Source organism: Camarhynchus parvulus, chromosome 2, assembly GCF_901933205.1.
Source record: "Camarhynchus parvulus chromosome 2, STF_HiC, whole genome shotgun sequence".
Lineage (NCBI taxonomy): Eukaryota > Metazoa > Chordata > Aves > Passeriformes > Thraupidae > Camarhynchus > Camarhynchus parvulus.
The window spans coordinates 57,626,652-57,739,000 of record NC_044572.1 but is presented as its reverse complement, the minus strand read 5'-3'; the positions used below and the strand labels follow the sequence as shown (position 1 = coordinate 57,739,000).

The following is a 112,349-nucleotide window of genomic DNA, read 5'->3' as shown; positions in this document are numbered from 1 at the left end:
AAAAAATCGAGCAAATTAAATGCATTTTTTCAATCTTTAGCTCAAATAACTGCTATATGAAAAAGTGTATTGCACTGAGGATGTAAGCAATGTTAAGAGAAATCTTAGATCTGTTCTTCCACAACATAGAAATATATCAAAGAAAATGTAAAATGGTCTAAATAACTGTGATTTTTCTTTTCTCTTTTGTATGTCTATCATCAAACTCATGTTTTAGCACAGTCATCTTTAGTGGCAGCAAAGGGAATATTAAGAATGTATTGCACACATAGCAAACATCTTTGTAAACAAGAATTCGGCATGGAGCAACTTTATTCCACTCTCTGAGATACACAAGTACAGGGACAGAATTTACCTGTAAATATTAGGTAAAAAATAAAAATAAAAAAATCTTTCTGTTGTTCCTCCCTTGCTCTTTATTAAAAAAGAAAAAATAAAAAGCACAAAGACATTTTTAAAACCATGAAGTTATTTTGCTTTCTGGCAGATGCATTGCTATGATGAGATAATTATGCAGATGAGACCTGAACAGCTGACCAGCAGAAATAACTTGATTTTTCCACCCCTATGTTCCAGACTGAAGGGCTGGTTCTTACCATGCCACTCGTTTTTGTGTTTGTTGCTTTGCTGTTGTTTATCTACCTGGCCACTGTAGGATTTGGAGTCTGCACACCATTACTTCCATATGGATGGAAATGTGTTGCTTTTTCTGGTTTGGTTTTCTTCTGCCCTTCTACCGTCCTTGGAATATGTGTTATAAATGCTGATCTGTGTGCTGATAAGGGGAGGGGTGAAGAAGCCCATCCACCTCACAAGGAAAGCTAGAGTGTCTCCATGGGATGGCATTTATTCCTAGTGCATTTAAACTTTCACTTGACTGTTGCAGAACTCCATTTATGTAGATGAGTTGGGTTTGTGTGGCAGGAGGGTTTGTGTGTATGTAACTGTAAATGTGAATTGTGTGTTTAAACACACAAAGTGGTGGCTGCAAGTAAAGGGGCAGGGGGTGGGAGAGTGAGAAGAGCCACAAATATATGGAAGCCAGGGGGCAACGCTTTGCAGTTGAATGATTTTTCCCAGAATTATTAGAAATTACTATAAATCTCAGAAAGTAAGACCAGATTTTTCCCAGAATGATCAGAAGTTACTATAAATTTCAGAAAGTAAGACTGGATGCTGCTTCTGCAAGGAAAGATTCCTCAGAAACAGCCCTGTGAGAAGCAGAATGCCCAGCTCTCCATTTGCTTATGGGGTATTCAGTCCATCATTGCAGGATTAAAATGGTGAATCTCTCATGGAATTATGAACTTCCACTAACTTTATTTTCAGAAGGGTTAATTTGGATAACATGGAATACCTTGTTTTATGTTAGGTTTGCTTCTTTGGCAGTTCATTACATTACAGAGCACAGTCTGAAGTTCTGCATAATGTCCAAATACGACTCTTTTCATTTTACATGGAAGAGGGAGAACGGTTTAACAGCATAATGAGAAAACACTGATAGGCAGTATTTCATTTGCTTTTTTATGTACAAAACATAGATTGTTGCTAGGAAATGGTACAGTGTCATTGGAGCACTCTTACGACAGCACTGTAGTTCTTGTTGAAACAGAGGTTGAGCAGTCAGCACAGCTGTAGATCTAATGCCTAAGGTCTTTTGCAATGTTTTTAAGAAAACAGTCTTAATTGTGTGCCTGTTTTTGCTTCTTTTGAACATACCCTGGAAAAAAACAGGTTGCTGATGATTATCATGCCTTTATAGATGAGTAATAGCATTGCTGAAGCTCTGATGTGCCTGCAGTTGTGTTTTTTCTGTCATTTGCATTCTCTGTATTATCAGCTGAGGACATGTGTGTCAGCTGTGTTGTGTTCCATAACCATTTACAATGCTGGAGAGATCGAGGAAAGGAAGACAGAGACTTGTAAATCCAGCAGCATGCTGCATTTCTTGTTCAGGAATTCTTGGAAGAGATGACAGATGATGTTATCCCATTCAGAGGTCTTCCTATATATCTCTTTCTCTGGAGGAGGAGATAGGTCTAAGATAGGAAGACAGGAAGAATTCTACCAACTGCTGTGAAGTTTCTTTCTGATGTTATCTTCAAAATATAATTGGTCTATACCAGCTGTAGACTGTAGTATGAGGTTTCAATTCTAACACTGACAATGGCATAAAAGGCAGCCAAAACAGGCATTTCTCACCTATTTGTCAAAATATTTCTATGTTCTAGCTGATAGAGGATGTAAATACAAGAAATATTGAGACTTCTTTTCCTAAAATTTCTGCCTCTTTTAGCAAATATTTGAAGAGGCAAAATTCTAAAACTTCTGTATCTCTACACTGGTCCTTTTTGAATTAGATTTTATTTTCTCCAGCTCAGCAGTGGTTCTGTTTCTGATGAATAATAACTTCACCTAGACATCATAGGAAATAATTACATTTGGGCACACAATGAGACTTCCTGGACTGGTGAAGAAAACACACCTTCCCATTGTCTTCATGTTGTGTCAGTGAGCAGTAATTCTCTTCAAAATATTGGTAATTGCTGTCATGGTAACAAAACAAAAACATGGTGTGGCAACTATTTTCAGCTTTGCACATGTGTTATCTCTCCTGGCTATAAAACACTTCAGTTTTTAATCTGGACAAGGGGTGTCCTCTAGTTTAAGCCTGGCACGAATAATTTTTTTCTGATCAATGGTCCAGGTGTGTGTGTGTGTTTGTTTTGTTTTGTTTTGTTATGTTGGGTTTTTTCAGGCAGATGGGCTTAGAGGTAGGGGGGGAATTAGAGGACAACAATTGCAGAGTGATCAGCTTATTCCTAGTAGCTGTTTGCATTACTCATGAACACCTCTGCAGCTAGGATGGGGTTGGCAATGGAATTCTGGGGGCTCTGGCAATACCCACCCTTGTGTTCTTTAGCACAAAGTGAACCAAGTAAAAATGACCACAGGAGCTTCACAGGAAGCTGTGGTCATGCTGCAACTTCCAGGGAAAAGAGGTTCCTCAGATAGCTGCAGAAAAGAAGCCAAGAAAACAGTGGGAAGGAGAGTGGGATAAGCTGACAGGGAGGGAACACTTTTGGAGGAATCAGGGCAAATTATGAACCAAGAGTGCACAGCTTTTATGTGTAACTTTTTTTCTTGGGCTTTTGCAGTAACAATTTATTGCAAACATCTAATGCACTTCATGCGTCTTTTCTTCTTTTTCTCTGCCTTGTTTGCACCAGCTAAGGACTTGTAAGAATTGTAAAGAGCACCCAGAAATAACCAACCCTGAGGAAGGTCCTTCATCTACTTCTAAATATTAGGGAGCATTTAATAGTAAGTGATTCTCTTAGCATGTAATTCTACTGAGTTGGGGAAGAAAATGGAGCACGAGGGGTTTTTTAGAGTGTAGATTTACTTTCTGTTTTGAAGAAGGCATGCTGACCTTGCCACATTTGGGTTTGATTCCAGGGAGGAGGATTCAAAAATGTGGAAGAAAGAAGATTGTAATGGAGGACCAATTCATTCAAAATACTAATAATTTGATTTTCAACCCACACAGTTCTGTGGCATGTCACAGGCTACCTAAAATTTGAGAAAGGATAGAGAGTGATATTTAGCTTTCAGTCAGTATGCATTAAAAATTTTAAAAAAATATTCTCCCTTCTTAATATTGAAAATCTACTTTTGCCAGTGAGAGGGAAAGGTGCAAAATGAATATAGGTCTAACTTGCACAAGAATAAGATAGGCTATGCTGGATAATTTTTTTCATTTTCTCTTATTATACTGAAGCTCTTACCAATAAAAAAAAAATAAGAAATTTGATACAAAACTATGTTAGAAGGAACACATACTTAATCACAGTTTGTTCTCCTTTGAGCAATTTTGTCATTAATACACTTGATGCTTTCTTAACTTTTTTTAACACATCCCTGGTCTTCCAGTCATCACCTTATTTTCTCACCCTACTGCTGCTACCATTTACCCAGCAGTGAAAAATGTGCTAAGAAAAACTTGAATTATTCTGCTTCAGTCTTTGACAGAAATAAACATTAGCATGTCATGAAGAATCAACACATATCTCTGCAAAGACAATGTATAAATTATTAGATTAAGGAAACAATTTCCAGGTTTTAGGGAGATTTTTTAAAATTCTTTTTTGGCCACATTAATGAAACTTTATAACCATTCTAATTGTTCATACATGTACTACCATTATATATATAAAATCCCATATCTTTTATTAAAGCAACTTTTGCTACAATTTGTATACTCACAAGGAGAGAGAAGATATTCTGCTCTTAAATGTTTAGAAGTGCTTTTCTAAAAATAATGTTGCTGCTTCAAGGTACAAAATTGGCTAAAGTACTGCTTTTATCTTTTTATGGATCTCTACAAAAATTTTTTTAGAAATCTGTCACACTTTCTTATGTGTAGAATTAGGCCGTTGCAGTATCAGTAGCTGCCTTGAAACTGACTCAAATTTAGTCATGTTTTTATCATGCTTGTTATCTAAGGCCAAATTCACAAGTGTTTTTTTCAGTAATTTATAAAGAAATCAGCTTTGAAATTTTCACTTCCTTTCTACATAAACTTCAGGAATTTCCAGCTCTTACTGTGCTTCCAGTTTGTTTCTAGACTGTATGTAAATTTCTTTAAGTTAGGTACCAATGGCTTTGACTTGTTTTAGAACAATGTTAACTCATCATTAGGGTTTGGAAATAATTGTTCTGAAAAGCAGGGACTATGAAACTGACTTGAAAGTACAAAAGTGATCAGATGAAATTGATTTTCTCAAGTGTTTAATTCAAAACCTTGTCTTTTCCCTGGTCCTCCTAGTCCTGCAAGTGGGAAGAGGCTTTGTATTTCTATCTAGCAAGGGTTCTCATTTACCCTGCTAAGCAGAGCCCAGTGCCTTGTGAAGACACATGGACTAGCACAAACTCTGCTGCGTTTGTGCTCCAGGAGGTCACAGTCATCCGACCCCAGTTCTCAACAGTGTGGTTTAGTCACAGTGGTGTGAAATATATTAACTAGGCATATGTTGGGACGTACCTCCTTCACTCACTCAGCATTTTTCCTGCACTATACAATATTTGTTCTGTCTCATTTTCTCGAACATATATGGGAGTATTTTTGAAGAAATAATAATAATAATAATAATAATAATAATAATAATAATAATAATAATAATAACAATAATAATAATAATAATAATAATAATAATAATAGTAATAATAATAGCAGCACTCCTCAAGCCATGCAAATTTTCAAGTATAATTTTTTTACTTGCCTTTCAATCCTCCCTTTAGCACGGTTGCAAAAAAATATGACATTTGAACTTCTAAGGTTAGGTTAGCTGAGTGTTGAATGCATGTAATGTAACAAAACTAAAACTGACCACCTGTAACTTCATGTATACATTTGGTTTATATAGAGAAAACTGGAAAATTATCTGTATTCTACACTGATTATATGCATGGTATTTGATCTAAAAAATTCTGCTTACAGGACTCATTCTTTAAAATATGAATCTGATTGAAATATCTGTTATATATCTTATGCAAATTTTTTTTGAAGAGCCATATTTGTCTTTTTTTCCACTCCACTGAAGGATGCTAATCTAATACAGAAAAAATATAATATTCTGTAAAATGTCCACAGGCAAGATTTTTACAAACAGCAAAACAGTTGAAAATGCTATCTTATGTATTCTGTCCTTTGTTAGATCTTTTTTCTGTAACAACATGATGGACAAAATCTTGGTCACAGTGAAGATGATTTGACTTAAGTGGAGGCAAAATTTGCTGCAGGTATCTAGAATGTTCTATCTATTGCCAAACTGTGAACAGTATGAGGAAGCTGCTCAGAAGGATTTGAAAATATCTACGAGAAAGATAAAGATGCTGTAATAGGAACCTCTGATATGGAAAACAGGGCAGGATATGCCTTGGTCTTCTCTTCAGAAGAGTCTGAGTCATTCTTCTTGTGAACAACCAGATGGTGTTTCTCTCTTGCTGCCCATCCTCCATCTAAGCAGAGCAGCCGTTGCCTAAAGTAATAAAAATCTCTAGGTTGGCCATTATTTAAAGGATTGATATTTGAAAAATCAAACAAAGAGTAAAACCAGGAAGCAATTCATGCTGTTATAAAAAATATGTAGGAAGGAGGGAGAGAGAGGAGAAAAGAGTAAGTATTTGGTAAAATAACAGTGAACAGTCACCCTTTTCTGCCATGTTGTGCAAAGGCAGAACTGAAATTATTTTATTGGAATTTGCATTTTGACACCTGGACAGGAAATGATAACTCCTCAAATTTGTTAGAGATCATGTGAATTTGTATATTTCCTTGGCCATGTTTGGACCTCTGCCCTTTGGGCGTGTGCTTTTTGCTGCATATATACATTTAACCAAGCTGAGTGGGCACCACTAAAGGTAGAGAAAGCTGGTTCCAGGTCACCTGTTTATTTGTCAGTTTGGTTAATCCAGGTAAATAACCCCAAAGTTAAACATCTGCGCGCTTAATTGGGAATATGTACAGATTTCAAATTGCATTTTGAAATCTCTGAACAAAAAACACTGTACTCGGTTTATCAGGGAGAAAGAAGTTCTACCTTTTGAAAGTAGTGGCAGATCTTAAAAACAATACTTTCCCATGCCATTATATACTAAATGAAGCTCTAACAAAGGTTCTTTTTTGCTTTGAGAAAAATCCATTTGAAGCTTTTAATATTTTTGAAGGTTTTTGGGTTGTTCTTTTCCATTTTCTTGTTCTTTTACTGCTACCTCAGAGCCAGAGTTCTGAGGGTTTTGTTCTCATCTCCTGGTCATTGAGCTACAGTGTGAGACCTGTCACACTGAGCTCACACAATACAGGTCAAACTGCTACTGATGTAAGACATACAGTAAACTTGTAACACCATTTCTGATGGATGAAATTACTGATTAACTTTGGGAGAACTAACATTTCACTTCTACCTTTAAAACAAAGTCAAAATCCTCTGGGGGATGACAAAGAATGAATGACAATTTATGTGTGCACAACCTTTCTTTAGCAGTAACGTGGAGTTTCTATTTCAAATTATTGTATCTCTAAGTCCTCCGTTTTAAGGTGCTTCTTTTGTCTTAGGGCTTGGCCAATGTTAATAAAATATAAATATTTATACTGGCCTTTGAATTGTTAACTGACTCAAGCAATAGCTTAGCAACTGAGATAACAGAGGAGGTTATCTCCAGCATTTTGTTCTTACCACACTATTTTGCTGCCAGAAGTGCTATGAAAGGCTTCAGAAAAAATAATTTCATGGCAAATGGTGCACAGGGACTACAACATTTTTAAAGTTGACTACTAAACAAACTGGCTTGGAGTGACTTGTGGCACTGTGCAGTAGTATTCCTGTTGTGAGTCAGGATAGCTTGATTTAAGAATGAAACAAACTGATGAAGATATAACACTATGGGTGTGATGAGCACGGAAAGGCTTGTTGATGTTTGCACTAAACCATAAAGCTGCAGACATAATTTTCTCGCAAACTGAGTTAGTGGATCTTCACACTTTAAATGAAACCCTGCAATGTACATGTGGGTGTGTGCCAGTATACATGTCAGTATAGGTGTGTGGATTTCAGGCAAAGAATAATGCAAATGATTCTCCATTTTAAAGTGCTTCTTTTGCTGCTCTTCTTTGTGTTTTGTGTATTGGGGGGGGGTTGTATGTCTTTGTTTGATTATTTTTTTGGGGTTGGGGCTTTTTTGGGTTTTTGGTTTTTTTTAAAGAAATTAGATATGTCTATAATTTCATAGAATTCTAGAATGCTAGAAAGGCTTGGCTTGGAAAAGACTTTAAAAATAGTCTCATTCCAAACCCCCTGCCACAGGCAGAGACACCTCCCACTAGACCAGGTTGCTCAGAGCTCCATCTAACCTGGCCTTGAACACTTGCTAGGGATGGGGCGTCCCCATCTTCTCTGAGCAACCTGTTCCAGTGCCTCACCACCCCCACAGTAAAAAATCTAATCCTACTCACTTTCACTTTGAAACAATTCCCCCCTTCCCATCAGACCCTGGCCTTGTAAAAGGTGTCTCTCCACCTTTCTTGCAGGCTCGCTTTAGGCACCAGAAAGCCCCAGTTAGGTGTCCCTGTAGCCTTCTTCAGGCTGGACAATCCAAAATTTCTCAGCCTTTCCTCATAGGAGGGGTGCTCCATCCCTCTGGTCATCTTAGTGGCCTCCTCTGGATTCACCCCAACAGCCCCATGTCCTTCCCATGCTGAGGAAGGGAAAATGGTATCATATGTATTCTGGATGTAGTGCACAAGATGGAGTCTCATGAGAGAGGAGTAGAGGTGTCTTCCATTAATGCTTTTTTAATTGATAGAAAAATATAGACATACTTTCTTTTTTATGGCTTATAGATAAATCAGAGAAACACATCCTGTTTTCTATTTAAAAGCCCACAAGTTTGGGGTTTTTTTTGACCCCTATGCCTAGGAGGTAGGTATTAGCATCTCAGTAAACTTGGGTTGTGTTTTGTAGAGTATTAGCTGTGAATTCTCCTTAAAAATTAAACACCACCTGCACTTATTTAAAATTGTTTTGCATTGTTACACAATCAAGCAATATCTAGTGCACTAAAAAACCCTACAACTTGTAGCAGTTGTGAAAAAATAAATGATTGTGTTTAGCTGGAGATCAATTTCATTTACAGTATCCAGTTCTGAAGGATAATTTGTGACACCTCTTTTTTTCTGAATGATATGATGGGTTTAGTTTGCTGCTAAAGATTTCCTAGGATAATTCTCAGAGGAAGACAGCACAACAATGTGCTTGCAGAATAGTAAGTAAGCAAATTACAAGCAAGGTAGAGTTTGATTAATACTACTCTAGAATGAAAGCTTTTTTCTTCATTCCTCTCTAGAAGTGGGTTGGCACTTCTGTAGTCAGACTGTAGCATGATTAAGTTGACTGCTCTATCCATTTATAAAGTGAAGGAAAGGAAGGGAATAGTGATAACACAAGAGTCCTGGTGTTGGACCTTTTTACACCTCGTAGTACTTAATTATTGTGTGTTTACTTCAGGTACTTCTGGATGCCCAGCTGCTTTGGTCTTTGCAAATTGCCAAGAGGCCTCAATTACTGCCCTTGGCTGGTACTACTGGTACTCTGAATATCTGAAAATTAACGAGAACTAGTGCCGTTTCTGAACTAGATTTCAGTTTATGCTTTGCAGCTCCAATTTAGGAACTCTATCAGTGTTCTGGTAAATATAACAGTTTTTTTCCTGATGTTGCCATATTTAATGCTTTCTGGCCCTGCAAATTTTATCATTTAGTGTCTCTTTTTCTTATCTCTATTTGCTACGCCTGTTGTTTGGCACATGTGGAATGTGTTATGAAGATTATTTACAAAGAGGGATCTGTTAATTGGGCTCTAGTGATGGTGGTTTTGATTGATTGACCAATTAGGTCAAAGCTGGGTCATGACTCTGATAAGGGTCACAGGTTTCTCTTTAGTATGATATAGTTTAGTATAGAATAGTATGCAATGTAATATAGTATAGCTTAATGAAGCAATTGTTCAGCCTTCTGAATCATGGAGTCAGAGCATGTTATTTCCTTGGCTCGGGACACCCTGCATCGATATTCTACCTGCAGACTAGAGTAGAGCCCCTAAAATCATCATGAAAAAATCAAGAAAGGCTGTTGTGTCCTTCAAAGGCATTTACTCACTTTTGGGCTGTGACATGTCATAAATTAATTGTCTATACAAATAGTGTATTTATTACTATACTGGGACCATTTCTCACTCAAAAAATAATGCTACTATGGTGCTTTCTATGTAAAAATATTTTCTACCTAGAAATGCAATCTTGTAGCCTGAAGCAGAAAGCTGAGGGAAATCAATGCGCCATTAGGGGTGTTGTCTGAAATCAGGCTGAAATGAAATGTTTATTGAAAATTTCTTATGTTTAAAGATCGAGCCAGTTCCAAATAAAAGATCAATGTTAGTTGTACCAAAATTTCAGAAATGTCATTGCTTGCTTTACTGGTTTCTCTCCAAGTTCTCAGGTTATTCACTCAGTAATATTTATATGTAGGGTTGCTGAATTTTATTAAAAATGTCTTATGAGATGAAACTGAAGTTCTTCAGCTCTGAGCTTTATTAAGCTAAGAACAAGCCTGCACTACAAGTGAATTTTTGGCTTTCAATTAAAATTGCCAGCAAGGTCCTAAAGGGCTAGAACCATGCACACGGTTGTAGTCAATGACACAAAGTCCAGCTGGAGGCATGCTGCTAGTGGTGCACCCCAGGGATCAATACTGGGCCCAGTCCTGCTTAGTATCTCCATTAAAGGTCTGGATGCTGGGACAGAGAGAAGCTCAGCAGTGTTGCAGATGATACACAGCTCTGAGGAGTGGGTTATGTACCAGACAGATGTGCTGCAAATCAGATGGATCTTGGCAGGCAGGAGAACTGGGCAGAGAGGAACCTCATGAGGTTCACCAAGGGGAAATGCAAAATCCTGCAAACTGGGAAGGAATTACCCCATGCACCAGTACGTGCTGGAAGCCCACTGGATGAAAAACAGCTCTGCAGAGAGGGACATCCTTGGTCTACAAGTTGCCCATAAACCAGCAATCACCCTCACATCTAAATCAGCCACCCGTGTTCTGGGCTGCACAAAACATCTTTGTCAGTACTGAGGAAACACATTTGGAATGCCATGTCCAATTCTGGTCTCCCCAGGTACAAGTGAGATGTGGACTTCCAGGAGCAATCCTAGCACAAGCTGACAAGGATGGTGAGGGGATAGGAACACCTCTCATATAAGAAGAGGTTGGAAGAGGTGGGACTCTTTGGTCTGGAGAAGTCTCATCAATGTGTGCAAATATCTGACAGGAGGGAGATAAGAAGAGGGACCCTGATTCTTCCCACCCTACTGGCAGGACAATAGAAAATGGGCACAAATTAAAATACCTTTTATCACTTGCTTGGGTTTTATACTTCCTGTTGGGTTGAACCATGTACCCACTTCCCCAGTGCTGGTCTGGCTGCCACAGAATGCTCTTCTGTCCACTAGTCACGTCAAGGCATATAACCCAATGACCCACTCATGTGTCCACACAAAGAATATCTTTTAGTGGCCTTTGTGCTGAGATAAGCTTTTTTTTTTTTTTTACAATAATTGGCAATCATTATTTATATACTCCCTGAGATAATTGCTCTTTTGGTCATCTCCTCTGATCCTTCTTCTGTTGCCAGGGGGTTTGAGTCAGTTAAAGTGGTTGAAGGTCAGAGAAGAATAGTTGGTCACTGAGTAAAATGTCAGGGCTTGAAGACAGATAATTTTCATTAATATTCAAGTTAAGTAAAATGCTTCAACCTGTAGATATGTATACTGAAAGCTGCAGCTGCAGACTGTCATATATTGCTCACCTTTCCTGTGTCATTTTGTTACTTTACTACCAGATTTCTTTTGCCATATTCTGAGTAATTTACTCTCCTCAGTAGTTTAGTTTAAATTTTTATCCTAATTTATTAACTTCTAAGATGTCTTAATGAGCTCTATATTTTTATGGTCTCGAATAGTCCAAATTGGGAAAAGTATTTTATTTGAAAATATGCAACAAATGTATTTTAGACACGGGATATGGAGATGTTTGAAACTAACTAAGCACTGCTAATATTTTCCCCAAGTGGATAGATTCACTGGCTGACTATTGGATTACATAAGGTGATATCAATTTCCATTTTATAGCAAACAGAATCAAATTAATTTCATTTGTTCAATTCCTGATCTATGAACTTGAAGAAAGAAGTTTCAGTTTAGACAGTGCTTATTTTTTTAAGGAAGTGGGGTGGTAGTGAGGTGTAGGTTGTGGCGAGAGAGTAAGAAGAAGATATAAATTAAATTATTTAACATGAGATTTAGATATGTCCCACACACTTGTATGAAAACTCAGCAGAAAGCAAGACTTCTTTTTTACATTTCTAAACCAAATCAGAACTAAAATGAACTTTTTGTAGTAAAGTGTTCAGTTGAGAACATGAAGAAAACATACCATGAAACTGTAAAGGTATGATTTTTTAACTATAAGAATTTGTTTTCCAAGTTTAACTTATTAATATTAAATTATCCTTTTTAACTTAATTGTTATGACTTTTCACCATGTTTTGAGGATTTCATGTCATCAGTTCAAGATTATTTTGTCATTAAGTAATAATTTAAAAAATCCTCTGTCATTTTGCATTTCCTTCTAGAAATCAGAGTTTTAGAGCTCCTGACTGCTCATATGTCCTAATTTTGTTGATTTTGAGATACAGGAGCATTGGAGGCTCTTTAAGGCTTCCTTGCTGAACTGCTACCTAAATCTGGGCCTGGTATGACAAATTTTCAGGAAAATCTTCAGCTGCAGTATGGCAAAACACTAAAATTCAACACTCAAACTTGGTAGGAAATGTCAAGATGTAAGCTAAGAATTCTATATAAATATGTGGCTAAAACAGCATATACATGTGTATTTTAATATTTAATTTTAAAATTAAAAAAAAGAAAATATATTAACAAAATATTCTTTTTACAAAATATTCACAAAATAGTCTTTTCTTTAACTTACTAATGTTTCATTAATCTTCATTAATTAGAAGAAGGAGAATTTTGAAATTTCAAACTGGAAAGGAATGGGGTTTAGGGCATTTTTATTTTATTTTTTATGGGAAGAGGAAAAAGCAAGATCTTAGATTAACTGTAAATTGATATTGGTATGTTACTTGATGCAAACAAAAAATATTTACTTTTCAGTTAGATAACATCAAGGTTTGATGTTGATATTTAAACAGAAATGTAAATTAAAGCAAAGTTCCAGTTGTATGAATTGATCTGGTACTCTCTTTTCCATTAAACAGAATGAATGAAATTTCACTCTTAAAAGTAAATATACTCCTTTACATGTCTTTCAATTTTCTGTTTTCCAAAGATTTAACTTCATTAAAACCTGACGGCAAAGATAGGGAAAATATTGCTTTTCTTGATAGAGATGGTAGAATTTTTTTGTAAGTTGTGATTTTTTAATTTCCAGAGTCTAGCACTCTGTTTTTGTAAATACAGTTTACAGTGGGCTTGAGGAAGAAAATAAGTATTTTCAACACTTGACAAAATTATGAAGCTCAGCTTTTTTTTTGCTCTCAACTATGTGCTACAGGAAAACCTTACATGGCATAGAGGAATAACAAATCTGTATTTTCTTTCCTTAAACTGATGCAGAAATTTGAAATGAAACTAGTAGGTAACATGTGCATGATCTCATTATAATTTCATGATCATTGCACAAAACAATAACACAATGAATATTTTTAATAAGACCAGAAACCTTAATTGTTTCTTTTTAATTTAAGGTTTTATTTCTGTTGCTATAGCGATTCTGAGAAAACTCTAATGCAACAACTGAATCAACTTCCTGCCATGGAAGCAATCCAAAAATCAGAACAAAAGCCTTCTACAGACTGGACGTGATGTCCTGGATTGTTATCATTCAGCATACACGTCGTAGTAAACTAGCAGCTTTGCCTAGTCCTAGTCCTAGAATGCTGCAGCTTTTTGTATAGAGGAGAGAGACCAGGTAAATATACTCTGGAGGGAAAGTGTCCAGATCTTGCATTGAAATTTATATTTACAACAGATTTGTTGGGCAACTGGTTTTGACAAAAGGGCAATACACTCTTCTTCAACAGTTTAATCTTAAAGAAAAATGCAGTGTACCTCTCTGAATATCTTCTTGTCATGAACATTACTGACCTTATTTCCATTCTTTCTCTCTTCTGGTCTTTGGGGATATATCCTTTGGCTGCTGCTGAGAGAACAGCTGAGATGAGCGGCACAGGAATGCAACATGGCAAGGAAAGGGTAAGGAAAAAGCAAGTTGTTGCCAGCTGTCCTAGTATCCTTGTCCCCCAAACAGCAGCAGGAAAACTGAGCCAAGCATCCCAGGTCTTAGCCACATGTTTGCCCCATATTGCACCATCTCCTTTTGCTGTTCATGGGAGCAATTTAGATCCATTCTGTTCATCCTTAGAACAGCTGCCTTCAATCTCGTCCGGGACATTGAGAAATCTCCAGCCAGTTTGGAGACAATTTAATGAGGACACAGCAATAGAATTGAAATAATGAATAGGCGGTTTTTATGTTACTGGTTCTCTGGTAAACTGAGAATTATTTTATTTTTATGAGAGACATACCCATACTTCGGTGAAAAGAACAGATTTGCTTTTCAAAAGGTTAGGTGTTGTCCGATAAATAATTTCTAGAGGTTTACAGCTACAAAGGAAAACTGCAGACAAAATGTCTAGGGATTTTCTGTGTTAAAAAAACAGGTTTGAAACTGTCAAACTGTACTCATATCTTCAATAAATACCCTCGGTAAAGGCTAAGAGAAACATGGAAAATCACCTGGGTATTAATAGAAGTGTTAGAAAGGTGTCGAATCCATCTTCAGAGAACTTGAAGCTAAACATATCAGTAACAAAATTAAGTGACTTAAGTGACATAAGTCTGCTGGGGCTTTTTTGCTCCTGTACCTACAGTACCAAGATGGTTTGACACAGGCATAAATATTCTTCTTGGCTGCCTTGATGCTGAACACTGGCCTTGTGGGTGGCAATGCTTAGAAAGATGCTTGTCCCAGTAACTGCAGTGCAGGAGGAAGAGGGCAAAATGTGAAAGCATTCTTTCATCCTGGCAAAAGAGAACGGGCACAAAATTCAGAAAGTGTGTTCAAAATTTAGATTAAGTTTCATATTATCCTTACTAGAAAAAATTAGTAGCAGCACTGCAGGGGAAATAATGTGTATTTTGTGGTGTTACAGAAAAGATTTAGAAAATCCTTGAGTTCAGCACAGCCTGGAAACATTTTTTAGCCTATGCAAGAGATTTCAGTGGGCCTCTCAGCCTAAAGGAATCACTTCATTCCACAGAAAATGAAAGGCATTGATAAGCTCTGGCAATCAACTTAACTACAGCGGTATTTTCCAAAACACTGTTCTTAGATCTGTTGTGACTGTTTCATGACAAAGGTATTCCAACAAAACAAAATCTTTCTAATCTCAGAAGATCTATTTTTGTTTGTTAGTTCTTTATTTTCCTCCTGATTACTGGCAAGTGTTTGAAATTTCCTTTGTTAAATTGAAGGAATGTTTCACAATTTTTTTTTTCAGAAAGAGAAATTGTATGTTTTATATCAAATTTTTTCCTACCTTGCCTAGTCCAAGACATACCGAATTGAACAATTGCTTTAAAATGAGAAGTAAACAACCACAAAGAAGGTTTCCATGTAAAGAGTGGCAGAACACTGAGATCTCTGCTTTCATGTCAGCATTTAAAAATACATATTTTAAATCTGTGGAACTATAATAGGTTATGCATTTTCTTCCTACAAGGCAACAAGTGAACTTTCTTCTTTCCAGATCTTTGATTCAAAATTAAAATCTTATTGTGGGAAAAAGTCTTCATTCTGGAGACCCACATAAAGTTTTGTAAATGCCCTTTCAATCTAGACCATGTTATTTTTACTTTGAAGCTGCAGCAAGTGCTTCCATAGGTATTTTGTTGTAGTGCAAACAGAATTCTGAGAGGAAAAGGTTCCTTTTGTAGTCTGCGATCTGGTTCAGTGTTGTTTTGTGCACCTATAAATTCCATGTGGCTTGTAGGGAATGGGGCATTGTTCCCCCAGGAGAATACAAATGTCTGTGTAAAGTGGCCAAACTTGTTTCTTGTCACCTGGGTTGCTGCAAAAGATAAGAACTGTCTTGACTGTCTCCAATTTTGCCTGAAGGGTGTTGAGATATACACTGTGGGTGTGCTTATGCACACTCACCTAAACTGAGTATATTTTGGCCCACACTGAAATGAAAGTGCACTTTGATGATTGATATTCCTAATAAGTAAGTAATTTGAGCAGGTACAAATGCACTTTAAAATTAGTGCACTTCATTAATTAACAAGTTGAATAGTAAGAAAGCTGGTTAGGGAGCAACTGGTCCACGTACAGGAGCCTTGATTTGGGCTGCTACAGCCTGTTTGCTGTAGATCAGGAACCACATGCTTTGCTGGTTTTCAGTTCACAGCCTTGAGTATAAATTAAGAGTTAATCAGAGTAAGTGTAAACTACTTTAGAAGAGTGTTTGTCAAAGCACTGAAACTTGCAATTACAGAATTATTGTGGAGCCATCAGGCGCCTTTGAGAGTATCCTGTAGTTCAGTCTGCCCCTTTTCCTGCTACTTGTTATACTCCACATACATATGGTGATGGAACCAAGGAGAGCAATTTTCTATGCTATGAGGATACATACTGGGCTTCTCTGCTTGACTTTAAGTACCAGAACAGCCATTTTAGCCTCTCCTGAGTCTCATTAAAACCTCATGTAAAACAGAGAGGGTGATCATGCAGCCATACAGGCTTTGTTGCCTTAATAAGTGACACTCTTTCCATGATGAAAAATTGGTAGGACCAGAAGTAGACATTTCTGTTTGCTTTTTCTTAACAAGGGACCCGTGTGTGATCTGTTCCAGCGTCTATAACTTGGGAAGTAACTGCTGTGGGAATGAAGGAATAGATTTGCACATCTTTCTCTCACGTTAAAGGTTGTTGTCTGCAGCCAGACCACCACTGAATGGATAGCAGAGTTCGCTGTGTTAAATATGCCTAAAATTTGGGGAGTTGTTAGTGGTCAGTGTGTGAGGAGTACATTTAGTGCTCATGTAAGGAGTACAGCTCCGAGAGCAGCTGCAGCTGGAGCTGCAGGTTGGGCTCTGGGTGTGCGAGCCCAAGCCCCAGGCAAGAGGCCATGACCTGCCCAGGGACCTATGGCCCAGCCAGGGCACTGGACACTCAGAGACACTTCAGGAGCTGATGACTTCAGACTTCCCATGCTTAGACTGTGAGGGTGTAAAAGCCCAGGGGTTCCTTTGTTCAGGATCCCTCCCTGGAGGCACTCAGCTTGAACTGTTATTTTATTATTGCTCCAAGATTTAATTATTTTAAGGATCTGGACATCAGAGAGACTGCTAAGGGAAACCTGGGTTGAGCCCATAAGGAATCCTGGTCTGACTGGGAGTATGGGAGGTGTAGCTGCAAAGGGGCCTTGGTCCCAGCTTTGGTGATATCAGAGTGGCTCCTGGATGGTCAGACATGGAAGTCTCTAAAAATTGTCCTCCTTTGACCATCCAACTGTTGACTGAAATTATCTTATAGCATTAAAAGTTTTAGTGGGTTCTGCAATGCTTTACCTGTCATCAGTCACTTTTGCCACATACATGGGCAAGAACTGCTGTCTGAATGGAATGGGGTGGAGCAAGTGGATATTTCAGGGAGAAGGATCTGGAGGTATCAAACTAAGAGTAAAGTAGTAACAGGTTACTTTGCAGGGTCTTTACGTTTAATTCCTTGACGTTCTACTGCCTTTCCAAAACTGATAAGATCAGCAAGTTCTAATTAACTCCTGTTTAATGCTATTTTTAGGAACAAACAGTGCAGAAGTCACTTGCACATTTTGTGCTAGTGAAGTGCACAGAATTTGTCAGCAGGTTACACACTGCTTTGAGTATTCTCAGTTCAAGCCACTTTGATTGGATAAGGGTCTGGAGTTTAATTAATTTTGTCACCGTTTTGATGTCTTTTTATATATTTACGCCGTTACTATATGATTAAGATCATGTAACAGTTTAGTTATGTAAACAAAAACTGTATTTTCTGTGTTGCCCTGCTTTTTGTAGCCTTTGTATCTGCTTTGACAGGGCTTTCTGCCAAGCTCTAAGTGGTTGGAATATTCACTGAACTGAAAACTGCTGTCAATGTTTGTTTAAATATGTAAGTATTTGTTGTAAACACCTGTGATTATTGGTTAACTGTATCACTTCATGCAGGATCTGCTAAGATTAAGGACACACTTTACACTGGAAAGAACTTCTTTAAAAATTAACAACAACAACAGAACAAACAAGTAACTTCATTTTCTAATGTCGTTTCCTTTAATTACTTTTCTAGAAATTACTAATGTGTTTGTTTTCAACATCTAGAATGAAATTTTATTTGATAATTTTTTTTCATGCATTCATTTTTTTGTTTTATTTCCCCCCTCCATGTACTGTGTAAGTCAGAGCTGTTAGTGCAAGGTGTGGATTTCTGGCAGTATCTCAAATAAATACATCATGGAATCATATGTTTGTTGTTCAACTGATAGCACTCATGTTTTCTATGACCCAATAAATAAATGAACAACTTTAGAGAATTTTGGTGAAAAATTCTGATTTTATAGGGTATTTTTTAGTTGTAGCTGTGTACTATGTAGTCATAGTATTCTCATGCTTCAGAAATATTGTCTGAAAACTAGATAAAAGCAGAACAGCTTGTAAAGAAACATGGAAGCACTGAAGTGTAGATTTTATCATTCCAGAATGAGTTTAAACCACAGCCACCCAACAACCAGCTGAATTAAGGTGTGTTCAGCAGTTTGAAGTTATGCATCGTATAGATGTCAAAACATCTTTGTGTGGCAACTGCTAGAGGTTGTTTTTTCTTTATAAGGAAAGGCACCTGGCAAGTGCAGTACTGAACAATTTAATTGACAAAGCCCTTAAAGAAGACAGATAAATCTGAAAATGAAGATGTGTTCTTTTCAGTTGTGACATTTATTAATACTTGTTTTAATAGAGACTCGTCAAGTTTTTCTTATGAATAGTTCTCATAGCCTTCAGATGTAACCTGCAATCAGAGCAGTAATGAGGAGCCCTGACATCGTTCTTAGCATTGTTCTTAAAAGTAGCCTTTGCCCTGTACCCTCTGGGACCATATATAGTTTTAATGTGCATAGAAGGAAGAATTATTTATCAAGAGCATGAAGTAAAATTTGCAAGCCAAAAATTTTTTTCACAAATTTTTCAAGGGAGACCTGAAAACAAACAATTGCTTGCAGTTTTGTTGGATTTTTTAATGAACTGTTTATTGATGCATTGTATCGTGACCTATTTAGCTCGTAGTATGTTTCTACATAGCTGCCCTTTACTGGTTCAGTAGAAATGTTAATTTTCTCTTGTGTATGCACATACTGGCTCTCATGAAATGCTGCTGGGGATATTATTCTTCCAAGAGACCAGTTTGACAGTCTTTTCAACTGAGTGGTTGGGATATTCTACTGAGCAGTGAAATTTTATTTGATAATTTTTTACTTGATAATTTTTTATTTGATAATTTTTTATACTCCTCAAACTGGACTGCTGCAGAATGTATGCAAAGATAATGTCAATTTCTCTATAATAATTAATAAAGAGTCCAGCTTAGCGTCTGCTCCTGCTTTGTGTGTTCCTGATACAAATAAATGAGGAATTCTTTAAAAGGCCTTGTAAAAGCACTAGCCTCTCTTCTGCACCAGCCCCTGATGGCTTACCCTTCACTTACTCAATTGTTTGGGTTATGTTTACCAGTCATTATTGACCTCTTTGTTAACATAGCTACTGTTGACATCACTCCCTATCCAAGAGAGATAAGGCCTTGTGTTCTGCTGCATCGTTACAGGGCAGCTGTCCAAGTGCAAATTGTTCATCTATATTTGAAATATTTGTCTTTTGGGCTTTGTAATGAGACTTGTTTACATAGGGGAGGGGAGGAGAAAAATCCTTCTAAATGAATGCAGTAGTCTTAGTATAAAACCCCACAATAATTCAGTGAAAAAGAAAGGAGAATGTGTTTTCCAGCTGCTGTTTGTAGATCCCTGTTGCTAAGGTGCTTGATATCACAGAGTATAACTCTGTCCCATGGTAACGCTCTGCCTATCTTTGCTTTTCTTGACAACAAGGTTAAAGACTTTACCCTCATTACTTATCTGATTAGAACCAGCTCAGAAAATTAATGCTCAGAGAAAAAAATCTTATGAAGCTCATGTAATCATCAGGATGTTGGATTTCATTAATGAACTGCTAAACCCATGAATGACTCATTGGAGAGGTAGACATGAAAACCTGCCTTGCTTGCATTGATTTTATTGTCTTTAATTAGGGGAAATATGTCCTTCAGTGTGATAACTTGCTGCTGTAAGAACAATGTCTTTGCAGAAAAGGGAAGCTTTTGCTCTTTAGAACAAGGCTGGTTGCTTGTGTCTTGCATTAAAAGCATGGGCCATTTAACCATGTAGTCACTGGGCACCTGAATGATACATCTCATTGCCCTTATCTATGCTACTAGGTTGTAGAAGACTGCTCCTTCTCAGTTCACTCAAACATCTCCTTGGTACTGATTAACCAGTGTCAAAATGTTTAATAGGAACTGCAGAAAGTAGGAAAGCAAGAGTTTTTCCTGCAAAAATCCTGATGCTTTTTGCTCTAAACAAATAAAACAACAAAAAGGAAGAAAGTAACACACTAACACCTGTGTCCAGAAGAAAAGAAAGCAGAGGTTGGAGAAAATACCACAAGTTTATTCACAAGTTACCAAAATACTTCTTTGGACTTCTAGTTTTCTCTACTTGGTAATTATGTCCCATTGTCTTCAATGGTAAACCTTGTTTACAATTCATGAGCTGAATCAATCCTTCCCTGACCTCATTAGTCCAGCTGTTGGCTGTATTCTAAGCTATGTGGCTGCCTAGTTGCATCTGACATGTTATTCTTTCTTTTTCTACCACCAGTCAGGACCAGAACAGCTCAAAGGGCTTTAAACTCCCGAAGAAATCCCACTGCTGTTAGTCTGGCCTGTAAATCCCCTGCTTGTTATAATCCCTCAGTACAGTGACATGCATAGTACTTGAAACTTTGAAGCAACAAGACTGGGGCTGTTATAAAGCTGAGAAATACGCATGCAATCAGCCATTTTAAGATGGGATTTTTGATTAAAAATGCTTTACTGAGTCTCTCAAGTTTTCATTGCATTGATGCCTTGCCATAAAGAATTTTCATCAATAAATTACTTTTCTTTGAAAGATATTGGCTTAAAAGGAGATTTTCAAAAAACATCAAGTTACCTTGCTATGGCTCCTCTGTTCTGGGAGCACACTGGCCCCAAATTAATTATTTGTAACAAGACAATCTCAGGGTTATTCTTGTGTTTTAACATGAGAAGTAAATGTTCTAGAAATGGGTGTTAAGAATGATTTATTTATTTATTATGCCTCTTTGACTGTACTTTCTCTTTTTTCTGCTTATGTCCAAGCATGGGGGCAGGAATGAAAAACTAAGATGCAGCTGTCATCTGCTGGTCACCTTCCAAGAAGTGACTCTTTTCACTTCAGTTAGGGTGGTTTATCACCTGCACACAATCACTTTAAAGAATAGATAGTATCAGACTGTTATTAATTTTGTAGTTGTGCATCCGCCATACTGGGCGCATTTTGGTTAGAGGGCACCATTGATCCTTTTGATTTTCTGTTTGTTTGGGCAACTAAAACCTATTTGAAGGGATGAATAACAGGCTACAGTCATAATGTGACCTACATATGAATGACCAAACAGCATGGTCCCAATTGCAGTGGGGACTTGAAAGAAAAACCCTTTAATGGATAAGTACAGGGTCCAACTTCCACCACTATCAGTGACTTATCAATCTCCTGTTTTAGATAAACATAAAATGCCTGTAAATGAACTTCACACATTCTCTTAGCTGTATGTATGCAATATAAAGGTAAATTTAAAATTTAACTGACCAGCAGTCGTGGGCTTTGAAAAAATATTCCTCTGAAAAAGTAGAGTTGGAAGAACAACCATCAAAAAGTAAGCAGTTCTGCAAGAAGGTTCCTGAAGTTGTAAGTTCCTATAATTGCCTTAAAATCCTTTAATGCTTTAAAATGGTCCAGTTGCTTAAAACCAATCCTGTGTCAAATCATATGGTAACAGAGGAGTTAAGTTACCAAATTAAATTCCAAAAAAGTTCCTGTCTGTACAGATGTGGCTAAAAACAGCCAACATTACCAGTTCTTAGTCTTATCAGGAATTGTTTGTCAAACTAAACAAGCAAGCTTGTTCTGATATTTTTCCTGACATCCAGCACAAAAATGATAAAACAGGATCAGTGTAATTCATCTTGGAACAAGTTCACAGCTCTGAAAGAGAAAGACATCTTTCTTCAAATGATGTCTAAAACTTTCGCTATCCGTATTTTAAAGGGGAAGAAGTGGGTCCTATCACACACCAATATTTATCCAACTAAACAAGGTGAGAACTTGCACCAGACTGAAAAGTGAACATATCACATTATTTTTGCTAATTTCTTGTGGTGAAAATCCAGCAATCCTAGAAATGGTAATTTACTTTCTTTTCTCCTACCCTCCACACCTGCTGACTTTTTTTCCCAAGATTTTCCACACATTCAAGGGCATCCCTCTAGGACTAGTTGGAAAGACTTCCATAAGAACATTCTTATAATAACGTCCACTGATAAAGGGTTGTTCTATAAAGAACTGTATAAATCATGTACAAGAGTCTAAAGCCCTCAAGTGAGTTTAACTGAAGAGATATTGTTGTGGTAAAGCATACTCTATTTTTTTTCCATGTGACATACTTCTTCACTTCCCAGCTCTACTTTTTACTTAAAATTTTTCTTCATATTACCTTTGACAAAATGATTATGATTTGGGCCCCCCCTCACTGTGTGTTCTTTGTTCCTAGAAATGACAGAAAAACTTTGTTGAGCTCTGTCAACCCCCCTTCAAGTCAATGTGTGAGAGAAAAATGCTGCCTTCTCTTTGCAGTCAGTGTTGTCTTTGTGGGTTTAATGGGTGGTTTTTTATGAGTTCTGTGGGGAAGTAATAAGCATGGGTTTGTATGTTTATTTTATTACTGAACATTAGTATGCTGAGGGCATGATGAAGCAGATGATATTCTCTGCTTTGTTGCCTTTGGGAAAGACTCAGACTGTCACAGACTGGCAGCCAAACAGTTTGTTGGAACAGCAGCTTTAGAGAATGACATAATGTGCTTTCAAATCACTTCTGAGTTGGGTCAAAGGTAAAAAAACCCGAAGGATTGACCACAAAGAGAGGATTTGCCTGCTGTCAGGTTGCTGAGGGTCTCTGACCTACATATAAGTGGGACTGTGGCTTTTTCTTTCCAGTAATACAAAAACATCTAAAGAGGGGATTCCATTTCCAATTTAAAGTGCACTTTGGCACTAGTTCTAGAACAGGCTCCATAACCCAGTAGAAGTTCTTCTACTGTAACTGTCTGTTCTCACCTAAAACTTCATTTTACTCTATTTTTAAGCTTAGTATTGTGAATATTTCGTGTGAGAGAGCAACTGAGAAACTCTACTAGAAATTACATAATTCCTCTGCAAATAATGCAGCAGCTATTAACAATATGTCTGTAAATTAATTTCTTGTGACTTTCAAAGAGAAACAGTTGTGGAAATCAAGCTCCTGTGAGAAATGCTGAGGTGGTGCTTTGTATTTCTCAGACTCTTCTGTAAAACATCTTTCAACTTCATTGCTAAGATTTTACTATATCATAGGTTTTTATTAGCATAATTATGCTAAATAATTAGCATAATTAGCTAAATAGCTAAGTATACCAGGAGTTGAACTCCATGACCCTTATGTGTCCCTTTCAACTCAGCATATTCTCTGATATAGTTTCCTAGGAGAAAGTAGCATAGATTTTTGTAACAGATAATACAGCAGATAATACAGCACTGGAAGGAAGTGTTTTCAAGAATAGAGCTTTTAGCCATTCTGTGTTCTCACATGAAGCTAAAAAGATCTTCTAACAGTGCTAATTTCCATGCCATTTTTCATTCTCATTTCAGGCCAGGATTTCTGATACTCTATTGCCTTGGTGTGCTGATTGCAGCTTTGCTTTCCCTCTGAAATTCAGTTTAGAGCTCTGATACTCCTTTGTACCCTAATGTATTCCCATTTGATCCAAAGGAGTGAACTGTTTGGAGGTGATGCGGAAGCTGACCAGTATATTAGGAATGAAATTCAGTATAAATTAAATGAGAGAATGAATTTGGGATTACATCCCAGGCAGAATCCATCCTCTTGTAAATGCAGCTTTCCCTTGTTGCTGTCAAGGGGTTTTTATGTATTTAAAAGAGAAGTAAATTTGAAATGGCTTGAGATATTTATATTTCTTGTTCAAGCAGATCTGTGTAGAAATGGTGGCTGGTATCATTCAATAACTGCCTGGGATTTCCAATGTATTCCTGTTCACTAGAATGGCCAGGCACGCTTCTGGCCAGCAGAGAATGGTGTAGCCGTTATTGCTATATTGTGGTCCATGACTTGAAACTGGTTTGTTTTTTTATAATTGTGACACTCCCTCATGTATAGCACAGTTAGATCTGTTCTCTTTTCCTATCTCCATGGCTGGAGGTATGTGCTACTTTTTTATTATATCCTTTTATGTCTAAATTGGCAAATTTCAATGGAGGACCAATTAACGTGATATATAATGTAAGAAAACTCTGTGTGCAACCATACAGAATGGGATGGTGATTTTTATTTTAAAGCTCATCTCACTTAGCTCAGTCACTTATATTTCACACATTCTGTCAGAAGAACCAAGCTGTGTATATTCAAGTGGTGTGGCCAGGGTTACTTCTGGCAACATATCCTGGTTTCTGCTGAGATATAGTTAATTCTTTTCCTAGTAGCTGGTACAGTGCTGTGTTTTGAATTCAGTGTGAGACTGATGTTGATAACACACTGATGGCTCAGTCATTGCTCAGCAGTGCTTACCCTGAACCAGGGACTTTTCAGGTTCCTGTGCTCTGCCAGTGAGGAGCTGCACAAGGACCTGGGAGGGAGCATGGCCAGGACAGCTGACCCAAACTGGGCAAGGGGATATTCCAAACCACAGAATGTCATGTGCAGTATTTAAACTGGGGGAGTTGGCTGGGAGGGGCTGATCACGGCTGGGAGATGGGCTGGGCATCTGTCAGTGGGTGGAGAGGAATGGTGCTGGGCATCAGTCAGCGGGTGGAGAGGAATGGTACCATGCATCACTCGTTTCTCTTGTTTCTTCTCTCTCTTTTGGTTATCTTACTTTTCATTATTATTATTAATTACTATTACACTTAAATTTATTTTGATTATTAAACTGTTCTTACCCCATGGGTTTCATCAGTTTTTGATTCTCCTCCCCATCATGGTGTGGGGGTGAGGGGAAGGGGAGTGAGTGATTGGCTGCTTGGTGCTCAGTTGCCAGCTGGGATTAAACCACAACATAGCAGAACAAGGGGCACTGCTTACTAAGTCCTCAGCACACATTCTGTGTGGTCCTGGACTATTCATTATCAGTAACTATATCCTGGTTCTCCTGAACATACTTTTTGTTCACAGTGATTGTTATCATTCATTCTTTTCATCATGTCTTATCTCTGAGTGTTACTAGCATTACAATTTTATTAATTATCCTTTTGCCTCCTTTTCTAACAATAGTCTGTTCTTTGTTTGCCTAATTATATATCTTGATAAGCTGCATGCTTATGTGCTGAGGCTGTGACGACCTGCTGTTCTGCACCAAGGTCTGGAGTGTGGATGAGGTTAGAAAGAAGGTGCAGGGCACCTTCTGCAGCTCAGTATGAAAGACCTGACAACAAATGAAATAAATATCTTAATAAATAAAGCAGCTTAATAAAACAGCTGCTTTAAGAAGACAGGATAAATAAGATAGAATAAAACCAGATATATAAGTAGGGAGTAAACCTTTTGTCCCTTCAGATGCTGAGAAGAACACATGCACACAGCGTCAGGTGGACCCTGGGCAGACATAGGCACAGCATGCTGTGCAGATACTGTCTGTGGACAGAACTTCCTCCTCTTTGGTCCTTCAAGATAGTTCATAATGTTCTTACAAGTAAGCAGCTCTGCTCCTGAAGGTTATTGAGCTGAGAACTTCTGGCTGCCCCGTTGGACATGGGCAAAGATGTATAGGTGGAGCAGGAGCTGTCTGCAGGCTCCTCTGCTGCAGCTAGCTGCTGAAGTGACCCTGCAGAGGTGGGGACACAAACACACAGAACAGCACAGCCTGGGCGCCACACTGGTGTCACAGCACAGCACAGCACAGCTCAGGACAGCCTGAAGGCCTTGCTGGGTGAGCAGCACAGCATAGTGCAGCTCTGTGTCTGCTCATGCAAGCTGAGATGTGGATCACCAGCTCCTCTATCTAAAGAAAGTGGCTTCCCAGGCAGGATAAATACACCCACTGATCTAGATGTTATCAGCACTCGTTGTTTGTTTTTTCTTCTCTGTGTTCAGTTATGTATTTGCATTCATACTTAATTCATACCAATCCCAATATTTCTGTCTCTCTTCAATGCTACTTTTGTATGTTGCTCCCAGAAGCATAGTGGAAAATTCTGTCTCTTTCTCTCAGTGCTTTTTCCCCCCTTTGACTCAAAAAAGGTAAGAGAAGGGTTTTACTTCAAAAAACTTGCTATCAGAGGAAGCACAAGACTGGGTTATCAGACTGGTGGCCATCAAACACAGTGTTCTGATTTATTTTGTAAAATACTATTCTGGACATGAACTGACAGAGGTGTTCTGAGACAGTCATTACGTAACCTGAGATTTTTTTAGTTGCTTCTGGGTGTAGTTCAATATATGAAGAATGGCAGGGCAAAATTTAGTGGCTTTATTGAAGACTTATTTTGTTGGGGAAAAAAGGTAGACCATGTTGCATACTGTAAACCTTTGCCAAATAATTTTCACAGAGATTTCTCTCTATCATGCATGATGCTTTTTTTTTTAACTCTTGTATTTCATTTTGGTTTTTTTGCTCAGCACTTTTCTGTTTTACCCAACTGGTGGACCAATATTGCTTTGAAAAAATATCGTCCATCTATACTTAATAAAACAAATCAATATTATTTTAAGCCAATTATTTATGAATCATTAGCTGTAACAATTCACAGAACCAGAGCTTTGGAAACAGAGCTATAGAGCTCTGTTGAGATCGTAGCTGCTAAATCACAGCTTTGAGTACATTGTAGTTAACTGCCTTAGGGACTTTAATATCCTTAAAAACCTGAAGAAGCTGCCCTTTTAATTCCAGTTATTTTCACATCTCTTTGGCATGTGAGACAAAATAATTATTCTGGCTCATATTAGAAGTTCTTCTACTGTAACAAAAGAGTGTAGGAGCATTGAATGAATTTCCAATGTTTAGTACTAATGGATGGGTTTCTGTTGATGTTTGTGGGGTTTTTCCCTTATGGCACATTAGGTATTTTTGTTCTGCATCTTTGTATTGCAATCAAAGAACTACTTACTGTTCTTCTCCTAAATAGGATATTCATCCAATATAAAAGTACAAAGCTGACAAAATACATCATGTTTGCTCTGAGTAACTCAACTGACATGATTTTAGTGATCATTCAACCATGAGCATTTAAATGTGATCTGAGACTATTCTAGGAGAAGCCTGATCCCCAGTGTAGCTTTGTTTTTTGTCTGACATGACTTGTATGGCTGCTCCATGTGCACACACACACAAAACACAAACAAAACCATAGCAGCCTCCCCCCATCACCAAAAAAAAGCAAGGAGTATACCACAGCATTTGAGGCTTTGAATGTCCTATAGCAATGCATGCCTGATTTAACCCCATTTTAATGCCTGAGTTCTTTTCCTCCTTATACTAACTTGTTCTTGTTCACTGCAAGAGTTTTACATTCCTAAAGCAGAAGTAGCAGAGTGCATTTTCCTATCTCAGGTATTCCCATTCATAGCCTGACACAAAATCATCTACCTGTAGCAGTACTTTGACACATCAGAGCATAAAATTTGCTGTTTGACATGTGGACAAATACTCTACTCAGACATCCTGTTACAGTGGTGATAGAAGTGGAAGAAGTCTAATCTAAACACCTGAATACAAGAATAACTTGATGAGCTTCAGCAAAGTTTACAGAGCATGTGCCTGTGTCTTTTAGTGTGGAAAGAACAGCCTCCAAATCCACTGATTATTAGAAAACATTGTTGTATTAATCATAATTATTGACCAGAAGATACTCTGATTTTACTCTAGTTGACTGTTTTCTTCATATTTTCTAGTTCCTTGGTTTTTATTTGCAATAGATGAAGATCTAAATTAAGAGTGGGATGCAGCTATTCAGACACTTCTGGCAAATAAGCACCAAGTGGCCAAATATGACGTTAGACCTAAATCAAAAACAGCTCAGAATTTGAGAACCATTTTTGCATTTGACCCTTCGCTTCATGTTGAACCACAGTCTTAAGCAGTACTGAAAAGATTATGTTTTGGTGTGTTTTGGTTTGGTTTCATTTATTTGGGCTTTAATCTGAGTTTTCTGATTTCTTATAAGTAACAGTAACTGAGAAGTAAGGGAATTGCAAATCAAATGCTACCTCCTTTTATGTTAATGATAAAGGTCTTAAATTTAATGGGGCTAGAACTTCACTTGTTGATTTTATGTTGAACTTCAATAAATCCATCTATGGTGCCAGTACATATTCACCCTGATCAGATGAGCTCTGACAAAGATCTGTTTGTCTTAACACCAGTAGAAAAAAAAAGTAGCACAAATAAGTTTGTTGGATAGGCTCATGTTATTTTCTCTAGACAAGAAATAAGATGATATGTGGTAGCTGCTTGGATAATAATCCCTTAGTTTTAACACAAATCTACATCTCTTATCAATTCATTTTCTAATCAATGAACACTTGTTAACAGTTGTCTGCTACAAAATGTCACAGTAAAAGAATTCTAACTTTCACACAAAGAAAATACTTGTGAAATCTAGTGCTGGGGGCAGTCAGCAGCATTTGAGAAGAACAAATAGGTGACTTTGAGCAATGCTTCATATATTTTGTTATCTGCTGACACAAAGTAATTAAAGCTAAACTGAACAAAAAAATACTCAGCGTCTCAGATTCCAGCAGCTAACTGCTGCAAGTACCTCTTCAGAAAGCTTCTGCTCTGTGGTCAGTCTTGCTAAAGTTTTCCTCTTTCATTTTGACTTTCCCAGTTCCTCCTGAAGTATTTGAGAATGTAGGTCATGTAAGGCAAAGCAGTGCTGAGAAAGCCTTGCACTACAGAAACAGCATGGCATGGCCATTTCCATATAAATTCCATCAAGCTTTTTTACCATCTTAACTGCAATGCTGAATCTTAGGTATTAGGCTTTACTGAAGCTTACCCTCTCAGCAGTTCCACTTCCTGGCCATTTCCCCTCCTGTCAAAAAGAGAAGTGTGATTTATATGCCTCCCTAAGAGTATTTTAGGGCTTTGAAAAGAGTATATAATGTTAACAAAGATAGAGTGAAAAGGGGACTGTACATGATAAATTGAATAAACCACCAAAAAGGGACAACAAAATGTTTTTCAATGATTAACTGAGGAAGAAAGAAATCAGAGAATTACTAAGGCTTCAGTAAGTACTTCAGTCTTTGTCTATTGTAAGAAATTATATGCAATATAGATATTTAGAAATGGCTCAGTGGTATTGGCTTTTGAATGTGTTGTCTTTAACTACAAAGTCAGCACCTTTAACTACAGTGTCACTTCACATAGAGTTGATATTCAGTGGATGAAGAATCTGTCTTGTCCTTACAACCTCTAACCCTTACATCTCTGAATGCTTCCCTAATAAGATTCTTTTTCCTTTAAGTAAGGACTTTGTGTTACAATATTCTATGTTGCTCAGATTCCTTACTGCAAAATGGACTATCCCCGATTTATGTGAGCAAAACAGGTGAAGAGAGAAACTGAAAATGTTGATAGCTTCTTAATGGAAAGCCTGTACAAAATGCACTGCTGGAATCCATGCTTCTTAAATCATGATCCAAAGCACTGGATGTACTGCAAAGTTTATCCTTTCCTACAACTGCTCTGCATTGTCCTACTTTCTGTTAATTTTTAACTTTTTGGAAGGGCATTGGGGAAGTGAATATAAGAGAAGTTGGAACAGCATTCCATCTGAGAGAAAGATCATGTGATGGATGAGTTCTCCCAAAAAGGGTATATGTGCAACAGAGAAGACTAAGTGAGAAAGGGTGTTTCTTTCAGAAAGCTTCTGAAGCTCTGATTACAACTTAACTTTTCATTACAATTTTTGATGGAAGGCTTGGCAATGAAAATTTTATCATGGTCAGTCATTTGTAGGACTATGCTCTGTACTGTTAGAGTGATCAAGTTATTTCATTAATACATGTGCACATCTCCTGCAGTCTGGCTTCCAGATCTGCATGATTTTATCAATAATTTATATTTCAGTAAAAGTGATTAGCAGCCCTGACACCTTAAATATAATCAGATTAGCTTCTGTACAAAGTTACAGGCCTGCATATAGCAAAATACAGAATGTCCTAAATCAAACTTTCTGTGTATGAGAATGGCTCTTTATGCTTGGCTACCAATTTGAACTTCTGCCACACTCTTCATGCAATTAAATATTCTTTGAAATTTCATATATCTAGAAATACATTTGCACTGCTAGTGGGTATCTGGCAGGCAGCTAGTTTTGCCCTCCTGTAAAGTGACTATGACTATACACGTAGTTGTACATAAGCTGACTGTGTGTAACATGGTATGACATATTGACAATATGTATGTTGCACTTAGATATACAAATGACATTATTTATGACTATTGGTATAACTTGGAAAGCTGTACATAATACTCACAAGATGAGTAGGCTTGATGGATTTTCAGTTTCTGTAACTATTCCAAGAAGTGGAAAAAAGGAAACAAGCAAAAATCTGAACAATGTCTATTTTTCTAAATGTACTGACTACTAGGCATTTCAGAATTATTCCATAATTTTGATGGAAGTTTCAACCAAATTAATGCTCTTTCATTCACACAGATTTTTGATTCAAATTTATCATACTTGAAATTTACAAGTGAACTAAAGTGACCTTTAATAATAATTATGTGATCTTGGTGATACATTTCCCCACCCAGGCCTGATGGCTCAAGAAATCCTTTTATTTACTCTTTACCAGTTCTGGCTCAAGACAGGATGTGTCTTCTGATTCACTGAGTAACATAAGATTTATGTAATCTGACATTTTGTCACCATTCATCACATTCTCTCAATCTGGGAACTAATGTTGCCCACAAAGTTTTCCAACTCTGGTGGAACTGGCTTAATGTATTACCAAAGAAGCTGTCTAAGCAGGAAAGAATTCTGTGTCTTGTGGAGAACCAGGCAAGGAAAGAAGATATAGCAAAAAAATTTTAAATAACAAAACCTTTGAACAGAATTCATATGAGGCTAGACATAAAATAACAGAAATGGGTAGTAAGCATAGAAGCTTGAAAAGAAGCTGTGTCAAATGCAGGAAAGAGATCTGCATCCCTCCCAGAAGACTTTGTCTTGAAACAGAAGAAGTGGCATGTTAGTTGATGGAGAGAATGAAGCAGGGAAAGATGTACAGTTTTATTTTGAATAGATTTGTGTTCTTCTTGCAGTGTTAATTAAAATCAGTAATATTCTTGAATTCAACATGAAATCTGGTTGTGCTTTATTGTGTAGCTCTGGAAAGGGAGAAGGTAGAGCAAGTTTTCTACTCTCTGTAGAAAGATGTCTGTTGCCACCAGACCAGAGGCAAGAAAGTTCATCCTTAAACAGCAGCTTGTAGGAATTTTGTACTCTGAAAGTCCCAGTGGGACCCAGATTATAGGCAGTGCCTGTCCTCTGCTCCATTTCTGGGTTCAAAGGATATCTACTGCTGCTGCAGTAACTTGGGAGTATTTAACGAAAGTATGTCAGAGACAATGACATTTGATCAGTCATTTAGTGCGTTTGGAAGAGCAAAATAGAATTTAAATGCTATGTCACGCTGAAAAATCATCAGGTCAGGTCTCATGGGACCGCACAAAATTGGCTTGTGCTGAGAAGAAAAGATGGTATCCTTCATCCTCACCAACAGCCTACAAACACAGCTGTACTGTGAACTAGCCTCCTGGGGAAATGCAGCTAATCTTAGGATAAGACAGTGAGATCTCCAGGTTGTGGTCAAGGGTCTTTTCTCTTGTGAGAGAATAGACTTCCTGAGGAGACTGAGATAATTAGGGGTTGGACTACTCTCCAGATTTTCTGCAAGGCCCTGTTCTGTGGCAGAGCACTACTGTCTCATCAGTGTACAACTGAATAGATTCTTCTCTGGACTGAGAAAAATCACTCTTTGTGCAAGGATGAGAGAGGGCTTCTGGGAACTCTAAGGAATTATTTGTAACAGTGCAATTGTATTATGTAACGTAAGTGTACTGAGTGCTGTGGAAATCCACAATGTACATGATGGCATTCACATTATTTCATTTTCTGAAAAATGTCCAAGGCACACACATAGGACCCAATGACAGTGTTATCAAGATAAAAATTAAAATAAATGCAAAGAAGAAGCACCAAATTTGCTTTGAAATATGGAAGAAGATAATTTCCATACAGGGTTAAGATGAACCAAAGTTACATTACTTTATTAAGATAGTATGAAAATATGCTGGGTTGACCTTGGCTAGCCTGCAAGGCACTCACCAATCCCACTATCACTTCCCTGCCTCAACAGGAGATGTGACAGAAGGCTCGCAGTTCAAGATAAGGGTAAGGATATGACTCAGTAATAACTGTCTTGGGCCAAACAGACTCAGTGTGGGTAAATTAATTTAATTTATTGCAAATCAAAAGTAGGATAATATGAAATAAAAACAAAATCTTAAAACACATTCCTCCCACTTGTCCTTCCTTCCAGAGTTCAACTTCACTCTTGACTTCTTCTTCCTCCTGACTCTCTTCCTCCTCCTGAACAGTGGATGGAGAATAGAGGTTCAGGTCAGTTATTAAATGCTTTCTCTCTTCCTCCTCATGCTCTTCCCTCAGCATGGGGTGCCTCCCATGGGAGACAGTCTTTCACAAAATTATACAACGCCGATCCTTGCCATGGGCTGCAGTTCTTCATTAACTGCTCCAGTGTGGGTCTTTTCCACAGGGTGCAGTCCTTCAGGAACAGACTGCTGCAGTGTGGGTTCCCAGATGGAGTCACAGATCCTGCCAGAAAACCTATTTCATCATGGGCTCCTCTCCATGGGGTCACAGGTGTTGTCAGAGGCCAGCTCAAGGGTGGGCTTTTTCTTCTTTGGTTCACAGGTTCCTTCAGGGAGCATCCACCTGCTTGGACATAGGATGCTCCACAGGCTGCATGGTGGATGTCTGCTCCACAGGCTGCAGGGGCAGAGCTGCCTTACCAGGGGCTGCACCACAGGCTGCAGGGGAATCTCTCCTCCAGTGCCTGGAGCACCTTCTCCTCCTCCTTCTTCCCCTCCAGACCTTAGGGTCTGAAGAGTTGTCTGTACCATTCTCTCACCCATTGGCTGCTGTTGTGCAGCACTTTTTCCCCCTTGTTAAATATACTGTCACTGTGAGCTGCCACCAGCAGCTCAGCTTTGGCCAGCAGTGGGTCTGTCAGTGCCAGCTGGAGCTGACTCCTTCTGGCACAGGGGCAGCTTTGGGTATCTTCTCACAGAAGCCACCCCTGTAGCCTGCTTGCTACCAAAACCTTGGCATGTAACCCAAATATGGATAATCCAAAAATGGGTTTTTGTGATTTTATACTTGAATTTTCTAAAAATTAGTTTGGGAGGTATAAAAGACAAGCATCTTGAACAACAAGCACCGGGTTGAGAGAATGAAACAAAGGCTCCAACATTTTGTCTCATCTCTATCCTGGCCACTCAAGAGGGAGCTACTTGGTAGACTGTGAACTGAAGGGTGGAAAGGAGGACAGTGTGGATTAGGTTGGCATCACATATATGCCCTGAGATATCACTGATTTAGTTCTGTGACTCATTTGTCTTTGCCAAAACTTCATGATGCCACATTTTCAATAGCATGACTCCAGGACCAAGAACTAAATTACTAAATTCCATTAAATTAAATTGCTAAATTAAATCTCTAAAATCTTCTCCATCTGAGAATATAGGGTCTTCAAAGTGTGACCAGAAATTAAGTGTTGTTAGGTTCTTTGATAAAAAGCTCATGTCCACACTCTAAATTTGGCACAGAAGAACAATATCAAATACAGGAACCTTCATGTTTATGGGGAGCTCAGAAAAAAGATTCCTTGTCCCAATCTCAGGAGTGTCACAAAAGAGAACTGATGGTCATCATCCAGGTCTGAAACACACCAGATGAGTCTGGATAGGCCTTCCAGACAAACTTAGGGGTTGAAGTCAGGGATACAATTGATGGCATTTGAGTTTTGCCTTTTTTTATTTCACATGTTGTCTGTATTCTTCACACATATATTTGTAAGTGTGTCACCTATTGTATTAGTACCTAGTTTTCCCAGTGATTTTCCATGGCTTTTCCCTAAGCAGAAAGACAAAACAAATTCCAGAGGTCTAAGCCCTGGGGGGTACAAGGATCTATGCTATCTTTGTTCTTCCTGGGAACCAAGGCTCAGAACCACTCTTCCAGATATATTGCATGGACAAAGTACAACTAGTGCTGAAAGGGGGCTCCAGAGAAGGGGCTTGGCCTGGTGAGGGGGAAGGGGGAATTGCATCACCACTTGTCCTCCTAATTGGTGTTTTTTATCCATTATACTAACCTATAAAAATGTACTCACCCCTGGGAGAGGGTGGGTGGGCTTTTGTGGACATCTTTCCGCAAATGCCTCTGAAAGCCTTAAAATAAATTTCCCCTTTTATATTACCTCCTTACTAAAATTATCTCGAGTTTCATTTCCAGGTTGGGCAAAAGGCAACACTATCTAGAGGGTATAACACACACTGCGGATGCAAGGGAATAGAATAGAATAGAATAGAATAGAATAGAATAGAATAGAATAGAATAGAATAGAATAGAATAGAATAGAATGTTCATCAAGTCCAACTGCCTGATTGTGACAGGGCTGATTCAAAGTTAAAGCTGTTTTTAGGGACATTTTCCAAATGCCTCACACACTGACAGCACAGGGCATCAGTAACCTCCACAGAAGACCTGTTTCAGGGAATGATCATCTTCTTGGTAAAGAAATGTTTCCAACTATCAAGTCTGAACCTCCCCTGACATTTAGGGAATCTTAGGATTACACACGATATCTTTTGGCTGGTGTAGGGGACAAAACTAAAGACAGAGGAAGGGAGGGCTTATCTTGGCTTGGAGAAAATGGGTCATAGAGGGCTAGGAGGACAAAAGCAGTTGCCCATGTGTAAACAGGTTGCTGGGCAGTATGCTTGTCTGGCCATGACCCTCACCCAATGATCACCTGTTGTCCTGCATTCTTCCTAAATTCCATTTCTAGCTATTATCCTAAATGAGTGGACTCTGTTCTGTGTGGATGTGATTGTATGGATGTCTAAGAGTCAGCAACTGAAATTGGACAAGGGATTATAGGGCTTGCAAATCAGCAGAATCATCAACTGAAGAGACTGGAGCGAGTAAAAACAAGCACCAAAAACTCCACTACAGATAAGGGATTATATGTGTCTGGTGCAAGAAATTGGACCAAGTGAGAGTGCAAATATCGAGCCAAACCAGGTGGAGAAGAGATTAAGAGGCTTGGGAAGGAAGTATGTCTCTAGAAGTGGGGCAATTGGAGAAGGTAACCTCCAAAGGGACCAAGAAGTCCATGCCAACTGATGGAGAGGATGTAAAATCTGAAGGTCAGCTGAGAGACTGCATGTGTCTCTGTGTACGTGTACATGTGTAGGAAGAAGCTGGGGACAACAGTGATCCAGGCTGGAAGGAGGGCCTAAGATACTGGGTGGTGTTTGCTCAGGAGAGATCAGCAGTGTGCATGTTTATGTGCTGCTGCGTGCAAGGAAATCTGTACCAGCAGCTGGAGTGGGACTGTGGGGTGTGGAGAATAGTGTGTCCAGATGCCAGTAACTGGGTGACCTGGGATCCACAGCCAGTTACTGGGTGGACTGCATGTCTAAGCCCAGCTACTGAGAGAACCGTGGTGCAAGTGAGTGAGGAGGGCTACACCAGCCCTTGGAGAGGTGTTCATTTGTGAAAGTACAGCAGCTGAGAAGATCAGAGATCCAGCTTTCAGCAGATCATGGTGTGTGTCTGTGGGTGATGAGTGAAGAGCAACTACAGTGGGACTGCAAGTCTTAGGAGCTCGTATGTCCAGGGTACAACAGTGGGGCACATGGTGGATCCAGGGGTAGACTGAGTATCTAAGGCCAGCTACTGGAGGAATCCACATAATACATAGCATATATTTCCTAATAATACACTTTCATCCTGATTAGCCACAGTGCAGCAAGATGAGGCCATTGGTGCTGTTCGTGCATGTGTGAGTGCTGAGTGTTTCTGGTTGTATTGATCTGTGTAGCTGTCCACGGGTATATGCACATACATATTGCAGAAATGAGTTTGTATGTCTGTGCCTACCAAGAATGCATTTAGTTTCACTACTGAATACTAATACAGGCTAGGGGATGAAGGGATTTTGCTCTTATGAGAGAACATAATTTCATTTGCCCTTACACTACCACAAAACCTTCACTCATACTACAGCCAAACACAACCCTAACATGAAGGGTCCTTTCAAGTTAATTTATGGCATTCTTGGTCATTTCAATAATTGCCTTGAGTTACTGAAATCAGAGTTTATAAGCTAATTTTACAATAGTTTGTAAACTGTTCTGTATCCTGAGGCAAGCATAGGTATATAACCAATCAAAAAATTAGCCATATATATCTCCTGCATTTGAAAAATTGAGAATCCATTGCACATTAGCATTTTGCTCTCCTGCCTCACAACTGTGGGTAGGTTGTTTTAACTTCATCCCAGCACAGCAGAAATCAAGTTAAAATCCACCAAGGATGCTCTGCAGGGTCATTGGACTCTGGTTATAAATTCACAAATAAGGGTGCATAACGCCTGACTAGATTCCTGCTGACTCCTGGACCGTGTCTGTGCTCCAGGGTTTTGTAGGGGGTTGCTGTAGAGTAGGTTCGTAGCTGCGCCTCTCCGCTGTGCCGGCCTCGGGCTGCTCCCAGGCAGCCCGAGGCAAGCTGAGGGAAGGTGAGGCTTTTACTGAACGCCCGCTGCACCACACAGCCCAGTCTTTCACACGGTGTTCATTTACATCGACGATCCCAGCTTCAAGCACAGCCGAGCGGCCACCCAGGCCCCAACCTGCCAGGGCGAGGCAGAACACCGAGGACAATGGTACCTCTCGACGCATCGGCAGCGGGAGGCACAGGATGCGCGAACAGGGCGAGGCTCCGCCCGACGCAGCGCACCTGCCGGAGCGTTTTGGGCGACGGGGCAAACGGGGATAGCAGGAATAACGGGGGAAACGGGGTGGGCGGGAGCGCGGCCGCGCCAGCGGGCCATGTAAGGCAGCGCCGGCCGCGCAGCCCCTCAGCCGCCCCACGGGGCCGGGCGCGGCCCCGGCCGGACGGCGCGCGCCGCCTATGGGCGCTCGCGGCGGGCGGGCGGCGCCGCGCGCCCGCCAATGCCCGCGCGGGGGGCGGTGCCGCTGCAACGGCCGCGCCGGTTGCGGACACCCGCGGCTGCCGCCGAGCGCGCCGCACGGAGCCCGGCCAGCGCCGCCAGACCTGCTGCCCTCCGCAGCCGGCGGTGAGTGTGCGGGCGCCGCTCCCGGGCCGGCCGAGCACCGCTCCGCCGGGGGTGGGGGGGTGGGGTGCGTGTCGTGCGCTGTGCCCCGTGCCCGCTCCCTCTTTCCCATCGCGTCGCTAATCGATCGCAGCTCTGCTACCGAAGGCGCGAGGGGAGGGGGCGGTGGAGGCGCTGCTGGGGGTCTGGCGGCTCCGGTGCCCCCTCCCGGTGCCAGCCCCCACCGGAGGCGCGCCCGAGCCCAGCCCGGCGCGGCCGCCGCCGTCGTTATGTAACGCCTGCGGGGGGCTGCGGGCGGCGGCGACGCGTCCCTCCTTGGGATTCACCTCCGTGCTGTCCCCGCGATGTTCTGCGCTCCCCTCCAGGAACCGGGGACCAGGAGCTGGCGGGAAGCGGGGCTTGGCGAGGAGCTGCGCGCCTTTCCCTGCCATGGGGATGGGCTCCGCCAGCCGCATCCCCCGATCGCCATCGAGGAGGTACGCGCAGCCCCGCAGCCAGCGTGGGACCCGGGCGGCTTCCCGGCTCCCGGCGGCAGCAGGTCCGTGGCTGGGCGCTGCTGGAGGCTGGCTGCGGGCAGCCGGCGAGCCCCGCGCTGCGCCCGCGGGAGGCTCCCGGAGGAGCAGGGAAGGAGCCACCTTGCGCGCACACACCAAATGCTCCGCAGTCAACAACAAAGCCTCGACTGACGACGACGCTGCTGCTGCTTCATGCACTCGTTTAGAGGCAGCGGCCCCGTTTTATGGAGACCGACGCGGAGAGATTTTTTGCCGTTTCTTTTCTTTCTTTATTTTTTTTCTTGAAATCCCCAAGTGGTAGCTGGAGGGGCTTCGTCTTCAAGAGTCGCTGCTGTATAGCGTCCTCCACAAAACCAGCATCAGGTGTGGGAGACCATTTAGCGCCTGCGGGGTGATGCCCGTAGGGATACAGCCGTGTACTCAGGGATGGAAAACGAGGACGAGACAAAATCCTGTGTTTTTATCTGTAAACTCGGCTAGCTCGTTTGAAAATAAATACAGCCCCTCCTCTGCCAGATCACCATCGGTTGCAAATATTTCTCCAGTCCTGGGTAAAAGCTCTTGTACATTGGTGAAATTATTCCAAGGGGAAGTTGGATGTATGCTACAAGGTGCCGAACGCACATGTGAATAGCATCTTAAACACGGACAGCTTGGAATCATGTAGGAGATGCTGCTGACAACCAGTTTCCCGGTTAATGTTTTGCAGGCTCTACACAGGGCAGGTTTGGGAGGGGACAGTTTTTTTTTTTTGATTTTACAGAGGGTTGCATAACCCCTCATGTTTATTGAAGAAAAGAAAGAGGAGGAGCAAACCAAAGCCCCAGCCTGAAATGAAGCACATGACGTGAGACTGTCTTTTACTGAGCCGTCCTGCTGTTTTCTCTGCTAGCATCATTAAATAGTATGCTTTAGGTGGGTTGGAAAGGGTTAGCATGATAGTAAAACATTAAGGTATGGATTTTTTTCCCCTATACACTTTCATAGTCTTAGGCTTAAAATAGCATCACTGTTTATCGAACCTATACAACATTTTTTTTAATGGCAATGGCCATTTTTTTAATCCTTTAGTGATGAGCCACTTCTTTATGTTTTTAAAGACCCCTATCCCAACTCGACCTTTCATCTCCCCAGTCCAAAATAAAATGGTATTTTGAATGCCTTTGTACATTTCTGGGTCACAGTTATATGCTTTTAAATAGTGTATCATTTGTAACTGCTGAAGTGTATGTCCAGTATTAAATTATAGTACAGCGTAATGCTTAGACAGCATGCCATGCAAAGATCAAATTGCAGATAAAGTTCACATAGGAATCTCCTGTAATGCTTGCACTTGACCCTTGTAAATCTAAGAAAAGATATTTATAAATGGACATATACATCCAGCAAGTAGTTCTTTCTGTGTCATATTTAATCTGTGGCTTGACTGTGGTGAAAAAGCATGTCTTTTTATTTAATTTTTATAGTAGATATATTCATTCCAGTTACTTTCTGGAGACAACTGTGATTGTAGTGGTTTTAATATTTGGCATTTTTATATTAACTTGGTTTTTGGTAGTGGTATTGGTATTTTTGGTAGAAGCTATTTTTGCTTCTTGTATCTTGAGCTTAATTTGAAAAAATAAAATAAGGGTCTTTCAAGGAGTGAGGCAGTCAGTTATGTCGATTTATGTTAAGGTAAGTATTCTCATTATAGGTAAAAGCAATTAATTGTACTCAATATATCTCATAGCACTTCAGAGTTCATAAGCTGTGCAATGTTTAACCTTGATAATTTGCTTTCAGGTGATAAGCTAAAATACAAAATAAAATCAGATGTTTTTCTTGCTTTACAAACTTTAATGATGTAGGTCTCCGGTTCGAAGATGTGACCATACTCACAAGCATCTATCTCTACATATATATTTACATATATATATACATATATAATCTTGTATATATTTCATATATTACAAGAACAGTCATTCTGTGGCATAGTCAGTCATTCAATGATGTAATGTCCTTTTTTATTTGTACATGCGTAGTGATTGTAGGCTTGGATAAATGGAATGGATTCTCTTCAGCAAGCAGCAAAGTTTGTTTTTGTCTCCCCCCTGAAACCCATTTTTATGCTGTGCCTAATTGAAATTAAATGCAGGTATATAATTTCCACACCTACTGTTTCTCTGCCGTACTGGCATGACTACTGTGGGCATAAGTACTTCTAGAAGTCTCTGCCAGTTAGTTGAAAGGAAATATTTTGCTTACTGTTTGTATTGCCATAATGTCTGGAAGCTGTGGTCGGGGACCTTTACTAATGTGTTATGTCCAGTATAATGGAACCATAACTTGGGCATGGCCCCTAAATATTATGATCTAAAATAAAGAACATTTTCCTTCTAAAGAAAATAAAGAACTGTGAGTGGTGCAAAAGAGAAATCAAGCTGATGTTAAGAAGGATACATTGGTATGTGTGTGCATTATCCAGCTGTGTACTTTCTCATTCTCATGTAAGAGCAATCGGAATTGTAGAACTTTAAGTAAGACTGCCACTGTTCTCTGAGAGTTACCCTTGGGACATGAGAGTGGCTTGGGTTTGGGGGATTTTGAAATGCATCTAACTTGACTAAATGCTGAAAACTCAGGTAAACAATCTACATCAACCTAATATGAAAAATTTTCTCTTCAGACCATTTACTTTTTACAGTTTTTTTAGATCTAAGGTAATATTTTAAAATTTTTAAATTGAGTTTTCATTTCGTATTCCAGTTGTACAGGAAAAAATGTTTTTCCTGTATTTCCCATTGTTTTCCCTTTTCCTGAGTGTTTTCTGTAAGCTGTTCTAGCTCTTTCTTCATCTCATCCCCCTCATGTGCCTAACCCCCCTCAGAAATACATAATAATAACTACACCTTCAGCTAAAAGACATTTCTGAGTGAATGCATCACTTTACTCCCATGTATGGGCAGTTTGGGGTGGGCATTGCAAGAATTTCCCATTCCATTGTAGGCTGTTTTTTGGGATACTTTGGAACAGTGATGAAAAGATCTGTACAGTGAAAGGATGTTACTGGTAAAATATCCCTATAAAAATATGGTCTTTAAGTCCCAGGGACTGTTACAGGACAAGTATGCATCTCCTGCTCAGGTTTCAGGACACTCTTCCTGAGTGGGTGTTTATCTCAAGTGCTGGCGGAGCAGAACAGACTGATTCTGTGCTGCTCAAGTTTTCTTGGCTCACAGTGGTATGTCCATCAAAACAGTTGGGAAGTTTTTCTTTGTTGTTAGTTGTTGTATGTAGTGGATGGGCAATTCACTTTGCTGCTGCTAAGAGGGATTCTTAACTCTGGACTCTGAGGCAGCTGTGGAGAAGCTTAGGCTCTTACTCTTGCTAGTTGTCTTAAGGTTCCCTCTTTCTTTTCCTCCTCAAACTTCTCCTGCCTCGTAGTGTCCTGCATTTGTATGCAAGGTATGAGTTTACCTTGTCCTGGTTGGAAACCCAAAAGGTGGCAACCAAGAGTTTACAGCTCAAAGGTTCAATGCATTATACAGCTGATGAAATGATAAAAATGAATCTGCAGTGTTACTGTTTAAAATAATCATATTAAGTTAATTTTTGCTCAGTTTGGCTAATCTCAGGAATATGCATCTGTGTCAGTGTTCATATATTGGGAGCATTTGACAAAATGAGCACAAAGAAACTTGAAATTAAAAAAATCAACGAGATAACAGTTTTTGCTTAAGTCTCTGAGGGTTGCAGTCCTAGTTCAAATTCTTAAATGGATCAATGCTAAGAAAATTCTTGCATAGTAATGAAAATGCTAAGATGTCTTGCTCACAATTTTTTTTTCCATTGTTGATGACACTGTTTAATTTACAAACCTGTTTTGGCCTGTCTCTTCTGATTTGAGTATTGGAAGGAGTAGTACCCAAATATTTCATCTTAGAAGCATGTATAGATGTGAAAGAACTTACTGATTTAGCAAAGTATTTCCCTTCTTATTTTGGACCAGGCTGTGGGTGGTTGCAAAAGATCTGTACTTAATGGTTAGTTTATTTTCATAGATTCAGACAAAAGTGAAGTAGCAGATTTTAAGAACATAAGGGATCTTTAGGCAGTCTAACTTGATTTATGTATTGGTTATATTGAGTTAGTTATCCAAGAGCAATAACCTAGATTTGGTAAAAGTCCGTCTTTCAGAGATATGTGACTAAATAGATCTTGTGTATTAAAGGCAGTCTAATGTGTGGACATGAGGATGTGAAGTATTTGCAGCTGTTCTTGGGAATTTACCTTCAGTCCCTGATGTGGTTGATTGTCTCTTCATAAGGAAGTCATATTTCTAATTTGCACTGACGTAGCCTGAATTTTCAACTGTTGAGTTTTTGACATCTTTGGTAGTAAAGAGCCATTTAGTAGGTGATTCAGTTTCTCTGCAGGGATATTTGGATCTCTCAAGAATTCCACCAATGTAATTTGTAAAGTGTCTTATAGTAAAAAATCATCTCATGATTTTGCATCTCTTGTATCATCTTCCTCTCTTTCATCAGAGGTGCTTTGTGACTACTAAATCTTACAGTGCTTTCTGCTCTCTGTTAGCTCAGTTTTTCTTAGATTTAATTCTGTCCCTGTCAATAGTTGATTCTCTAGATACTTTTATTTATGAGTGGTACTCAAAGTCCCCCATCTTAATGGAGTTTGAAGTGGTCTTTCTGTACAATCTTTGATCCGCTTTCATGGAGTGGATCTTCATTACTCATGGCTTCTCCAAAAATATTTTGAACGGGTTCTGTGGAAGTTCCAAGTAAAGTCTGGTCTGGGTGGGGGTGGTGAGAGGATACAATGTACAGCGTATGAAGAAGTGAGGCGAAGCAAGCTCTACAATTGTAGTGGAACCTGTATTCAACTAATCTTAAGTGATGACAGGCCCAGCATGTTATTTGGAGCTGTAAATTAATTGTATGACTACTGTGGAGAGCAGCTGTTGTCTTCCAGTCTTTTAAGATCTGTGATTTGAAGTCTTTTTTTGATACATGCAAAATATGAAAAAATACCTAATCTAAACAGCTGAGGCTCCTCTTTTGTTGTTCTTTAATTGGTGTCATTCAGTTTCTCCTGTGAAGGCGGTTCTAGACACTGGCTTGTATCCTTGCCTGTGTATGAAACTGCAGAATGTTTGTGTCCAGATTAGTCATCTACCAGTGACAGCAGCCTGGCAGAGCTTAGGATGAGTACTTAGAAAGTGGAACTCTCAAATAGAGTAGTGGCATAATGAAAAAAAGCATTATAAGAGTTTACCAGTACACGTCTATGTTGTGGATGCCTTATTTATGCTTTTACCTTCATAGTTAAAACCTTGTGTAAGTGACACGGTGGTTTTACAGGATATCGTGGAGCTAGTTAAGAGTTAGCTAAATAGAGAATTTTTGTGTACTTTTAAGTGTTGTCAGGTGAACATGCTTTTTGAAAGAAATAAGGTGCAATGGATCTGTTACTGATAAAGGTTTGTGTATCTGTGTACAAATGCTTTGTTTATATAAAGAGGTGATATTTATGAAGTGGTTCTTTGAAATGGAGGAGTGTAATTTACTAAGAACTAAACTTAGTTTTGTATCTCAAGCAACATTGTAGAAGTAAGTAGCTGAATAGCGATAGTTTTTAGAAATACAACAGTAACAATAATTTGTCAGCAGTCAAAATAATCTCTGTGCTGGATAATATCTTTCTAAGTTAGATCCTTTAGTGGCATATGTGATGGCTTATGTTCACAGTCTGAAAACTGTTTTGCTGAGGAGAAACGTTGGACAGGTTAAGTAGGTACCTTTTCTGTTACTCTGTGTGTGTCCTGCTGAAGGTCTAAATGTATCTGTATGATGTGGCCAGCCTTGCCCTTGTCCATAGTGCTAAATTCACATATCTTGTTAAGAGAACTTGAGGTTCAGCCATGCCGTTCTTCATAAAGCCTGCAAAAGGATTTAATTTTCTTTAGGTAAAGATGGGTTTAACTTTAGATAGAGTTGTTAGCTTTGCTTGTTTTGCAGTGGTCTCTGCTCATTTGCTTTCTATGTTGTATGCTAAGGAAAATGGGTGGCTGTCATTCACTTCAGCATCATATGTAGAGAAATATAACCAGAGCAGATCTCTGAAGAGAAATGCTTTAACTCTGGTTCATGCATGTAGCTGTGAAGGAAGCTTAAGGGAAGCTTTAAGAGCGGTTAAAGCATTGCTTTTGATTAGGAGGATGTTGCATTTCTCCTTCTGTTTGTCCTTCCTTAAGCCTGAATGTTTATGCAAAAATGTGGGAAAAAGATTCCATCTGCTGTGCTTTGTCTCCGCTGTTTTTATTTGGCATAAATAATTACAGAGAGAAAATAAATGAGAATTCCCTTTCATTGCAATTTTGTTAAGTTTTTATAACAAGAGGAAGATGGATCAAGTACTAAAATAAACCAGATACAGTCAGACAAATTCAAATGCCTTGCACAGTTTCATAATTCATTATGCACTCAATTAACGCATAAAAATAACACCTGTGCTTGTTGAAAAGTTGCTTTCTTGTTTACTTGGATTGGCTAGAAGGTCTTAAGAAATTCTGGATGACAACTACTTGTGGTGCATTGGATGAGTTTTACCAACAGTGCAGTAACAGATTCTGATAAAAATTGTGCCCTAAGCACCTGCATGCTTGCCAAAACTTGGTGGGCAGGAAAAATGAGCAGGAGAATGGAAGGTAAAAACAGGTAACACTGAACATATGAAACTGGTTGCCTGGGGTGTATGGTAGAAAGGATTAAGAAATGAGGGAGGTATCAGGGCTAAGACTGAGACCCTAAACAGATAGTGCATTTTAGATTGTAGGAGCCTGAGGAATTTACACTGCAGACTTTGGTTGCTAGCTAGATGATTGCCTTGATGCTCAGTGTAAACATAACTTTTGTGTTGTCGTGTTGCGGTGTTACACCTGAGAAATAAGGCTAGCCCGGGCAAAGGTGAGTGTTACAGGAAACAGGAGATGCTGGCAGTACCATTATTGCATTGCAGCTGGGCCATTGTGCTGTTGGATTCTGAAAATTCATCAATCTTAGCAGTCAGAGGTCTGCTTGACTCTTGAATGATTTCTGCTGTTTAAAAGTGTGAATTGGAAGTTTTCCTTAATTTGCGCTAGACTTTTGACCTCATTTTAGCAAATTCTTGGTTGATAAGTATTGTAAAGCATGAACAGTTTTAAAATACACTGCCTTTTCCATTAGCGTGAATGTATCTGAAGCTGTAACAATGCTGTAATATTCTAGTCTGTTGTTCTGTCTTAGACAGTTACACTCATATTTGTTTCCATGGCAGTTGATGTTGTGAGATGACTTCACTAAAACTGTTTTTTAACACTGTTTAAAACTTCCTGCAAATGAAAGCTATTAGAGGTGAGATAGACAAAGCAGATGAAAAAGTACATGATATAACAAAAATCTGAATGCCTATTTTTTTGTGCATCCTCCTGATATGTGTATCAGTCTTGATCTGAGCCAAGGGAAATAGAGGTTGGATATTAGGAAAAAGTTTTTCATGGAAAGAGTGATAAAGAGTGATAAAGTACTGGAATGGTCTGCCCGGGGAGGTGGTGGAGTCACCATCCCTGGATGTGTTTGAGAAAAGACTGGATGTGGCACTCGGTGCCATGGTTTAGTTGGGTTGGACTTGATGATCTTGAAGGTCTCTTCCAACCTAGTCATTCTGTGACATGTATGTGTGTATATTTTTTTTTAAATTTTTTTTAGTAAATAGTTTTTTTGATGTGGACTTCCTGAAAGGGTTTAATAGATTTGCAGCTAGTAAGAATATATTTTTATTTCCTTTATCAAGTCAGAGAATGTTGGCTCTTAGAGTAGTCATTGCACTCATGTATCTGCTTTATGTGACCTTAATAATTAAAGTAGTGTAGAATATGGGTCCCAGGGTCCTCATGATGTTCTGAATACTACAGAACAGACATGTTTCTTCATCCCTCTCCTTTGGTTTCCCTATCCATGGCATGGCAGTGATGATAATTTACATTACAAATACTAAGCTTTCTGCTGAGCAAATAAGCCATGAATTAGTTGTCAGGGATGAGGCAGTGAAGGTGCTGTGATGAATTCTGACCTGTTAGGACACATGCATATTCAGAGCTGCATAAGCTTCTGAAATTGTTGGAAAAAATACTCTGGGACTTAGTAGGTCTTCCTTGCTGCTGAGAGACAGATTACTTGTAAGAGCAATTCCCACAAATTTAAATCAAAGCTATACCAGAATTCCTGCAGTTTCTTGACACTTGGAGAGGGTGTGGATAAGTGAAAGAGTGTAAATTAATATAAGTCCTTCAGTAGAGTTGGCAGATGAGTATATATTCTAGTCTCTGGCTAATAGGAAGTTTGATGATATTAGAAAACTTTTTCTAATTGCTTAGGCACATACTGAGAACACAGATCTGCACTTTCAGTCTATATAGCACGAGACAGTAATGAAGTCAGTGGCTGGCATCAGTTAACATGAGTTAGTTTGATCCCTGGCTTAATCTCCGTATAATGTGCTGTATTATTTACCTATTGCAGAGTGAGGGAAGGGACAAGAACTGTTTTTTTGTGTTACTAAAGGACACAGACTATAGCAGTTCATAACACAGTACCTAACCGTCTAAGTATTCTGTGGGTTTCTGAAACTCCATTTTTTTAGAGGATAGTTGTTCTTTTGCAAACCTCTGAAACTCTAGCATCTGCTTGTACCTCTTTCTTATCTGGCTGCTTTTGGTGATGTGGACCTGCTTGGTTGGAGCATGCAGTGTTTGGAGAGGATTGTATTGGGGCTACTCCCACCTTCTTTCTGCTGACTCTGGAAATTGGTATTGTCTAATTTTATACATACTAGACTTTTTGGATGGTGATGAAAGGCATTTCTTTGGTTAGCTGTAGTTGTTGTAGTCAGCATCTACACAGCTCATGCTTTTTAACAGTGGTTTAATTTTGTTTTACTGTATTTTATATTTGGTATTCAAGAGTAATCACTTTCTTTCATCTTTCACTTATCTTCTTACTGTGGCCCTGCCCCAACTTACTTGTAATCTTTACTTCTAGCAGAATCTACCAAGCACCTTTTGATTCCTTTGTCCAGGGATAAAGGGTAAGGAAGACTCAGAACAGCATTTGATCTTGAATTTTTGTCAAATAGATTATTCTTTATTTCTGTTTGAGAGATCGTTTCTTCAACATGACATGATCTCCTTCCTTATCTCTAATCACTAAAAAAAGTTAAAGGAGCTGGCCCTATTTAAAGTCTAATTTCATATCCTGTGTTGTGGAGTTCTTTGCCTTCTAATTATGTTAACAAACACTTCACGTTGTGTTGTTTGTAGAGTTAAGAAAGAAAAGTTTAAATTGAGACTAGATAATTTTTTCATCAATCCAGGTAGCTTTTTTAAAATATATTTCATGCTATTACATAGGATTTTAACAAGTAAACTGTAATTGTGATTCGACAAGGAGTGTCCATAATAATATTTGGCAACCACTGCAGAGCCCTGGTTTTAATCTCCCCTTGACTTTCTGCTTTAGATGGTGAGGATTTATTTGAAATTAGTTTGTTTTGCGTACCAGATTTCACCATTCAAAACTAAAGCCTTTTCTGTAGTGTGTCTGTTCTGCCTGATCCAGAACTACTCAAAAAACCCCAATACAAAGTTCTTTTATTAATGAGTGAGAGAAGTTAGTATGGAACTACCTTTCTGAAGGCCAGTTATGTTCCTGAGCATTTTTCCTATAGCAAGTTTATAAAGTTTAAATGTATTAACTACTGAAAGTAAGTAAAAAATTCTTTCAGTTGCTACAGCTATCATATTAAAGACTGTATAAGATAAAGCATGATTCTGCTGTGCTGTGCAAAGTTGATTCATGGTTATACACAACAAAGCATTAAGCAAAATTGGCCAGCAAGGCACTGACACTGGCTAAGGAAAGATTTTGTTCAGGAGATACTGAAAAATGTAGGCACGTGGTTATATTTTCCAATGTCAGATGAGACAGAGTGATGCAGATGTTTTCTTGTTTATAGCTTGTAAACTGTGCTATTGTTGTATCTTTTAAAGATACTCTGAGTATAGCTTCTTAAGAGAATTGCTAAGAGCAAGCAGGAGCTATCCCTGAAAATTTCTTGGAAAGTTTATTTGCCGCAAGATAAAATTACAAACTGTTGCAAACCATACATACTTTACCATTGCAAATTTTCACCTTTTCCTGTGCTTGCATTCAAAGGTAACTTTGGTTTTTAATATCCTACACAGACTTGATTTTTGCTGATCTGTACTCTCTTTTCTCTAGCCAGTTAGTATTAGCTTGGAAAATTTCTGGCTCTGTATTTCAGCTCCAGTTGATTTGAAATGCTACAAGCTTGGAAGAGACTTCTGCTTTTGGAAGTCAAGCTTCCTTGAATATAGAGGTACATCATAGATCTTCATGATCTGATTTTTAATGAAATACTCTGTTGTATGCGTTATGTCAATAGTATTTATTATTTTTTTCTTATGTTCTTTTACTACTGTTTTGGTGGCAAAAGAATATAGCCTGATGAAACAGAAGATTTGATCTAGACACATTTTGGTAAAAGTATATGTGTCTTAATGTTTGTAGTAGCTTTCAATTTACTATGCATGCTTTTTGTTTTAGTGTTTCAGTGTTGGGATGCTTTCAGATAAGGTTTTTAAGGTAAAATTCCTCTTTGGACAGTAGGTAGAATGCAAAGGAAGTAGAAATGGGAATTGTGTTACTTTTCAAACGTTTTTATCAAACTTGACATTTTCAAACTCTTTTTCCCCCTCTGTTCTTCACTTTTTATTTCATGGGTGCACATACAATTCTCAGGCTACAGTTAGTAAATTTTTGTCATAATAATTTTAATTTAGCATTTTGGTTTGTTGGCCAAAACTTGTGCTGTCTGTGTAAGCAAAACAGAAGGATCCCCCGGCTTAAGATACAGCAAGGGATTTAAGCATTTAGGTGTTTTCAAAAAAGGCAGTAGTGCTTTGGCCATGCTATGTTTGCTCAAGTGTGAAGGACAGAGGTCCTTTTAGTATGTTTTTAATTAAAAGATTCTTTCTAATCAAAAGCTTCAACAATAACTGCTGCATAGCAAGTAGCTATGGTTACAATGTGCAGGGAAGGGTATGTCATTGTTGTTTGAGTGTCAGAGTTTAAACAATATAGGAAGAGATAGATTTTTAGAACCCTTTCCCTTGCTGAGGCATTTGTACTGATGTACAGTATATAAATCAAAAGAACATCCTGTCTGATGAAAAAATAAAACCTTAACTACAAATGCCTACCCATCTCTGCATATGTTAATCACATCTCACATACAGCTGGGGCTTTAGAAGAAAGGCTGGGTAAGTATGATGGGCTTTCCAGCCCTTATCTAGCATTTGCCAGATTTCTGATATTTAACCATCTCTTTATGGGTTAAAAATTTGTAGCAGTGCCACCGATGTGATGGTGGTGACAGTCTGTGTGCAGCTTGTTGGGGCAGGCGGGCAGTGTGCCCTGTGCCTAGGCTTCTTAGTCCCTAGTTTAGCGCCTCTTACTTCTGCCATGCCAAGAGTGCATGGGCAGAAGACAAAGGTTTCTATGACATGTTTCTGGCACTTCAGGGTGTGGTTTTTTGTGAAGACACCTGAAAACAGTATTCAATTGCACAGTTTAAGGTTACACGTAAAAAACAAACCTATACTATATGTACTTGGAGTAGTCTCAAAGTTCTTGTCTGAAGTAATGACATCCCTTCTCAGTATGCCTCCATCATGGATGTGTTCATTCCAAATGAATTCCACAGCTACAGTTCTTTGGGCATAAACTTGAGAAATAAATGGTCTGGATAACAGGAGAGACTTGTCTTGTACTTGTTAGCCCTTACATAATGTAACATAAGGGTTCTAACATTAATATTTTTGTTGCATTTCAAAAATACTTAATTTTTAAGTAAAAAATAAAATTAAAAGTTGAAGTCCAGAAAATAAAGGGATGTCTATTTTTCCTTCAGAAATACAAGTACAAGTAATGCCTACAGTGTAAAGGGCATACTTCTATTCAAATCAACAGAGTGACTGTGATGATTGCCATTTAAGAAAAAAAAAAAGGAGCAAATATTAAATGTTCTTTTGGTGGCTGATGTAATGATGGTGAAACTGATTTTGTGTCCCCTGTTTCTTGCTGTACCTTTTTTTTTCTTTAACGTACTAGAATTTTTTTCCCAGATGGGCAGAGAGTTATACAGTTCTCTGTTTAGACTGATGTTTGATGGTGGAGGGTAGCGAGTTCTTTCTAACTTTATAGACCATTTATTTTTCATATGGACTTCATAGGTTGTGACATGAACTCTAGCATATAGATTGACAGAAAGTAATCTAGTGCAAATTAATGCAATAAGTTTACCCTCCTTTTCCTTGTAGCACAATGGCTGAAAAATCAGCAAAACCAGCAAAACGGTTATCCTCAGACTCAAACTCTCATGAGGGAGCTGCGGCAGGAGAAATAAGTGCTCTGGAAGAGGCCTTTAGAAAATTTGCTGTCCATGGTGATACAAGAGCCACAGGAAAAGAAATGCATGGGAAGAACTGGTCAAAGCTATGTAAGGACTGCAATATCATAGATGGGAAGAATGTGACAACCACAGATGTTGACATCGTCTTCAGTAAAATCAAGTAAGTTCATTTTAGCCATCATTTCATTATCTTCCCTCTCCCCACCCTCCCCGCCCCCGGCCATGTTTGGTAGATACCATCTAAATTTACCTTCTGTTGCTTCTGATGTTGTGAGACACTGTTTGACAAAATCAATCTTTCTTGTTCCTTTAAAAAATTTTCTTGTTTTGTCTGAAGATACAGCTTTCAGCTTCTGACCTACTATATTAAATTGACTTCAATATCACAGGTGTTATATTATTCAAAGACTATGATGTGATCAGAATAAATGCAGGCAATTCCAATAAACTGGTCTGCAGTAAGTGCTGTCAATATTTCTTGAAAGATATCTGAATGAAATCAGGATGTCAAGGACAGAGGCTAAGGTGGGATATGTACTAAAAGTCGAGTATTCTAACAGCAGTCATGATGTCCAGCACAACACCAGCTCAGGTTTGAAGTGCAGGGCCATGCCAGACTTAGGGTGACCCTTGGCTATGGTGAATTAGGATTGTCTAATTTTTGTGAGTGGAGATTTAGTGAAACTTTCTCCCCAGTTGAAAACCTAGGCAGGCTTAGTCAGAAACTTGTCAAACCTAAGAGAAGATATTAAAGGAAATATGTTAACAAGGGATTAATTTGTTATGGCATGTTCTGTGTGAAGTCCCAAATAATTCTTTTGGTTTTGCTTTATGTATAGAATTGGATTATTTTTACCTTTCGTATTCCCCTGGCATCTGATATGATAATCTTGTCTTTTCTGCTTTTTATTACCAGACTGTTTAAATTGTCTCACACATCATTGTGTTGAGGGATATACTTTTTAAAGGGGTCTCTTAATTGTTTTGTAGCCTGTAGGAACACTTATTTGGCTTGTGCACTCAAATGTTGTGGTGTAATGCTGGGAGAACATGCAAATTGAATTGCTTACAAGGTAGTTGGAAAATCTTGCTACAAGCACTGACCATTTAGACTGCATCAAACTAGAGAAAGGCAGAGAAGAAGACTTTTAATCTTGAAAGTTGTCCGTGTAACATATATGTAGTTAGAATAACCTTATTTATTTGATTTATTTCTTTCTTTGTTCCTTTTCTCCTTGGGGTTCTTACCTAGATAACTGTAAACACTACATATGCACACTCCCACCCTCTTGTCCTTGTATCAATCCTTACTTGAATGGAGTTAGGTATACCATCAGAGAGCTGGCTTATTTGAAATGGATGTTTAGGTTGTAGGGTTCTGTTTCTTTCTTGATCTATGATATTTTCAAATTTTTTTTTACTTTCATCAGCTTAAAATTTAGTTTTATTATTTCCTGTAGATAAATATAATCTTATTGCTGCTTTCTCATATCAGTTTCTGGGCTCTTTAGTGACAGGATAACCCCATGATATGGCATAAACAGATGTGCAGTGTTAGCAGATATAAAGAAGTATCAGATTTGGTGACTGGGGCAGAAGGAATCCCATCCTGTTGCACAGGAGTGAGTTGTAAGGTGGCAGGTACCTGAGCCTCCTGGGAAATGTTAGCAAATCCCCTTGCTGCTGTTGAACATCCCACCTCAGCTTGGAGGTTCTTGTCTTTGGCTCTTGAGGGGGAGGGTTTGCTCAGCAGTTTCTCAGACCTCGCTCCTGTGACCACTGTTAAGTGTTGTCATTTCTCTTGGAAGAGGCATACCATCTTTTCCTCAATCCAGTTGTCCTGGTCTAACCTCAGCCAGTGGCCAAGCCCCACGCAGCTGCTTGCTCACTCCCCCAACAGCAGCACTGGGGAGAGAATTTAGAGTAAAAGCTGGAAAACTCATAGGTGAGATAAAGACAGTTTATAGGAAAAGCAAAAGGAAGCAAGAAATTAATTCACTGCTTCCCTTGGGCAGCCAGATGTTCTGCCATGCCCAGGAGACCAGGGCCCCATTACATGTCACAAGTTAGGAATACAAACACCATCACTCCAAATGTCCCCCCTTCCTCATTCCTCCCTCCACTTTATTTACTGACCATGATGTCGTGTGGTCTGGAATATTCCTCTGGTCAGTTATGGTCACTTCACCTTTCCTGGCTGTGTCTCCTCCCAAGCACCCCCACATTCATTGCCAGCATGGCAGTATGGAAAGCAGAAAAGGCCTTGGCTCTGTGCAAGTCCTGCTCAGCAAAAACAAAAATATCACTAAATTATCAACCCTGTGCTCAGCACAAATCCAAAATACAGCCACTGTGAAGAAAATGAATTCTACCCTAGCCAAAACCAGCACTCCAGTATTTAATAGCTTAGTAGATAACTGCATCAAATGGAAAAGTATCTTAGTTTTAATTGTTTAATTTTTTGTTCATTACTCAACCTGTACATATACTTATAACATATATTTTATATATTCTTCTCTTTTAAAGTGATTTTATTTTTAAATTATATTGCTTAAGTGGCATATGGGAGCTGAGATTTGCTGTCCTTATTAGGAAGGTCTGTATTTTTTGAATGTATGCTTTCAGTAGGTATACTTCCACATTTTCTTAACTGTTGGGGTTTTGTGTTTTGTTTTTACATTTTTATTCTTGAGTGCATGTGTCAGCAATTATTTTTAGTCTAGATCACATTTATTTCACATGTAATATTTTAAGTTTTAAAAAGGGAAGAGCTAATGACTGTAGGAACTCAAGTGTCAGTAATATGCTTTAACTTAGGAGGGTTAAGCATAAGCTGGGGTATACAGGATTTCTTGAGCATGTTCAGACAACTGTTTTTCCTTGCTTTCTCTTTTACTTCACATTTAACCCTAAGCTCAAGGATAATGATAGATTTGGTAATGCATCAAAGCAGGCATACTCACCTAATAAACTCATGCTCATTTTTATTTTACAAGCAGCTTTTTCCCAGCAGAGCTTTGTGGTTTTTTGATAAACCAAATTTTTCCCCGTCTATGTTAAATGTAAAACCTTAACCACTACAGAAGAATCTCCAACTCCCTCTAAAAGTGCAGAGTGCAGCTTCCATGCTTCAATAAGAATTCTCCTTATGGTTACCAGAAGGCTTTGTGCATCACTCTTGGTTTTGGACTCTTAAGCTAAAGTGTGTCTCACAAGATTAGCCTCACCCTGGGATTCTTATGATCAGCCAAAGTGATGGTTCAGTGGGATGGGGCTGGTGGATTTTAGCAGTTGTAGGGAACACAGCAAACATTTTAAAAAAATATTTGCCATACCCAACTACAGTTGCCATCTGCATTGTGTTAGAACTTCCAAATATATTTTCTGCTGGTTCTGTTACTGGGAAGCCACTGTACCTAGCAGGGTTGTTTTCTAGCAAGATATGCTTAGACTTTATGACAATGGCACATGTTGTTCAGACACTAGAAAATAATTAATCTAATAGAAATGTCCTTTGGATTTATGAGTTACTATGTATAAAGCCCACATTTGTTGTCTTGCTAACTTTCCCAGGCTTTATTTATTATTCTAGTGGATACTGGCGAAATAGGTAGGAACTAAAAATTGCTGATAGGATAAAGTAACAATGAAAATTAATAAGAGATATGTTTACTTAAGAGCTACTGGAAGATAATGTTTTATTCACCAATTGGCAACTTGCTCTACTCCAGGAGAGATTTTACCTCTGAAATTATTGAACATTTTTGTAGACTTAACACACCTTCTCCACCTCTGCCAAACCAAGTGAACAAAACTTCCGAGAGTTTTAAATAGTCTGTGATACTTCTTGAAAGCTGGGACCTATGTGTCTGTCTTTCAGAGATTAGTTCATTTGAAGTTAAGTTTACTGTTGTTATAAAGGTTGAAGAAATTCCATTGAACCTTTGTTACAAATAAGAAAATAAGTATAGAATGCATGAGAATGTCAGGTCAGACTGAAATGTAGTTTGTCTGTTTGTCTTGCATAAAAGGTCTATGAAGGCCTTCATGTGAGCAAAACATGAAGGCCTTCATGTGAGCAAATACATTTATATGTATTTGAGGGTAAGAAGAAGGAATAGTCTAAAGCAAAGAATCCACAGTAGTAGACATGTAAGAATTATTGATAGAATTGCATTCTTTGGTAAGAAAATATGTAAATCGGGTGATCTCTCCCCTGCTCCCCCCAAATATTTTTGTGTAACAGTAATTTGTAGGGTCCCACAAGTCCTTCCAACTTGGTGTATTGTAATACAAATTTATGTTTGTTAAAATTGTTAGCTCAGAAAATTCAAGAAATGAAAAAGAATTTTGCAATGGAATTACTTGAAAGGAAAAGCTGAAGCCTGCCTATGAGAATAGCCATATGTATGAATATTTATGATTTGCTTCCTTAGAGAGCAGAGTTAAAACACCTACATTTATGCCAAATATTTGGATTGCATTAATGCAGTTGGAATAATCTGTAGTTTCTGTAATGAATAGAAGAGTAAACTTTTCTTATTTTTTAGGTTATAAAGCATACAATAAAGCTATCTCTTATAATATCATTAACTTTCCATTAATCCTATACTTGGAAGAGCAAAAGGCATTGTGAAGAGTGAATGACGAAAGTTCTACCGTATCTTATGGGATGAAATCTGTTAAAAAATGCACCAAAGCCAATAGAAGTGTACATAACTGTAAATGTAATTATGAATTATGCAGTAAGCTTTCTTTTTTGTAGTTTCATGGTCAGCACTTGAGATGTTGTATTCCTTTCTTCATATGTTCCTTGGACTACATAAAACAGTAACACCAGTTTCAGGGTAAATTTTAATTTCAAAGCTAGCCTAAAGTTACATGCTTAAAGTTATGTAAAAGTCCTTTCTGCTAATTGGTACCAGGAAAACATTTTCTCTGTAAATGGCAAAGGAAGCAACCTCTTCTCAGAAAAAATGGCTTATGGGATTATTAAAAAAAAAAGCCTGAAAATACTTCCTGGGAAGTGTTTTTTTTTAACTGGTCCATAAATTCACTGCCATACTTGGAAGACAAAGAATAACTCACAGTCATTCTGTGGGAGAGGTAGTTTTTGTAAATTACTGCAGCTGAAGTATATGTGATAGGACCAAAACTAGTACTCCCGGCTTATTTTGTCATGATAATATCTTCAATTTCCCTGTACCTCAGGTTTCTGCTAAAATGTAGGAGTTTAGTGTAAATATCTTAGTAATTTTAGATCATTCAAAGCATTAATTTTTCACATACTATGTGAACCTTATATAGACAATTTTCTTTTATATTTTTTTAGTGAAAAGCAATAATGCAATCTGGGCCCACTGAATTTAGAGACATACAATATGCAGGCATGCAATAGTCTTCGAATGAAGATGTTTTTCATGGCAGTGGGAATTCCATGGGCATCTTTTCAGTCACTGAAACGCCTGCTTTCTTGGAAAATTTCTTCATTAAATGTTTCTTTTCTGGTACTCTTCTGGAGTTCCAAAAGTTTGTAGGCTGTGTGTCTTGTATTTTGCTTGCAGAGTGCAAGTATGGATTTAGTGAATCTTGTTGCCTTGGAGAGAGCAAGGTCATTGGTGACAGAGGAGAAGGGCGCTGAAGAGTTCTGTGTTTGGTATGAAAAGCAACATGTGGCTGCATTCTTCTTATTCCAGCAAGATGGTGAGACACAGCAGTCTAAGAACTTCAGGATTTTTGTATTAAGGAAAGCAGAACACCCAAGAATAATAGATGCTACTGAGCTCTTACCAGCATTCCAGCATGTTGCCTTAGGAACTTAAATTTCTTTGTTTATTGAGAGTCAACAACTGCTCTGGGAAATTTGATAGGTTAGTTATGCTGTACACATAGTCCACTTGTTGTATGTAGTTAATATGGTCATAGTAATAGCCCCTATATAAATATCTCTGCTCTTATTTTAGAAGTGTTACTGCTCAGCACTGCAAGAATATGCTTTAAGCACTGCCATAAAACTGCTAATTCTATGACATTATTAGATAGAAAAATAAAAATATTTCTGTTTACACTGGCATGTTACTATGGTTGCAGGCAGGCCTGGGTGACGTCAGCCCTTGGATTCATTGTGAGCATTTATTTAGGTAGCCATCTCCATGGAAACATTTGTTTGTTTTGATGTTACTATGTGTTAAATTTTAAACAAATTTTTGTGGCTCTATACTGGATTGTTATTGAAGATTAATTAAGCTACGGAAGCTTTGTAAATATACATTACTCCTGCCTTCTAAAATATTCTTGGTAAAAGATCAAGTGGAAGCATAACTGTCTTCTGAAATTCCATTAGTACCTCCTGATGTTGCTTTGACATGTTTTCTTGTTGCTGAGGAAGCCATGTATTCTAAAGCCCAGAAAACTCTCCTCCATCTTTTTGAGAAAAGAAGGTTTTGTTCCCATGGAGAATCTTCGCAACACACTTTATTGTGCCCTGACTTTTGAGCAGACCCACCCGTGCACTGTCCTCGCTGTCTTGCACACTTGGCTGTTTAGCCTAGTTCCCACAGCCTGGATCAGTCAGGTCTCTGCAGGAGCACTTCGACCTGAGAACAGCTGGGCCTTAATGCAGCAATAGTTCACTGTGGCTGCAAGACTTGGGTAATGGGTAATGTTTGTTCTGAGAAGCTGGCCAGAAAACTCTTGGTGAGAATGTGTATTTGTCCCCATTTGTCAGCTGTAATATAATTGTTTTCTTTGTATTGAATAAGTATGATGCTTCTTGCTTTCTTTTTGTATTTGAAAGGACTAGTACTTTGACACCTGAGCTCATTCAAAAGAAATATCTGTCCATGAGGTTTCTCTGAAGTAAATAGTCTTTAACGGAGATTTTTACTGAAGTCTCTCTTAAATTTTTCAAGTATTTAAATAGGTATGAAGTGGACTTTATATATAAATGAAGTGCCTAGTTATTGCAAGTTATGTTTTACATCCCTATTGGAGACATTCTTTTGATAGTGACATAGAAAAGGATTTTTGTCATCCTACTTCATGCATGAAGTAGGCATAACAGCTAACTTTTTACTTCAGTATGCCTGCATCAGGAAATAAGTTTTAAGTGGGTACAGAAAAATATGTACAGCAAAATCTTATCTGGTAAGTCTCAGGCAAGTTGTGAAGCTGTGCATTTTTAGGTAGAAATGTAGGTAAGTATCAACAGAAAGTGTTCTTTTTTGCCACATGTATATTTTACTTGAAATTAAGAGCCCATTGCCTTTTTTGCCTAAAAAGCCAAATGTAATGTTGCCATTTGCACTTTATCCTTCAAAAGCTTTTTATTTAAAAAAAACCAAAGCAGGTCTTCTTCTGCCAAGAGGTATAAATTCTAAAAGTAAAACAGTGATAGTATATGAGAAGGAAGATGATTTTAAATTCACTTGCTGTAACACAGACTTGTTTTATGCATGTATAATGGGTAAATTTTATACCTGTAATGATGTTTGCTGATTAGGATATTAAAAACACCATTTTACAGGACATCACATGAAAACCTATAGATAAGGTGGTGTGTGATTCATTTCCCAACTGATACGGAATGCTGCATGATGTCATACACAGTACTATATATAGCGGCTTGCTTGGTATTTGCCACACTTTGTGGCCTATTCCACATGTGTGCTACACAGACTTTTACTGGTGTAGAGTAGAAGTCAGTTGTTGTTTTGGTTTTTGGTTCTTTTTGCAGGTCAGCCTATTGCACCATAATTTAAAACTACATGATTTTCACCTATAAAAGCAGCTATGTGAAATCTGCCTTAATGTTACTGACTAAATAAACTAAGTAACAGCAAGTATTTTCCAGATGGTTAAATATCACTTTTGATTTCCTGGATTGAAGTAGAAGATGATTAAGATGCAGAGGACAAGGCAGCCTTGTCTGCAGCAACCAGGTGATTGTAAAGTTTAAGATCCTGAGGGGATGATCAAGATTAACAACAGACTTACAAAGCTGAACTTCAGAAGGGCAGATCTTGGCCTCTGTATTTTCTCTCTGGAAGCTGCCCTGGAGAGTAGAGGTGTCCAGGGCAGCTGGTTGGTCTTCAAGGCAGCTTCATCAAAGCACAAGAACGTTTCATTCCCCTGTGCAGGAAGTCAGGAAGCATGGCAACGGGCTAGCAAGAGTATAAGCATTGAGCTTCTGACTGGGCTGGACCACAGGAAGGAGGTATGCAAGAGATGGAAGCAGGGACAGGCTTTGTGGGAGCAATAAAGCCCATGCATGAAGAAACAGAGTGAGCAAAGTTGAAGTTCAGGCAAATCAGCATAACCTCAGTCCCTGGGGAGGTTATGAAGTAAATCCTTTTGGAAGTCCTTTCTTAAAACACAAAGGACAAGAACATGATTTGGAGCAACCAGCGTGGATTTGCCAAGGACCAGTTATGCCTGATTGACTTCATTACTTTCTCTGATGAAATGACTGACACTGTAGATAAAGGGTGTAGTGAGTATACATTGATTAAGGCAAGGACTTGGCTCCAGTCACATTGTCACCAAATTGGTGAGGCATGGTCTGGAGAGTGGGCCATGCAATCTAGGGGGCAGCTCTAAAGGTGGTGATGGTGTCAGTGTTGTAGTTTAATAACGCCAGCTGGAAAATAAGCCCCATGTAGCCACTCTGTTTCTTCTACCAGTGGGATGGGGAAGAGAATCAGAAGGATAAGAGTGAGGAAACTCATGGGTTGAGTAAAAATAGTTCAATAAGAAAAGCAAAAATTGCTCACACAAGCAAAGCAAACAAAGGAAGTCGTTTACCCCATTCCATGGGTAGGCAGGTGTTCAGCCATCCCCAAAAAAATAGGGCTCCATCATGCAGAATAGTGACTTTAAAATATGATCACTCTGAATATCCCCCACTTCCTCCTTCCCAACATTTGTATGCTGAGCATGGTGTCATATGATATGGAATATACCATGGGTCAGTTGGGGTCAGCTGTCCTGACTGTATCCCTTCCCAACTCCTTGCATACCCCCAGCCTTCTCACTGAAGGAGCAGCAGGAAAAGCAGAAAAGGCCCTGAAACTGTTTCAGTGCTGCTCAGCAAAAACAAAAACATCTCTATGTTATCAACACTGTTTTTAGCACAAATCCAACATACCACTTCATACTAGTCACTGTGAAGAAAATTAACTCTATTCCAGCCAAAACCAGCACAGATGAGAAGTTTCTGAAGGTGAGGTGACCGCAGTCCTTGCAGTGAGTGTGAGTTGTGGCAGCAAGGAAGGGTGGCTACATCCCAGGCTGCATGAGTCAGTGTGTGGTCAGCAGGTCTGGGGAGGGGATCCTTCCATGCAGCTTGGACTTGTAAGACTGTATTGGGAGTGTTGTGCCCAGTCTGGGGCTCCTCTGTGTAGGAAATAGATTGATACAGTGGAACAGGCCTGGTGCAGGGCCACCAAGATGGTCGGGGGCTGGTTGTGGTACATGGTGACGTGTGGAATAAATATAAGTTTCTTTGTGCTCCTGTATAGGCAGTAGAAATTAAATTATTTTTATGTAGTTAGAGTAGTGAAAATTTTATAGGGAAAAAATGTGTGTAAATGGATGCTATTTACTCCTAAAAGTAGACGTGAGCTAGAAATCCTTCATCTCAGAAAGAGGATTAATATACTATATATGTTGCAATTAGATATATTTAATCTACCTATGTGTGTAAAACTACTTATACAATTTAGATGTAGTCTGCTTGGATTCTGATGTTTGTGACCAGAAGTGTGCTCCATCTGATGTGGTGTTTATCATTCTTCAACCTTTTTGTTTTTTGTTTGTCTTTCCTTAAAAAAACAACAGTGGCTTGACTTGAAGAGCCTAATTGATGTATTCTTTCCATTATCAAGATGTTTAGGAGGACTTTTTTGCAACTGAATTGGAGCAAGTCTCTGAAAGACTGGAAATGAAATCCTCACCAGGATTCATTAAAATGATGCTGCTTTCCAGCATTATTGGAGTTGCTTATTGTTTACTTTTGTATGGGTGTGTCCATGCATGTGCTAAAGCAAAGGAACATGAATGAAATTCAAATTTTATTTGAAGCTTGATCTCTGTTTCTGACTTTCTGTAGACTTCTAATGTATGTGCATGTATTCCCATGAATTTGAAAGCAAATAGAGTTTTGGTATGGAGTTCTGGTACAATGCCCCCCACACCCCCAAAAAGGGCAGACTTTCCCTTTGAAATTCTTTTTCCACGTTGCAGTCATTTTTCGTTTCCTATTTTTACAAAGGTCGTGGATATTACCAGCAGATCGATAATTTTCAAAACCTTGCTGAGACTATGAATGTTGGGGCTGATTCTGCAGGCTCCCAGAACATTTTAGTTGCATAAAGCAATCTCCATGGCAACTTTTTCTAGGAGGATGTGCTGTTAGATAGTGAAGTTTTATGGTTGAAGGAGCAGATGTTGGAAAGCATTCAGTTTCAGCGAGGAAGGCTGACTGCAGCTGACAGCGTGGCCAGGAGTACTGTGGCTAAGGTGTTGCACCCTTGTGGTGAGGAGTAAGAGGAGCAGCTCACCTCCTGTCTGTCACCAGTGTTTTTGGCAGTGCAGGCACTCCCAGCACTGATTGCTGAAGAGACTCAGTCAGTCCCTCAGGCAGGCAGGGACTGTTTCTGTACTATCTGGACATTTGTGATTCAGGAAGGAAAACCAAGCAGAAAACCCAGCTGGTGGGTTTTGCATCATTAAGTTTCTGCCTAAGCTGTGGAGCAGCTTTAAGTGAAGCCCGAATCTTGGTCAGCGATGGCAAGCGGTGGAAAATACCTTGAGGCAAACTTGTTTGAGGGGAACCAGGAGTTCATTGTGGAAGCCAGGGCACTCGGTGTTTGTTTGGAAGGTGTGATATTCCTGAAGTCCAGTAGGTTTTCTCGGTGCTTTTCCTTCCCAGGAAGTGGTTGTGGAGAGCCTTTTGGGAATGGTGCCATGCTGTGTGCAGAGCTGCCCAGCACAGAGTTGCCGCAAGCTTGCCAGGGGCTGTGGTGCTGCAGGAGTGAGCCCTGTGCAGCTGCAGGAGTGTGGGCTGCACTGCCCTGCTCGTGGAGCCCTTTGCATTGTGCTGGGTGCAAAGCTTTTGTGACATTTCCTTGGGTTTTGAACTGTGAGCTTTGAGGAAGGGATGGTAATGTGTGCTGACAGAAAATGAGGAACGTTACCTTGGCAGCACTGGTTTGTCTACCTCTTCTTTGCCTCAGCTTTGTTCTGGAGGGAAAATTGTTGAAAGTGTGGGAAGTCTTCCAGTCTCACACTGTTATCTTATTTTCGTGATTGTGGCTTCACTATGTGATGTGGCATCACATCATGTGATGCTTCTAGCCTTTTGATGCTTCTAGCCTGCTGCAAACAAGCCAAGCCAGTGCAGCTGCAGAGCTTTCAGTTCATATATTTTTCTTTGGCAAACTGTTATATACTTCTGTTACCTTATTCTCATGATTGTGTCACTAAAATGCTCAGAACAGCTAAAAGTTTTCTGCAGTGCTCTTCTTCTAGACTGAAACATAGAAGACTCTGAAGAAAAGGATGACCCACCACCATCATCTGGTGAGCAGGAGCCAGCACATCTGTTTGTCCAAGCTGATACAGGAGAGCATTGTACCACTTAGTGCCATTTGTGATCATGGGCATAAACAACTGCAGAACACTGGTGATCTTTGGCACCAGGCTGTGACTCTCATGACACATGACAGCACTTGCTTCATTGCCCAGATGTCTTGGATCTTTATTATATGGTCTTCAGTTGCAAATATTGTTTAAAAATTAAAATAAGCTAACAAGTAGTTATTGTACTATCAGTATGATGTTTTTAATGGCATGTAAAAGATTAAACTGATAGTTTTTATATCATTATAATTGTGTACAAGAGAAGTTGTTTTTCTTGCAGTTAACAACAGATAAAATACAGTGATACTGTAACACAATAATAGTTCATTACAGCACAACTGAAAAATTTCTATGAGAAAACAAAATGGGTCTGTGCCTATTGTCTGGAATCTATCTCAGTTATACAGAATCTCCAGATATACTCATTACAATTCCCAGTGCAGTACCAATTAACCATGGATTTAGCTGCTTTGTGATTTTTGAGGGGTTTGTTACTCTCTCTGGGGTGGTGTTAAACTTCTGAATGGAACCAACAGTGCTGAGACTGGAGGGTCTATTTGACACAGACCAGTGTGAGAGTAATACAAGAAGCTACTGACTAGAGGATCATAGAGTAGAGGGTGAGCTGTTCTTACTCATCATCATATGTAGTCTGTATTTCACAGAAAGGTATTAGGTGTTTGCTACTGCTAGAACAAGCCTCTGTGGTATGTGCTACTTAAAAAGTGAGGACTGCAGTATTTACCATCAGCTCTCCCATCACTTTCTGTGCACAGCAGCTACTGCTGCTGCACGCTTAAGATAGTTTGTATTACTAGGGGAACACAAGGAGTCCTATTTTGATACCCCTTTATGGACTGTCTTCCTGTGTTGCAATTTGAAACAGGTAGTAAATAACCTTTCTTCCAAATTTAGGCTGTTTACATTTTCTTCCTGTCATGGGTGCTGTATGGAAATAGATGCCTGGGGCATTTGTAATCCAAGTGGAGATCAGCATGCATCAAACTGTTTGCATTTGGCATGGTGCCAACAGAAGGTTTTGTAGGTTTCTAAGCAGTATACATTGATTAATGTTTTCTGCTCTACAAGAGGGTTTCTAGGGAGGATGTTTTATTTGATTTTTTTGGCACCTTTTTAATTTTCAGCAAAAAATTTAACAGGTGAGCTGGTATTCTTAAAAGAGCCTATAAATAGGAAAAATAAGAAAAACTGAGTAATTTGGCATTTATAGGTTTTGTCTTTTTTTAGTATAAAAGAGCTTTGTAGGTTTAAAGATAGGTTTCAAGTCTAACAGAACAATATAAGAAGGTACAGAAAGGTAGTAAAAGAAAATATGTACCTCATACAGTAGCCACTCTATTAGGTGATTTTCCTGTGTATATCCAGAAATAAAGAATTTTAATTCTAGATCTCAGATGAAAATGGTCGTTAACTGTCCGAGATTTCAGTTCAAGACATTTTTAATGCTAATTATTAGAGATAATGGAGTGGTGTGAATGCAAATCTAAAATTAATGACTATAATATGATTAAATAATTTTTGTTCCCAGTAAGTCCTGGTACTAGTTTAAAAAGAACAGTGAAGAATATTCAGTTTAGTAGATCCTTTAGAGAGCCCCAGTGCATTTGCCATGTGTTTCAACAATTTAGCCTTTATTAAATAAACATAAATAGCATTATTTTTTTCCAAGACCTTGTAGTAAAATCAAATAGAAATTATTTCCTTACCTTTACAGAAAAGGTAAGGAGCTGTGCTGTCTTCTTTCAGACGGGTTTCTTTTCTTTCATCATTTCACCTCAGCTGAGAGTAATGGGAGAGCTTTACATTATGCTGAAGTGGACATCGTAGCTGGGAAATCTGTTGAACTAAAATACACAGAACTAGCTTGATACTTTTTTTTTCAAGACAACAGACTGTTGCCTATTGGGACTCCTCTAACCAGATGGAGAAAGGTATAGAGAGGGTACTAGGCAGTTAAATATGCTGCTTAGTTTTCCTGCTTCCATACCAAATAGGATGAAATCGGCGTGCTGATACAACATTGTAGTTTTGAGTCTGACTTGCAAATCCATCTGACTACAGCTTCAGTCAACATTGGCCATTCTGAATAATTTTGATAATTCCTTTCCTGATGTAGCTTTATGTTCTTTGCCCAACAATACACTATCTTATGGATGCTTGGAAGATTGTTCCTTTTATTTCCCTTTTAGATGCTACACTGTGTCACCCACTCATTGGCTTCCTTGTCTTTGAGTACTAATCTGTGAAAGCCATAGTCCAGGTGGACAGTGAAGTGGTGGTAACCTGAGATAAACAGAAGAGGTATATAAGAGCAATCAGACTTAAGGACTACCCATGGAGAGCTGGACTTCTTTAATGTTAGGGGCATTGACTTGATATTATTTGGCATGACATTTGGTGTTTTTGGACGTTTTTTGACTCCACTTGTCAAAGCTTTGAGATAAAAAGATGACAAGACATATTTTCTGGAGACAGTTACCCAAATAACTTAGGCCAAATGTTGATTAGATTTCTATATGTGGTTGCTCCAGGTGTGATCTCTTAATCTTGGAAGAAGTAATTTGCTGAAGAGCACAGCTTCTGCAACATACATAGTAATTTTTAAGGGCTTGCAGTATTGACTAACCTCTCAACAGCATTGTAAATTGTCATATGCTGCTGTTTTTAGAAAATGAAGCATACAGAGTATACCTGGTTTGCATGTACGCAGAAGATTTCTGGCCAGAATTTCTGCTTTTCATCCTTATTGAGCTCCATTTGAAAATCTGGAGGTTTTTTTGAGCTTTGAAGTGTGAGAGGATTTGGCTTCCAATGCCTCTAAGGGGGTGGACACTCTATAAGTGCTGCAGGTTAGAAGACATAAAGACTTCGTAGTTTTTGTAGCTGTTGTCTCAGAGCTTTGTTTGTGTAGGTATAGGGTACTCTGTAGGTATAGGATAAGATGTTCAGGAGTGCATAAAACTTTCTTTGATTGTCAAACTGTCAAACTTTAAGTAATTGAAGGAGAGCATTTGCCTGAAACATTTGCTGTTGAATTCCTGCTGATTTTGCTATCCTTACTGTGAGACATTAAATACCATAAATAAATAACCATAAATACATCCATCAAGAACTTAAGCTGGTTTAAATTGACTACTTGAATAAACATTCCTAATGTAGAGGTTCCGTAGTAAAAAAGACCAACATGTAAACCTGCAAAGGTGTTTGTCATTTATGTATTTTGGGAGGTTTCAGAGTAGACCTGCACAGGCTGGTACATGCAACAGAAAACATAGAGCTGAACTGTGTATATATACATTGTGTTAATCTATTGGTTTTGTACCATCCTATTTTCTTGCAAGAGCCAGTTTGCTTTGTGCTTTATAGGTTGTGAGGATGTACTTGCTTGCTTACGAACAGTATCTATCTACCCTTTAGGCAGTGCTGATGGAGGGCGACGCCCCTATATGTTGAGTTAGATCCCATGGAAATTCATCAGTGGCCTTCAATCAGAAGATTTTGTACCACAAATAAGTTAGTATATTCCTGGGAAGTAAGACAGTTTTCTGACATGCACTGGGATAAGAGCACAGCAGTCTAATACTAATTGCATCATTAACTGTCTGCTATTTAGAAAACTTGCCCTTCTATACAAAACATTGTGGGAATAGATACATTGAATATTCTTGCACCAGCATGTCAGTGGGTGACAGTTTGGAGCAATACTTTGTTGCTTCTGCTGGTGAAATCATAGGCTTTGAAGAAACAGTTTTCAGAATTGAGATAGTAATCCGAGAAAAATGAAAATAAAGCTTCATTTTCTGAATGTAAGTAACTGAGAGCGGCTGGCAATTGCTAGTGTAAGAATGTACTAATTTGTGTTTGTAGATGAAAGTATCCTTTTGTACAAAGCAAAAATCAAGAGGGCAGCAAATCTTACCCAGCACTGGCTCGATACCTTTGTTCCATAGGTGTTGGTGTAAATAAGTCACAGATTTCCAAAAGAGTGTATGCTTTCTCTTTTATAGTCTCCTCTCTGCTTTCACAATTCGTTCCAGCATCTTGGAGTCTTCCCAATTGTTCCTTATCATTTTGGTTAGTGATGATGATGTCTGGAACTAGGTGGGTAAACCTCCATTTATTGTAAACTTTTGCGTGTTTTGAATAGGGAAGTGCGACATAAATGAGAGAATGTCTGTATTGGCATTAACTGTCATAATTTTCTGCCTTTCTTTTGGATTGGTTTCAGATGCACATGAATCAGCACTGTAAAGACTGATATACAGATCTTTAATCCAGGGGGGTGATAGATCCCCATAGAGAATTGGGTCATTCTGTTTATAGCTTTCACAAATTGCCAAGACATTATTGGCATGGACTGTTCTGCAGATTCTGTGGCACAACTGAGAGTTCCATTTGGAAAATGTGTTCCCCACTCTGGACACAGAGAGAGGATCAGTCTCTCTCACCCAACGAGTTAAAGCGGCTTCTTTTTGAAGCTGGAGGTAGCTTTATTGTAACTACTTGTTTGGCAGGCTTTCTCTTTCTCTAGACTTGGAGGTTTTTTGTGAGGAGATAGATAAAACTCTGTGCTTTGTCTATGTTCAATTATTTTGGTCTCTAAGCTCACAGGCATGCCCTAATTACTTGTGAGGTATACTGGGGCTTCGTACAGTTGTTCTTGGTTATGATAAGTAGGGGATCTTCATTCAGATTGAGGGTTGCATTGTCAATTGCAACAACCTTGTGCTGAGATGAAAAGTGCCTAGAGATTGCTCTTGAGGTATATGAAGTAAGTGGTCAGATGCATTAGCTATTTTTTCCCTAAGCTGTGCAAAGGTAGGTACCCATCTCCACAAGTTATGATAAGGATAAAGGCATAGCAGAAGTGATGAAGGCATGGCAGAAGAACTTATTAAAGAATATTCTCTGCATTGACAGTAGCAGACATATGGATTTGGCTTTTGGATCTGTAGTGGAAACGAGGCACTCTCATGTGTTACAGGGGTTTTGCTGTTCTATAATTTAGCCTTAACATTTCCCATCTGCACTTTTTAAAAATAGTATTGTTGTCTTCAAGTGGATACCTCTTTAAATGCTCTCCTACTCTCATTTGTAAACTGTTTGAGAGACTGTTTTGGCCACAGTCTACCTATTCTTCTGTCTTACTTCTTGTTTTGTAAAATGAGAATGCTGGCAATGCAGACAATTGCATCTCTAATTGCTGTTTCATAAGACAGGTAAGGAGGACATGGGGAGCAGAACATCATTGTGGATGTTGTTGTTTTAACATAGAGTGAAATCTCCTTTGCAAGAAACAGACATAGAATGGGAAATTCTCCAAGGTTGGGGATTGTATATTTAGAAGTTTGCTGTCACCATCCAATTTTCCCTTTCATATGGAAGGCAATCTTCCAGTAGGTGAGAAATATGCAGTTTCTTAATTATTTCTGTCATGTTTCTTGTTTTCTTTGAAAGAGACAATGTTTGGTTTCTGCTCTGTGCATAACTGCAGTCTGGATTCTCCTTTCTTGAAGGTCGTGATTTGGTCCTCGGCTGTTGGTTATGGCAAATAGTTTTGTGGCTTTCTTTGCATGTGACGTATGGATGTGGACTAACACTGTAGTTTGTTTCTCTTTTTTCACTTGGTGTGTCATTCTTGACTTCACACCTTTCTATCTCCAACCATGGTCAATGACTCTTACACACTGAGATCATGCTGGCGTCAGTTAACACCAGCTGTCTATTTTTAATACTGCCACCTTCTCATATTGCCAGCAAAAAATGTTAGCAGATATACATATATCCGTGTTTTCTCTCTGTCATCAGGATCACTGAAGCAACCTCTCCCACAAGCACATACTTTTTTACTTAGAGAGCTCCCTATCATTGAGCTATCACTAGATTCAGAAATTGCTTTTGTGGTTAGATGTCATTTGACATGGAAAACAATCCAACGCCATGAAATCCTTTGAAAAACTGGAATGGTGCTGTTGTAAAACCATCTGACAATGATATTTTCTTAGTGAGAAAATCTGATAAAACTCTTGATTTTAAATTCTGTGTAATTAAACTCTAAAGGAAAATTCCACCTTGGATTAGAGGACTGCTGCTCTGGCTTCCATAGTTGCATTTTAGTCAGCAATGAGTTGCTTACTGCTGAGCTTGTCTGCTGAGCTGGCTGCAGCTCCCAAATACATGAAGCTGTGTTGCTTTGTTTAAATTATGTTTCAGAAATAACAATGCAAAACTGTTTTTGAAAAATATGTACCATATTTCTTATGTATAATATTAAATGATATTGTACCTTTCTCACAAAAAACTCACTGAAAACCAGTCTGCAACTGGAAATATTTACTTGGAGGGTGGGGAGAAATCTCCTGGAGCTGGTAATCTCAGCTATCAGACAGCGCTTTCTGAATTTCTTGGCCAAGAAATTCAAGTAAACTTGCTGTATCCTGGTGCAGTGTGGTGATTAACAAACAGCTGCCATGCCTGAACAGTGGAGTGAATATGCTCTATATGAATTCAAGGTTGTGTTACTCATCCCTTTTCCTTCATTTTTCTTGTCATCAGACAGGGATTTCTTTTCTTTATATTGACCAGTGTAATTTCTGAATTAGGATGGGAGTTTTGTCTGAGGCCTCACTGAAACAGTGATCCAGACACCTTTCTCCATAGGAACAAGCAATAAAATGTTCAAGTTGTACTTGTGGTTTTACTTGAGCTTCATAGTAATTTAAAAACATGTCCCCACAAAACTCCCCCTTTGCCTTGCCACCATTTTGCATTGTACTTTGTGTGTTGTTCTGATCTGGATTGGATCCATGTAGGAAAAATGGCTAAAAAATTTGGTAGTTATTAAATTCCTGTCTGGGAATTAAAAATCCCTCATTAATATTAGACATTGTAAGGATACACAGCTAGAGTTTTTACTGAGACATCACAGTGTCTGAGGAGGAAAATAAGAAAGAAATTCCAGGAAAGTCAGTAGCACATAAAATTAGGGGGTTTGTTTTAATTTAATTTTAAGGAAAAACTGAGAGGAGAAAAATTTTTGAGTAATATGTTGTGAGATAGAAGCTTGGATGCTCACTGTTGTCCCATAATAAAGAGTTAGATTCAGTTATTATTCTGTCTCTTGTGCAATGGTTTACTTTCAAAGTCCAGTTCAGTTCTCAATGAAAGCATAATTTAAGCTCTAATATCTTGAGATGTAAGGAGTTAAGATCTTACTATGTCCAGTCCTATTTAATAATGCCATTGTTCTTTGTCCCCTTGAGTCTGATTTTTTCTAAATCAAGTAAGATGTCATACCAGATAACCATTCAATATCTAGTTCTTAGATATGAAGCTTTTCTGTTCTGGGTCTCATTAATAAAAACATCACTGTCTTATGTAACTCTGTTTTCTATTGTAAAAATTCAACTTTTTGAAATTCCCTTGTCAAATGTCATGTCCTGTTCTTGGTTAACTGGTCTCATCAGAAAAGGTAATGTCTTCCCTGTATGTCAACTCAATCAAAACACTGATACTGTATGTAGAGAGAAAGCAGTAAGGAAGGCTACTGGTTACCAAAAGCCTGAGGATGCTAATATGAAAGTTCATTAGGTTGTGTCTCTTTTCCTATATCTGAGTGCCATGTATTTATATAAATTCAGATTAGTAATATAAATGAAGTCCTGAAAAATAGCTAGTAATCTGAAAGCTGACCTTGAGAATATTTTTTTAGTCATACTTATGAACAATTATGTATAGTTTCTGTGGATTAACTGCTTGGGATAAAATGCATTCACTTCTGCTTAGAAGATGTTTGGCCATGCAGCGTTGACCTTACTCGTGGTCACGGCTTGTTGCAATGTTCTAGAACAGTGTTTCTGTTGGATGTCATTTCTTTATACTTTGATTTGTCTCATTTTTAATCAAATGTTTTCACACTAGGTGTGAAATCAAGAGAGAGAATCAAAATAAACTGAAATACTGGTTTGTTTGGTTTTTTGGTTTTTTTTTGTTCTGGGATGTGAATGAGACGTGTCAGCTCACATGGGATTGCTGGTGAGCTGTAGAAGGATGCCTTGTCTGTGTATCCTACTTATCTTTCCCTGGGTTATCAGGCAGTGTGTTCATGTGCACTGCTTTAGCTGGTGGAGAAAGTACAGGTGATGTTGGTTCTTTGCCCTGTCGTCTCAGTTGTAAAGCCTTTGCCCTAAGCCCCTGCACTTCAACAGCAAGAAAGAGCTTTTGAAACTGCAGTGGTTGTATCAGCTTTTTCAGCTCTCTCAAGATAAAATGGGAAGTATTATTATATGAAAAATCTTCTTACCACTAGTTTGTGTGGGAAGCTCAGCCTGGCGAAGACAGATAGATGAAGTGATTAGCTATTAAGAATGCTTAGTAAATCTTCAACTATTCTTAACTGCTTTCATTTATTTATTTGAAGCTGACTTAATGAGCACTATGACCTATAAATCCTCTTGGATGTGCTCAGCCCTGTCTCTGGCAGCTGGGCACAGTATTGGGTTGTTACACTGTGGTTAGTGTCTGCTCCCTTCCCCTATGGTCTATATGTATGCCTAGCCTTGCGCATATCCTTAAGATGACAAGAACCAAAGAAAATGGCAAACAAATTGAGCCCACTAGAGAAGAAACAAGCATATATGCCAGAAGCCTGATTTTGAGGCATTGGCTTTTTGCTTCAGCACTAGTTTGTACCCTACCATTTGTATCTAAGACCTGTCTGCAGCCTCTCTTTTGAATTGCTTCTAATTTCTCTACTTCAGCCAATATTCCTGCTAGTTTCACATACCCCTGCCATGTCCTTTAATGTCTTAACTTCCACCCAAATTGTGCTGTCAAATGATATCAATCCTTCATACACCCAAGGGATGGAATTCTGTGTTACTGAACATTATCTGCAAGTTGTATGTCATTTATTGGATTCTTTCACAGGAGTAGACAGCATTCTAAGGAGTGATAAAATTATTTTCTAGCTTGTTGTGTGTGTAATTTGGGCAGAGTCCACAGGATTGGCAACCAGAAGGTGGATATCTCTCTTCTATAACAAGGAAAAGCTGAAGTACTCCCAGACTACTTGGTAGCACATGTTTCTATCTTTTTCCAAACTCTGGTCCATGCCTCTCATGCCAAATACACTTGCAAACTCCTTTAATGTAAGCTGGGGCACATGCTTTCTTCAGGTTTCACAGAGTTTTCCTAATACTTCTTATCAGTAGCTAACCATTACATAATCTTCATTATTATATGTTCAAATGTAAGATTTTTTTTGTTCTCTTAAACTGAAGACCTCAAACAAATGTGAAATATTGGATTCTGCTACTCTGTTTAGCTAATTTAATCTATTCCTCTAAGCTGTATATAGCTATCAGACCTACTGTCTGTTTGGACTTTCTCTTTTCCTCATCCTCTGTAAATCCCATTAAATCTCTTTAACCCCTTTAACTCATTCTGGGATTTGCTTTCTTTTGGAAGCTTTTACTTAGTAATGTTTTTGCCAAGTCATATTCATTCTCCAGTCCCCCTTTGTTCCCTTCCCAATACTATTTTATCTGATAGGCTTATAGCTGTTGGATTTCTCTTTTTTTGAATTTCAGATTTTATTTTAAAGGAAACAAATTTTCACCATGAGTGAAGCACATAGGAAGCACACAGGGTAGGAAAAAAAGTCAAGAAGAGAGACATGTTAACTCAAGGATCAGAAAACAGAGTTTTCATAAGAGAGGCCTAAAATATTTAAGTTGCAATGAAGTCCAATCAACTGCTGGTTTAGTGAGCTGTTGATGTCCTCTTGCGTTGGATTTTCATTGCTTTCTACTTTTCTTGCTTAGCAGCTGTCCCAGTTTCAGACACTTAGAGTAAACTGGGCAAACTCTGCTTTACTGTTGCTCATTAATGAGACAAAAAGCAACAGGAGGGAAAATGGACCATTCCAGTTTCAGTTCCTGAGTAAATGATCTGAGGTGTTCTGCCCTCGTGGCCCACTCCCAGGGAGGTTTCTGTAAGTGAAGACTATTTGCAGTGATATAGTGAGAGAATTTTGTACTGCATTTTGCATTGCGCTTGTCTTGTTTTTCTTTCCTAGAAAACTGATAATGGCATTCACTTGTCGTCATGGGGTATATGAAGCCATCTAGTCCAGCTGCTGTACTGTGACTTGGCCAACATGCCATCTCTCTTAGAGAGAGTAATTGTGGAGGTCATCTGGATGTCTTCGTTGTCAGTCGTACTCTTCCTGCCAAAAGAATCCACTTGTAGTAAATGGCCATGCATTCAAAGGTGCCTGTGTTCCAGAAGTGACCACTACTTTAGCTGAAGATCTCTGTTGCAGCTTCTAACTAGGATCACTTTTTTGAAAATATTGTCAATGCCTCTTTCCTCACAATTTGCCAAATTACTCCTGCTTGCATCAAGATACGGATGTCTAATTTCAGTATCCCAGTTTTACCCATTAATTGGGCAGAAGTCTGATGCAATGTGATATTTGAAGTTTTGTTACCTTAATTTTGGTTTTTTTAACCATATCTCTTTAGAGCTGTTATTTATTGCAGTGCAAATACCCTGATAGTGTTAAAGTAGCTTTCTTTGCTTGCTCATCTATCCTCAGCTCTATTTTTAAAATTTATACACAAGCTTGTGCTTTGGGTTAATTACATATTGTTCAGTTTTATCCAAGATAATCTTCTCTTTTAAATTTTTAAGGGGTTTTTTTTGCACTATATATCTAAAAGGCTTTTTTATTCTGTTCTTGACTGATATATAGTGAAAACCAGACCTTCACAGGATATCTTTAATACTCCATTAGATTGCAAGGTTCTACCAGCCTGGTTAGCTGCCTAGGGACCTACCTTTACTTTGGGGCTTCTTGGCTATGAATTGTTGTGCTGATAGCCTGCAGAAATTCTGAGCTGTGTAAGAGAGGAGAAAGTGAAAATTGTAAACTACAGGAAAAAAAAAAAAAAGAAATTAACCACCAGCTCTGCAGCATAATCTGCTTCTTGATTACACAGCCTTGGACTTTGTGGTGATAGCATTACAGCAGACATTCTTGGAAAAAAATACATCTGTTAGATGAGTCTTGTGTTTTGCAGAGACGGGTAAAACCTATTTTGCTTCAAGGAATTTGAATTTGTATGTGATACTACCTTATGTTTGTTGAGACGTGCAGTACAAATACCACTAGCAATTGTTATCAATATACATTTTGTTTATAGACCACATCATGAAGACTTGGTGTTTTTACAAGTAGCATGGAAGAGAAAGTGTCTCTTCTACTAAAGAAAGAGGGGTGAATGCTCTGGGCTGTAACAGCAATAATAATAAAGTTGCTGCTGTAAAGTGGAAAGTAAGAAAAATCTTTGTATGAAAATCAGTAAGTTTCAGCTGTAGTGACTTTTTGGTGTGGCATGTTAAGATAAAAGAGAAACAGATAAAGTATGAGGTCAGGGCTGAATGTCATTAGGAAATATGCCTTTAGTTAGTCCTTAGGGAAAAACGCCTGACTAATGGTCTTGTTCTCAGTGATGATGCCTTTATGTGATTAATTTGAATGATTTTTAGTGTTTAGTTCTGATAATTAAGAAGTGCTTCAGTATTAGTTAGCAGTTGCCTACGTAGATGTGGGAGCAATATTGGCAAATCAGAAATAGTCTGATCAGGCTTATTGTGCCAGTAAGTCAAAAACTGTCACAAATAAGCTGCTCATGCATTCTCTTGCCAGCTTGGTCCTTCATTCTGTTTTCTGAATGAATGAGACTGTCTTGGGAATAAATATAGGAAGTACCTGAAGTTCTGTTCTAATTTACAAGAGATGCTGTTGAGTTTTACTTGACTGCTCAGTTGATCAGACACCCAAGTCCCTAGTGAATTTAGAATTACAAACAAAACTCCTTCTGTTAGAGTTTGTGCAAAAACATTTGTTGGGTTCCCACTTCTAGTTATAGTGTTTTTAGACCCTTGTCAGTCCTGCTATACTCCTTAGACCGTAGATGACAATTTCCACAGCAGAACAGTCCTGGTTATTGTATCCTGCCATAATCCTGTCTGACATACTAACAAAAATAGAAGCTTCTCTCTGTAATTCTACATTTTCTTTCCTATCTTCAGTGTAAGAAAATAGAAAAGTATCCTATTGTGATGGGCATTTGGGACGTCTTTTGGTAGACTCGAGATTACAGCAGGACCTATTAAGCTGTAGACTTTGTTCTATTAACACTGAGCTTTTTTAGTGCTCTGGAGATAAAGATTTCTAATACCAATCAAGGATTTGTGTATCAGGTATATGGAGTGTAATTGTGTAGCTTTTCAGCTGAAATTGTGGACAACTCTTAATCCAAATAGCATTCAACTCCATAGTATCCATTTGCAGCAGTACACTTTCACATTTAGGAATTCAGGGCACTGTTAGTAGTAATATCGGCAAATGGAAGCTGCATTGCTTGCTGTTCCAATCTACTTTGGGCCAATGACTGATACTTTGCACTTTGTTTACTGTGCTGGGGTCCAGACACAGAACTGATGCTTTTATATAGGTGAACTTGGGCTCCCAAGAGCAAACTGAGGATTTCAAACTTCAGTTCATAATCTCCTATTACATAGTAGCCACATGTGGAGACACTTATCAAGGAAGGGGAAGTGATGGGAAGCTTCCTAAAATTCTTCTGAGTATGTTCATTCTGTTCCCAAATGTAGGCATAGATACAGGAGGCTGTCATTATTGTTCCATGAACACGGTTTCCGCCCCTGAAGGATGATGCATTACAGTAATTCTGTTTGTTGTAAGAAGCAGAGCTTAAAATAGAATGGTATGTAAGAATGTATCCTTTCTAAATATAAAGGTTTCTTTGTGTCATAATGAAGTATAGGGCTTTAAAACTTTTTATTATTCATGTCCCTCATATATTTTGTTCTTTTCATTGAAGTGGCCAACTTTATGACACCTAGTTTTGTAAAAACCTTTTTTCCCTCCTACCTTCCCTTGCTTGTTGCTATTTTCCATTTTGTCTTATTTTCTGGTCAGTTTTAATTTTCATTCTGATGCCTTGATTTAGAAAAAATTCTTTTCAACATACGGTTTTTAATCTTTCTATGCCAACTCTCTGGAATGCTAAATCTAAGAGATGAGTCTTAAGAGCTGAGTGATCACCCTTGGCATACTTAATTGTAGACAAGTTGTTTGAACTTGTAACACTTGGAAAATGAAAGTGAATATATTTGTTTTGTTATTCCCATGGAAACGAGATATTTATAATGAGCTTCTAAAAACAAGTTACGAATATACACAAAGAAGCTGATTCTTTGTAGCAGTTGCTTAATAAAAAGGAACTGGTTTATTTGGGGGGTTATGGGTTGGGGTTTTTTTTCTTAATTTCATGAGGTCTGAAAATCTGGTACAAGGAAGGGATTTCCTGAATGTGAACAGGACATAAAAATGGTGAAAATAAACTAGAGGTATGACAGCCTTGTGTGTTATGCTGTGTTCATAGTATTATAATTTTTCATAAATTATTTTGCGTTGGAGAGAGCCTTTTACATGTCATCTAGGTAAACACCACCACCTCGCCCTTCTCCCCGTGAGCAGGAGCATATTGCATGAGACCTGGTTGCTCATAGTCCCATCCAACCTGACCAGGGATGGGCCATCTATCATTTCTCTGGACAGCCTCTTGCAGTGTTTCACCACCCTCCTAAAAATGTCTTCCTTATGTCTAGTCTGAATCTACCCTATTTTAGTTTGCAGCCATTAGCTTGTCCTATCACAACAGCTCTGCTAAAAAGCCTGCCCCCATCCTTCCTTGTAAGCCCCCTAAAAGCTGCAGTAGGGTCTCCTGGAGCCATGTCTTCACCAGATTGAAGAACCCCAACTCTCCCAAACTTGTCTTTATGGCAGGGCTGTTCCTTCTCTCTGATCAACTCTGTGAGCCTCCTCTGGACTCGCTCCAACAGGTCAGTGTCTTTCCTGTGCTGGGGCCCCAGAGCTGCATGCAGTGCTCCAAGTGGCCTCTCAGCACAGCAGAGTAGAATCCCCTCCCACACCCTGCTCCCGTGCTGCTTTTGGTGCAGCCTTGGATACAGGTGTTGGCTTTCTGGGCTGGGAGTGCATGTTGCTGGCTCATGTCCAATTTTCCATCCAATAGTGCTCACAAGTCATTATCCCTAGGGTATTTTTGTGGACCTGGATTGGAGAGAGTGTGTAAATCAAGATTTGTTGAAAGACTTTTCCTCTGTCATTTCTACCTACTCAGTCAGTGGTCTCCTGTGCATTCAACCCATGTCTGTACAGACAGAGGAGAGGGGAGCATGCTGTTCTAGTTAGTAATCATGATGACAGCAACTGCTCAGAGCTCTTCAAGACCTGTCTCTAGAGAGAGGAGGAGTATAGGATTGCTGCTTGATAATTTAGATGCTGTTAAATGGCATACATGTACCATATCTCACATACCAAAAGTGCAAGAACATGTCATGTTCCTAGGGTTTTCCACGAGACTTAGCATATGTTGCAGCTGTAGAGTTTTGGAGTTAATTATGATGCTTTACGAGTGGATTTGATAATCTTGTAATACATGGAGGAGCAAGAGGGGATATTTTTGGAGTGTAGAAAAAGATAACAAATTTCAAAATTAAACCTGTTTTATTTAGGAAATTTGGGATATAGTTGCAAAAATTCCTTCACTCCCAATCCTATTTTAAACATCGCTCCAATTAATGTTGTTGTCTGGTAAAGAATATCAGCTATGATGCACATTTGTTTCTCTTTCGGGATTCAGCTGCAATAATAGTACATTGGTCATATATGTGTCCAGTTTGTGATTTTACCTTAAGCTGAAAAGGAAAAATCCACTCATTTCCTTGCCCCATGTAAGTGACAGGGAAGAGATGAAATGAGAAAGGTAGGTAGACCTGTGTCTTATACCAAATGTTCTTTCTTCGTCTTGGCAGCCATATTTATGTATCTTTCCTTTTAATTCATACAAAAAAGTTATGCTCTTCTATTTAATAAGTGTGCAAGCAGAAATTCTTCATGTGTTAATAAAACCCTGAGATCAGTTCATTTGTTTCGAGCGTGGTGCTAATAGCAGCAAGGTCATGGGTTTGATCAGTTAAGGGTTGAACTTGATCATCCTTGTGGGTCCCTTCCAGCTCAGAATATTCTGTGAAAAATAAACAAGTCAACATGAATTTTTGCTGGTTTTGCTGAAAGTGATCATTCTCTTTCCCACTGCAATGATCCTGACTGATGATCCAAGCTAAACCTATGTGCTACAGAAAACTGCCTTTGGCGAGGCCTGCATGCTAGGCTTGTAGAGAATTTAGGGTCTTAGGGTGTTGTTATGCTGGAGCATAACAACAGTGCAGTGATTGCAGTGATTGACAGTGCTTTCTTTTTCTAAATGAGAGGCAAAACAAAATGAAGTCTTGACCTCTTTGTGCTACTTAAAAGTTCTTGGACGTGTTTCATCAGAAGAGGGATGTTAATCCTATTAATGAGAATCCTGGAGAAATTCCAGGTAGTTAATTGCAGTTTATTCCACCTGTCTTTTTGATTAATGAAATTCTGGATTATATTCTTTATTTCTACTGTCATGATGTTCTTTTACCAGCTAACTCTGAGATACTCCAACAGATGCTTTACCTAAAGCAGACAAGTAGTTGCAAACAGCAATGTTTGGTCAAAAAATACATAAAGTTTATTTTGTGGCAGTTGCTGACATTTGATACATATGTTTGATACATACATTGAAAATAACGAACACTAGTAATGAACAATTATGTAAAGGGTTCCCTTAGTGTTGAATTTTGTTGTGAATAACCAATTTCTCTTTGTTTTAAAAACCTGGTATAAAATTTCATTTCTGTTTAGTTAATTGAAGCAGGAGTCACTTTCTAGGTGTTGGCTGGTAAACCAGAAATATCATTTCCCCTTTTCATTAGGAGAGGCATTCCCCAGCTGAGAGGAATTTGACCACTGAAGGTATCTAAAAGAAGATCAAAGATAAATCCATGACGTATAGCTGAGTTGCTCTTCACAATGGTCATTTTGACACTTGAATTAAAATTAGATCTCTGTGTACTGCTTTTCTAGCCCCAGATTTCTGTTGCTGGTGCACACTTTCTCTATCCTAGCATCTATTGTTTATTCCTGTATAAACAGCTGTCCCTGTTGAAAGGACTGGTCTGGGTTATGTGGTGGTGCTTGGTTATTTTTTTCCCCTGATTTGCTTGAAATGTTCTCTAAATTGGCATAAAAATAAATGCTCAAGCAGCAAACAAAACTTGTGTAGTAGCATGTTTCCCAGCAACATGGGCTCTCAAATGTTGCTTTAACTTTGAGAGTTTTGTAATGCAAACATGTTCTGCTTTTTAAGATGGTACTATTTAAGATTATATCAGCATAAGTGTCAAAACATCTTTTTGAAAATGGTTCTATTTGATCTGCTAAACTTTAGTTCAAAATATATGGCTTCATTTTAGGGTATAAATTCTTATTGTAAAGATTAGAGAATCTGTAGTTTACTAATAGAGGAAAAGATGTGGTTTGTCTCTTCTGTTATTCATAACAACTAAAAATTGTTGGGTTTTGTTTAATGTGAGTAAAGTCACTGATGCTGTTGCTTTGCACCTGAATTTTAAAATGAGGAACACTAAAACTAGGTTAATATTAGGGAATTGAGTGGAACTGTGCTTACTCTGCAACGTTATCTCCTGCCTAAACTGAATATTTTAAAATGCTAGAAAACAGACATACATTAAACTTCTTTTGGTTAAACATGTCACTGTAGTGAATGCTTTGTAAGAGTTCTATCAACTGAAACCTTTGGTGTGATGGACCAAAAAAGATCTGCAGGAATGACAGTATAAACTGATGTTTGTAAAGTGTGAATTTCCCATTATCAGAATTTGCACCACACACTTGTACAGCAAAACCTATGAGTTTACCAGGCTACTATATTGTGTTTTCTGCATACCTTTAAATGTTTTTTGAAGATGATGGTCTACAAAGGAAAACAGGTATTGAATTTAAATGTGTCATTTAAAAACTTGTCAGTCTTCAATTGAAAAGGAATTTCAAGTTTTTAAATGCATTTCAGTGGTTTGCTTTGCACAATAGCAGAATAATTCTTAATTTATTTGTGAATACATGAAGAGTGACTTATAAATAATATGATAACAAGTTATTCAAAGAGGAATAAAAAGTAGTAAATAAAAATACTCGCCTAAGATGCTTCAGATCTTGGCTTATACATGCAGGCATTATAAGTGATCAACCAAATGAGACTGTATTTAATTTGATGAGCTGCAGGCATTTTGACAGTAGACCCAGTCACTTTATTTCATCTTTATTTCTGAACATTCATCAAGGGAAGTCTGTGAAGTGCTATTCTGCTGATGTACATATAAAAATAAAGTGATATTCCTGGAATATATTTTATTTGACACCATAAATGGGGTGCATAGGCTTTCCTGTTTTATTACAGTTTTCTGTTGTGCACTGTGGTAAACTGAAACCATTCTGCTATTCTTGAAAAGCTTTTTGTGCTCTCTTGTAATTTCTTTCAATTGCTGTGTGTTTCAACAGGGGAAAGTCTGTAAGAACTATTACTTTTGAGCAGTTTAAGGAAGCTCTTCAAGAACTCTCCAAGAAGCGATTTAAAGGCAAAAGTGATGAGGAAGCACTTCAAGAAATGTATAAACTAATTGAAGGAAAAGGCCCAGGTTTAACTGGAGTAACGGTATGTTACTGGTCTCATGGACAGATTGTTTCTACCTGTCCTTTGTTCTATTGCAGTGTTGTTATGTTTACCACTTCCCTCCACAATCCACAAATCCAATTTCTCTGCGAGCCTGAAGGCAGCAATTGCAAAGCAGAATTGGAGCAAAGACTGCGCAACAACTGAGTATTGTGCTACTGTATGTTCCTGTGTGGTACTGTCATTGCTCCTTCTAGGAATTGTACTATCACATAGTAGCACATCAGGAATATCCTGAGCTTGTGTATGCTTAGAACAATGAAATGTTGTTGAAAAGTGGTGTATCCGAATCAAAAGGAGTATAATGACATTAGAGCCTCAATAAAAAGTTTTAAGATGTTTTGTGAAATACCAAAAAGCAAAGGCATCTTAAAATACATTTAATTACACCATGTGAATCCCAGAACACTGAAAATCTGGGAATAATTATCATGTGGTCTGGTCTTTGTTTCTTGTTTGTTCCAAGTCTGTCAGAGCTGTAATGTTCTGTCTTTTTAATTTTAAAGTACTTGTGTTGAGCTTTGTATGTGAAAAGGGAGCTATAAAGCATACTGTACATTAGCTTGGTTGTCCTTTTAGATGCCCAGGCTAGGCAAGCTTTTATCCAGTATTTTAGGAGATACTGGAGTGTGTACCATCAGCTTGAATAGTTCTGTCAGTTTAGTTAATCTGCTTAAAATTTGTGATCCTCCTGAATTTTGCCTGTAAAGCTGTGAATTAAAATGTAATCTTTTCAGAAACTGGTTCTCTATAAATGATCAGTGTAAACATCAAATGGAAATATCTCTTCTGTGTTCTAAAATAAGTTAGCTTTTAGCTTTTTGCAAGTTTTTATTTTATTGCTCTTCTACTCTCATTTAAAACAAGTGGTAATTTTGATACAGATTTAAAACTTGAACCTTCCTTTTTGTTCTTCGCTTGCCTTAATAGATTTGAATAACTTCTTCATCTGTTCTGGGATTCTTCTCTCAAATTGTGTACATTCTTCTACACCTCACTCCTGATTCCGTTTTGGGTATTTTAGCAGGCAGACATTGAAATGAGCAGTGTCTGCTACTAAAGGAGTAGTCTCTTTCTTTGTGGGGTGCATGGATGAGAGAGCTTTGCAGATGCAAAGTAGTATCACATAGGTTCAGCAGAGGTATGTGAGTGAGCAGGAGGGGGAGAAAGAGTGGAGGGGAATATGAGCCAGAGATGTGAGGCTTGACTGTTCAATATGTGCCCTTCTGGGGAGAGTTGAGAAGTTAAGAAAAGGGAATCAGAATATCTTGTTCTGCTACCTGGAAAAGTAAGGGGCAGGAGGCAGAACTTAAAAGGGAGGTAGATTGCAGACTGGGAGTGTGTGCATGTGTGTATGTAAAACCAAATTTCATGTTTGTTTTCTCATGCTAATTTAGTTCCTGGATGGTTAAAAAAGACCCACAAACTTGGCAATTAAAGACATTAAAATAAATAAATGAATACAAGGCCGCTCTCCTCCTGCAGCCCAAGAGCACAGATATGAATTCTCTATAAAAGCTTTTAATGCTTAGTTTACTTTGGGAAGTCAATATTGTGGAAATTTCAAATTGTGCTGCTTTCTGTACGGTTAGATAAAGTTACATTAAGCTTTTCTTAAAAGTTCTAAGGTAGGTCAGTCATGCCTTGTAGTGTGTGCCCTGCTCTGTAAAACTCTGCTATAGGTCATGTAGATTTGGTTCAGGTCTCAGACAGAAAACTTTTTGTGACTATTGACACATTACTCTAAACATATTAGGGAAGGAGTTGAAAGTATGATTGAGTAAAGCTTGTGGATAAGAATACTTCAGCAGCAGCACATGGGGAACTTTGTGTCTTGGCTTCTTCTCATGTTCTGCACTGGGTATTCTGGAGAGGTAGGTGGCAGGGGCAGTATGTGTGGACTAAATGGCAGCCTGGGGAAAGCACTCCTTCAGCAGGACAGTTGGAAAGTTTACCTTCACATCAGACAATGAGGATTTTAAGTGCATGTTGGGATAGAAGTGATAGAAGATCTTTTATCTTCTTCTGCTTATTTTTTTCTTCTCCTTCAGAATGTCATAGAATTACAAAAATCCCTGCTTGTTGTTGATGTGGTTGAGAAGGCTCAGCAGCCAGACATTGAAACCAAGTGAATTTTAGGCTACTTTCTAATCTGGGAACAGAACATATATTATTGATTTTGTCACAGAGGAAGAAAAACAGAGGAAATTGATACAGTTTAATGAAGCCGGTGGCTTTATTAGCTCACTTGGTGGTAATCTCTCAATAGAATATACGGCGCAGGTCACGTAACTTTGGTGGCTTGTAAACAGACATATAAATGAAGTCTAGGGCCTTTTAATTGTCCTCATTCCTACACAAAGGTTAAAAAGAGCAAAACTGAGGTTCTTTCTTTTCCTGTACCAAGAGCTGTGTGCCATAACCATCCTGAATGCATTTTTGCACCTCCTGGGAAACAGATCCTTACTTTGGTTATTGTTTGCTGTTAAAATAAAACCAATTGAACTGCAGTGTATATTCATCAGGGTCCTTGACATAGAAATGCAGAACAATTTCAAGTGCAAGGAATCTGGGATGATCTCATTCAAGCCTTTTGTTCACAAGAGGGGTGACTTAAAGCCAGATCAGGTTGTTCAGGGCTCTTATCCAGTGAGATTCATGGTGAGAGGAGTATGGGTGGCAGGGCAGTACAGCAGCAACAGCACTTTAAAAGCTGAATGATGGGTGCTCAGGGAGATGTTGATGTGGGCAAGATCATATTATCACCAAAACATACCTGTTAGGGCAAGAGCAAGGAAGCCAGAGTGCATCCCACAGAGTGTGGTAAATGAGACAAAACAGTTGTTGCAGCAGAAGTGCAAAGAGGCCTAGGAGTTCTACTTAAGACTATGTGGATCTGCTTGAAGACTGTACAGTGGTAGTCTGAAAAAGCTTCAGGAGATACTGTCCAGCACATGGACTTCCATTAAGATGTAGAAGTTTGCAGAACTGAGAGTCCTTGGCTCTCTTAGGAAGAAGTCCTATATCCACCTTGAATGCTTCAGAGAGCTCCTGTGTCTTCCTGGAGGTCAGGGCGGTGGTGGCCACTCTTGTGGGAGATGTGTTGTAGTCGAGGTCCTGAGATTCCACGGTGGGAGAAGATGAAGAGGAGACTGATGTGATATTTGTGGAAAACCCAAGCTACATAAGGTGAGGAAGCAGTGACAGCTGAAAACCAAATGGACAGAGACTATTGAGATAGAAAAGGCTGAAAGGTTGTGGCTTCTGGCAACAAAAGATCACAGGTCTGCTCCACCTGCAGTTGTTCAATTTCAGAATACATATAGCATCCTAAGCACTGGTGAGGATCAACAAGACCCATCAGAGTCAGCTGAACCTGAATTTAGTATTCACACAAAAAGGGGAAAATTAGTGATAATGTTGAGCAGCACTATCTCACACTGTGGGGACAGACAGGTTCTTTTAATAATCCTTGCTTGAGTGAATCCTTGGCCGGCCACAGATCTGTACTTATATCAGGCCTTAGCATGAGCTGTGTGTTAGTGAAAATCTGGAAAGGAGTTGAGTGAACAGTCACAGAAGATTTTGCCATCCCAAATATCTCATGTGCTATTACACTTCCGTGTTCCATAACGAGTGACACTATACTCTGGCAATAGTGTGCTGTACCATGAGTCAGGAGTAATGGGTACCAGTCACAGAAAATTACTGGAGATTCTTCTTGTGGATGATCAAGGCATGTGTTTTCTGATCTCACCTGATGTCTCAGGAGTTTTATTGCTTGGTAGGTGCCAGGATCTGGGATTGTTGCAGATGCACAGCCAAGATTTGTCCAACCTCCTCACATGGACCTCTTCTTCCTCTTTCTCTTCCTTGTGGGTACCCAGAGTACTGCTCTGGAGGTAACCTGCTGCATATAAAGAGGAACTACAGAGGTTTAGGGATGAGGGTGATGGGTAAGGAGCTGAGACCTTGCCTTGCCAGGCCTGGGAGCAGGAAAGATTGGGTAGAAGTGGACTGTGTGGCTTCTCTTGAAGATGGGGCTTTGGCTTCTAGGACTAGAGAAATGAGGGCTACTCGGCAGGGATGGAATTAATCTAACAAAGTAGAACAAGAGTATCTTTACAAACTAAGCCTACTGATCTGCTGAGGAGACTATTAGACTGGCTATGGAAGGTTGCCATAACCTGAATATGAAAGATCATAAGGGGCAGAGCAGATATGTTTGGGGGACAAGCCTGACAAGGGAGGTTTTTACCCTTCTATAAATGCAGCAGGACATGGGTCTGTCTCTAACGCCTGCACACAAAAGCATATACAGGGCAAATTAGTTGCAGAGATGTGATTCACTGGGATTGTGCAGGTGTGTTAACACAACTCTTCTAAGTGGAGTGCTGCACGGGATGAATGGAGGCTCTTCAGGAAATACATTTAAAAAGTGAGGAAGAGGGATGGTAGTATATGTAAAGGCTTATGTTGACAGCATCTAGCTTTGGACCAAGTCTCATTAAAGACAGGTTGTAACATTAAACTTAAGAAGGATTCAACAACACCCTCACTGAAAGAAAAAAAGGCTTTATAATATGTTTCCCTTTCTGTTTTGTCTTCACCACCAACAAGAATGAAAAACTCCTCAGAGAAGTGTTGGCACACTGTTTTTGAGGGAGATCACGTTAATCAGGCTGCTAGATCCCGTGAGTTGGGATCATGCAGTGACTTGGACTGTTGAAGCGCTGGAGAACTGGAGTTAAGGGGCTAATCTTAGAGAAGAGGAAAGGAAGGGGTCTCTTGTAGCTGCCAAATAACACGTGACAGCTGGACTTTACATGGTCTTCTCTTGATGGAGCTAGACCTGGGTCAGGCACATTTATGTGAATGCTTATGCTACAAGTGGTGTCACATATAAGGAACCTTTTTGATGTCTTTTCTCTGTCTCTGGCTGGACTCCTAGTAAGTGAGAAGGTTTAGGTATGTATATAGAATTAGGACTTGCAGTGCTATATCATCTGAGTGGCATTACTGGGAACCATTCCACTGAAGGTTCTCACCAGGATTCGTTAAAATGATGCTGCTTTCCAGCATTATTGAAGTGGAATTGCTTATCATTTACTTTTGTATGGGTGTGTCCATGCATGTGCTAAAGCAAAGGAACATGAATGAAATTCAAATTTTGTTTGAAGCTTATCTCTGTTTCTGACTTTCTGTAGACTTCTAATGCATGTGCATGTATTCCGATGAATTTAAAAGCAAATAGAGTTTTGGTATGGAGTTCTGGTACAATGCCCCCCACACCCCCAAAAAGGGCAGACTTTCCCTTTGAAATTCTTTTTCCACGTTGCAGTCATTTTTCGTTTCCTATTTTTACAAAGGTCGTGGATATTACCAGCAGATCGATAATTTTCAAAACCTTGCTGAGACTATGAATGTTGGGGCTGATTCTGCAGGCTCCCAGAACATTTTAGTTGCATAAAGCAATCTCCATGGCAACTTTTTCTAGGAGGATGTGCTGTTAGATAGTGAAGTTTTATGGTTGAAGGAGCAGATGTTGGAAAGCATTCAGTTTCAGCGAGGAAGGCTGACTGCAGCTGACAGCGTGGCCAGGAGTACTGTGGCTAAGGTGTTGCACCCTTGTGGTGAGGAGTAAGAGGAGCAGCTCACCTCCTGTCTGTCACCAGTGTTTTTGGCAGTGCAGGCACTCCCAGCACTGATTGCTGAAGAGACTCAGTCAGTCCCTCAGGCAGGCAGGGACTGTTTCTGTACTATCTGGACATTTGTGATTCAGGAAGGAAAACCAAGCAGAAAACCCAGCTGGTGGGTTTTGCATCATTAAGTTTCTGCCTAAGCTGTGGAGCAGCTTTAAGTGAAGCCCGAATCTTGGTCAGCGATGGCAAGCGGTGGAAGATACCTTGAGGCAAACTTGTTTGAGGGGAACCAGGAGTTCATTGTGGAAGCCAGGGCACTCGGTGTTTGTTTGGAAGGTGTGATATTCCTGAAGTCCAGTAGGTTTTCTCGGTGCTTTTCCTTCCCAGGAAGTGGTTGTGGAGAGCCTTTTGGGAATGGTGCCATGCTGTGTGCAGAGCTGCCCAGCACAGAGTTGCCGCAAGCTTGCCAGGGGCTGTGGTGCTGCAGGAGTGAGCCCTGTGCAGCTGCAGGAGTGTGGGCTGCACTGCCCTGCTCGTGGAACCCTTTGCATTGTGCTGGGTGCAAAGCTTTTGTGACATTTCCTTGGGTTTTGAACTGTGAGCTTTGAGGAAGGGATGGTAATGTGTGCTGACAGAAAATGAGGAACGTTACCTTGGCAGCACTGGTTTGTCTTTCCTCTTCTTTGCCTCAGCTTTGTTCTGGAGGGAAAATTGTTGAAAGTGTGGGAAATCTTCCAGTCTCACACTGTTATCTTATTTTCGTGATTGTGGCTTCACTAGCTTCATGTGATACTTCTAGCCTTTTGACACAAGAGTTGATTTTATGGGGTCTTTGGAGTCTATAAAAGTCATACTGTTTTCCTGCTACAAACAAGCCAAGCCAGTGCAGCTGCAGAGCTTTCAGTTCATATATTTTTCTTTGGCAAACTGTTATATACTTCTACTACAGTAGGGAAAATTAATGTTCTTGACTTCTGTGCTCTCATTTCCTTTTTACAGTAGTTCATTTCAGTTTCCTAAGGGCTGATAATGGATTTCTGGAACTAATTCAAATTCTTGAATATAATGAAATGGATTGTGTTGCTTGCTCTGTAAGCTGGTCCTTGATTCATTAGTTATCTTGAGGTAGCAAGCAAAATCTGTGTCAGTTTGCAGAGTTGTCTTTCTCAAGAGAGGGCAAGGGAGGAATGTGGCATTTGTTAAGGTTTTCAGAGTTTAAAGACAACAGCTTCCTGTCTTTGGTATGAGGGCTGCTTCCGACAGAAGTTGCACTATTGGTAATAGGGAATTTGGATGAGATGTTGGATTGTTTTGGTTTTTTTACTTACCTGCAGTGTGGTCAGACCCTGGAACAAGTAGCCCATGGAGGCTGTGGGACTTCCCTGGTGCTCAGGACTTGACTGGAGAAGTTTCTATGTAAGCCTGTTGGAGCCTTGCTGTGAGCAGGGCCCTAGGCTAGATAAAGACTCATACGCAAAGGTTCTTTCCAACCTAAATTGTTCTGTGACTTAGTCATTTTAAGTTTTGATAATCCTCAGGAACAGAGAATCCCCCCTTCTTTCCAGGCTTGACCAACCACAGTGGTGAAAAATTCTCATGTGTCTAGTTGGGAGTTTCATATCTTCCAAATCATGCCCATTATTGTTTACTTCCAAACTGTCTCTGTTTCTACTATAACCACTCTGTTGAGGACAGGAATACGATTTGTCTCCCTTTTTAATTCTGAGTCTTTATAAACACATTCCCATCATCTTTTCCATGTATGTCACATGCTCCAAGCCCCTTGCTATCTTAGCAGCACTTCTTTGTAGACACTAACACAAAATGAGGAAAAATACTGAATTTCTAAGAAAAAAAAAGGCACAAAAAAAAATAGTAAACTCAATTTGAAGCACTAAATGATTATATTTGATTCTGTTGTGCTAAGTAAAACTTTCTTCCTTAGACAAAGTTTTTTTAAAATAAAAAATTGAAGTTCATGGGCACTTTCTGTGATATTCAGACTTTGTGGTTGACTGTATGTGCAAATAAGAGATGGAAAATGAAGGCTTCTATGGTCTGGGAGGAAAAAAAAAAGAGGTTGGCCCCGAGGAATTTATTTCCTTTAGAATAATGTAACTAGAGAGATTATATAATTTACTCTAGATAGCAAACAGTTCAAGCAGAACTGCTATATGACAAGGCAGAATCATTTGTATGTGATTCATTGTGAAAAAGAAGGGAGAGTAGAATAGTAATTTGCTATTGTGGAAATTGTTCTCATCCAGCCCTTTGTGCTCTTCACTATATTTCTTCCTACATTTTTCTTTACTTTAGAAGGATGGTCAGCTTTCTCCCTCTACCCCCCACTTTTTTTATTTGCCTCCCCATACCCTTGTGCAATAATGAGCAGATGGGTTGTAGAGAATGAGCTCATGGTCACCCTTTCAATTGGTTTTGCCTTTTGCTTAATACCCAGTTTAATCTGCATAGTAGGTTTTTTTCAGACACAGAAAAAAAACCATTTTGATAAGAACACCTGCTTGCACATTCAGTTTATAAAGGCTGTTCACTAAAAATAAGTCATCAGGTTATAGAGGAATCTTTATGGATAAACTTTTTGGGTTAAGACGCTGAAAGTAATGGTACAGCTAGTCCTAGAAATGATATCCAGGCACATGAAGGAGAAGAAAGTCATCAGGAGCAATCCACATGGTTGATCACCAAGGGAGAATTGTGCTTGACTGACCTGTAAACTTCTACAATTAAATGACTGTCCAAGTAGACTGGGCAAGAAGAGAGTAGTACATTGTCTAGCCAGGCTTCAGTAAGGCCTTTGATGTCATCTCTTACAAGAGTCTCACAGCCCCTCAAGCTGGTGCTGTAGTGGCTGGATGGGCAGACACTAAAGTGGATTGAAAACAGGCTGAGTGGTTGGGCCCTGAAGGTATTGATGAACAGTGCAAAGTCTAGTCGGAGGCTGGAAAACAGTGGTGTACCCCAGGGGTCCGTACTGAGTCAAGTCCTGTTTAGCATCTTCATTAATCATCTTCATGATACTTTCAGTGAGTTTGTGATGACACAGAAGTGGGAAGAGTGGCTGGTAGGTCATCCAGATGGGATGGTTGCCATCCAGAGGGACCTCACAGGCTGGAGATCTGGGCTGGCAGGAACTTCAGCAAGCTCAGCAAGCAATGCAAAGTCCTGCACCTGGTGAGGAAGAGCCCCATTGACCAGCATGTGCAGGGGGCCATGCAGATGGAAAGGAAATTGGTTGAAATGGACCTGGGAGTGTTTGTGGACACCAAGCTGAACATGAACCGGTGAGCTGGTATCTCAGCTGCACTAGAAGTATTGCCAAGCAAACAGGGTGTTCCTTCCCCTCTGCTCAGCACTGGTGAAATCTCATCTGAAGTCCTGCATTCAGTTCTAGGCTCCCTGAAGAAGACTGATAATCTACTGGAGAGAGTCCAGAAAAGGACCATAAAGATGATGGAGGGACTGGAGCATATCTCCTGTGACAAAAGGCTGAGGGAGCTGGGACTGTGTAACCTGGAGAAGAGAAGGCTCAAGAGTGAATCCTGTATCCATGTATATAAATACCTGAAGGGAGGGTGCAAAGATGATGGTGGTGCAAGGCTTTTTTTCAGTAGTGCTCAGTCACAGGACTTTTCTGATTCCATGATATATAGTACCACTAGCTGCTTCTGGTTGAGGAGCCCAGGATGGGTGTGAAGTTATTGTGTATTCTACTCTGTATTTACAAAGACTTTTTTGAATGAAAGCATCTTAGCACAACCTTAAAAATGTTCACCTCGCCTTAAAAAGAAATGAGTATTTTCTTTTTAATGTATACATGTTCATCATAACAATGATGGAAAAGAAGGAGCAGGAGAAATGAGGTGTTCTGCATAGCCTTGTAGTGGCATCTAATCTCTGATCTTTTATATAGATACATCAGTTCAGGGAGTGAGAGCATAATGTGCAAGGAATTAACATTACTTGGATTTTGTATTGTTGGAAACAAGGTGAGCCTCTCATTAACACCACATTTCTCAAGTTTACCACTGGGAATAGTTTTCTGGGAACATCCTTCATTATTGACATGAGCCATTCTATTAATCCTCGTTTTACTGTTTCTTCTTGTATGTTAATATATGTGCATTTCCATCCACTCACACAAGTTTTAGTATGTATGTTACTAAATATGTTGCTGTACAAAAATTCTCATATGTTTTTTATTGTAGTTTGTGTATTGAGGAAAACTTGATACATTTCATGCCGCACCTTTGAAACAGAGGAGCAGAAGCTGTAGTCTTTATTTTTCAAATAGTGATTAAGTTTACTGTAACAAATTCTCAGAATAGCAGTCTGTCCTGAGAATGAATTAGGTAAAGGAAAGGGCAGTCAACTGGAGTTTCTGAGACTTCTCTGTGGATGTGATGGTAGAGAGTGTATGCACATGTAGACAAAACTGATTTTCTGTAAAGTAATGTTTTTTAAATACAAAGAAAGCAAATATGATTTAAGTTTAATTAACTCCATATTGAATATATTGCCCTTGTCTTTCATTTAGAGTTTTCCTTGTTAAAAGGTGCTACCAGGTCAATGTGAACAAGTAAGCAGTATATATTAGACCAATACTTCTTCCTAAGCATTGACTTGATGCCTATTTTTTCAGTATAGGAAAATAACCACCTCTGCAAATAGTACTCTTAAGACTGCAAGACAGAAGTCCCTAAAGGTCATTTAGCAATGCTGTTTTGAGCAAAGACTGCTCCAGTGGTCATTTTCTTTCAGATAGTGACAGATGGCACACATAAAAAAATGCCCATATTTTAGCACTCTTTGTTAAAAGATGGAAAGTCTTGTGTGTTTTTTTGTCACATGATTTTAAATAAATAAATAAAGTTAAAATATAATTTAATTAATTAATATAAATAAATAAAATTAAAATATAAATTTAAGGATCAAAGAGGCTGCTCCTAGTCCAAGCACAGAGGTTATCATGCTTCTATATTGTTATGTACAATAATTTTTTTTTCTGTTTCTGTAGTCAAATATTTTTTGTCTTGATGACAACAAAACTGATTTTTGAGCCTGACATGACTCAGTGGAAGAAAAGTCTTTGTTCAGTGCCACTTCATAGACTGCTAATTTTCTAATATTAGAAATTACTTTCAGTCGTTCCAGTTTGTTGCTTCTCTCATGAGACCTAGAGTTTAGAATGAAATTGTCTTTTGAGGCAATGAATTCTAGTTGTATTGGAATACCTTTTCTATATTGGTGGAGCCATGCTTTTATACTTTCATGTCAACATAATGGATTTTGAGCATGGTTCAAAATGTGAAATCAAGATGAAACTTCTTCATATCGTTGGTGCTTAGAACTTGATTATTAATCAAAAGTATCTTATACTGAAAGTCTCTTCCAAAAGGTTTTGACATAATTTTTGCTATTTCCTTTTCTGCTATATTATTATTGTCATTATATGTAATGACAAGAAACAAACATCTTTTGTATCCTATTGCTGGGAAGGAGTAGGTATTTGCATAGTCTTTGTCATTAGAAAGATTTAAATCTTGGTAGCATGTAAACATATCTGTATTAAGAATAGCTGATTTCTGATGTGTCTTTTTTGTTTTGTTTCTTTTTTTTCTTCCAATAGAAAACTGTTGCATCTCCAACTGTTTCACGCCTTACAGATACTTCAAAATTCACGGGTTCTCACAAAGAGAGGTTTGATGCCAGTGGGAAAGGAAAAGGCAGAGCTGGCCGAGAAGATCTGGTGGATAACTCAGGATATGTATCTGGTTATAAGCATGCAGGCACATACGATCATAAAGTACAAGGAAACAAGTAAGGCTGAGGGTTTACAACACAGAGGGGAATAGAGCATATATTTGTAAGGATGATATTATGAATCCCACATGTTTCAGTTATTGTGAATGTTGAGACTATGTTGTCAAGAAGTTGTCTTCAGGAACTGGAACTGATTTCAACATCTGCTGAGCTACTTGCAGCACAATGCCACTTCATTACATTCCTCATGCATATATTGGCAAAAATAAATAAATATGTAGGTATAAAAAATACATTATTTTGTGGAGCTTTAGAAAAAAAACCCAAATCAACAAGCAACAAAGCCAAAGTCAAGAGCAGTTATACCACACTTTGTCAATTCAAGCAAAATAACTCAAACATTCCTTGGTGTTCAGTTACCCTGATGATGTCAAAGAGAACTTCTTGAAAAGAGGATCTTTCGTAGCAGTCTTTCTGAAGAATATCCCATTACTTATGCAGTTTCATTTGACTATTATTTTAGGGTTTTTTTAAAATGTCTTATATGGGATCTAGCACTTTTCTTAAATAAACTATGGGGAAGTAAGTGGTAGTAATATACTAGGTTCTAGCCTGTGATTGTCATATACCACTCATTGAAAAACTGAAAAAAAAGCTATTTCTAGGACAATATAGGCTCTAAAGTATTTTATGTCAACAGAAAGAGTTGGAAAATACCAGCCCTTACTTTCCTCCTGTCTATACTTTGTGCTTGTTCTTGTGTCTACTGTAGCATGGTTCTGACTGGCTGGATTTGGGTAGAGCTATTGTACTAACCTGAGAGGTGAGGAACAAGACGTTACTAAGAAAGTACAGTTAAGGATTTTCACAGCCTGTTTTCAAGTTTGCACTGCCTCACATTGGAAGTGAAAGGGGCATTAAGCTAATAATACTTTAAAATATTGTTTATGACTTAACACTGCCTATCAGGTTCCTATTAAATGAATGTTGTTTTGACATATGTTGGCACATAGTCCCTTTAAGCTCTAACATATGTAAGGAAAGCTTATGGCCTCTTGGAGTAAGGACATTTACAATTAATATCTATGTAATCAGGTGCAATTTTCCCACAAAAAAAAAACCCCAAATCATTATAACTGGGCTACATTTTATCGTTGATTCATTTGAATCCAAGGGATTTGATTCTCTGTTCACTTTAGCTACCAGACTTGGGAGCAATGGTATTGCTGGGAATGGCTTTCCAATGTTACCAGGAGAGCCAGTCCCACAGGGTTAAGGTACAGGCAGCTAAGTGTGACCTAGCTGGGTTCCAGAATGCCGAAAGAAATTAATTGGAATGAAAATAGCTTTTTTTAATATAGGTTGAAAAGGAGAGAAAAGGCCATTCCAATTTTCTGCAAGAGCTGAACAAGTACCTTGATGTATTACTCTGTTTCTCTAAAGTTATGAAAGATAGGATGTTCAGTATTTAAAACCAGCTCTTTGCAGTACTGCCTTGCTTTCTTTCAAAAAGAGCTTGTGCCCTGATTTTTATGTTCAACTCTTAATAAAGGTTAATAGATGTATTGCTCTCCCTCCACCCGTACCAGCATCCCACTGAGAGTACGTAAACGTGGGTGAGCAGTGTGTGCTGTCATGTGCCATGCAGGTGAACAGTCTGTATTTGGCCAATGTATGGAAAGAGAGCTCTGGTTTTCAGCCCTTAAACTGTTCATGTTTTATTCTGCTGACATTGTGTGGTAGCCTGTCCTGTAACGTTGTCCTCAGTGACCCTTTGAGCCCATACATCAGCCTAAAACCAAAACAATAGCAAACAAAAGGCAAGGGCTTCCTTGTGAACTTGGACATCCTTTTGTTTGTTTATAATTCATTTTGATGTTTGTTTTTAAGCAGGAGGGAAGTTTGCCAAAACACAGCACATGCTCCTGAAGATTTAAATTGCTTTTCCCACGGATGGCTTTGGTTACCTGTGAAGAGTTTAGGTGTATGTAAAGATGCTCAGGATGCAAAGTGTTCAGCTTTGTGAACCCTTTCCAAGAATTACCCAGTGTTCTGGAAGAGTGAAAGGTTATCCACTACTGTATTGCACTAGGGACCTGTCATACTCCAAAGCATAAAATAGGATACTTGATACCAACAGTGGCTAAATTATTCTGGCATGGTAGTAAACTGTCTAAATGTAAAGAGCCTTCTTTGTCACTGGTGCCTGTGCACCTGAAGATGGCTCCAGGGTAGTCCTGGTTTTTCTAATGAATAAAACGGCTGACCCTACAACCCCTGATGAATCCTTCAGCTGAGTTACATGCAAAATCAGTGTCCCTGTTTTTCCTTTTGATTTTAAGACTTGACTAATAACTCATGGTAACTGAAAAGTTCTGGACCCAGCCTCACTACAGGGTGACGTCCAGCCTACTGCAGAGTCCAAGAGCACACTGTTGACCTGGGTGTTTGTTGCTAGCTATTGTCTGGCACACTGGGTGACACTTTGCTTTTAGGTACGCAAAAGACAGGCTTTCTCAGGTGCCCAAATACAGAGTCTGTAATGCCAGAATGTTTCCATATAGGAGGAGTGATTGGCTAGGAAGATTTTAAGATATAATTAGGTTTTAAACTGTTGGTTCAAAGTGAGAGATCAGCACATGAAGGCATGCAAGGGAATTGAGAGTGCGAATAGATCCAAGCTGACACTGTCTAGAAATTGAGCTGTAAGAGGCTGATGGAACAAGCAGAGGTTCTGCCAGAGTTTACTTTGCATTGCTTGTGCAGTACAAAATCCCTACCATGAACCAAAAGCACTTTATTTGTACCTGATGCAAAATTTGAAATTCTTTCAATGCCATAATAAGCTTGGGATCAGAACCCGAGAAGATGGTTCAGATGGCAGTATTTTATTTTGAGGAACACGCTTCTTTTTTCTACTTTGTTTCTACAGTATAATAGTTTTAAACCTCAAAGTGTTACATGAGAAGAAGTCATTCTGATGTAACAGTTACAAAGGAAAGTTGTTACTGGGAAGATAGTAAAGGTTTTTCTCTTTTACTAGGCTTGGTGTGAAAGATAATAGCTATGAATAAAAGCATCTTATGCAGCTGTGTATTAGGGGTTCACTACCTGCTTAAGCTCTTACTATTCCACTAATATTGATAGGAAATTAAAAGCCTAAACACTTGCTTGATTATTAGCTTTTAAGTTCCAGGCCTGCTTGGGAATGAGGCAAAGTACATTTTCTTACTCATCTGCTGTTCCCTCAACTCTCAGGACAGTAAGTACAGCTTATACCTCAAAGATGACAGGAAAGGATAGCTGAGGAGGTGCCCCATTTTCAGCCCTTAGAATGTTGTTGAGCATATTCTCTTCCAATGCACCACGCTGCGGACTGTAACTAAACATCATGTCTGAAATAAGGACATGGGAACCTAATAAGATTTACTGTCCTCTCTCTTTTGGGGGCATCTCAATTGATTCCATCTAAATTTCCAGCTTGATTTTCGGCATCTTCTACTATGTAGCACTGTCTTATGTGACATCTTCTGTAAAACCCTATTGTTCCTAGTTGTCTTTGCTTTCATTACTACAGTAGATGCTACCAAAAGGAATGTGATCAGAAAGTCAGATAGCTTTTAGAAATAACTTACTTAAAGAGTAGACTCAAATTTCATTTAAATACTGTGGCAGTACACAATCCTTACCTGTGTGTCTACTGAAGCTTAACCTGACCATCAAAACCTGAGGGCAAGAAACTAAAATCCTTACTGAGGCAAATGAATAGTCATTACAAATAAGTTTCTAAAAATAATGTTTTTAAGTAAAATATGCAGCAGTCAAAAGGGATTTTCTTATTAGGGCTTGCTTACTAATTCTGCTTAGTCACTCCATGAGCTTTAGTTCAGAGTTTCGCTGGGAGTTTTGCAACCATTAGTATGGAAGAATCAAAACCAAAAATGATTGTCCTGCTCTTTGTGGTTGTCAAAGCTATCACAATAGCATTACTGAGAAGCAGACATTAAAATACACACATAATTTCATGGGTCTTATATGAACAGTTGTAATTAATTGTAGTCAAATATTTGGAATCCCAAGGGAAATGTTGATTATTAGACTATAGACAAAATTTAGTCCCTATTTTTTAAAACTATACTTCTTACCTCCTTTTTATTAAGGGAAGGGAAAGGGACATTTGAAAACTACATATGTGTCACAGCTTGTGTTTTTCATCAGCATAGAAATCATCTTTCAAAGATATTTTGAACTGAAGTATGTATTTTACTGACCTTTCCTAAACTGAAAATTCTGACAATTAAATTTAAAAGTCTGACAATTTTTTAGCATTTTGCAAAGCTTTGTTCACAAAGTACCATTTCAGTCATCCTTTTTTTCCCCTCTATTGGCTCAATTAATATTTTTATAGTAGCTGGAATTAGGCAGAACAAAAAGACAAATGACTACTATGGGTTTGACTTACAAGTGATAGATATCCCAGCCATCTGTAACCATCTGTAGAGAAAATCCTCATGTATATTCCTCTAAAACTAAAACTTTAAAGTTGTAATTGATAGGTTTTTTCCTTAAGACTTTTCATAGTTATGAAATAAATTTTAATTCTTTGTGCCTGCATGTATGATAGTCAAAACATAACCCTGCCTTCAGGGATGCATGTATTCTGGGGGCATGTGCCTGTCATCTGTGACTAAGAATTCTCTATTTGCACTGGCCAAGAGCAAACCTTTTACCTTCATGGTAGAGCAAATGTAATGTTGCACTGGTACGTGTCCTCTTAACTGACTGTCAGCCTTGCGTGTGTGCCAAAATAACTACACCTTTGTGTATGTTGTTTGTAGTGTGAATATTATGTTCTTGGCTTGTCACTTAGTTGGTATTAAGTAATGTAATGCACAAGACTTGTGTAGGTTTGTGTGTGTACACATGCTCTTTGGATCCAGCTTAAGTAATTAAACTGTGTAAATGTTGATGAAAAACTAAAATCTTACTAGGGCCAAGCTCTAGTCCTGCAGTCAATGCTGTTCAGCTTGACTGGTTGGGGGTGTTGTCATTCTCCCTTCATACCATAAAGGTGAAGATCTAAGGAGGCTTTTATGGTTTTACCTGTCCACCCTGTTCTGAGGGAAATCACTCTTCAGCAATTCTAACATAGACTTGGTGTGACAAGAGGAGTTTCTCCGTGGTGAGGAAGTAGGAGAGAGAGAAAGAGTGAAAGCAAACTTTCCTCTGAGTGCTCTTAAGAAACCATTTAAAACTATGCTCTGCATTTGCCCCAGCTTTGTGAAGCAAGGTGACACTCACTGTGTAAACACAGTTGTTCATCATCTGTCAGTAAGTATAAAGCTGTGGTACAGTGAGGTGGGAACAGGAAACAGGAGTGTCATACATTGCCTATGGACTCAAGTCTTGCTTAAACCTTTATACAATTAAATACCAGAAGCATAATGACAGCTCTTAAACTTGTGTGAAATTCCTAAAATCTGGAGTACCTTCAATTAAATACATGTGTACCTCCTGTATTTGAAGTGTTTGCCCATAAAATATCATTTAACAATCGGTTGCTCATTTTGTGCAACCCCAAAGTGCCCATTTGGCTTACTTAATATTGCAGTCAGGGTTGTTCTTTTAAAGTCTTCAGAATCCTAGAACTACTAAGAAACCTGTTGTTGCTTTCATGCTGGCACATTAAACTCAAAACCAATGCTTTGAATGACGTCCCAGCTAAGAATAATGCTTTTAGAAGTAAAAGGATATTGCAGGTAGAACCTCCATGTCTTAATTGTCCAAGTAATTTATTCTTGCAGGGAAAAATATCTGTTAATATATTTGATCTTTTTTTAATGTTTTTCAGTATATTAAACTTGGTATGTTGCTTTAAAACCCCTATGGAGAAGGTGCATTTCAGAACAAGTTTAAGGTACAACTCTTGACTTCGTTGTCAGAAAACACTTGAATTGGCTTATTTCATTCAAACTACTTAATCATCCACTCAAGGTAGACTTTGGCAAGAAAAAGCCTGATCATAAACAAAAGTGGGGGAAATCCAGCCTCTTGGCTGAGCATTCTTGACACACATTTGCAGTTCTGGTAGTCTGAAACAATTTTTTTAAAAAGAAGTTATCTTTTCTGTTCATACACATGCACACTGACACTATCTGGGGACATGGATATACACGAGGGCAAAACTACAGAAGAACTACAGAAGAGACTTCTTTCTCTTTAAATCTTGCATTTAGAAATTGGCATTGAAATGCCCAACTGACTAACCTGATTTGGAAAAATGATAAGCTACTATCATATTCCATTGCAGCTAAATAGCCAATAAATTAATTTTCAAATACAGATATACAGCATCTATTTTTTGTGAGTTACTGTAAAGCTTATGGCACTGTACAAAGTGAGTTTTGCTGTAAACATTTGCAAAGACCTCAAAGATAATGCTCGTAATTTGCCCTTACCTCCAGTTATCTTTATGCAAGGTTTTTCTACAACTTTGCACATTTTTCAGAAAAAATCAGAAATGTGAGTAAAGCTACACTCAACTAAATTAAAAACGTGGCCCTAAAAATACACTCAGTTCATCCATTTTGATCTTTGCATTTTGATCAGGAGCTACATTATAGATGAACAACAAAATAAGGAAAAAATATGGCAGTCTGAATCCCCACAGTGGTAAAATATTTCAAGTTCCAGTTTACATCAGATGAGTTTCTGTATGCTTGCATTTGCTCAAATGCTATTTTTAAACAAACTAATTAAATAATGTGAAATAATGCAGCCTGGGCTCTGTTAAATAGGGTTATATTAATGCAACTGAAATGCTGTGTACGTCTGTAATATTCAAGCTAAATATGTACTAGATCTTTACAAAGGCTTTGTGTAAAGTCAGTTAACCCACAAACTGATGTCCTGTATAAAATCGTGTTGGCAAGCTACTTTTGTTAGCACTGTAGTATATGAAAAGGTAAGATCATAGGCAAAACCAAGTTATAGGGTGCAAAAAAGTGTGTTTATTTTTAATCTTTGTGCTGGGTTCAGAATATATCAGCTTTGGCAAATTCTTGCAGCAGGGAAATTTTTTTGTAGAATGCTTATAATACAAAGTAATTTGTCTTTACATTCTGTAAAGCAGAGAAATGGTCAGTGTTGGATAAGTGTATTGAGGTTAATTCTTAGCAAGGTGTGATGTTTCACAGATTTAAATATTAGAGGAGAAATATATATTTATACAGAAGTATAATTTTTGAATGAGATTGATTTTGTTCAGTCATAAATCATTTATTTATCCATGTTATGCTTTATTCCTTTGCTAGCATGTTTATCAGTCCATGCTGTTCTAATATCCATTTCTAATTTGATTTAAATGTTTTGATTCATCATTTGCACAAATCTGAATGTGCATGCTGTCAGGACCTGATCATAAAGAGTGAAGGCAAAACTGTTTTGTCTTTGATTACCTAGAGCACTAATTAAAATTTAATCGTTAAGCAGTTGGGATATGGATATAGGTCTTGACATAGTCTTCCTTGGAGCACTGTACACTATGATAAAAACCTTCAGTGAAGCTTACTAGTTTTTGTTCTTATTTTCATTTGTCTTTCATCAACCAGGAAGCTGCTGTGTGCTAATAATTACCTGCAATATTTTTAATTGCAGGCATTGCAAACATTAACGTGCAGCTGTACTAGCCTACTGTGTTCACTGTGAAATTTTCAACATGGTAAAAAAATTTACATGATCATTTAACCTTACAAGTTTACTTTTTCTCACTAATTTAACACTGAATCTTCTTTTCATTATTGCAAATGAACAACTTGAGCATAGCATTTCTAAATCTTAACTATAGTAGAAAAACATGACCTAAGCAAAGATTTTTAACCGCTCGATGAAGGGGGCCAGGCACCATCCAGTGCAAAACACACTGGGCAAAATCTTATCCCCACTGCAGCCAGTTCCAAAATTCTACCTGGTGTTAGCAAAAATAGAAAAAACACCATTACCAAGGGGTTAATATGCTTAGTAACCATGACAAGAGGTTATGGAGGAGCACAACAGTGATTCTCTTATTTCCATGTCTTTGTTTCTGTTAATTTAAAACTACTACTCTTCAATCTTTAAAATAAGTAAAAGAAACTTGAAGGGGGGATCATATACTACTAGTTTGTACTAGGTTTTTTCAGGAAAAGGAAACAAATTTATATATATATATATATATATGCAATATATTTTTACACTGTTTATTAATGCTAGAAAGTATTAAATGTATCACTTTATCTCTGTGAATGTTAAAGTAATGACAATGTTACAGATGTTTTAAACCTTTTGAAGTTGTCTTGTTAAATTCTAAACCCACATTAACAATGGAAAAGCTACTTTGTCTGCAACATTATTGTTGATGTTTTAGGGGAAAAGTTCAAGTGCAGCAGTTGTTTTGATTAGCACTGTAAAAGCTTGGCTTGACAAGTTATAGTGAAATCCATATTTTAAACACCATTTCGTTAAAGCATAGCTTCTCATAAAGTATGTTACTGCTGTTGACTGACTGTATAAAATTGTATTTTTAGTTGGTAAAGTGATCAATAAATGTGTTACTACATCAGTTCTGGCATTTATTGAGTAAATGATACTTGCTGATAAACTTTGTAAGCAACAGTTAATTTACAGTTGAGATCTTAATTTAGTTTCTGCTGAATTTAAAAATTACATGAAAATACTCTCTGAACATTCAGCTGTCTGGTTCTGAGCAGAATTGATTTCTTCTTTACCATTTATTTTCCTAGTTTGAATAATGACTAAAGCTGGCCATTAATATTTTGAGGATTCTTGTATGATGCTTGAATAGCCATCATAATGGTAATCCGCCAAATGAGATCTGTCATCAATGAAGCCATTTGTTCTTAACTAGCTACCTTAGATTGATCCTCAGTGCAAAAGCCTGAGTTGCGTCTCTCAGCTTCTTTAAGTGGAAAGTAAGTAATTCGCTTAAGGAAAGAAAGTAATTCGCTACATAGAACATTGTTTCAATGATGTTACATCCAAAATCAAATATGGACCTTCTGTTTGTAAATAACAACATCACTCAGCTTTCCAGTAGCAAATACCATGATTTTATTCAAGAAGCAGAAGGCTGAAGTATTTAACTCACAACATTGTAATAGCATAATTAATAATGTGACAAAACAAAAAGAGTGCTGCTCTAGAAATGCAGCAGTGTCAATTGTTAATTGACAAAATGAGCAGTCAGTTGCTAATCCAGTGGTTAGCAACTGCAAGGAGACATAACTAAATAGCTTACAGCTACCCTGTTTCTTCACCAGTTGTTCCCAAACTGGAAATGGTATTCCTTGTTCTCACACACTAGGCAACCTTCTTTAGAACTGCCTTTTAAGTGAAATCTAATACAGCTGTGTCCTGAGATAGCTTTTCTTCCTGCACAGAGACCATGGACTGAGCCTCCTATACTCCTTTTAACTCTTAGCATGTGTGGGTACTGAAGCTGTAAAAAACATAGTGAAGCAGAACCTAAAGGAAAAATCAAATTCTTTACTATTCAAAAAGCCTTTAAGATAGGGGAAGATAGTACTCTTCTGCCGTATGAGAATATAAGACACTAAGATCTGTATTTTCAAATGAGGTTTCCTCCTTTGGATTCCTCTAAGAAGGAAACTAAGATCTGTATTTTCAAAAGAGGATTCCTTCTTCCTTCAAAAAAGGATTTTTTATTATTTTCCTATAGGGCCTCTAGAAATGCCCACTCAACCCTATAGACCACTTTCACATCATGACTTTAAAATGAAAATAACCCCCCTCTGCCAGGATGTGTCCTCTTTACTCCAGGAATACAATTATTTGGGCTAGTTTTCAGTCTGTGTAGCTACTCTTGCCGTAACTATGCGCTCCTGCTCTCGTGTCCATACATCACGTGCAGGCTGATCTTTCCTGGCTCTGCCAAGCTGTTCTACCACAGCCAGGACTGCTCAGACAGAGGTGTGGAGGCAAAGGCTACCTCTGCCAAATCTGAGTCTTCAGGGGACTTAACCTGGTCTTCTGATTAGCCTTTTTTTTTTCATTTCCTTAACTTTCTATTTAACTCACTGCACCAATTCATTAGTAATGTAAAATAACCCAAGCATATTGGTCACATACTTATTGATAAGTATTAATTAAATCCCAAGGTCACATACTTATTGATAGGTATTCATTAAATCCCCTCTCAGTCATCTCTTCTCTGCAACAGTAGTGAACATGTATGGAAGGGACCTAAGGCAGGGGTGTAGGTGGTCTGGGGAGGAACAAGCACAGGAAAACAGAGGGATAAGGGACTAGTCCCTGGTCCATGCAGTTATTTGGTGATGTCCTGGATCTCCTAAGTGCCAGCTGTCCTGTCTTATTAAATTAAATATCTAACTATTTTCTTGGGTGAGGAGATTCTCTGTTCTGTGTACATATGTGCTTGTGGAAGTCTAATTGTTACCAGCTGGAGTCATACGGTGGGTCACAATAGCCAGTGTTACCTATGGTGCCAGCAACTGGAGTGGAATCTGTGGGTGTCAGGAGCCCATATGCCTGTGGTGCTAGCAGCTGGGCCAAGTGAGGGCGTGTCTAGCACCATTTGGCTGCCAGCAGATACTGAGCTGAACCTAGACAGCAAGCAGGGGCTTTAGCTCAGTTACCAAAGCATTCTGGCTGGGCCAGATACATGTGTCTCTGAGACATCTGGAAGCACATACCAGAGAGACCAGACAGCCCAAAGCAACTACTGGGGAGGCTACAAGGCCTGATGGCATGTGTCTCTACACACATAGAATTTGTGAGATAGTTGCTCAGCTGGCTGTGCATCTAATCCTGGTTATTCAAGGGATCCAGTGTGTGCTTTAGGTGGGAAGGGAATGATGCCATGGGACTGTACCAGCAGATGAAGTGTAGCTGTGATCTTTGTAGACTTGCATGTCCGGATTCCAGCAGCAGGGGAAAATAGTGATCTAGGCACTAACCATTGGATAGGCTGGCTGGAGGGAATCTCATTAAATATGCATGTGTTTCCTGATCAGCCCTTCATCCTAGTCAGCCATAGACAGGTTATTGGAACTGATTTTGGTTTTTTGGTGGTGCTGGCTTTGTTTATGTGTGGAGGATTTCTGTCCATCAGCATTATCATCATGAAACAACTTTGCCTTATTTGCAATGGTACTAACATCTGTTGTTGCCTGTATTGTTACAAAAATGTTGATTTGTTGTGTTTCTTAACTCATAATAGCTCCCATTAAATTGCTCAAGTTGAGTCTCAAGGCATGTGCATGTCTGCTTATTCTTGATAGAAATTAAAGTTCTTTACATTAAAACAATTCAAGCAACCAATTTTATTCATTACCCCATCTAAATTAATTCTTTTTAATATTTCCTTTCAGTAGTATTTTGGTAGGTTTATTCTATTTTAGTACTACTAATTTGAACTTTTGCCTCAAAGCAAACATTTTAAAGGAACATTTCTTAGTAGTTTCTTAATGAAAAAAATTATTGTAGTCATACACTGACATTTATTCAGTGAGAGTAGGTTTCATATTTTGACGTCACTGGACCAGATGGAGTATAAAATATGAAAAGTAAATACAGTTTTTTTAATATAAGATTAAAATTTCTTATATCTCTATATGTAAAACATATCTATATATCTATATATCTATATATATCTATGCATATTGAAATTGGTATAAAATGTTTCCCATTATTTGAAACTCCATCTCTGTTCTTAGGTACTGTCAGCAGTATGAGGTGATGTTGTATGTTAATTTTGGGATCCTGCTTTAGCTATTTGCCATGACACAGAAATCCTGAAGGATGTAATCTTTTACTTAAGTAAATCTTGTCTGCCTTAAAACACATCACAGTGTCTTGTCCTCCGTGCCTTCTCATTCTCATCATCCTCATAAACAGTGCTTGACGATGGCTTTCATCTTGAGCTGTGTCTCATTCTGCTCTTTGCAGTTTCTTGTCTGTTTGCTCTGTGATGTCCCACCATATGGGGGAGGAAGCACCCAAGATTGGTAAATGCTTGTGGTCAAAAGGAATGACAGAAGTCAGAGGGCCCACAGAGTTTTATTAGTAAATTACACACATGGCATGGAAATTGATATGTTAGTCCCTGACCTACTCTGTAAGCCAGCAGTGGGTTTTTCGTGAAGGGGTAGGGTCAGAGGGAAGAGAGAAAGGAAAAGATTAATTAAAGAGGGGAAGAGAACAAGAGAGATCAATTCTTTGGCCAGTGGGATGTGCAGAGTCCTGAGGGTGTGTGCCTGGGCTTGACGTGAATACCTTTTTACAAACAGTTTTGCCTGCCCTGAGGACTGGTTTCTTGTTTCTATGCAAATTAGTCATCATTGGCAGACTGTTCTTTCAGACCTGTCTGGACATAGTTTGGAGGGTCACAGAGGTCTTGGGTGGTCTCATATCCTCCTGCTGGATTTGCTCTTGGTTGACAGTTCATGCCTATTTCTTCACTGATGCTGTCTTTTGTTTGTTGTGCCTCCAGGGAGTAGAACAAGAATGTTTCTCCCTGCTCTACCTCCACATGGTCCTGTTCTCCAAGCAAATCTTGTTCTTGGTACAAAACCCCTTGGCTGTCTGCTTATTGGTGTTTGAGACATACACATTAGACTGGGCTTCTACATACTCCTGGGCCCTAGCTTGATCTCATTTAAACATTACCCGAGATAATTTTGGACCAAGTGGTGTTTCTGACTCTTTCTAGAAGTAATATGAAATTGTCTTAAAAATTTCATTTTAACCAAAATTTTTACTTCTTTGCAGAAGTAGACCATATAACACCTTGTGTTTTAATTAATGAATAAGTAGCTGTTTTCCTCAGATATTTTACACCAACCAGAATGCCATTAATTATTATTGATGCCATATGTTAAAGTAAGAACACTTTATGATGTTGCTAAATACAACTAGATGTTAAACAGAAGACATGAATTAAGCCTTATCTGTGATAAGTTAAGAAATATTTTTTCACCCAAGTAATGGGGTTGTGAGTTTACTTTTTGGAAACTAGTAAAACCTGTATTTCATGGACCTGTGAAAGGATAAGTCTTTGGCAGGATGTTAAAAAGAATCCAGTAGGTGGTGCACAAAGCGTAGGAGAGACAGGCAGTGTTCTGGAGACCTAACTGCCACCTAGAAACTGTTTTCAATTAAAGAAAGAAGTCATCACAAAGAATCAAATGTAACCCCAAAATCAAAGTTTAAAACCTTTGATAAAAAGCCTCAGTTGGAAATCCAGGATACAAGCAAATTTAACTTTGCCAATGAAAGTCTTCTATGCAGATTCTATGCAGATTCAATGACTACATCTGCGAGAAAACCAAACCTTACTGCTAAAAAGACAAAACCTTTTGTCCTAAAGTCTGCACAATATGATATTGCTAGAGTAGAGCAGGGTGAGTGTGAACTACCAAATACCTAATGCATGACATTGAGCTGAACCCTAAAGGTCACATCCATTTCTCCTATCACACAGGAGGAAGGAAAAGGCTTGTGGATCAGTTCCCTGTCATTTCCAACACAGGATATGTGTCCTTTATGTCCCATATTGCCTCAAGATACTCTTCTGCACAGCCCATGTGCATTTCTTCCTCCACAACAGCACCTCCAGTTATTAAATTCCCTTATGTTTACCTGAGCCGTTACCTCCCTGTGCTGTGGAAGCACTCTCACACACACTGCTTGCTAAGCAAAAGGCAATTTTTGGCCAGCATGCACAAAACTTAGCCAGCCACTCACCACAGGTATACACAAATGACTAAATGACTAAAGACTGCAGCCTTTTTATCTCCAGTAAAGACACTATCAGAAATTTCTGTGCCTGTTCTTATGTTGGTCATCTCTGTGTCGCAACTTCCATTTTATAAATTGGAGACATCAATCATTTTTTTTTGACTTGCAGTCTGTTTCATTTTTCACTACAGTTCTGCATGTGACTCCACTAATCCATATTACAACTTCAGAAAAGGATTTAAATGAAAGACAATTATGTATTTGATAATTTTCCAACACCATCTTCAGAGAAGAAATCAAATTTAAAATACTACTCTATATAACTTACTTGTATCTTAGTTAAAATCATAAAATAACTCAGGCTGTAAGGGACCTCTCCATGTCCTCAATTGTCCAGCTTATGCTTAAATGAGCTCTCTAACTTCAATGTCAACAAAGCTGCTGCACAGTGTTCTGTTGAATCATATTTCAAAGTCATCTCTAGGTGCTTGACCAGTGGAAAAAATCCTTCTTTTATGTCCAGCTGGAATTGTCTTTGTTGCCATGGAAATGTTAGCTGCCTCTTGTCATTTTATTGTGTGTGTTGGTGAAAATCTGGTTTCATCTTTCCATATGCCCCCATGTGAAAGACAATAATTAGATTCCCCTCCTCCTCCCTTTTCCCTAATTCTTCTCCGGAGTAAACAAAACCATATCTCTCAGCCTGTTCCTAGTGTATGTTCTAGCCTATACCATCTTCTCTGGACTCTTATGTTTTATGACCTCTCTTTTTTTGTGGGGAAGCCCAAAGTGGAATACAGTACTGCCTCGTAAGTGTTGAGTAGAAGGAAATAATTTCTTCTCTCAATCTGCTCTCGTTAATAAAGCCCAACTTGCACTGCAGTCATGTTCAGCTCACTACCCAGGAAAAACCCAAATTTTCTGCAGAGCTGGTACATAACCTGTCAGATCCTGCACCTGCTGCAGGGGTTTATTCTACCCAAGGTACCACTTTGCATTTGTCTTTGCTGAACTCAGTTATGTCTGCCAACTTCTCAAGCTTGGTTAAGTTCCTTACTAACAGTAAGCCATGTCCAGTTTGTTCTTTGCTATACATTTCTAAACATGAAACTCCTTTCAATATAGAAATTATCTTGTTGCTTTGGGATTGGAATAGGAAAAGTAATGTAAGTTTACCCAGAATACATTTATTTGGAATAACTTGCTCTATTGACTCACCTTTTTAAAGATATCTGTAGAATCACATGATCATATTAAAAAAAACAGTTATAACTGAAGGTGATGGCCCTGAATATAAGTTGATGAGTCCACTTTAGACACGTAAGTTTAAGCATGCTGAGGAATGTAATTTTAGTAAACGACAGTGGTTTTTTCTTGTTCCACAATTTTCTGGCTGCATGTCCAGAAAAACAAGTTCCTAAGGTGACCAAGAGTAGAGATACTAGAGTTTATGGATTTTCCATGTGAGCAAGTTCTACGTACAACAGATGCTGGAGAGATATTTCAGCTGAATAAAAACTAGACAACACAAGTTCTTGTTAGAAGGTTTATATTGCTTAACTTTCTATGTGCTACCCATAGCTTTACAGAAAGGAAGGTGATAAAAGTATTTCAGACAGTGACAGGTTTGGTAAAAATGATGTAAAGCCATTAGTTTATTTACAAGTAAGTCATTGTGAGAGCTTTTAAAATGTAAGACTAAAAACCTGATGAGTTAGCCATCTGCACAATTAAAATCAGATGGCTAAAATAAGCCTGCCAATTTAGACCAGTTAATGGCAGCATGGTTTGCTGAGAACAGCTCAGAAAGCTGCAATCTGCTAGGTAAGAAGGAGACAACAGAGCACTGCTGATCTGGAAAACACTGGGCAAGTTAAAAATTATATTGTGCCTGTATTTATGTGAGCATACATATAAAAAAAGATAAAGTTATTTTTAAAATTCACAGAAATACATTAAAAACAAAATACTAAAATTACTCTAATTGTAATTACTATATTCTAATACTGTATCTTGGCATAACAAAGTGATAGTACCAAAGCTAATATTCAAAACATAAAATAAATTTGTTTTTTATTGACTTAAGGCACAATATGCAGTTCCATAAACACAAAGAACCAACTGAATGGAAATTTAAATGCAACCAAAGAACATTCAAACCAGGTATTTCAAAACAGCAGACCCATTCTGAATACATCAGAAATCCTTTCTCCTCTATGCTAACTAGAGATATTCAGTTCCCAAAATGCTTGCAAACCCATTCCAGGTTTCCAAACAAGCTAGCAGAAACATAGGATGCTAGTGTTGAAAATTAATGTCTTAATGAGCCCACCAATGATGTATGAATGTCAAGAGACTAATTGATGACGGAGGATGTCAGCTGAAAAGGTGCCTCCAAAAGTGAATTAATGCGCAAGAAACTGACAAGACTTGTTTGAGATGTCTCTGCTATGTCTGTGCTGCTGAGCATGCTGCAAGACAGCTATTTTTAAATTAGATGTGTGATGTACCAGAAACATTCCAGCCACTGAAGCATGAAGCTGTATGTAACCAGTTCACCACACTGCAAGGCTGCAGTACTGTATGTGTAATTATCTTTCCAAAATATTTAGGCAAAATTCAAATGTTGAGTGAAGTCTTGTAGGTTTTGTAAGTATTTCACTACAGGTTTTTCCTGAACTCACCTAACTGTACTATTCACTTTTGAATGAAGCTCAAACTTCTGTGACAGCATTGCAATATCACTGTTTCAATTAATGCATTTGTACCTTCAATAGTTTGATTCTGTTGCTCCGGAAAACCTAATTTTAATGCATTATCTGTACTAAACTGCACCAAATATGCATTTCACTCAATTATCACTCACTGGACAATCATCTACAAAAGGAAATTATAAAATTAGGACTTGTACAAGTGTTCAAGTCAGGAAGTTTGAGCAATACCCCAAAATCTTTAAGATTTGATTGATAAACTGTCTTTTAATTCAGCAATGTCATTAATCAATACTGAAGTCTGTAATAAATGTTAATGAAAAATAAGTGCAATCAAGATAGCATTTTAGGACATGAAATTGATGCTGACATAGCAACTGTACACAAAACCTTGACTAATCATGTAAATCTAGCCGTTTTTCAGAGGAAAGAAGATTTTAAATTTTTTAAACTCATGTGTCATGAAAAGGTTACTTTGTGATGGCCATTTTGAAATAATTCATTATGTTATGTAAGTTGCTGAAATTTATCTCCCATTGACAGCACATGTTAGAGCTCTAAAGGAAGCACTAGGAACAAACTTGCTGACTTTATGTTAATGATACTTTTAGAATATCTAGGAATACAAAGAAAGCATGACAAATTTAGACCAGCAACATGCAACAGCAAGGCATGTAGAAAATTTAGGTTGGTATTGAACAATAAGAATTTTTGGCAATAGCTTTGTGGCCAAAATTGATGACTAATGTCAGTAGCATTGGTACTTCATGTACAACTAGGAAAGCTTCTGAATACTGTTTGAATATGATGGCTGTCCTTTAACTTAGTCTTACACATGAAATGATGCGATTTCATTCATACAAAGGTAAGCATGCAAACTGTCTGCTTTGAAGTTTGGTAACAGGGAAGACTGAACAACAAAGTTTACTTGCAAAAAATAATACAGAAATAACTGTACAAAAGTCACAGAAAACACAAGAAGGTTTCACAGTTGATTTGGTTTCCACTCCAAATATACCTCTTGCTATATTGTTTAGTCAGTTAATAGTGTTAGTTATACTAGTAACTATTAATAGAAGTAGCTATCTTCACTGTGGCCTTTGATATCAGTGATAAAGCAATAAACTACAATATGGATGACAGATGGAAGTTTACAAAGTAATAATATGGCAATTTGTTTTGCAGCTCTAAAGACAATTAAAAACAGTCCCGCTTCCCAGGGGAAACAGAATCTAGTTTTCCTCCCTGATGCTACTGTGAGCACAAGATCAGACAACATTTCCAAGGAAAAAGAAATAAAGCTGTCACCTCAAAAACATTTGTGTATACCATCAATTTGTGAGATTTGTGTATTCCTGTGAATAACTGTGAATTAATCAAGTCATGTCCTCATAGGACAGTAATATAAAAGCTTAAGTGTAAAATATAGTACTGTTTTGTATTCCCTGAGTTTTACTTCGATGCCTACTTCAAAACAACTGTAGTTTGAACTAATTTTATATTTCCAGAGTAGAGTCTGGAGTAATAGAAATTTGGTATTTTACAGAAGCCAGAGTAGCCCAAAGCAAGAGCCTTTTAATTTAGATGAGCATAAAGTTAGAAGAGAAACAAGACTGAATTAAAAATTCTGTTCTCCTTTAATATTGGCATTCATCAACCTGAGACTGTGACGTGCCAAGACGACCTGATCTAAAAGCTCACATACCCTGAAAGAGAGGGAGATGACAATCCTTTCCCCCCTGTTTTTCATTCTCTTTTTCATGCTTCCAATCAGAGGTTGCCAGTACATATATTTTTTACCTTGCACAAACTCCTGTGTTCTCTGGATTCCTCTGTGAGCTCATGTCACATGTCAACTTGCCAGAAAACAAGTGGATCAGGAAAAAGAAGATTCTCTTCTCTGCTAGATTAATGAACTGAACTGGCTTGAAGAATTGTCTGATGAGTGCCAGAGGGACAGCAAAGGAATATGCAGGGCTATGTGTCCAGGAGCCATGGATCAGGGAGTGAGGTAGGATCTCTGCCATGACAAGGAGGATACAGGAATAAAAGCTATACTTTGCTGCATTAGCAAGGCATTCATTTCACTAATTTTTTTCATGAAAATATTCTCATTGTTACAAACTTGGAAAAAAGAATGGTTTTATTTTTGTATTACCACTGCAAAAAGCTATAAAAAGTAGAAGTAAAACTAGCAAGTTTCATTTCAATTACAAAAAAAAAAAATCTTAGTGTAATGCATGACAACCAGGTTTTAAAGCAGCATGTGAAACCTAAGTGCTATTTCTCCTTTCCCACTTCAATTGTTCAAGTTCTCACACCATTTTTTACATTATAGCTTTTGAATATGTCAGGTGTTTTATCACTACAGTTAACTGGAAAGCTGGTCTGGCTGAAAGATAACCAACTGGAGTATTTTTTGGTGTTCAAATGTATATATAAATTCTTTTATATTGATTTCAGCCTTCAGCCATACAAACGTCTTAGTGTTTGTGACAGGAAGCAGCAGATACATTTGTTTTGTCAGCTTCAGTTAACATACAGACTTAATTGCTATCCCACCTGCGTCAGAAAAACTTAAAAAGTAGTAATATAGTGATGCCTTTTTTTCAATAAAAAGACTTAAGTAGCTAAAATAACCCTAGAACAGAAGCTGGTGCCTTTTCCTTGGTCCTAAAACTTAAGAGTCAGACACGGTTAAGGGGTAAAGGGCTTTTACTTCAGTATTTCAAAAGGATCTTTATGGTGCACCACTTTGCCAAGGTGGAATGTCAAAATGCACACCCCCATAAAACATGCATACAATTTTACAGGTCTTGCAAATTAGCATATTTAATAAAGATGCCTCAATGAGAGGCTTCAATGAATAGCATTGATATCTCCCCATCCCGAAGAATTCCCCCCTGGAGGGGCCTAGTCCTATTTTACAGGATGTATTTTACTGCTTGGTTTCTCAAGACAGCATAGGGCCTTCCAGCCTCCAACTGTGAGGCCTCTGGGATGTTTGGTCTAACAGAATACCAGGATTATGCTAAGTTATCAGACTTAAAGAATTACAAGTATGCATGCTAAGAGTGCTGATGATACAAAAAAGGTATATAAAATATTTATTTTTAAAAAAGCAAAAATCATCATGGCATCAAAACAACTATTCAGGATCCCTATGTGAAGCGCCTGGGATTCCCATGATGCTACCAAGAATTCTGTGATTTGCTGTGTTTGACTTCCTGTGAAATCACGTTTGCTATTAAAGAGAAGATCCTTCAAGTGTTGTCAGTTCAACATGCAGAGGCAATATGTTGTTCTGCATGCTCACCCACTGGTGCAATATAATCTTTGTGAAAGGAAAAAAGTTTGAAATACTTATCCAAGCTCTAAGTCTACTTCACTCAGATTACTGCCAAAGGTTGGTTTGTTTCAGGTGCTCATTTTGAAATACACTAAATCCATGCATGCATTCCAAAGTGCCTTTTGAATAGCTACAGGAAAATAAGTTTTAGATGCTGATGGATCAAGTGCAGAAGTACAGTTACCCCCTCAGCATGAAACCTACCCACTTCTTAGGATACATGTCTCAGGAATCACCACCTTATTTACAGTGATATGTTGTAACTGAATTAGGCACTGAAAGTCCCTCATTTCAAAAATGTTACCATTGCAATGTTGGTCTGCTCAGCTAACACTGTTCTAACCTTGTCTTCCATAGGCTTTCAAGACTTGATGTGTATTAGTTAAATCTTTCCTAACTCTGGCTGGTAAGAAAACACCAACCAACCAACCAACCAACCAACATCCTTACCTCCAAACTAACCAATGCATTATGAGAGAGGTCTATCAGAGAATTATCATAGAATTTCAAAAAGGAGTCATTTTCTCCTGTGAGAAAGGAGCAAGGATGATGCATCACCTACTTCTGAGCAAAAGGGCAGGCCAGGTGGGGGCATGACTGGGAACATCCATAAACCTCAGCATATTTATTAGAAAGGCAGGAAATATCTTCTACACATTTTAGTACTTAATTGGGTTAATACAAAATGCATGATGAAGCTATTCTGCAGTATATCAAGAATTTGGTATTCAACAAAAATAGGAAACTTTAATTTCTTGTCACTGTTTGAGGGGCTTTTTTGGTGTTTTCTTAAATGGCAGAACTAGTAATACTATGTGGTAACCATTGCAAAAGAATGCTAGAAAGAACTATTACATCTTTCAAATGCCACTTAATATGAAACCAGCCCTTGCTCAATACTCTGCATATCTACTCTCCAGGACAAAATAACCTCTATGCTTCCAGCTTTTCCTTGAAAACAAGTATTTATAGTAGGTGCATATTATACAAATTAAATTACTCTTATATACAGGGAGAACACACATCAGGTACACAAATCTGAGTTTGATCTTCCTTGGGAAAGAAGCTATGGAACAATAAAAACTCAGTTTCTAAATATATTAGGGTTTTGCC

General features: G+C 38.5%; 1 protein-coding gene across 2 annotated transcripts; it reads left to right on the top strand.

Moving 5' to 3' along the window:
* Positions 1 to 37,437: 37,437 nt before the first annotated feature.
* On the top strand, positions 37,438 to 100,006 carry TPPP (tubulin polymerization promoting protein). 2 transcript variants are annotated; one of them, XM_030971307.1, is made up of 4 exons: positions 37,438 to 37,529; positions 50,484 to 50,735; positions 79,806 to 79,959; positions 91,267 to 100,006. In XM_030971307.1, exons 2-4 carry the CDS (start codon positions 50,488 to 50,490, stop codon positions 91,459 to 91,461), a joined length of 597 nt encoding a protein of 198 aa, XP_030827167.1. In that variant the 5' UTR covers positions 37,438 to 37,529; positions 50,484 to 50,487; the 3' UTR covers positions 91,462 to 100,006. The 2 variants fall into 2 exon arrangements, with proteins under 2 accessions (XP_030827167.1, XP_030827169.1); XM_030971309.1 differs by lacking the exon at positions 37,438 to 37,529 and adding an exon at positions 47,566 to 48,481.
* The last annotated feature ends 12,343 nt before the right edge of the window (positions 100,007 to 112,349 follow it).

What these genes read in the sequence shown, in the direction of transcription:
- TPPP (XM_030971307.1), top strand. Translation starts at nt 50,488, where the DNA reads ATGGCTGAAAAATCAGCAAAACCAGCAAAACGGTTATCCTCAGACTCA. An exon ending in ATCGTCTTCAGTAAAATCAA is followed by an intron (nt 50,736 to 79,805) that starts GTAAGTTCATTT and finishes GTGTTTCAACAG; the next exon opens with GGGAAAGTCTGTAAGAACTA. An exon ending in CAGGTTTAACTGGAGTAACG is followed by an intron (nt 79,960 to 91,266) that starts GTATGTTACTGG and finishes TTCTTCCAATAG; the next exon opens with AAAACTGTTGCATCTCCAAC.